The sequence below is a fragment of the Mustelus asterias genome, chromosome 3 (assembly GCF_964213995.1).
Source record: "Mustelus asterias chromosome 3, sMusAst1.hap1.1, whole genome shotgun sequence".
NCBI lineage: Eukaryota > Metazoa > Chordata > Chondrichthyes > Carcharhiniformes > Triakidae > Mustelus > Mustelus asterias.
The window spans coordinates 29,322,875-29,449,481 of NC_135803.1; the positions used below are offsets into that span (position 1 = coordinate 29,322,875).

A 126,607-nucleotide genomic window follows, 5' to 3' on the forward strand; every position below is an offset into this window, starting at 1 on the left:
GGTCTATGCAAATCTTGAGGACTGTAAATAAGAAACGAACAGTACAGACACTTCTTGATATTATTGTTCTATTGATCTCTATTCTTGGAGATGTTGGTTTAGGTTTTTTAAAAATTTTCTCATTGGACGGCATTGCCTCCTGGCCACACAACAGGCAGACTTTTACAGGGAGAAAGTGGATGACATAGGCAAAAGCAAAGTCAGCGTATCAATCTCTCCCACCCAATTCCTTCTTCCCACATCAGTCATTCACTGGTCAACTAATGAGTATCCGGTGGGAATCAGGATGAGAGAGGCCCAGAACGGGCTTGGAGATTGTGGATGGGGGTGGATTCACAGACAGAAGCAACTGCTCCTGGGAGTTTTAAAGTGACAGTCATGCTATGAGGTTCTGCTCAAGGGTTCTGGAGGTGAAGGTCAGAAGGTAGTGCAGCTGCGGGCAGTGAAGGATAGCTGCAAGAGGGGCTGCCACCAAACTGTCAGCCCCATTGAACCCGATTCACTGTGAGCCGCTGGAGGCTGTGGACAGACGGTCACACACAGCAAAGGGCTGCAGAGTGTCAGTCAGAATCTTTATCCATTGGAAATGCCAGAGGAACTTGTACAGGAAGCGCCACAATTTAATGGTAACTCCCTGCGTACCTTCCTCCAGACTGTCAGTGAACAAGAGATGGCAAGAGGAGATTACCCCACCTGACAAAAGAAGCATGGGAGACAACAGAACTGGTCAATACCCGTGGCATCATCCATAATGCAATTTGCTGAGGTTCACTGTAACATTGATTGGAACAAGGACTAAAATAACAATAAGTTTATTTAACTAACCCTGCAGCTGTAAGAAGCACTTGTGCTCTGCCCAAGCTCCCAGGGAAATCTGGTGCGCTCCTGTCATGTGACACTAGACATGACCAGGTCATCAAGTAGTCATATAACAACCCAGTCTACACCTGATTAGTTTGGGCCCCGGTGATATGAGGTGTATCAGTGTAAGCAGTGAAAACTATATACAGGCATGTATGTACAAAAACAATTAGCTACAAAACAGTGGCATTGGTTTGTGTGAACAATGAAACACAGCTGCAGAGTTAGTTAAATAAACTTGCACAGGTATGGTACTCAAGCGATGATGACACTGCATGATGATGTAAGTGTGGGCATGCATGGACATCGCATTCTCACCATCAATTTTCAGTGTTCCCTGCCGCTGCACAAATCAGACTCTGTCAGTGATGATGTCACTTTACACGATGATGTCATTTGGTCCACGCAAAAACTGCAAGAAACAATCAGGTAAGTCCTTGCTGACATCAGGCGCCAATCTCTGCATCCGCAAACCTCATGCATGCACTGAACCCCTGTATGTTTGGCAGCAAGAAACACAGTTTATTAATAAAATGTTTGAACAGTTAGGATTGGTCAGACTCCAGATATTAATAATAGTAGCAAATTTGTCTTCCAAAATCTCAATCAAAGGAAAATAAAGATGATCCATCATTTTATTTTATCTATGTTAAAATAGAAATGTTTGGACTTCAGCACTGTTCTTTATGAGAGGGGCAAATTTGCAAAAGTACACAAAATAATAAAGTAGTGAAAGAAGTGTAAAATCTATAGATGCAATAAAGCAGTGATAATGAATATGATCGCAGCTGCATTGGAGTTAATATATAATCTTTACAGCCTCCAGAAGTGAAAAACATAATCAAACTTTGCAAATCTAACCAGAGTTACCATGTCCGTGCCTTTCACAACATCAATAAACACATAACTGATATAGGTGTCCTGAAAACTGACAGACATCCTTTGTCTACTTGAAGTTAACGCTGCAAAAGATCTAAGTTCCACATACAGATCTGTATTATTTGAGGTAAGTCAAATCTTTAAGTTAATGTTACATCGACTGTGTATTTAGAAAGAAATACTTGTATTTATAAATGCAGTTTTCTGTCGGACTGTACATTTTAATGTAATAGAATTATAGGAATGCAGTTCATTAAACAATTATCTTTGGGGGTGTTCATAACCTGTTCCTATAGGAACAGAGTGGGCACATAACTAAAATAGCTATGCAAAGACTCATCCCTGGTTGCCTCATTAGTTAATGCTGCTCAATATTCAAAGATGACCATCGAACACTTAAAGCATTTTATTGGTTTATCTACTGCAGGGCTGGGGTTGGGGGTGGAAGGTCTGGCGTGGAAGAGGAGGCCATGTTCAGTTTCAAAAATTAAAACTTATCTTAGTGGGGCCAAGAGTATGAAGGTTTTGCAGGATCCCTCTGCTGCCTTGCGATTCTGACGCCCCCGCGACCTCACCCAACCAGCACCACCTTCCTACTAACAAAATGGGCTTGATGTCCCACCGCCCAACGTACCCCGATGCTGACAGGTGACCTCCAGACCCCACATCCTTGACCTGCCACAAATCCAACCAGCTGCCTCTTTCCAAACTTTCAAACAAGCAGCCAACTGTCATGTGGATGTAAATGAGGCCACTCATTACAATTAGCCACGGTCTCGCATGCAAATACCCAGACAGAAACACCGCTATCTCCTCTTAACATCCCACCTTGGTGTTAAATCCCACTCCATTGTATTGATCTTTCTTTGGGCAATGACAGGGATATTACAATCACAATCCCTCTTAGTAATTACTTCTGGCTTGAGAAAGAGACAGATCGGCATGTAAAACATAAGATTTAAAATTTACTCAGCGAAAATGCAATGTTAGAAATGGCCACAATTCTCCAATCCCAACCCGCAACTTTTCTGGCGGGTCAGGGTGGGAGATGCGCGTCGCCAGCCTTGCGCCGGGAATGCATGCACATCTCTCAGAGTCAGCGAACATTCGCAGGCCAGACCACGGGAACCGGCAGGAAGGCAGGTAAGTCATTTGGATCTGTTTTAAATATGTTTTAAATGTCTTTTACATTCCATTATCAGGAACCTCGGGTCCCGATTGCATCTCCCATCCCACCAGGAGTACTTCATTTCGGCAGGGTTTAGACTAGCTTACCACGTTTGGGGAACTAGCAGGAGATCCCGCCGGAATGAAGGGGGGGCAATCAGAGCCCCCTGGGGGATCGGGCGGTGGGGGGGGTGGTGCCCCATGGACATGGGCACCCTGGCAGTGCCAGCCTGTGCCCCCTGGCACTGCCCAAGGGGCAAAGTGCCCATACCCAGGGGACACCTTGGCACTGCCCATTGGGCATCAGACAGTGTCAAGGGGCGGGGCCTATTGTGGTGGGGCCTAGGGGTGATCGGTGGGGGTGGGGGTTCCCGCTGCCACTCTGCATTGGGATCGGTCTGCGATGGAGGGAAGGCAGCGATTGGGGTGGGCTGGGGGGTTGGTGGTCCGCCGGGGGGGCCTGCTTCCCAGGGGGAGTCTGACCCCGGGGGGTCAGTGGAGGGTGGGGGACTGCTGGGGTGAGGGGCATGGGGGGATTGCCACTGCTGGGGGCGGGTGTGGGGTGGACATCAGGGCGCTCCAGGGCGGTGGGGGCCAGGGCTGGCCCGGGAATTGTTGTGGGGGCCGTGATTGGGCCGTGGGGGCAGGGTTGGAGGGGGAGCACTGCGGGGGTCCCGGGTTGGCCAGCGATTGAGCTGGCCAGTAAATGGGCAGACTGGCAGATCGGGACCACTGCGCATGTGCAGAATACCAGAACTGTCAGACTCTGGTGCGAATAGGCCCCATTCTCCTGGGTTTTTAATGAGATTCATGATTGGGATCTCTACAGAGTGGGGAGATTCAATTGAGAAGCTGAACTGACAAAACAGTCGGGATCTAGAACAGTTTTCCCACCAATTCAGCGCTTTTGGGAGAATCGCGGCCACTACATTTAACCTGTTACCAGAGTAACCCTCTGCAGTCTTGAGCGGAAGAGCAAGATGGAAAATTGAAGCATTGAGACTTACCACCACCTCACTGCTGCCACTGGAATTAACACCTCTATTAGTCCCACTACTGACCGTTTCTTTCCTGCCCCCTGTATACAAATATCTCTCTGTGGGTCTAGGTTTGGCCCCCCATAAGGATATAACTTCCATCCAACATTTCCCAGGCCCAGATACCATGGGGAATTGGTGGATAAACTCAAAGGACCCGATTTCATCAACAGGTTGCGCCTGTTTTCTGGAGCAAAAACTTGGTAAAGTCAGGCATACGGCGAGAAGCACAATCCGTGACCGTCTCCACGCCCATTCCCCCTTTACCAAGTGCCTAAAATAGCTGCGATCGGCACCATGCCCAAAACAGGGCGACTTAATAGGCTGGACACTCAAACTTACTGGCATTTCCCCCTTCACTACCGCGTTCGCCCATCCAGATTCAGCGCGAAACAGACATGCTCAGCAAAAGTCTGTTTCGGGCACTCCAGCTTCTGAAAAAGGAAGTTCAGAGCTTCCAGTGATTCTCTAACTCAGATCGGTGGTTGGGGGGTGGGGTGGGGGGGGCGGGGAAGGCGGATCAGATCATTCTCTGGTGGGGGGGGAGGAGGAGGGAAGTGGGTCAGATAGTTCTCTGGTGGGGTGGGGGTGGGGGGCGCAGGGGCAGGCGGGGTCCGCTGCCATTCTGCATGCGATCGATGGGGGGGCAGGTGGCCACGAATGGTCTAGGTAGCGGGAGAGTGGGGGGATAAGAGGTTCAGTTATGTTGTGGGGGTGGAGCGATGTCTGTGGGGGCTATCGCTCCTGCTTTTTGCGGCCTGGAAGCAATGTGGCAGGGGAGCATTTTTCAAAATTTTTTTTACTGCGCATACGCAGCTGAAGGCGCCAGTCGGAGCTGCAGTATTTCGGGCGTGATGAGCCCCGCCCACAGGCTTATGCAGCGCAATTCAGAATTGCTGCTTTTGTTTCAGGCAGAGTGAGTATGGGGGCGCCTGCGAACAGGTTTACAAATCAGATCTGGAACACTCCCAGATTCAGGACTTAGAATCAAAATGGTAAAATCGGGCCCAATAAGTGGTGTTAACAACCCTCAATTTTCAAAATGGAGTGAGAAAAGGTTAGTAGCATCAATCTCATCTTCCATTCCAACACTGTCCCACCTTCTTCTGAAGGATTCAGTCTCTGTTGATCTCTTATTTTCTGGATAGTTTCACTCATGTAACTGCCCATTCACTTCCTCTGGTACTACATTGCCACTTGGATTTCATAGCTGCTCAATGGTAGGCTTTGGTTTGATGGTGAGAATCCCACCAAGAACACACCATTCATGGTGCAAACTGAGTTAGGTTTCCAACAGTGGATGGAATGCCCACCTCGCTGGAATGTTGCCACTAGGAAGATAATCCTTGCGAATGTGTCAAATTTGCTTCTGAATGTCTGTGCTTTGTTCAGTGAACGGTTGACATTATTTCCTGAAGGACCGATCTTAACTCAGCACAATGGCAGCAGGTAGGAGTGAGGAAATTGGGCGCCCAATTGTGAAGAACCAATGCATTGTGTACCTGATTTTTTATTGGGAAATTTGGGCCTTATTGACAGAATTAGATCATTCACCGAGTCTTCCAACCAGAGGTTAGGCTCCACCCATATTGGACACATTGCAATTCTTGAGTGTTGTCCTCAAGTCAGTTTCCTAAAGGTATGTAAATGTTGCACAGTTACTAAAACAGTGATAATATCAATAATTTTAAAAGGGAATTTGGCAAAATCAAAAGAAGGATATTGAGAGCTTTAGAACCTCATGGCTGTCTAGATGGACCAAGATTCATCAGACGAAGGGTCATCATAGACCTGAAATGATGGCTGGAACTTTACAGCCGTTCATGCTGGCAGGATCTTCCAGTGCCACCAATGGCGTACCCCTGCCATGAATTTCCTGGTGATGAAGAAAGAAATTCAACAGGAAAACCCATTGACAACAGCAAGAGCAGAAGATCCCGCTGCCAGCCAATGGTGGGCCATCTCCACCACCATAAAACACGTGGCGGGTTGCACAGAAACTCCCGTCCATTAATTCCGTTTGCCTGCACAGAGGCTGTCTGACATACTGAGTATTTCCAGCACGTTCCGTTTCTATTTTGCTTTGTAATGTTGAGAGAAGATGTTCAAAATTATGAGGGGGTCGAGACTGAGTGCACAATCAGAATTTGTTCCCCTCAGCAAAGAGCTGAAACCAGCAGATGGTATAAGATGAATAGCAAAAGACTCAATTGCAACATGAGAAAAATCCTTTCTACACAGCGAGTGGTTAGCATTGGGAATGAGAATGCGGTGAAGACAGATGCAATCATGGCTTTGAAAAGGGAATTGCACAAGTACCTAAAGACAAGGGTTTGCAGGGCTGCTGCGAAAGGGTCGGGGAGGAGAATCCAGCTGAATTGCTCTTGCGGAGAGCTGACATGGACATGACGGGATGAATGGCTGCATTTTGTGCTGTATTTCTTCTATAATTCTACAATTTAATGAATGGAATTTTACAGCCCCTCCTGTCAGTGGGATTTTCTAGTCCTGTCAAAGTCAATGGACTTTTGAACAGTTTGCTGCAAATTATGGCTCGGTCCATGCACCCACTATGCCAATGAAACAGTGAAGGAGGGACGTTATATTGTGTAAGGGGGCTATTACCGTTCTAATTAAAAAAGAAATGATGAGATGGTTAAAGGGCTCAATGAATCTATTTAGCTTGAATTGAGAAGCAGAGCGGAAAGCTGTTACATTGTTAGGAGTGAAACAGATAAGAAGGAAGTAGATGTTCTGGCAAATTTCAAAGGCTTGACTTGAACAATCATCATAAGTACACTTTAAAGATGAAAACAAGCATTATTTTAAAAATGTAGATTTTTTTTCATATGGAACCATTGATATTCTATGTAATATAAATGCTTCATGAGCCAGAGAGATTTTTCAGCAGTAGTTTAGGGAACTTATTGCACAATTTAAAATCCAATTAGATCCCATTCAACTAGTTGCGACATTTTCAAGCGTTTTTACAGCAGGACTAATAATATCAAAGGGCAAGTACTTTCCACTTGATGTCAGACTACAGGGTCTTCATCATCCTATGGAGAAGTGGAAAATCACTGATAGTAACTTCTGGATTTCCACATTTAACAGTGCATGTCCAGGACCTGCTGTAAGTTTCAAAGGACCAATGTTGGTGAACATTGACAGCTTCACTATCATTACTGCTACAAAATTGAAGCTGAAAACATTTTCTAACCATTTTATGAATGGCTCGTTGAATGGTTGTGACTATCAAGGACTGAAAGGGAAGCTTTCATGAAAAGTCAGAGGGTATGACAAAATTTTCTGTCTTCACAAAGGAAGCAGAACATTACACAAAAAGAGACATGGAAAGTTATGAACCGGATAGATCAATAAAGAAGACATAATAAAAAGATTATCATCACTGAAAGTTGGTAAGTCACTGGGGCCAGATGGGATGCATCCTTAGTTGCTGAAAAAAAGCAAAGTAAGAAAAAGTAGAAGCATTTGTCGTAATCTTTTAATCCTCATTGGATGCAATACTATCACTAATCAGGAAATTGAGAGTATAAGCCAGGAAACTACAAGTCAGTCAGGCTAATATCAACAGTGGGGAAGTTATTAGAAACCATTACCAGGAATAAAATAAACTTTAATTTGAAAAGGCATTGCATTAATCAAGGAAAACCAGCATATGTTTGTTAAAGGTAAATTGTGTGACTAATCTGATTGCAATGTTTGATTAGGTAATATAGAGGTTGATAAAATAATAAAGTAGATGTTGCTTATGTCGACATCTGGAAAGCATTCAACAAAGAAGGTTTATTTATTTTTTTATTCATTCAAGGGATGTGGGCTTCACTGGCTAGGCCAGCATTTATTCCCCATCCCGAAATGCCCTTCAGAAGGTGGTGGTGAGCTGCCTTCTTGAACCACTGCAGTCCATGTGGTGTAGGTACACCCACAATGCTGTTAGGGAGGGAGTTCCAGGATTTTGATCCAGCAACAGTGAAGGAACAGCAATATATTTACAAGTCAGGATGGTGAGTGACTTGGAGGGGAATCTTACCTCAGTAGGCCTGATGAAAACACTTTCAAACGTCGAGGAAATTGGGACTCACCAGGAAAGTGAACATCCAGGAGCCAAAGATTTTAAAGTAAAAGTGGGTAGAAGGAAACCAAAAATATAATAGTTACCACATATAAAAATTAACTGTTGTTTCATGATAAGAGATTGTTACTTTTTCCTACTGTGATTGTGCAGTAGATAAAACTAAAATACAATCAAAAACAAAACTTATTATTTTGTGGATAATTTTCCTTTCAGAGATTCTCAATCCAAGTTCTTAATTATACTGATCCACAGATCGGCACCATGGCAACAGGTATGTCAAAATGTCATCAAACAAATAGTTATAGAAATAAATTTAAAAATAAATTAACTGAGGAGCAATGTACTGTAAATATCTATACAGAGGTAAATTTTCAGAGTATAATTGAAAAATATGTCTGTTGGGGCAGGCTATTGTTAACAAGCAAAGCTAAAGAAAACCAGTCAAAATGGGTTCATTTTTATACATTTTTAACAAGTTTGTTTGAGAATTAAGCCCTGTTTTTATACATTTATTTATTATTTGAAATTGTTTATATAATTAAGGCCACAGAATTGAAAATCATCAGTCAGTCAAAAGTGGTGGGAAGCTGTTTGCACCCAATATCCAAAGTGATAATATCACTGGACCTGTGACAGTCTCCATGGGCAACCGGACAATTGTTAACCACTATGGAGGTAATCTCTATTATTGTGTTTGTTTAAAAATTTGGAGATTTTTCAATCCTTCTGGATATATTATTTACAATTTATTTTTAATTTTCAGGAGCACATGAAAAAGAACTTTCGAGTAAGTATTAAAAGGATCAAATTAGACCTATGGTTTATAAGTGAATATCTATTACAAGTCGGAACCTTTTCCCATTACTTTCCTAAAAATCTCCTTCATATTGTATGTTCCAGATGTCACACGCTCAGCTCACAATCATTGCAAAGCTTTAATTGTGCTTTTCCTCAAGACTAGCAAAATGCTATATGTTGAGCTCAATTTATATTTATGCTAATTTTTTCCAGGGTCATCCAGTTAGAAGCTTTACACATTTGCCCCGAACTGCTCTCCATATCCACTGATTGCTCAGGCTGAACATAACAGATGTACATCCTCTGTGTCCTGTTTGATTTTGAGTGTCATCTCTCACATCAGCCATCTCCGAGCTAGCTTGTATTGGCTCCAATGACTCCTACTCCCCCTCCCACAGAGCCATTGATAGCAAAACCTAAATGTAGGTCTTCATCCACCCAAAACTCAACCCCTCCCACAGGTCATCCCACACAAACTGGGATGAATTCCACTTCTTGCATCCAACTTCATATTATCATTAGCTATTAAAATGTATTTATTAATGTCACAAGTAGGCTTACATTAACACTACAATGCATTTACTGTGAAAATCTCCTAGTTGGCACACTCTGGGGCCTGTTCGGGTACACTGAGGTAGAATTTAGCATGGCCAATGCACCTAACCAGCACGCCTTCACGACTGTGGGAGGAAAACAGAGCACCCAGAGGAAACCCACGCAGACACAGGGAGGACGTGCAGACATTGCATAGACAGTGACCCAAGCTGGGAATCGAACCCAGGTCCCCTGGCGCTGTGAGGCAGCAGTGCTAACCACTGCACTATTACTTTTCCATTCCCCTAGCGTATAAATTTGAAAATCTCTGTCCTGCTATATAAATCCCTTATCATGTCCTATTCTATCCTCGCAACCTCCTCTAGCCCTGTATCCATTTAGCTGGTACCTTCACTGATTTCCTTCTGAACCTCCGCATGATGTCCCAACACCTCAGGGCTGCCTCTGAGTGTGTTCTGACATCGAAGGGGGACCTACATTAGTGCAAACTGTTGTGATCTAGATGAATCTGGCTTCCTGGTTGTAAAAAGCAAAAGTCTGAAAGATTTACAACTAGCAGATTCATTCAGGGTGAGGGTCGTTTTAATTTCTACCTTTTACACCCATCACAGAGGCTGATTTGAAAGAACTGAAAGAAACCCACAGAAATAAATCAAGAGGAGAGTTTGAATCCATGATGGAATCCGGGGGAAAGGGAAGAAAGCAAGTTCTGTTGAGAGACCGATTTATTAAAGTCAGCCTGACTGAGGGAGAAGGTGGCGAGGATTTAAATGCGACCCCTATCGAATCTGGAGACCTGTTCAAGCCCCTGGCCGGACAGAACAAAACGGCTCTGACTGTAGTTACAGAGGGAATAGCCGGGATTGGAAAAACAGTTCTTGTGCGAAAACTCATTTACGAGTGGGCCACTGGCGCGGCACTGTCTCAGTATGATTTCATCTTCAATTTCCCTTTCCGGGAGCTGAGCTTGCTGTCCCGAGACAAGAAGGAAATCTCCCTTCCCGAGCTTGTCAAGCAATACTATCCGCACATGGGGAAGTGTGGAAGCATTCTGGCAAACGAAGACATCCGGACACTCTTCATCTTTGAAGGGCTGTCAGACGGTCAGCTGGAAGTAGATTTCAACGAACACGTTGTGTGTCGAGATGTGAGCGGGGCGGTGACATTTGGAACCATTCTGGTCAATCTGGTCAAAAAGGAACTCATCCCATCAGCTTCCATTTGGATAACTACCCGACCCGGGGCAAAAAACATCATCCCTCCTCAATACATCAGCCGGAGGACTGAACTCAGAGGATTCCAGGACCAGGAGAAGGAAGATTATTTCCGCAGGCGATGCCAAGATCAGCAATTGGCAAACAGAATGATCCAGGTTGTGAAGAAACAGCGGAACCTGTTTGCCATGTGCTTTGTGCCCGCTTTTTGCTGCATCCTGTTTTCTGTTTTGGAAACTGTGCTGAAAGCTGGGAAAATTGGGGATGAGATACCCCAGACATTGACAGAGGTGTACTCCCACTTCCTGGTCCACCTGATCTTGTTCCAAGAGGAAAAGCTGGAATTTGTTAAACCAGACTTGCAGGTTAAGTTGCTGACGTCAAATCGCGATTCAGTCTTCAATCTGGGGAAGCTGGTTTTTGAAAAGAGCGGGAATCAGAGTCCCCAGACAGTCTCATTCAGTGAGACAGAATTGTCCCAGAACCACATCAAGCACTCATTAGTTTGTGGTGGGCTTTGCAAAGAGAATGCCGACGCCAGTTACTCTTTTGTCCATCTGGCGGTACAGGAATATTTTGCGGCTCTCTACGTTTTCCTTTCTTTCCACAACCAGAAGAAGAATCCTCTGGGGAAAAGTTTTAAACTGTTTGAGAAGCACAGCTACTCCCAGGTGTGTAAGGAAGCGTGTGAGGCCACGTCCAAAGATGGAAAGAACCATCAGGAGTTTTTTCTCAGATTCCTGTGCGGATTGGGGACAATGAAAAGCCAACAGTTTCTGAAAGGGCTTCTGGAACATGGCGGGAACATCAAGGAGAAGGACGACTCCACGAAAATCACCAAATTCTTGAAGAAATCCTTGCAGACAAATATCCCCCCAGAACAGACCATTAACATTTTACACTGCCTCAATGAATTAAATGATATCTCTGCCCTTGATGAAATAAAAAATGCCTTCAAGACTGGGAGCTTTTCTTCTGGAAGTATCTCACCAGCTCAGTGTTCCGCCCTGGCTTTTCTCCTGCAAACGTTAGAAGAGAATTACAAAGAGTTGGACTTGTCATTGTACAATCTGCCAGCTATTGGCATACAAAGACTGCTGCTAATTGCTAACTATTTCACTGGGGTAAAGTGAGTATTTATTTGCTTTCCTGCAACTTGTAATAGTTCCCACATTCAGAATTGGTCTGTGCCGATTTCTTGCATTCATTCAATATTCAGCCATTCCCTGGATCTCCAATCAGTTTTTATCTGCTGTGATATGCTGTGATGTTTGAAGTCCAGTTTCTTCACTGGAACGTGTTCCATCAACATCTCCACCAACCACTTTAGCCCCATTTACAATGGGCTAAATGACTAATTTGAAATGTTTTATTGATAGGGTTGCCAATTCTGGCTGAACATATTTGTGCTTCTAACTGGCCCTTCCAAACTGCTTTTATTTCCTTCTCCAATTCCTCTATAACTAACATACAAATGTGTTCGAGGAAAATGAAACCAACAACATGTTTAATGCCCAATGATTTTTCTCCTGGGTGGCGTCCAGAAATATCTATGGGATTAATTTGTGATTAGAAGCACCTGTACAAACTAGAAGCTCCTGTACAATCCTAGAGAGTTAGCAACCCCAATATTGGCATCATCATGTGACAAGTACTTAATGGTTAGAATTCCTGCCTCTGGTTTTGATTTGATTTGATTTATTATTGTCACATGTGTTGGGATACAATGAAAAGTATTGTTTCAATGGTGTCAGGATTGAAAACTGCTTCAGACAGTGCTTAAGGCTGAAGTCCAGCTCCAAGATCAGGGTCAATATCCAGCAGGGTACAAGTCCATTGGGTATGGGTGCCTCTCATCGTATGGATCACGAGATCCGTAAAAGACAAACCATCCTATCAGCTTGTATAAAGTTACTTATAACCATGGAAGGTGCATTCCAAAAAAGCTTCAGAGTATACCTGCCTGGAGCAGAATTACATGACAAAGATGTCTCAGATGATCCACCAGAATTTCTTCTGCTGTTCACCCATTTATCAGGCAGGAATAACCGAGATAGCTTTTAATCTTCTTTAATCTTCTTTCAAAACATTAAAAAAAGCAGGAGGAATACATATTTATGCACATATTTGCAACACTTTCTACCAATGGCAGGAATACAATTCAGAGCAAGGAAATTTAAACAGACATGTTGCAATGGAAAAGTTCATTCTACACCCATAGGTTTCAGATCCGAAACCCAATGTCACTATAGCCTAGATCTACTCTAATGGGTTGTAAAGAACTTTGGAACATGCTGAGATAAGGAAAGGTGAAGTATAAATGCAAGTTTTTCTTTACATATCCTATATCGTAGGTAGTGTAATATATAGAAACAATGAAAAGTGATTTTATTTTGCTCACAGTGCTGACTTTATTTGAAATCTGTTCATATTTAGGTTATCTGGGGCCAACATCAGAGACTCTGGACTGAAAATACTTACTGATGTGATGCAAAGGCAGGATTGCAAATTGCAAGATCTGAAGTAAGTTGGAATGTGTTGCTTGTATAATAGTAAGCAAAGTTAAATTATGTTATCTTTTCTCCCACCCACTACCATGTACCACAAAGACACTCTCAGCATGATTAAATATAAGCACATTTTTATGAAATCAAGCTAATATATTTTGTTAGGCAGAGATGAAGGTATTTCCACATTGCCTCTATGCAAAATAAGACATGCTCTCTTCAAATTGATATGTTCCCAAGCATTTTCCCAAGCTTACTTTTTGCATTGTTTAGGTTGGATGGAAACAATCTTACTCATAAAAGTTGTGAACAACTTGTTACTGCGCTGAAAAAAAACAACAGCATAATACTTTTGGACCTAACTGATAATAATATACAAGACAAAGGTGTTAGTTTACTTTGCAAAGCCCTAACAGATGAGCAGTGTTCACTCCGAATGCTAAGGTAAGAAAATGTTTCAACCCTTATTTCTCGCTGCAAATGTTACCACAGAAAGCAGTTGAGACTAAAACATTGTGGCCGGAATTTTGCCAGCCCGCCCACCACGGGAATCGGAGCAGACGAGTGGAGGAGCATGGGAAGATCCATTAACCTTTGGTGGGATTTTACAGTTTTGAGATGAGTGAGGTGGTAAAATCCCACCGATATGTGTTTTCAAGGAGTTCGATAAAGCTCTTGTTGCGCAGGGGATCAAAGGATATGGGGGGAAGGCGGGATCAGGCATCAGGGATCAGAAGTTGGATGATCAGCCATGATCATGATGAATGATGGAGAGGCCCGAAGGACTAAATGGCCTACTCCTGTTCCTATTTTCTATGTTTCTACCTTAATTTCATAATTATCTCTTTCCTGGGGAAATCCTTAATTTCAGAGCGACTTTGAAACCAGAAAATTGATTATGCAAGCAGGTTCCGATGTTCCAACTTTGACTTTTATGGGGTAGGTCATTTCATAGCAACATAGGAGCAGGAGCGGGCCATTCAGCCCGTCAAGCCTACTCTGCCATTCAATTAGATCATGGCTGATCGTCTACCTCAACACCATTTTTTCACGCCATGCCCATAACCCTGGATGTCATTGGGGGTATCCAGAAATCATTGATATCTGTCTAAAACATGCTCAATGACTGAGCACTCACAGCCCTCTGGGATGGAGAATTCAATAAATTCACCACCCTCTGAGTGAAGAAATTCCTCCTCTTCTTAGTCTTAAATGGCCCCTTCTTATTTGGAGACTATGTTCTCTAGTGTTTGACTCATCAGCCAAGGGAAACATCCTACCTACATCTTCACAAAGTCATCAGATGCAAAGCATTATTTTAACTAAGTGTTTGACAAAGATGCCTGGATGAGTAGGAAACTTCTAGGAGAAGTGCATTGAAGTGAAATTTGCATATACAACAATGGTACTTTCATGTCATTTGGTAATTTTGATATTTTGTTTCATAACTTATCTTTTTTATCCCCATAGTGTGGGTGGTAATAAACTAACATCCGGTTCTTGTGGGGAATTGGCTACAGTACTTAAGGAAAACAAGACCCTGGTTGAGCTGGATCTGAGTAATAATAGAATAGGTGAGGAGGGACTACGCCAACTATGTGAAGCACTGAAGAGTGAGAATTGTACATTACAGAAACTGGGGTACGTAATCACTGTTAACGTTTGCTATCAGCGGTGATTGCATCTTTGTTTCTCTTTTGTGGAATCATTTGCATTTATTTTATCACCTTAAATATATTTGCCAGCAAGCATAATGTACGTAATCGATTTCAAGTTATTTATCAGTAAATTTGCAGCAATAACCTGTCATGGATATGAACTTCTGTCAGTTTATCTTGAAATCTTGAACTGACTGAAAAGCAGTAGTCAGGAGGAGGTGGTGGAGCTCAATATGTCTGAATGAGCAGATTTGATGGCCACAATCAGTTCTTTCTTGCTTTTGTATTTCAGTGATTAATTTGAGTACATCTTAAAAGTATCCTGATTTAAAATGTCAGCAAAGTCAACTTTGGGTGCTTTAAACAAAGCAAATGAACTGGGATTGGATCCAATATAATTTCTTAACTGGTAATAGACTGCAAAATCAATGACATTTGAATAGAAAGGTTAAAATAAACATTTGCTGTTGATTCCCCAAGTAATAACTATATCTCGCCTGATGTTAAAACTTATGCCCAACTATACACAGGATATCAGAGAAAATGTTAACTTGATACAAAATGAGATACTTGAAGGAAACAACTGTGTTGAAGGTTCCCAGTTACACTTCACTCCTGCTGATTGTTCAGAAATTATCCAACCATGAGTCACAAGTGTCCAGAAGATGTAAAGATTACAAATTACTAAATGTTGGAATCTAACACATTGCAAAGTACACTGAATGCCCCACAAGTTATTTTATTGGCTAGAATTGCTACATGACACAGATCCATGGAAGTAAACAAAGAGAAAAGAGACAGAAGCAGTTTTTCTTTAAAAGGGGTCAGGGACCGAACCTATTTGATGGGAGTTAAGAAACATTAGAGGTACCATGTCAGTACTGTGTGCATTCTAAATGGCACCAAATAGTGGGAAAGACATGAAGGAGCAATTTTACAGAGAAATTACAGAGAAGTGCGTGAATTATAGAGAAGCCGATAAAGGAGGACTTCAAATATCATAATGTTATCTGGGATAACAGTGTAAAGAGTAGCAAGGGGGAAGAATTTCAGGAGCATTATCTTGATCAATACGTTTTCAGCCCAGTGGGAAAGAAAGCATTGCTGGATCTTCTTCTGGTGATTCAGGTGGGTCAAATGGATCAAGCATCAGCAGGGGCACAATGAGCATAGTACCATCAGATTTAGATTTGCTATTGACAAGGGCAAGCAGTTACATGGAGTTAACAAAGATAAAGAGAAGGGCCAAGTCCCAGTGGGATGAGAACAGATCTGTCCTTTGTAAGTTGGAAGCAAAACTGTTACAGAATTGTAAAGAGGAGATAGTTTAGGTTCCATCAAGGATGTTTCCAAGAGGGAAGGAGCAGAAACCAAAGTCAGAGCTGTCTGGATGACAGAGAGTAAAATGAGGCAAAAAAGGGTGTGTATGACAGACAACAGGTTAAAAATACAAGTGAGAACCAGTCTGATAGAGAAAATTCAATGGGTAGGCGAAAAAGGAAATAAGGGAGGCAAAACGAGAATATGAGAAAAGAGGTGGCCAACATGAAAGGGATCCAAAAACCTTCTACAGACATAGAAAGAGTAAAGGATAGTAAAAGAATGGGTGAGGCTGATTAGGAACCATAAGGGGGATGTACACATGGAAGCAGAGGGCACAGATGCAAAATATTCATTGAATACATCAACCTGGTACATCTTTCCAAGGAAGATGATGTTGCCAAAGAGATGAGAGTGTAGATGCTAGGCAGAGTAAAAATTGATAAGGAGTCGATATTAGAGTCCTTTAAGTTGAAAGGTCATCAGGACCAGATTGGATCCATTCCAGGATGCTAAGGGAAGTAAGGGTGGAAATTGTAACAGCATCAGTCATATTTCCCAAACCTTGATCTGGGGTGATCAGTAAGTTTGCGGACGACACAAAACTGGCAGGACTTGCAGACAGTGAGGAACATAGTCAGAGGCTACAGAAGGATATAGATAGGCTGGAAATTTGGGCAAGGAAATGGCAGATGGAGTTCAATCCTGATAAATGCGAAGTGATGCATTTTGGTGGGAATAATGTAGGGAGGAGCTACACGATAAATGGAAGAACCATAAAGGGTGTAGAGACGCAGAGGGACCTGGGTGTGCAAGTCCACAGATCTTTGAAGGTGACGTCACAGGTGGAGAAGGTGGTGAAGAAGGCATATGGCATGCTTGCCTTTATAGGACGGGGCATAGAGTATAAAAGTTGGGGTCTGATGTTGCAGATGTATAGAACGTTGGTTCGGCCGCATTTGGAATACTGCGTCCAGTTCTGGTCGCCACACTACCAGAAGGAGGTGGAGGCTTTGGAGAGAGTACAGAGGAGGTTTACCAGGATGTTGCCTGGTATGGAGGGGCTTGGTTATGAGGAGAGATTGGGGAAACTGGGGTTGTTCTCCTTGGAAAGACGGAGGATGCGGGGAGACTTAATAGAGGTGTATAAAATTATGAAAGGCATGGATAGGGTGAACGGTGGGAAGCTTTTCCCCGGGTCAGTGGTGACGTTCACGAGGGGTCATAGGTTCAAGGTGAAGGGGGGGAGGTTTAACACAGATATCAGAAGGACATATTTCACACAGAGGGTCGTGGGGGCCTGGAATGTGTTGCCGGGCAAGGTGGTGGAGGCGGACACACTGGGAACGTTTAAGACTTATCTAGACAGCTATATGAACGGAGTGGGAATAGAGGGATACAAAAGAGTGGTCTAGTTTGGACCAGGGAGCGGCGCGGGCTAATTGTTCCTTGTTTCTCGTTTCAAGGCTTCATTCTATGATCATCTTGCTGGTGCCAGTACAGAGCGAGACTGCGGATAGTTGGGAACCTGTCTCGGGGGCAGGGAATTCATATGGTGTTCGTGGAAGTGGAAATGACTAGGGTTGGGAAGCATTTTCCGATCAGGGCCATTGTGATCTCCTGGACTCGTTTCGATCGCCTCAGGGGGTCGGAGAGGAATTTCCCAGATTTTTTTTTTCCCCATATTGGCCCTGGGGTTTTTCACTCTGGGTTTTCGCTTCTCCCTGGAGATCACATGGTCTGGAATGGGGGGGTGGGGGTGAGTTAATAGGTTGTAATGAACAGAGCATCGTAGCTGTGAGGGACAGCTCGGTGGATAGGATATTGGTATGTAGATAGGCTGGAAAATTGGGCGGGGATCCTGGATTCAGGATTCAATCCTGGACCGGGGAGCGGCGCGGGCTTGGAGGGCCGAAGGGCCTGTTCCTGTGCTGTATTGTTCTTTGTTCTTTGTTTTGTTTGTTCTTGAAAATGGAGATAGTGCCTGTGGACATAGCAAATTGCAAATGCTTGTTCAAAAAAGGGTGTAAGGATAAACGCAGCAACCACAGACCAGTCAGCTTAACCTTGGTTGTGCAGAATCTTATAATGTGATGGCCCAGGACAAAATTAACAGTCACTTAGACAAGTGTGGATTGATTAAGGAAAGCCAGCACGGACTTGGAAAAGGCAAATTCTGTTGAACCAGCTTGACTGAGTTTTTTGTTGAAGTGACGGAGAGGGTTGATGAGGGTAATGCAGTTAGTGTGGTGTAAATTGGCTTCCAAAAGGCATCTAATAATGTGCTGTATAACAGGCTTGCCAGCAAATTTGAAGCCCTTGGACTAAACGGGATAGTGGCAACCTGGACATGAAACTGATTGAGTAACAAGAAAAAGAAAGTGATGTTGAATGGTTTTTTGGATTGAAGGAAAGTGTTTCCCATGGGTCTGTATTCGGACCACTGCCTTTCTTGATGTACAGTAATGACTTAGATTTGTGTGTACAGGGCATAATTTTAAAATTTGCTGGAGAATTCTAAGTACTATGAATTGTGAACTGGTTAGTGATATACCTCAAGATGACATAAGGTAATGTGTTGGAATGGTCAGATATGTGGCAGATGAAGAGTGATGCAGTGAAATGTGAAGCAATATATTTTGGTAGGAAGAATGAGGAGATGAAATATAAGCTAAATGGTACAATTCTAAAGGGAATGCGGTAACAAAGAAACCTGGATGAACCTGCATCTTATACTCCCAATTCTAAAGTCCAACCTGAAGCTGCCTGTGTGGAGAAAATGGTCAAAGCTCACAACTCTGTACACCTTGGCATTCTTTTTACAATTTGTTGTCGCATTGATAACTTGCAAATATCAGTACTCTGCTCCCATTACGTTAAATCAATACTTACAAACACTTTAGCAAACCAGCCTCCCATCCATTGACTCTGTCTACATTCCCCACTGCCTCGGCAAAGCAGCCAGCATAATTAAGCACCCCGGAGATTCTCTCTTCCACCTTCTTCCTTCGGGAAAAAGATACAGAAGTCTGAGGTCACGTACCAACCGACTCAAGAACAGCTTCTTCCCTGCTGATGTCAAACTTTTGAATGGACTTACCTTGCATTAAGTTGATCTTTCTCTACACCCTAGCTATGACTGTAACACTACATTCTGCACTCTCTCGTTTCCTTTTCTATGAACGGTATGTTTTGTCTTTATAGCGCGCAAGAAACAATACTTTTCACTGTATGTTAATACATGTGACCATAATAAATCAAATCAAATCAAACTGTAGTTTCTGAAGCGCACCCACCCTATCGATCACGTAAACGATGATGTCTTACACTAAACACAGTCTAATCTGGCTTTTCAGGCCAAGGCTCAATCCTTGCCCCCTTTGAAAAATGGTTGTTAGCTGAAAATTACCCCCAGTCATTTACAAGTAAGATAGGGGAGAAACTAAACATCACACCAACATATGTTTGGTGTCTGATGCTCATAATTTATCCAAATCCATTGTCATTTTCTTCACAGCATTGAACATTGTGAATCAAAGCAGTAATCAAACACCAAAGAAATTAGTAGAAGCAATGTGTCTTATTTTCAAACATATTTATATTCTATTTAGGTTAAATTCTATATTTGCATTTGAGTTTGGAATAATGGGCACTTATGAGGATGCTTCTGGAGCTGAAATACTGTGTGATGTACTGAAAAGCAGAAATTGTACATTACAAAGTCTAGGGTAAGTTTACTTTGTAACTATCCACATTCTCCTGCTCAAACACATATGCATGTATGTTATGGGCAGAATTTTACATTCCACAGCCAACAGGCTTGCAGGTGGTGGGTGGTGGCTGTAAATTTTTTCAGACGGCCACTCCACTGGGCTCTCACCCACCCTGATCTGTCCTGTTTTTACCGTGCATAGGACGGGTGAGGCCTAGGCTGGCTGCCCACCCTTGGCCCAACTGAGGCCCTTAAGTGGCCCTGAAAAGTGACCCTGTTGGAAGATGGCAGAGGAGGCTGGGGGCAGACCCAAAATGACCTGGCCCCTGCAGATGCTCACCCCCCTCCACCATATCCCTACCGCCAATATTCCACCATATTTACCTGGTCCTGGACTCCTGGGACTTCGACTCGCAGGATTGCTTCCAATCCTGGTCCTGGCCACTGCAGCTTCTGGCGTTGCCGGCAGTAGAGAAATACCAGTCAGACAGCTTGGCCGCAGCTCTCTGAGACTGGATTTCCTGCCAAGTGTTGGGAGGAGGTCTCATCCCTACTTAGTGAACGTTCCTTGGAGCAGCCATTCCTGGTGGCAGTCCATATCAACGCGACTCCTCAAATGATAGGGAGTAAAACCCCGTACCCTGAAAAATCCTGGCCCTTGTGGGACTCCATGTACATCACCATTTGTGCACTTTGGCAGTTCACTTTTTGTTTTACATGCTATGACTGAGTTTTAAAACGTGATTTAAAAAAAAATACCCTTTAGTTTATTTCCTTCATGTATTTATTTGATCACAAACATTTCTTTTGCATCTTCTACAGGTTGGCGAAAAATTCATTCAGACAAAAATGTTGCACCAATCTTATCTCATCCCTGACAGACAACCATACACTGATGGAGTTAGACCTCAGCTCTAACAGTGTACAGAATGAGGGAATTGCTGCATTGTGTGAAATTCTGAAAGGGCCAGATTGTAAAATGAAATCATTAAAGTAAGTAATTGTATCATGTTGTGAGGCAATTTCTTTCTGCAATATACAGCCCGATATTGGACATTGTTGTAAAAATCCAGCAGTGAGGTTTCCACATTGTAAGAGAGATGGCTGCCTGATCCAACACCACTCCACTGTTTATAACTGAAAAGTTCAGGAACCTTCATGATGATCTTGCCTTCCACAGCTACTGTGGGCTAATGCTGGCACTGTTGGGTGAGAGGTGGCAATATATGTTTGGGCAGCAGTGGAAGGACCACTGAAATTTCTTTTCAGGTTAAAATTTCCTCTTCAGGCCCCAGCCAGTCATCAAATGAAAGTATTAGCTCTGGGCCTAAATAGAAAAGTGTAGGTTAGTCACCACTGCAGCTTTGTCACATCAGTCCTTCCCTTACCAGCAGAAATGAAGCTTTGCACAGTTAAACCCCAAGCCAAGCAAATGAGTTGGGGTCACAGTGTTTGCAGAAGTCACATCCCCAGTATCCGCACCCCTCAATTGAAAATACCAGCAAAGACCTCCTGTTGATAATTTACTAAAATGCCATCTTACACAAGAAACATCATCGACAGTAGGAATTTTGCCTCGTGAAAGTGGTGATTAGAATTATTTGCCAAATCAGAGCTATCAAGTACAATGAATTGAGATTTGATGTATCTTTTGGTTATTTTCACAATCTTCTATTTCTTTATCCTGAATCATCCTTCACAACTCTTTATTTCCACAGGTTGGCAAATACTAAACTAACAAGTGATTGTTGTGGGACACTTGCTGCGAACCAGACACTGACAGAACTGGATCTGAGCATGAACGAGTTGGGCAATAATGGAGTGGAGATATTGTTTTCTTCATTTAAGGCCTCACATTGTAAATTAGAAAAGCTAAGGTATATAAATACAGTTGTTGATTAGCTTTAACACATCAGAATAGGAACACAGAACTGTTACTGTGCAGAAGGAGGGCATTCATGTCTGCACTGGCTCTTCAAATAATGCCATCCCCCTGCCTTTCCCCTGTAACCCTGCACATCATTTCTATTGAAATAATCAGCTAATGCCCTCTTGAATGCCTTGATTGAACCTGCCTCCACCATGCATTCCAGACCGAACCACTTGTTGCCTGAAAAAGGGTTTTCTCACATTGCTTCTTATGCAAATCACTTTAAATCTCAGTCTTGATCCTTTTACAAGTGGGAACAGTTTCTCTCTATCTACTCTGTCCAGTCCCCTCACGATTTTGAACATCTCTATCAAACCTCCTCTTAGCCTTCTCCTCGCCGAGGAGAACAGTCCCAACCTCTCTAATCTCTCTTTATAACTGAAATTTATCATCCTGGAGCCATTCTTGTAAACTTCCTCTGCACTCTCTCTAATGCATTCACATCCTTCTTAAAACATAGCACCCAGAATTGTACACAACTATGCTCCAGCTGAGGTCAATCTAGTTTCTTTGTACAAGTTCAGCATAACCTCTTTGCTCTTGTACTCTATGCCCCGATTAATAAAGCCCAGAGTTCTGTTCGTTATATTAATTGCTCTCTCAACTTGTCCTGGAACCTTCATTGATCTATGCACAGATACACCTAGGTCCCTCTGCTTCTGCACACTCTTTAGAGTTGTACCCCTTATTTTCTATTGTCTCTCCATATTGTCCTACCAAAATGCATCACCTCACACTTCTTTGCATTGAACTTCATCTGCCAGCTCTCTGCCCACTCTACCAACTTTTCTATGGCCCTTGAAGTTCTGTATCATCTTCCTCACAGTTTACAAGGCTTCCAAGTTTTGTATCATCTGCAGACATTGAAATTGTCCCCTGCACACCAAGATCTAGATCACTAATATTTATCTGGAAATGTAAGTGTCCAAATATCAACTCCTGAGGAATTCCACTTCAAACTTTCCTTCTGCCCAAGAAATACCCATTGTCCATTAATCTCCACTCCCTATTACTCAATCAATTTTGTATCCACGTTTCTACTGTCACTTGTATTCCATGAGCTATAACTTTGCTCACAAGTCTATTGTGAGACACTGCATCAAATGGTTTTTGAAGTACATGTACACTACATCAACAGCATTACCCTTATCGACCCTCTCTGTCAACACCCTAATAATTCACACAGACATGTGATGCTCATGTATGTTGGATCTTTTCCATTCAGGAAATATACCCAGTGATATACTGATCTTGCCTTCAATGTTTGCACCTTTTACTGTTAAACCTTACAGCAGTGCAAAGGAAAATAATATGGCATGTGTTATAATATTGATCATTGTCCAAATGATTTTCATGATACACCTCAAAGACCAGCAATTCAAGAATAAAAGTTGACCAATAGCATCCTGTAGCATCATTGCAATTATCGTATCTTGCATCAATTACTCTCTGAGTGAAATTTGTGCTAGATTTCGGGTAGTTTAGTGTTGTGCATCCATTTTTCTTTTGCCTCTGAGTTGTCATCACTAGAGCAATAGTTTGCATTTAACAGGAGTGCTTATGTAGAGGCACAGCATATAGGAGTTCTTTTGCATAACAGTGCATGTTCATGGGGTGCGTACCTCCAAAACCTATCACCTTTTAATCATTGGGAAGTCAGTTATGACTGTCCAAATTAATTTCATGTAACACACTACAGCCCATTAATTTAGGAGATTTTCATCTCATCAGCCTTGGTTGGTTCTGAAGCTAAGTCCTAGATAAGATTTGTAGTTATCAAGTAACTCAGTGCTAACAGACAACTCGTATTTATCTTCTGCTTTCTGGGCACTAATGGGCCAAGTTCACATTGCACAATGCGAGTAATGGGCACATTTTATATGATCATATAAAATGATCATATAAAATGATCATATAAAATGTCCCTGGCTTAAAATTTAAGATAATTTAAACCCATGTAAAGTAAATGAGTTGACACGTTTGTTAAAATGGTAGACAAGGTAATTTCGTATGAGAACTTCATATTTCACGCACTACAATTTCAGCCCGTAAATCTAACTCTGCCCATTAGTTCCCCTTTTCCAAGAGTAATTTAAACATGTTTCTGTCATTTTTGAAGGCTCAATTTCTTAAAACCTATGTCAACCAAATTCTGAGATTAATTTTATGGATTCTCCTTTTTTATATTCTTGGGTCTTTTAGACTATCAAAAACTGGTCTCACAGATGCTTGCTGCAAAGAATTCCAACCTACATTTGTAACGTTCCAGAAACTGATGGATCTTGATATAAGTCATAACAAATTTACAGACAAATCTGTTCAAAGCTTTTGTGACTTCATTCTGGGTTGTGCCAATTTAAAGACCATAAGGTAAGGTGCCACCTCATTATTAGTTAAAAGACAAAATCAAAGGTTGTTGCTGCTAAATATTTTTTAGTTGCGGTGTATTTCTAGGCAAAATCTAGTTGTGCTTAAGAACCCTATTACATAAAGTGCCCACCAAGAAGAACACCTTCTCTTTTACTTTTAACATGATTAAATTATGCCATTTTTTAATCATATTAAATCACCAATAGTCAAAATAACATTCAATAGGAATCCCATGGTGTTCAAACAAACAAAGAACAATACAGCACAGGAACAGGCTCTTCGGCCCTCCAAGCCCGCGCCGCTCCCCGGTCCAGGATTGAATCCTGAATCCAGGATCCCCGCCCAATTTTCCAGCCTATCTACATACCAATATCCTATCCACCGAGCTGTCCCTCACAGCTACGATGCTTTGTTCATTACAACCTATTAACTCACCCCCACCCCCCCATTCCAGACCATGTGATCTCCAGGGAGAGGCGTAAACCCAGAGTGAAAAACCCCAGGGCCAATATGGGGGAAAAAAATCTGGGAAATTCCTCTCCGACCCCCTGAGGCGATCGAAACGAGTCCAGGAGATCACAATGGCCCTGATCGGAAAATGCTTCCCAACCCTAGTCATTTCCACTTCCACGAACACCATATGAATTCCCTGCCCCCGAGACAGGTTCCCAACTATCCGCAGTCTCGCTCTGTACTGGCACCAGCAAGATGATCATAGAATGAAGCCTTGAAACGAGAAACAAGGAACAATTAGCCCGCACCGCTCCCTGGTCCAGACTAGACCACTCTTTTGTATCCCTCCATTCCCACTCCGTTCATATAGCTGTCTAGATAAGTCTTAAACGTTCCCAGTGTGTCCGCCTCCACCACCTTGCCCGGCAACACATTCCAGGCCCCCACGACCCTCTGTGTGAAATATGTCCTTCTGATATCTGTGTTAAACCTCCTCCCCTTCACCTTGAACCTATGACCCCTCGTGAACGTCACCACTGACCCGGGGAAAAGCTTCCCACCGTTCACCCTATCTATGCCTTTCATAATTTTATACACCTCTATTAAGTCTCCCCTCATCCTCCGTCTTTCCAAGGAGAACAACCCCAGTTTCCCCAATCTCTCCTCATAACCAAGCCCCTCCATACCAGGCAACATCCTGGTAAACCTCCTCTGTACTCTCTCCAAAGCCTCCACGTCCTTCTGGTAGTGTGGCGACCAGAACTGGACGCAGTATTCCAAATGCGGCCGAACCAACGTTCTATACATCTGCAACATCAGACCCCAACTCTTATACTCTATGCCCCGTCCTATAAAGGCAAGCATGCCATATGCCTTCTTCACCACCTTCTCCACCTGTGACGTCACCTTCAAAGATCTGTGGACTTGCACACCCAGGTCCCTCTGCGTCTCTACACCCTTTATGGTTCTTCCATTTATCGTGTAGCTCCTCCCTACATTATTCCCACCAAAATGCATCACTTCGCATTTATCAGGATTGAACTCCATCTGCCATTTCCTTGCCCAAATTTCCAGCCTATCTATATCCTTCTGTAGCCTCTGACAATGTTCCTCACTATCTGCAAGTCCTGCCAGTTTTGTGTCGTCCGCAAACTTACTGATCACCCCAGTTACTCCTTCTTCCAGATCATTTATATAAATCACAAACAGCAGAGGTCCCAATACAGAGCCCTGCGGTACACCACTAGTCACAGGCCTCCAGCCGGAAAAAGACCGGCTGTACTGGAATGGCATGGTGGACAAAAATATGAAATTTGCTTACCAAATTGCACTGTGAACATTGGACACACTTCTACTATTCTGGCTAATCTGGTGGGTCATTGAATTTCTGTCTGCACTGAACACTGGAATTACTGGTGGTAGCACTCATCCAAGTTCAGTTCTCAGCCTAGAGGTGGGGCCCCGGGGGCAGGGCTTAGGGGCAATCAGTGGGGGTGTGGGGTCCTGCTGCCACTCTGCCATTGGGATTGTTTGGGGCTAGCGGGAGACCAGCGATCAGGGCGAGCTGGGAGCGGGGTGGTCTGCCAAGGGAATCTGCCTCCCATGGGAGGGAGGGTCTGCCGGGGTGGGGAGGGATGGGCGGGATCGTCACTGCTGGGATGGGCTGGAGATTGGGGTGTTCCGGGACGGGAGGGGGTCGGGGCTGGCCCAGGAATGCTCCTGAGGGCTGATATCGGAGTGTGGGGGGCGGGGGGGGTTGGGGGGGGGGGCAGCACTGGGAGGGTCCCGGGCTGGCCAGCGATTGAGCTGACCAGCAAAGTGCAGGCTGACAGATCAGGGCCACTGCGCATGCGCAGAGTTCCGAAACTGTCAGACTGCAGCATGAATAGGCCCCGCTCCCCCGAGCTTTTAATGATATTCACAGTTGTGACCTCTGCATTGCACAGAGGGTGGGAGATTCGAGACTGAACTTCCACTGAGAAAACAATCGTGATTTACACCAGTTTTCCCGCCAATTCAGCACTTAGAACTTTTTTGGGAGAATCGGGCCCCATACACTTCCACTTTGGCAGAGGGAGCTTCTGGCTTAGGGAATCCTTTCCCCCGATTTCAGCCTTGTCAGCCAGTTTCCTTGTAAAGGAAAAAGAAACTTCCAGAAATGCACAGATTTTTGTCAAGGAGACGGGCTGGTTGAATCGGCAGGAAAATGTAAAGAATGGAATCTATCAAAAATTAAAAACCAGACAGCTTTCTTTATCAAAGGTACACCAGATGTCCTATTAATCAGAGCAGCTTAGGAACCGATGGGTCTTTTGTTTCTCGAAATGAAAGTGCTGAAGATCTTTCTCATTTCAAAAGGACTTTGGGAGGGCAGGATATTCCGAACCTGCGGAGGCAGCCCGCTATTGGCCAGCAATAGGATTCCTACCGTTGTCAATGGGGTTTCCTGTTGAATGCCACCTCCGCCACCCCCCCCCCCCCCCCCCGCCCCCGGGCAGGAAATCCGCTGTGGAGGTGTGCCGTCGGCAGCACAGGAAGATCCCAATAATGTGAATGGCTGGAAAATTCCGGCCTGGACATTTAAATTACTCTAGATTATTACACGAGAGAGCCCAAGCAATTTCTCTTCAGTTTTGAATGTTTATGAGCACCTTACCCAAAAGGCTGGCTGCCTACACCCTTATTCTACACTGCCGAAAACTGCCAGAAATGGGAACAGGGATCGGGAATCTCAAAATTGGGTCCCACCCACCTTTTTAAAAATGTTTTTGCCCTGACTCGGCATAATTCTGGACTGATATTTTTAACACTTAGTTGCTGTTCTCCTGGAGTTATGGTGGACGATGCACTTAGAAGCACCATGGAATTTCTTCCCCAAGATGTTCTCACTGTTGCATTGTGAAGTAATTTCTATTTATAGATATAGGAAGGAATTTTACGGCCTCGTTCAACCCGAGACCGGAAAATCCGGCCCGAGGTTAAAGGACATTTCCATTGTCTGCCCCTCGTCCGCTCCAGTTCCTTGGTGGGCTGTGTGGTAGAATTCCAGCGATGAATATTAACTAACCATATTTCTCATCTCGAATGAAGGGTGGAGAAGAATCGGTTTTCTGCAACTGGATACAAAAATCTAGAGGAACTGAAGAAGAAAAAGGATGATCTCCAGATTGTGGGACTGAAAACATAAAAGGCTCAATAATGCACTTAATACCTCCTGCCCTCTATTGCAATGATTTACATTTTCATAGGAATTACAGTGGAAAATTTACGTTTAAAAATTGTAAATTTAAAAATTGTGTAATTATTGCAACTGCGTGAAGGTGTGAAATCCATGTATTTTTGACAATCGGGTAAGCAAGTTCACACCCATTGAGTTGCACAGTTCAGGAAAGAACAAATTTTAATTCGTGGTATGTACTGACCTTTCTGATCTCAATATTTAGCTTCATTGCCCTGGATTTGAAAGGGAAAGGTGGCTGGGGATCCTGCTGTTAATTATTCCCAAATGAGATCCTACTGGAAGTGTTTGGGGCAATCTGTTCTTAAATTAAGATTTGAGAATGCAGCTCTCTTAAAATGGTATCAAATTCTGAAGAAATAGAGGAGGTGAAAGAATGTTGTTCAATTCTTTCTCAACAGCTTTCGAAACAGCCTGAATAAAAAGATGATAGTGCGATGTGTAAGCTTGATTGCAGAAGATACAAAATCATAGGTGGTTAGCCCTCAATGTTTATATTGTTTTAAAATGATATATAATCTAAACAAATCAAAGTGAATCGTGGTGGTACATTTTGTAAGCAAACGTTTAATTTATTTGTCATGTTATTTGATCAGTGAATAATATGAATAAATTAATGGAAATGTGTTCACACTTTTGAAGTTTTTTCAATTTATAACAAGATTAATTGGTGATAACTTTGAATTTTAAATTCTATTTTAAAATTATATACATGTGTTTACTCATCTAATGTTGGCTCTGTTGTAAAAAGAGACCTGCTATCGAAGCCTTTCATCTTCACTCATCATCTTGCATTCATCAGGGCAAATGCAAGAATGCCCAATTTCAAGGAGCAGGGGTTAAAGTCCAACAGGTTCATTTGGAATCATGAGCTTTCGGAGCGCTGTTCCTTCATCAGGTGAATCACCTCGTTGGACTTTACCCTGGTGTTGTGAGATTTCTGACCATAAAATACTAGTATAGAGGTACAGGAAATAAATAGGAAAGCTAATAGAATATTCATTTATTGTGAGGGGAATGGATTATAAAATTAGGGTCGTCATGCTTCAGTTGTACAGGGCATGGGTGAGACCACGGCCAGAATTCTTCAATGTTGCCCCAACTGCCAGTGACAACAGAGGATTTGGTGCTCAACCAAAACTCCATTCACTGCAGCAGGACTGGGGAATCTAAGCCGCGGCAAAGACAGAGAATTCCAGCCCACATGTGAAGTATTGTGTACAATATTGGTCTCTTTATTCAAGGAATCAGTTCAGAATAGGTTTACTAGACTTACACCAGGAATGGGCAGGTTGTCTGATGAGGAAAGGTTGGACAAATTGGGTTTGTATCCACTCGAGTTTAGAAGAGTCAACTTTAAGATCCTGAGGGGCATTGACAGGCTGGATATGGAGAGGACATTTCCTCTTGTTGGAGAATCTAGAACCAGGGTCACTGTTTAAAATTAAGCGGTAGCTCATTTAAGACAGAGATGAGGTGAAATTTTTTCGCTCCGAGAATTGTGAGTCTCAGGAACTCTCTTCCTCAAATGGCAGTGGAAGCAGAGCCTTTGAATATTTTTCAAGCAGAGTTAGATGGATTCTTGAATAACAAGGGGGTGAAATGTTATCACAAGTGAGCAGGAATGAGGTTACAATCAGATTAACCATGATCTTATTGAATGACGGAGCAGTTTGAGGGGATGCATGGCCTACTCCTGCTCCTAATTCATGTGTTCATATCTACGTGTGTTCGTATGTAACATCCTTTAGGGAGGGAAATATGCCATCCTTATCCAATTTGGCTGACAAGTGACTCCAGAACCCCAGTGATCTGATTCACTCCTAATTTCCCCTGAAATGTTCAATTCGAGGGCAATTAGGGATGGTAACAAATGCTGGCTTTGCTATCAACGCCAACATCCCATGAAAGAGTAAAGAAAAAATATATCAATGAAGACCTGTGCAGGTCGCAGTATGGTCTGCCCCTCGGGAATCAAAATAATCTGTGTAGCACCTTTACAGGAGCAAATGTTTCTCCCATAGAAACTGGAGTTGGCCATTCAACCCCTCAAACCTATTCTACCATTCAGTTAGATATGGATGATCTATTCCCTAAATCCATTTACCTCTATTAGTTCCATAACCCTTAATATCCTTGCCCAATAAAAATGTATTCATCTCAGTCTGAATTTTTCAATTGACCAGCTTTTAGGGGTAAGAATTTTGAGATCTCCATTCCCCTTTCAGACACTATCCCTGAACAGCCTAGCCCTCATTTCAAGCTAATTCCTGCCGGAGAAATATGTCTCTGTGATCACTTCCTCTAATTGCCTTAAACACCAAACACCCTAATCCACTCTACTTAAGGCAGTACAAGCCTAGTCTATGTGACCTAGGCAAACATTTGTTTCAATGATCTGAGAATCCATAGAATCCCTGCAGTGCAGAAGGAGGCCATTCGGCCTATCGATTCTGCACCAACTCTCCAAAAGAGCCCATGCCCTCTGCTATCCCCATAAGCCCAGGCATTTAGCATGGCTAATCCGCCTAACCGACGCATCTTTATGATACTGAGGGGCAATTTAGCATGGCCAATGCACCTAACCTGCACATCTTTGGACTGTGGGAAGAAACCGGAGCACCCGAAGGAAACCCATGCAGACACGGGGAGAACATGCAAACGGCACATGGACTGTCACCCAAGGCTGGAATTGAATCCAGATCCCTGGTAATGTGAGGCAGCAGTGCTAACCACTGTGCCACCGTGTCGATTTTTGTCCCAAAAGAAACTCCATGATCTGCTACATTCTTGCTGGTCGTGAAAGACATTTCTAATATTTGTTTTATCCAAAGCAAATTTCTCTGAATCACTGTTCGATTATTGCTTTACTGAGCTGCTGTGCCGGTACTGGAGTTTAAAACAGGGAGGTAGGTAATGGTGCAGCTGTATAACGTGCTGGCGAAGCCACACCTGGAGTACTGTGTACAGTTTTGGTCTCCTTACGTAAGAAAGGATATACTGGTACTGCACGGGGTGCAGAGGAGATTCACTAGGTTGATTCCAGAGTTGAGAGAATTGGCTTATGAGGAGAGACTGAGTAGACTGGGACTATACTCATTTGAATTTAGAAGAATGAGGGAGGATCTTATAGAAGCATATCAAATTATGAAGGGAGTAGATAAGTTAGAAGCAGGGAAGTTGTTTCCACTGGCGGGTGAAACTAGAACTAGGGGGCATAGCCTCAAAATAAGGGGGAGCAGATTTAGGACTGAGTTGAAGAGGAACTTCTTCACCCAAACGGTTGTGAATCTGGAATTCCATGCCCAGTGAGGCTACTCATTGAATGTTTTTAAGACAAAGATACACAGATTTTTGATCAGTAAAGGAATTAAGGGTTATGGTGAGCAGGCGGGTAAGTGGAGCTGAGTCCGCAAAAAGATCAGCCATAATCTTATTGAATGATGGAGCAGGCTCGAGGGGCCAGATGGCCTATTCCTGCTCCTAGTTCTTATGTTCTTATGTTCTTAAGTACTCTCTTATCTCCGATTATCAGGTTTGGTCAATATAATCATTATCATTATCTATACCAGAATAAACACCTGTCCAAAGATGTGCATGTTAGGTTGATTGGTCATGTTAAAAAGTTGCCCCTTAGTGTCCTGAGATGCGTAGGTTAGAGGGATTAGTGGGTAAATATGTAGGGATAAGGGGGTGGGGCCTGGGTGGGATTGTGGTTGGTGCAGACTCGATGGGCCAAATGACCTCTTTCTGCACTATGATTCTATGATTCTATGAAACATGCTCCTTAACTTCGGCTGGCCTTCCCTGTTTCTTACCTGCCCAGGTTCATGCACACTCACTGCCCTGTTGTACGTGGCATCGCAGCTGCAGTCTCTTTGTTCAAAGTTGCTCTTATACAAGAATCAGCTTTGAAACATTATGTAATTTTCTCAGTATTATATCATTCCACGGGGCATGTGCACCCGCCTTCTGCACGTCAGAGGAAGGAGATTGCTGCGATTGTTGTGTAACTTTTAAACTAAGAAGCCAACATTTACATCTTAAAGCATGCGTGCGGAATGCTCCTATTGACATTAACCAAATATTATAAATGAAAAGAAATCCCAATAGTTTAAGTGGTAAAAACAGCATTCCAAAATAATGATGACTGAGATAGGCCATTCAGTCCATCTTTGTTCCTCAGTCATGCCAAGTTTTCTTCAGCTTCTGGCTCTTCACACTGGGAGCTGCACACTCCGGCTGCTCCGTCTGGTTCCCCTGTTGTTATTGAGAAACAGCTGTTTAGTGTACAGCAGCTGGAGGTACCTTGGCAGCCCTTGAGCAAAGTCAGATGCCTTCTGTGCAAACTGAACTTTATTTTTGTCCATTGGAACTTGTAAGACTCCCACTGTTATGGATGTTTTAAAGTGTGTGTGTGAATTAGGCATGGAGTGGGAAATTCAATTTGATAGAACTCAGCAGCAAAGCCTAACTTAAAAGTGGAAAGGTTAGTTTATTTCACTCCATTACTCTGGAATTACCTAAAAAAAATCCTAATATACATGCATACAGAGACTAGTTAACAATGAATATCTAATAAACTGCTCCCTCTTATTGAGCTCTCTGGGTGCCATGACCAGTTGCTCACTCCAGTCCTCAATCACCCAGTCGGACGTCTCTGGTCTTCGCCAAGATCTGTTCAGCTTTCTCCCTGTTTACAGGATGAGTTTCTGTGACGGGGTATCCCAACCCTCCTCTGCTGCGTTGAAGGAGTGCACACAGGAAGCCTCTTCCTGGTCACTACTTCAACTTCCACCTTCCTCCTGTGAATGCTGTGCTCGAGCTGCAGCTACTTCCGCCCTCCCTCACTGACAGAGCCAATTCCAATTATTTCACCATCCAGCTTTCCATTTCATCCACCATTATTCAATGTCCATGTTGTGGAATCCCACTTCTGACACCAAGATGTTGCATGCAATTCCAGTACACGGACAGCATGCAGGTTATATGATAGGAATCCTTTATTCCACTGGCCTCAAGTCTTTATAAACATTGCTGGGAAATCTTAACTCTGAGAAATGAACCAGTTACAAGGGACATCAGTGGTGGACACTCCAAATCCACCAGGATATCATTGAGATCTTACTGCTGGTCCTTAATCAGCCAGGCAGCAGAGTTCAGTTGGTGGACCTCCTGCTACTAATTTCCTGTGACCACATGAACCAGGTTATCTTTTCTCCCAGGCACGAAAGGAACCATCCTGTCCATGACTCCTGGGAGTCAGCAATGCTGCACAGGCAGTCCTCATGTGGTACCAGCAGCCAGCAGTCTTCATGTGGTACCAGCAGTTTCCCTTCCCATTTCCCGAGCTGCCATCCGAGGTTTTGAGCTGCCCTATTCGTGGCCATGGCTCTGCCATGCTGCAACTCACAAGTCCCAGGCTTCTGTTTCTTCTTCTTGCTGCTCCTTTCTCTCTTCCCTTCCTCATGGTTCTACCCATTCTTCATTCTGTGCTCCATACTCAATGTCTGCCCCCAGCTACTGAGGACTTGGCTTCTTTATCCCAAATGGGCCCACAATTGTCCCGTCTGTGTTCTCCTGGGCCAAAGGCTGGCAGGGACTCGGGAATGCCCCATATTTGGGTGGGTCCTGGCATCCAACCCTATGCCAAAGTCAGAAGTCAGGATGCCAAGGTATCTGCTTAGGTTGTCCCGCTACTTATATCGCATCTTTCACAACCTAAAGATGTTCCAAAGCATTTTACAGCCAACTAAATACTTCAGAAGTGCTGTAACATTTAAAAAAATATACTCAGAAAATTAAGAATAGAGAGATATGAAATAAGTGTTCTTTTTGGATTTAAAAATTATTTTTGGTCATCCTGGGAAGATTTCACCGGCAAACTGGAAGCAGCTGGAAATCTGAAATATTAAAGGGAATGCTGGATATAATCGGTGAGTTGGGCAACAGGCATGGAGGGAGAAATACAGGGTTAATGTTTCAAGTTCATATCCTTTCACAGAATCGTAGAATCCCTACAGTACAGAAGGTGGCCATTCGGCCCATCGAGCCTGCACTGACAACAATCCCACCCTATCCCTGTAGCCCCACATATTTACCCTGCTAATTCTCCCGAACCTAGGGTCAATTTAGCATGGCCAATCAATCTAACTCACACATCTTTGGACTTGCACCAAACTTGTCCTGTTCACTTAACTGTGTGACATTAATATTGAAAGATTTCTGTGTTCATGGCAAAGTTGTGTACCATCAAAGTTGAAAAATGTCCTGTGTTGACCTCATTCTTCACACAGGGCATCTATGACCTTTCAAATGCCTACAATAGTTTGAAAATGGTTTCAGAAAAGAGAGCATTTGGAAGAAAATGAAATCAACAAGTGGAACGATAGCAGTAAAAACAGATCAACATTATTACAGAAGTTTCGTTCTTTCAATTGGCCCTTTGTATTTAGGGAGTTTAATATTGCATTGAATGGTTTCACTTTGTGTCAGTGATTCTTATGCTGCCAGTAAACGTGAACAATAAAACAAGCTTTCTGTTTCACAAGTTTAATCAGCAGATAATTGAGACATAAAAATGTAGTTTATGCCATAATAAGGATAATCAGCATTTGGGATTTAATCCTGTGATGGCAGGCAGCTCCTCGTACAGGGTCAATATTCCAGTGTGGAGGAGTACGTGCTGGGTGGAGTGGGGTAGAGTAGTCAGTACTTTGTACTTCTACATGCTGGATAATATATTACAACTTTTTAATAGCAACGAAGTCAGCAACCTTTATGCAGTAATTCTTCCAGTTGTCAAAAATTGCCTTTCACAATTATTCATGTGTTGGTAAATGGAATTCAATATTATAAACACTGATTCTTTTAAAAATCCAGTAAATTGACAAAACTCAATAGTTTTAAAAATTATTTTACCCTGAATAAAACATAGTGAACTGTCCAGTAAATTAAACATATTTCAGTTAATGTATAGCTCAGATAAAATTATCAATGATTAACTTTTATGAATTCATTTTAATTGGCTTGGCTCACCGTAAAATAATTTAAAGTTATCTTGGTTAGAGTATGACCCCGGATTAAAGGATGGAAAGCAAATTTATTCCCATTTACCTGACATTTATTATTACTGGCCTCCTGGGGTGCGTTTAAGGACCTATGTTTATCCATAGACTACCTGGAATCCCTACAGTGTAACAGGAGGTCATTACTCTGTTATTTGTATTTTACTTCAACTAAATGAAACTTGACACATACTAATGTTTGAACAGTGATATCAAAGGGCAGCAACATTACCATTATTCTCTGGGCAGAATCCTGGTCCGTGTGATTATTCCCTGGTTGTGCCAGTCTATGTGGCATGTACATTTTGGCCCCATTTTGGCACATCCTCCTGCGAGACACATTTTTCTGTGGGATTGCCGCAACTTCCACTGGCTGGATACCTTGCTATTTCTCTTGACATGGTCTCCTCCCCCTCAGGAATCTCTTCTTGTACATTCGCCTCACAGAAGAGCCCATGAGGCTGATTTAAACCAATCATTTGTACGATTGATTACAAAAGATGTCATTGAGTCATCTGTGCCCACCCAAGCCACATGAAACTCTCAAACAACTGGCTTCCGATGGTCTGTCCCGAGTACAGGGAGTCACATTCCAATGTCAAGCAGTGAAAACAGTAGTTTTGGAACCAAAGTGTCTTGACTAGGATTCAAGGCACTCTTCATCCTCGCAATCCTCTGGGAGCTGTTTTCTCTCCCTGTTTCCACATAGCTGGCTTTCTGTTTTCACATTTTTCTAGATTTCTGCTGATGTTTAGCATTTGACCATTTTGTCTCCTTTACATCTTTCGGATTGATAAAATATTTAGTCAATAAAGGGCCAAATACAATTTCCCATCTTGTCACCTGTCAATCATCCTTACCCAGAAGATAATCACAACAGGAATAAAATGGTGATCAAAAAGCACAATACTGCAGATGCTTGAATTCTGAACTAAAAACAGAAAATGCTGGAAATACTCAGCAGGTCAGGCAGCATCTGTGAAGAGAGAAACTTTCAGAATAATCACCTTTCATCAAAACTTGGAAAAGTTAGAGGTGTAATAGGTTTTGAATAAAGAGGGTGTGGGACAAGGAGAAAGGGAGGTCTATTTGACATGAAATAGAAATGTAAATCATGACTACAACCTGTCATTGTAAATCCAGTGAGGCACTTCAGAATGCCATGTACTGTGCTGAAAGAAATGGAACTATATTGTATAACATCACATTTGAATTATTTGATGTCACTTTACAAGTTTTATGAATAAAGTATGTTTTTTGAGAAAGAGTCTGGAGGCCCAGACCTGCAAATGCCCAGGTACAGATTGTTGAACCTGAACTGTTGTAGCTGACTTGCTGGCATCATGGTGGGTATTATTTGAGGTTGGCGAGGAACATCTGGAATGTTATGAACGCACCTTTGGGTTCCGTGCAAAATTTGGTTTGGGATCCGTATATTTTGCTTGACAATGATTACCTACAGAATAGAATCTACACTGAGTGTTGTGTTAAATTTGGCTCATATATCTGTGAAATTAGGCATTGTAAAAATTGGTGCCAAAATGATAAGTTAAAGTGGTGAATGACACTGAACGATTCATGAGACAAATGCTGGCTTAGCCAATGATGCCCACATCACGGGAAAGAATTAAAAAATTCCTCTTCTTCTTGAGTTTTCTGCCTGAATGCAGAACTGACCCACAGCACTGCAATCTCCATCGCGGATAGAACAAGGAGGCAGGTCCCGAGTCCACCCCAGCCAGAATAAACATCAAACTCCATGCTGCTGGCACCAGTCTACATGAGCTCTCCAGGCAATTAGCCCCCTCAAAGAGTCAGAGTTGCCATAGTCAACATACACTTTAACATGCATGTTGTAGCCTAGAGCTAGGGATAGTGATAGTAGAAGCTTCAATTTCTTTCCATCACATGGCTGACCAGGAATCACTCCTGCTCTTACCACCACCCATTGGCGAATGTTGGAAGAGTTTACAAGTTGGTACTTAGTCTGTTTGGCCACATTATGGACACACCTTCCATGACCATCAAGTCCTGGAGTGGGACTTGAACCAGGAGATTCTGGACGAGATTCTGACCCAATGCACAACAAGACCACAATGATCAATTATAATGGTGTTTAGAAACTCAAGTTAATTCAGAATTTGAGCTGCATAACAACTCAAAAAACTATCATACAGCAAAGTTTAGTTTATTATCTAAGTAGTCGAGCTTTCGATAAATCTGAAGTTCATTGGAGATCTGTTTTAGACCAGTTATGATGTGGAGATGCCGGCGTTGGACTGGGGTAAACACAGTAAGAAGTTTAACAACACCAGGTTAAAGTCCAACAGGTTTATTTGGTAGCAAAAGCCACACAAGCTTTCGAGGCTCTGAGCCCCTTCTTCAGGTGAGTGGGAATTCTGTTCACAAACAGAACTTATAAGACACAGACTCAATTTACATGAATAATGGTTGGAATGCGAATACTTACAACTAATCCAGTCTTTAAGAAACAAAACAATGGGAGTGGAGAGAGCATCAAGACAGGCTAAAAAGATGTGTATTGTCTCCAGACAAGACAGCCAGTGAAACTCTGCAGGTCCACGCAACTGTGGGAGTTACAAATAGTGTGACATAAATTCTGATTCTAGGATCGCATGATAAAAACTCAGGAGGAAAAAAGCAGAAATATTTATGTGAAATAGTGTGACATAAACCCAATATCCCGGTTGAGGCCGTCCTTGTGTGTGCGGAACCTGGCTATCAGTTTCTGCTCAGCGACTCTGCGCTGTCGTGTGTCGCGAAGGCCGCCTTGGACAGACCATTGTCCGCAGCAAACTACCCAGCCTTCAGGAGAACAGTGACCAAGACACCACACAACCCTGCCACAGCAACCTCTGCAAGACGTGCCGGATCATCGACACAGATGCCATCATCTCACGTGAGAACACCATCCACCAGGTACACGGTACATACTCTTGCAACTCGGCCAACGTTGTCTACCTGATACGCTGCAAGAAAGGATGTCCCGAGGCATGGTACATTGGGGAAACTATGCAGACGCTGCGACAACGGATGAATGAACACCGCTCGACAATCACCAGGCAAGACTGTTCTCTTCCTGTTGGGGAGCACTTCAGCGGTCACGGGCATTCGGCCTCTGATATTCGGGTAAGCGTTCTCCAAGGCGGCCTTCGCGACACACGACAGCGCAGAGTCGCTGAGCAGAAACTGATAGCCAGGTTCCGCACACACAAGGACGGCCTCAACCGGGATATTGGGTTTATGTCACACTATTTCACATAAATATTTCTGCTTTTTTCCTCCTGAGTTTTTATCATGCGATCCTAGAATCAGAATTTATGTCACACTATTTGTAACTCCCACAGTTGCGTGGACCTGCAGAGTTTCACTGGCTGTCTTGTCTGGAGACAATACACATCTTTTTAGCCTGTCTTGATGCTCTCTCCACTCCCATTGTTTTGTTTCTTAAAGACTGGATTAGTTGTAAGTATTCGCATTCCAACCATTATTCATGTAAATTGAGTCTGTGTCTTATAAGTTCTGTTTGTGAACAGAATTCCCACTCACCTGAAGAAGGGGCTCAGAGCCTCGAAAGCTTGTGTGGCTTTTGCTACCAAATAAACCTGTTGGACTTTAACCTGGTGTTGTTAAACTTCTTACTGTGTTAGACCAGTTAGACTGTCTTGGTACACAGCCAACATTAATCTTTTTCAATGTTTGCCTGACACGACTAGCACAGGCGCCATCACTCGCAACCTGAACACAGCGGAGAGATTAGGATAAAGAGTTTTCTCTGTAAATATCACCAAGTGATGTTGAAGATGATTTGCTGGAAAAGTGTCTGCACGAGTTTCCAGAGCCGTGCTGGATGGATCAGTATCACCCACTGTAAACACAAGATTATTGAATCACTTTTCGAGAGTTTTTTCTTTGATAGATTTCTTCTTCGCTTCAATGGTATTGATCAAACCAAATAGAGAAACAATCAATAAAATGAAACTGTTTGGTGCATCTGGGCAAGGACATGTCAATGATTAGAAGAAAGAATTCTCTTCAGAAGCTGCCTCTGAATGTTTTTGCAAGGTCATCTTACACTTCATGGTTAGCATGCAACTTTGTGTCTCTATTACCCTGAGGGGTTACAATGCTCCGATCGGTTCTATTTTTCATATTTTTGCCAAAAAATACTTGCATATTACTCCTTTCACAATCTATTGATATGGCTGCTGGGTCTATGAAGGAACTTGCTTGTACAATTAATCTGGTGCAAGGAAGGTTCTGGAAGGTTTTCTACTTCTGCATTTTCATTCATCAAAAAACTGCGAAAGATTTGCTATGATTTTGAATTGCATTTTTAAGTGTTTGAAATGGAAAGTTTGTATTAGCTTTGGGGCAACTTTGTAAAATGTCATATTATAAAATACCTCAGGTGACCAAACTGTTACATTTTAATTTCTGCTTTGAGAATTTCCAATGCTGAAGAGGAATTTAAAGTAGACTCAATCACAATATTACTTAGCAAGCCATGGTATAATGAAGCAACATTGCAGCCTAAATTCAACATTGTTGTTCCTCTTTATCAGACGTGAAATGGGTGCTATAATTAAAAATTAGCACTGCGATGGACTGCACTCAAGTTGCAGGTTGCTGCTACTTTTGTCCAGAGGTTTTTTGAGTATCTCCGATCGTCACTTGGAAGATACACAAATTTGATGTTCATTTTAAATAAGGGTCCAATAACGCAGCAGGATCCATTTGTTAAGTTTATGTTTGGAAGCACCTAATTCATTGGCTGGGATTTTACTGCCCCGGCCGCCACGAGAATCAGAGCAGGCGAGGGGCGGACAATGGAAAGTTTCGTTGGCCTCGGGTGTGATTTTATGGCTTCAGGACGAGCGAGGCCGTGATATCCCACCCCTTGTGTCTTTACATTGATCATTTTAACAGTGCCCGAACAGTCAGGAAGTACGTGGCTGAAATGATATTAAATTAATAATCACCTCCATTAAGGTACTGGAGAGCGGTTTGGAGATTTTTAACAATTATTTTTCTTCTTTGTGTATAATATTTGTACTTATTTTTATCGTCCTAGATAGAAAATCCATCAACAAAGCTCTCCTGAGAGATTTCTTCCCTCTCCTCATGACCCTCTGATCATAAATAAAAAGTTAGATATCTGTTACAGGTTTTGCTATTTCAGGAGACCAAGTGTAAACAAATAACACCAACAAAAGCATCAGTGTTTCCCAACGTTCCATTTCACGTCTTGAGATAGTGGAGGTTTTTGTTGTGTGTTTTTTGCAAAATGATTGTCTGGCACACGTTACATGATTATCAGTTTACCCATTTGAATACTACTGTCAACAGAGGAGTTAGTCCATCTAATTTATCTCAATGATACATAAGAGATAAGAACCTGAGAAATAGGAGCAGGGGGAGACCATACAGTATGCTGAGTCTGCTCTGCCTTTCATGAAATCCTACAGTGCAGGAGGAGGTCATTTGGCCCATCGAGTCTGCACTGACCACAATCCCACCCAGGCCCTTCCCCATAACCCCATGCATTTACCCTGAGTCCCCCTGACACTAAGGGGCAATTCTGCATGGCCAACCTACCTAGCCCGCACATCTTTGGACTATGGAAGGAAACGGGAGCACCAAGAGAAAACCCACGCAGACACGGGGAGAACATGCAAACTCCACACAGACAGTGGCCCAAGCTAGGAATTGGACCCGGGTCTCTGGCGCTGTGAGGCAGCAGTGCTAACCACTGTGTCACCGTGCCACCCTTTCAACATGATCGTGGTGATTGTCATTTAAACTCCACTTTCTCACTTACTCCCCATATCACTTGATTCCCAGAGAGAACAAAGATCTGCCTATCTCAACTTTGAATATATTCACTGATTAGGGCGGCGCAGTGGCACTGTGGTTAGCGCTGCTCCCTCACAGCGTCAGGGACCCAGGTTCGATTCCTGGCTTGGGTCACTGTCTGTGTGGAGTTTGCATGTTCTCCCCGTGTCTGCGTGAGTTTCCTCCAGGTGCTCCGGTTTCCTCCCACAGTCCAAAGATGTGCAGGTTATATGGATTGGCCATGTTAAATTGCCCCTTAGTGTCCCGAGATGTGTAGTTTAGCGGGATTAGCTATGGTAAATGTGTGGGGCTATGGGGGTAGGGTGGGGCCAGGATAAGATACTCTGTCAGAAAGAGTCGGTGCGGACTCGATGGCCTCCTTCTGCATTGTTGGGATTCTATGATGCTGCACCCACAGCCCTGTACAAAGAACAAAGAACAGTACAGCACAGGAAACAGGCCCTTCGGCCCTCCAAGCCTGTGCTGCTCCTTGGTCCAACTAGACCAATCATTTGTATCCCTCCATTCCCAGGCTGCTCATGTGACTATCCAGGTAAGTCTTAAATGATGTCAGTGTGTCTGCCTCTACCACCCTGTTTGGCAGCGCATTCCAGGCCCCCACCACCCTCTGTGTAAAAAACATCCCTCTAACATCTGAGTTATACTTCGCCTCTCTCACCTTGAGCCCGCGACCCCTCGTGATCGTCACTTCTGATCTGGGAAAAAGCTTCCCACCATTCACCCAATCTATCCCCTTCATAATCTTGTACATCTCTATTAGATCTCCCCTCATTCTCCGTCTTTCCAGGGAGAACAAGCCCAGTTTACCCAATCTCTCCTCATAGCTAAGACCCTCCATACCAGGCAACATCCTGGTAAACCTTCTCTGCACTCTCTCTAACGCCGCCATGTCCTTCTGGTAGTGCGGCAACCAGAACTGGACGCAGTACTCCAAATGTGGCCTAACCAGCGTTCTATACAGCTGCATCATCAGACTCCAGCTTTTATACGCTATACCTCGTCCTATAAAGGCAAGCATACCATATGCCTTCTTCACCACCTTCTCCACCTGTGTTACCAACTTCAAGGATTTGTGGACTTGCGCGCCTAGGTCCCTCTGTGTTTCTATATTCTTGATGGCTCTGCCATTTATTGTATAACTCCTCCCTACATTATTTCTTCCAAAATGCATCACTTTGCATTTATCTGGATTAAATTCCATCTGCCACCTCTCCGCCTAATTTTCCAGCCTATCTATATCCTGCTGTATTGCCCGACAATGCTCATCGCTATCTGCAAGTCCAGCCATCTTCGTGTCATCCGCAAACTTGCTGATAACACCAATTACACCTTCTTCTCTGGGGTGGAGAATTCCAAAGATCATCCACTTGTACTGAGACACTGCCGCCAAAACAATATAACGATGTTTCTGATGTTACTGAACACTATTTAACTTTTAAAATGGATAGAAAGTGAAATTGAGAAGAACATTTTTACTTATCAGTAGCAAATAAAAAATGAAAACAATGTAAATGCTGTGCTGATTAAAACTAATCTTCAATGAGACTAAATGAATATATTACAGGGGAAAGTCTGCATGACAACTTGAATAAACAAAGTTATGGAGCAGAAGCCAGTAAGGGGCATAATAAAAACATGCTTATCCAGCATTTGAAAGACAACATTGTCTTATGCCCATCCCCAACTGTCCTTGAGACGGTGGTAATGGGCCACTTTGCTGAACTGTCCATGTGGTATAGGTACATCCACTGTGCTATTAAGAAGAGGGTTTCAGGTTTTGATGCAACAGTAAGGAACAGCAATGTAGTTCTGAGTTAAAATGATTTCTGGCTTGAGGGAAACTTGCAGGTGGATGGTGTTGCAATGTGTTTGCTGCCCTTGTCCTTATAGGTGATAGAAGTCATGGGCTTGGAAAATGCTGTCAAATGAGTGTTGAGTGTTGCTGTAGTGCGTCTTGTACTACATTGCCACTGTGCATTGATGATGAAGGATTAAATGTTTAAGATGTTGGATGGGATGTCAATCAAGTAGGTTGCCTTGTCTTGGATGGTGATGAGCTTCTCATGTGTAGTTGGAGATGCATTCATCCAGGCAAATGGAAAGTATTCTGTCACTCCCTAACTGGTGCCTTGTAAGTAGTGAACAAGCCTTGGGGAGTCAGGAAGTGAGTAACATGCTGCAGAATTCCTGACCTCAAACCTGTTTTTGTGGCTACATTATTTATATGGCTGGTTCACTTAATTTTCTGGTATATGGTCACCCCCAAGATGTTGATCATGGGGAATTCAGTAATGGTAATGCCATTTAATATGAAGGGGAGATGGTCAGATTCTCTATGTTGGAGTTGGGCTTTGTCTGGCACTTGTGTGATGTGAATGTTGCTTGCCAGTGATAAGCCCAAGCTTGAACCTTGTCTAGGTCTTGTTGCTGCACGCACTCCTGTATCTGAGAAGTCACAAATGGTGCTGAACACTGTGCAATCATCAGCAAACATTCCCACTTCTGACCTCATTATGGAGGTAACATCATTCATAAAGCAGCTGAAAATTGTTGGGCTGAGGATGTCTGAGTCAGCTAGGTCCTTGGAATTAAAATTTTATTGAATGCTTCAAATATCTGAATGCACTTTCAGCATTTGTATCACCAGACAAAGAAGTGTATGGCGAGATTATTTTCTGCAGCAGTGCTGGAATTTGGATTTCTTCCTAACAAACTGCAGCAGTGCTGACCCCAACAAATCTTTCAGGGTCAACTTAAGTCAAATAACTTTACCTTTATTGAACTGGGGTCGAAGGTCTGCAGGGTTTTCCAACACCTGGCTAATGTTTGCTGGCTCAGTAGGAGGACACCACATGCAAACAACTATGAGTACCAATTTGGACACATCCCAACTTCTGTGTGTCCATGGAAAGCAGAATCTCTGGTGCATGCCAGTTTGTGGAAGGAAAGGGTTGCGTCTGTTAGTAACGCACTTGCTTCTGAACTAAAAGCCTCCAGTTTCAAATGCCACTCCAGGACCTGATGATAGCCCAGGGAAGGAGCCGATTAGGTTCTTAGTCAGCTTACAAATTGTTCGACTGGGATGGAGTGCAAGGTGGGCTTGAGGATGACAGAGGTGTGGCCTAACAAAGACAAGGGGGCAAAGTGGAAAGTGGGCTGTGCAAGGAGCTGGGGGGTACGGCGAGGGTTCATGTTGGCAAGCAGAGGATCTAGGAGGTGGATGAAAAAGTCAAGCAATGGAAGGGAGAGGGAAGATCCGGAGGAGGGAAGCTGGACCCCGACAAAGCTGCATAAAAACTTCACAAACAAGGAGGTCAATGGACTCCCAGATCATTTACTGGAAGGGGATGCATAAAGTCTCCAGATGGGCTTGGGGGAAGGGTGGTTGAACTGAGAAATAGACTTCCTTTTAAGGCTTCTAGTCCTTTCTCTCTGGGTTGCTGGCATCCGTAAGAAGTCTCACAACACCAGGTTTGACAACACCAGGTTTGACAACACCAGGTTGGTGTTGTGAGACTTCTTACTGTGCTTACCCCAGTCCAACGCCTGCATCTCCACATCATTGCTGACATCCTGCATGGTCTGCTGAAGATAGGTGGGCTGGAGAGAGTGATTGGAGTGTGCTCCACTGGTGTTTAAATATGGCGGCAGGACCTTCGAAGCTGACAGATGATGAATCAGCCAGGTGATTTGGTGGGGGGGGCGGGGGGGGTGGGGGGGGGGGGGGGGGGGGACTCACCTGTGCATAATCTAGGAGGTTCCAAACACAGAATCTCCCACAGGATCCCGTCATTCTGGCCTATCAGAAAGGCACCACACCTAGTCTGAACACAGAATTCCATCCATAATCTCTGCTGGCAGCATGGAGATTTAGTCAAGTGAGAGGGAAAGGAAAATCATCCAAAGCCTTTGTCAGTGTGGACTCGGTAGAGATGGAGAGGGAGAATGAAAGTTTCGCTTTGATCAATTCAGAGGATGGCAGGGGGTGAATGGGGGAATGAGGGGCAAGAATCCAAAAAGTGACACACATGAAGTGAAAGGGGTTAGATTAGAGAGGAACACTGGCATGAGCTGATAGCAGGAAGAGGTACACCAGCATAAACTGGAATGAAAGACGGGCAAGAGAACCGCAATGAACTGGCAAATAAAGAGAGGAAACACGCCGGGAAGAATTGGGAAGGGTGAGATGAGAAATGGGGGCAGGGATGTACAAAAACAAAGTGAAGGAATTGGTGAAAGGTCGAATGGACATAGAACATAGAACAGTACAGCACAGAACAGGCCCTTCGGCCCACGATGTTGTGCCGAGCTTTATCTGAAACCAAGATCAAGCTATCCCGCTCCCTATCATCCTGGTGTGCTCCATGTGCCTATCCAATAACCACTTAAATGTTCCTAAAGTGTCTGACTCCACTATCACTGCAGGCAGTCCATTCCACACCCCAACCAGTCTCTGAATGGGCAAAGAGTATCAGCATGAAGTGGGGTAGAATGTAGTCTGGACCTATTACAAGCCTGGAAACTATTTAAAGATTACTATATGATCAGATTTGGTAAAAGAGTCTAAATAATCCAATTTCTTTGCAGGAAATGGCAAAGAATACCTCATGCCATCACTTTTATTGTTACTTACTGCCTTTTAAAATAAAGAAAAGTCAACATTCATATCTCCCAATTTTTGTGCATGTTTTTGGCAAAAATTTCAAATGGTTGCATCACATTGAATGAATGAAATTATATTTATTACCTTTTACTGTTTATCAGCTGGATTAGCACTTGCAACATTGTCATTGATTGTACAATGGAAGCTTAGTTCTGACTACACCAGAACGGTTTGGTTGTGGTATGAATCTTCAGGACGCCTTGATAAGTCAATACATTAATGCCATAAGCAATGCATTAATATAAGCAAGATTAAACATAATATTATTTCTGATTCATATGGTTGGGGAAGCAGTTATATTTGCCCTTCAGACGGCGGTAGTGAGCTGCCTTCTTGAACTGCAGCACCCCTGGAGGTGTAGGTACACCTATAATACTGTGAGGGAGAGAGTTCCAGGGTTTTGACCCAGCAACAGTGAAGGAATGGAGATATGTTTCCAAGTCACGATGGTGAGTGACTTGGAGGGGAATTTGCAAGTTGCTGTGTCCCATTTGTCTGCCGCCCTTGTCCTTCTAGATGGTCGCAGCCGTGGATTTAGAAGGTATTACCTAAGGAGCCTTGGTGAATTCCTAGAGTGCACCTTGTATCTTTAATACTCTACCTTTGTTGGAAGTCCTTGGTGTTGGTGATTTGAGCAACACGCAATATTATACAGGGTGTCAGGAGTTAGCAGTATGGCACAAGGACTTTGCTGCATCAACCCACTTGTCTTTGATGAAAATATTGTGGATAGCTTTGGGTTCCAGAAGGAATGGCATATTTACTGTGGTGCAGCACTCTCTGACAAGTCAAAAAAGGTACAGACATTTACCCTGTTAAACCTCATGGATCCCAAGGATGTTGAAAAGTTCGAGCCATTTGTCTTCCAAAGGAGGAAAAGGAAGATCCCAAGAATATCTTGAAACAATTCAAAAACATTTGCCTTCTGATAAAAAACATAATCCTTGATAAACATAGGTTTAATTCCATGAACCATGAAAGCAGATGAGTCAATACAGGACCACCCTCAAAATATTAGCAAAGGAATGTGTGGTCGGAACTCTCACTGAAGATATAATGAGGGATCGAGTAGTCTGTGGAATATATAACGATTTAGTCCGCAAGCAGCTGCTGTGAGAGAAAGACTTAACGTTACAAGCAGCCATCAACATCTGCACATTAAATGAGCAATCTGAGAAACGAAGCAAAGATTATAGGCGGGAAACTGAAGTGCTCACAGTCCAGAGGGCACCATGCTCCAACTCGAGCAGCTAGCACCCATCAAACAGAACAGCTTGGTTTGCATATGTTAAAAAAATGCACCAAATGTGGTAAATGGAACCACTTTGTTAAATGCTGCAGATCCGAACCAAAGCAGACCTCCTCTGTCATCAGCATCATGGCAGCTGCTCGATCCTCCAAGGGTAGGAGTGTCAGTAAGGTGAATGAACTGGTGATCAACCAAAGCAGTGAAGCTACAGAGTCTCCAAATGCACTCTATTGTCTCAGTGTTGATTCCCAGGAACACAGACAGATCATAAGTGTTGAAGTAGCTGCAAAGCTGGTGAGTAAAATACTCCTGATTCAAACAGAGGTGATCATTATCGATACTTTATTTAACAATCCACAATACAATGTCAAGTAAAAACAATTTTACCCATAGTGAATATTCAAAAACTGAGTGCAAAATATTTATTGTATTACAATAACTCAAAAGTAATCATATTCCCCTTATTAAACAGATTTCAGATCTTTTGTATGGACGTTTGACTTTTTATTGTTTTTTATAGTATTCACTGATTTATTCATAGCTTCAAGATTCTGCTTTGATGACGTAAGAATAAAAGCATATAAGCACGCTATTAAGTAGCAGACGAAGGTTGCCAACCTGGGTGAATGTACATCTGGAGGTGCCATCATGTTATCCCCTATTTCCAACCATCCTGCCCCATGTTCCACAGCATTGGATTCTTCATAAGTTAATTTCCATAATCGTCAACCTCCTTATGTCAAATGAAAATAATTTTATAACTAATAGATGGAAGCGTTCATCTCAAATTTAAACCTTGATTTGTTTTTAATGAGCCTATGATCTTTCCCCAGGATTGCTCATCATAGTATCCTGGAGATTAATCTTCAATTCCTGGGGATGTCAGAGCAATCTTGGGGGGTTGCCTTCACTGGAGTCGGCTGTTTGCAACATTGTGGTGGTTTACTGCTCTCTGGGATGCTTTTGTTTCAGCTGCAAGGGTCACCAAAATAAACCCAAAATATGATCTGCAGAACTAACTCCTGTTCGTAATGTTTTTTGCTGATATTTCACTTGAACACCATTGGTGTCAAAGCTGTGGCAATTCACTTACCTTATTTTTACATGAAGTGAAGATAAAATTACAAGTAATGATCCTGAGAGGGTAATCTCAGGAGAGACTGAACAAGATGTGCAACTTGCTTCTTACTCTAATATCCGGAAGTTATAACTTTCATACAACTGTTGCCTGTTAATTCCCTTTAATGATAAGACTGTTCATCGAAATATTGGACTTTTTCTTCTGTTTGAATATACTCATTGGCTGCTTCATCCTGTTTCTTCCTGTTTCGAAATTCGTTCAAATGAATAAGGCACAAGAGGAAGATAAAGACACCCTGAAGCACAAATAATATCAAGATATTAGTATTGCACAAACTGAAAATAAAAGTTTTTTATTAAGTACTGTATCTTCTCTTCCATTGCTACAGTGAATGACTTTTTAAAATAAATACATTTTCAAATGTTCAAAACATATCTATGTTCACATTGGGTCTGAGCAAGGCTATTCACATTTGTTATAAGTGTGCTATATAAATCAATGGAAGAAGGTATTATACTGCTTTTCCATTTCTGACATAGCCTCAGCCATGAGCCTGGGACATTGTGGAGGCCGGCAACTCTTTCAGATAGGGTCAGCACTGCTGCCTCACAGCACCAGGCACCCGGGTTCAATTTCAGCCTTGGGTCGCTGTCTGTGTGGAGATTGCACGTTCTCCCTGTATCTGTGTGGGTTTCCTCCGGGAGCTCCGGTTTCCTCCCACAGTCCAAAGATGAGCAGGTTAGGTTGATTGGCCTTTAGTGTCAGGGAGATTAGCAGGATAAATACATGGGGCTATGAGGATAGGGTCTGGGTGGGATTGTTGTTGGTGCAGGCTCAATGGGCCGAATGGCCTCGTTCTGCACTGTAGGGATTCTATTCTATTCTAATATTTCCACAATGAAAGAGATGCTAGTATTGGACCTGGAAGTTCCACTGGCCCTAAATTTACTTGCTGCTTTTGATATATCCTTGTTGATGAAAGAGTATAATATTTCAGGTCTTAACACTAGAGCAGAAAAGTACTCCGCTAGATTTCTATCTCAAATCATGCATTACAGATTATAATGCTTGTTGGGGCTTCATCATTATCCACCCACCAAATCGTCTACAGTTAATATAAACAACTTGAAATGAGGACCACTGATGTTATGTTCACACTGCACCATGGGTCATTCGGAGTGAAAGGAGTGAAGCACGTTCATTGCCAGTGAAAGAAAAGACTGGAAGATTGGAACCAAAAGCTTGAAGAAATTTTGACAACTGATAAAACCATACAAAGAATGCTGGAAATCTGAAATAAAGGAATGAAATGTTCAGCAGGTCAGGCAGTATTTGTGGAGAGAAAAGGAGTTAATGCTTCAGGTGATGATGATGCTTCATCAGTCCAACTAATTGGAGTTAGGAAAGAGTTTAAGAGTTGTAATTCCTCTTACTATGAAGTTGGTGTTTTATCATTCTTTATTCCTTTTGCTTACCTGTAGAGAGTTTAGTATACAAAAAATGGTGCTGAAAAAAGTGTACGCTCCTTTGATAAGCATCAAATAACCAGTGACCCAGCACAAACCCAATGTTACTGTATTAGTAAAGACTACAGCAAAGTGCTTCCAGAGAGTTGCCTTAAAGATCCTGAAAGAGAAAATAAATATAAATAACTCCCATTTTATAATTGATACAATTATATGTGAAAGACAAACAGAAAGATGTACATTCATTTAAATTCATGGTATTATATCATATCTCTTAGAAATGTTCAATGTACAAGTATTTATTTTGAGTTGTAAGAATTTTTGTTTGCAGATTGCACAGCTATATTCCAAAAACAAACACAGATATAATCATACGGAACATTTTTTCCTGTTTCTTGCTTAAGTTTCACAGCAAATTGTGGAGAAAACAAAGAACTTTTCTGAAGGTTTCCAGCTCATGTTAAATTCAATTTTGAATCAGATCAGCTGCAGATTTGGATATTGTTTAGATTTTTTTTATAAGAGATTGAAGAGTTGTGAAGATTTAAAAACTTTGAATAGGTTTTATGAATGGAATTTTTTTCACTATCAAGTACGTATAAATGAGAGTATTAAATGTGATTAATTTTCATCACCACAGGTTCCTGAGATCTGTGAAAGGTGGCTATTGGGTAAGTGGCTATGGAGGTGGCCATGATTTCTTTTTAATTCACGTTGAGTGCTAATGCAGATAAAACATAGAAGACAGATGTGAGGCAGCAATTGGCCTTGAGTATATTGCTGATTACTTACAACCATAGTAAATTGTTAATTTTCTATCCATGGGTGGCATGAATTGGCAGTGAGGGAACATTGGGATGCCATGAAAGGTGAAAGGGCATGAGAGGTAAGGGCTAGAGCATTAACACCTTCTAAAACCACAGATAGAATTCCAGAGAGTCGAGGTGGGCCTAACTAACCCACCTCAGCATTCAGCTGACCCCATGGCCACCTACAATCTGCTTCTGGGGTTGTCCAGCCTGAATCCTACCCTGAAGCCCCAGAGCAAAAAATCGGGTCAAACCGAGATGGTTCTGCTGGCTGAGAAATTTCCCGACTCAAGGCACCTTCAAGCCTAATAGCAAAAATTCGGCCTGCTATCTCTTCCGATTGCATGACACATTTAATCAGGGATCTTAGCTATAAATGTGCTACATACCATATTCCTGTCTCTTAAGTCCATCAGTAGCATGTATGATATTAAAAAAATGCTTATATTACATTCCACATTTTGCTATTTCAACTAATTGACTTTAAATGTTATACCAATTCATTAAGGGTTCACATATTAATATCATTACAGTGCTGCACATGCTAAACTTCTGAGCAAATTCTCCACTGTGGTGGGAAGCTACCTCTTAAGGAAACTTACATTATTGTATGTATTACTTATTCAGATTCCACTGAATTGTGAGCTACAATGTAAAACCCAGGGAAATATGTAAACTATAGCGAAAGCTCACCCTCTGCAAGATTTCAGGTTTTCCTTGTTGCAAACTATCTTGGACATGATCAAACCAAAGATCACCAAATTCAGCAAAAGCATCAAAGCGACTGGAAGCATGAATGCCCAGAAAAGTACGTTTTCTCCACTGAAAAACTTGGCATCTGGACCCTCGGGGATAGCAAGCCAGCAGCTGAAATTGGAATATTCATATATTACAGTGAAACATATTGTAATCGTAATGCATAAACTCTTAATTTATGATAACAGTGTGGCATGACCCAGTAAAGAAACTTAAAAATGAGTTTGAATTGAGTTACACAACAATTTCCCTCCACTGCCGAGCAGAAACATCCAGATTTACCTCAATCTCAAGAGATTTCCTCAAAGCAGATTTATATTTGAAGAAGGAAACCAAGAAACTATAAGTGTTTCAGACCACCGTCGGTACCTTGGGGAAGGTATTGAAATAAATTGTTAGGAACTTGGGGGGAATTAGTTTACAGAGAGAGATTGACAGGTGACAAGTTGCAATAGTAATCCTGCTCAGTACGAGAGGAACCGCAGGTTCGGACATTTGGTGTATGTGCTTGGCTGAGGAGCCAATGGTGCGAAGCTACCATCCGTGGGATTATGACTGAACGCCTCTAAGTCAGAATCCTGCCTAAATGTAACGCTTAGAAAATTGGCAAATGCAGTTCAGTGTGGGAGGAAGTGAAATTGTTTATTTTGGAAGAAAGAATGGGAAGGTGGATTATTATTTAAATGGAGAAAGACTGCAGAAAGCTGGAGCACAAAGGGACTTGGGGGGTCCTTGTTCATGAAACTCAGAAAGCAAGCATGCAGAAGCAGAAGATAATAGGGGAGGCAAATGGAATGCTGGCTTTTATTTCAAGGGAGCTGGAGTATAAGAGTAAAGAGGTGTTGCTGAAACTGTACTAGATACCAGTGAGGCAACATTTAGAATACTATGTACAGTTTTGGTCCCCTTATTTAAGGAAAGATATATTATCATTGGAGGCAGTACAGAGAAGGTTCACAAGGATGATCTCAGGTATGGAGGCACTGCCATATGAGGAAAGATTAAACAGATTGACGGTGATTCTCCCAGCTCACTGGACTGGATTGGGACACTCAAGTGGAGACCGTTTAGCAGGCACCCCGCTAGACGCCACGACTTCCATGCATCTCCAGCCGCCGGATTTCTGGCACCGTCAACTCTGCACCAGGAATCGGCACAGAGCTGTATAATTTATGTAAATACTGATTATAATATATTTTACATCTAATTAATGGGCCCGGGACTGGAGTCTCCAGGCCCACTCCCCCCAGCAGTGTTTCAATCCAGTGGGGTTTACAACAGCTCAACACTTGCGGGGAGCTGGCGGCTGGACCCCGCTGGCGCAAAGGCGGGCCATGAAGGCCCCCCCAGGAAGTTAGGGGTAAGGAGTGGTGTCTCCTGGGCATTGAATGCTTAGCAGTGCCCGCCCATCTGGCCTCCAGGCACTGCCCAATGGGTGAAGTGGCAATGCCCAGGGGGCACCTTGGCACTGCCCACTGCACATCAGGCAGTGCCAAGGGGGCTGGGCCTGGGGACAGGGCCTATAGGGGTGGCGATCAGGGGGGGTGGGGGGGGTCCCGCTGCCACTCTACAGAGGGATCAGTGACAGAGGGAGGGAGGCCAGCGATCGGGGCTGGGCATCAGGCGGGGGTGGGGGAGGGGTCGGCCTGCCAGGGGTGGGAGGTTGGGACTTTGGGGTGGTGGTTGAGAGGGCAGGGGGGGGGGGGGGGGGTGGTGGTTCAGAACTGCGGGTGGGAGGGTTTGGGACTGCCGGTGGAGGGGGGGCGGAGGGAAGTGGGAGATCCAGTCTACCGTAGGGGGAGGGGGATCAAGGTGGACCGGGGAGATGGGGCAGGCTAGCCCTGACATGTCCAGGGGGCCAGCGATCGGGCTGTGGGGGAGGTCGGGAGGGGGGTGGTCGGAAGGCCAGCATTGTGGGGTCGCAGGGCTGGCCAGTGATCGGCAAACTGGCAGTGTGGGGCTACTGCGCATGCACCGATATCATCGCTGACAGATCAGTACATACGCAGTGGCCCGCTCAGCGCTATGCTGCCGGCCTCTCCAGCGTGAATAGGCCCGCCTCCTGATTTATAATGAGATTCACACTGGTGCACTCTGCAGTGCACAGAGTGTGGGAAATCCATTTTGAAAATCCCATGGAAAAAACCAGCAGAATTTACTCCAGTTTTTACATGAATTCGACACGAAATTCTTTTGGGGAGAATCCCACCTGTTGAGTCTGTATTCCTTGGAGTTCAGCAGAACGAGAGGTGATATGATTGAAAAGTATAAGGTTCTTAGGCAGGGTAAGTGTAGGAAGGGTGTTTCCATTCATGGCAGAGTGTAGAACCAGAGGGGATAGTGGCAGAATAAGGGGGTCTCTCATTTAAGGCGGATTTGAGGAAGAATTTCTCCTCTCAAAGAGTGGTGAATCTTTAGAATTCTTTCCCCCAGGAAGCTGTGGAGGCCATTAACAGGACGCAAATCAATTTCTTGCTGGTTTCCATGCCGATCCGCCATGGTGGGCAGCATCAGAAGTTCCCGCTGTAAACTTTTAAGCCTCTTGCCAAATTCCACCACCCCCCCCCCCTCCCCCTCTACCCGCCATTGATGCTGCTGGGGTGAGGGGAACAGGCAGCATTGGAGAAATCCACCTTGTGTCTGATAGGTTTCCAGGAGGTGTTCATGTGGAGGGGCGGACTCAAGATAACTGGTATTTAAGATTTGCATGTTGCTGCGATGAAAATTTGGATGGCCACTTTTTAATATCGAATTGGTGAGATGGACTGAGGCAAGATTGTATTTTTCATTGAAACCCTACAGTGCAAAAGGAGGCCATTCAGCCCATCGAGGCTGCACCAAACACAATCTCACCCAAACCCTATTCCTGTAACCTCTCATGTTTAACCTACTAATCTCCCTGACACTAGGAGCAATTTAGCATGGCTAATCAACCAATTCCACACATCTTTGGACTGTGGGAAGAAACCGGAGCACCCAGAGGAAACCCATTTGACACAGGGAGAATGTGCAAACTCCACACAGACAGTGACTCGAGGCTGGAAACAAACCCGTGTCCCTGGCGCTGTGACGTAGCAGTGCTCACTACTGTGCTGCCCTTTACCTTGTTACTTACTCTTCACTTTAACTTTTGGTGAGATCTGGGATTCTGTCAAAATATTGATAAACTTCATCCCTTTTAGACCCTGGCTTTGTGTAAACTACTTCGAAGTTTAGAAACCTTATCTAAAGGCCTGGTATTCATCTCCAGTCCCAGAAATTGTGTCAGGCCTGTCCTTAGGTAGCCATCATTCCTGGTATAACCTGTCAAAAAGGTATTTTTAGTGGCACTCACATCATCTCTTGTCTGTAACCAGCTGGTAATTTTACAGCAATTGTTATAATTGCAATAATAGCTGCTCCACCTACAGAATGGAAGAAAAATCTGATTAGAATACGGTCCTTTTTTACCACTTTATACCATTGTTAAAGGCATCAATTCTTTATTTTTCTGCCTTGTTAATCAAAGAAGGCTCACCAGAATGTTGCCTGGTCTCGAGGGTGTTGGCTATGAGGAGAGGTTGAATAAACTAGAATTGTTTTCACTGGAAAGATGGAGGCTGAGGGGAGACCTGACAGAGTTTTAACATGATGGATAGTCAGAGGCTTTTTCCAAGGGTGAAAGTGTCAATTACAATGGGACACAGGTTCAAGGTGAGGGGGAAAGTTTAAGGGAGATGTGCGGGAGAAGTTTGTCACGCAGAGAGTGGTGGGTGCCTGGAACGGCTGCCAGAGGTGGTGGTGGAAGCAGGCACATTAGCAACATTTAAGAGGCATCTGGATGGGTATATGAATAAGAAGTGAATAGAGGGATACAGACTGAGTAAGTTTTTTTTTTAGTTTAGTTAGGGTATCATGATCGGCAAGGGCTTGGAGGGCCAAAGGGCCTGTTCCAGTGTTGTACTCGCCACTTTCAAGGAACGCAGTACCTGCACCCCTCAGTCCCTCTGTTCAACAACACTTCCCAGGGCCCCACCATTAACTATGTCGTACCCTGGTTTGTCTTACCAAAATGCAACACCACACATTTATCTGAAGTAAACTCCATCTGCCATACCTCGGCCCACTGGCCCAGTTAATCAAGATCCTGTTGTAATCTTAGATAATCTTCTTCACTGTCCACTACATCACCAATTTTGGCGTCATCCACAAACTTACTAACCATGCCTCCGATATTCTCATCCAAATCATTTTTATAAATGACAAACAGCAGTGGATCCAGCAATCGATCCCAATGGCACACTGCTGGTTACAGGCCTCCAGTGTGAAAAACAACCCTCTACCACCACCCTCAGTATCCTGCCGGCAAGCCAAATTTATATTCAGTTGGCTAGTTCTCCCTGGATCCCATGTGATCTAACCATACTTACCAGCCTACCATGCAGTACCTTGTTGAAGGCCTTGCTAAAGTCTATGTAGACGATGTCCACCACTTTGCCCTCATCTATTTTCTTAGTCACCCCTTCAAAACACTTTAGTTTAGTTCGGATATCATGATCAGTACAGGCTTAGAGGGCCAAAGGGCCTGTTCCTTTTCTTTGTTCAGCACCCTGTCAACGTGTGACGCCACTTTCAAGGAACTATGTACCTGCACCCCTCGGTCTCTCTATTCAACAACATTTCCCAGGGCCCCACCATTAACTATATTGTCTGACCCCTTCAAAAAACCACAAATTTCTAAGACATGATTTCCTATGCACAAAACTGTGCTGACTATCCCCAATCAGTACTGGCCTATCCAAATGCATGTAGATCCTGTCTCTCAGAACCCCCTCCAACAACCTACCCACCTCTGATGTTAAGTTCACCGGTCTGTAGTTCCCTGGCTTTTCCCTGCTAACTTTCTTAAATAATGGCACAACATTTGCCTCCCTCCAGTCTTCCAGCACCTCACTCGTGGCTGTCGATGATATAAATATCTCCGCTGGGGGCCCTGCAATTTCTTCCCTCGCTTCTCAAAATGTCCTGGGATACATTTAATCAGGTCCCGGGAATTTATCTACCTTAATGCGTTTTAAGACCACCAGCACCTCCTCTTCTGTATTCTGGACACTTTTCAAGACATCACTATTTACTTCCCCTTGTTCCCTAACTTCTACATCTTTCCCCACAGTAAATACTGATGAGAAATGTTTGTTTAGGATCTCACCCATCTCCTGTGGTTCCACACATAAATGACCTTGTTGATTTTTAAGGGGCCTTATTCTCTCCCAATTACTGTTTCGCCCATAATATATTGTAGAATCTCTTTGGATTGTTTTTTAACCATATCTGCCAACTTTGTGAGGAACAAAAGGTATTTATTGATAAGAGGAACTGGATACAGGAGTTGCAGCTCTAGGCTGCCCTGGAGACTGGCTTTATGATGTTAACTACATGGCTGCTAAATGTATTCTTCCCAAGAGAGGACCTTCGGAGTGGTCACTCACTCTCGGTTCCCCATTTGTTCCTCAAGTCAGGTGACTCCCTTCTGCTGTGCTGTCTTAAAGAGACAGAATCACATATAAAACAAACTTGGAGAGCAGATTTTGGGTATTTGCATTTAACCATACACCTGCTCCTTACCTGAACTTGCTATTCTATTTATGGCAAATAATTGTGAGTACTATTAGCTTCACCGCTCCTTTGACAGCATAATTGAGCTATTGATGAGCAGTGGGGACAATGGAATGAAATAAAGTTGTTCCCATAGTTCATTGAGTCCAAAAAAGCTTTCTCTTTCCATTCTGTCTTCTGATGATGAACTCTTACTTTTGCATTATGGGAATGTGGTCGAGGCAAATTCACACAATTTCTTCAAGTGAAAACTGCACCTGTTTCTGGCTGGGGCCTTTTGAGAAAGGGAAGATATTGCAGGAAAATCAGGGCCAGAGTGATCACCTACACGGGTCAGAGAGGGGTTTTCCAGGTATTTTCCCGCAAAATTGGCCTGGGTTGGTTTTTGGTTTTCACCTATTTGAGGATATTGCCTGGTCTTGGATGAAGGTGGGGGAGGAGAGACCCCCCGACGCTGATGGTGTGGCAGTGAGGGACCCCAATGCTGACTGGGGTGGCAGGTACCCCAATGCTTATGGCAAGGGTGTGGTGAGGAGTGCCAATGCTGATGGTGGGGTGAGGGGGGAGGAGCTCTGATGCCGATGGTGGGGAGGGGGGGGGGGGGCGGGGGGGGGGGGGGAGGAGGAGGGAGCTCTGATGCTGATGGTGGGGGGAGGGGGGAGGAGCTCTGATGCTGATGGTGGTGGGGGGGGTGGGCGAGGGGGGAGCTCTGATGCTGATGGTGGGGGGGTGGGGGAGTTTCGATGCTGATGGCATTGTGGTGTGGGGGGAAGGAGGTGTGGGGGGGAGGGGGGGGGGAGGTGGCCGTGTCTGTGGGGTCGGCTGAAGGGGGTTTCTTTATTGTACTGAGCTGGAGAGCTGCATGCCGGGGTTCAGTCACAACCTGACACTCTGAAAAGACATGATAAGATTCCTCCCGGTATGTATCATTCGGAACAATATACCATAATTGCGTGAAACGTGGGATAAATTGGAGAATCTTTAAATCCCATCAATGTTTGTAGAGTCACAAGTATATTCTAGATTAGGGTTCTGAGTTACCATGGACATTCTGATTATCTGCTGTACCTTCGGTGAAAAGTCTACAGAAAGCCCCGAGAAACCTGTATCAATGTTTGTGAATCTTATAGTGGGCATCAACTTCTATTACAATTACACTAACACAGATATAAGGACTAGTTCCTAAACTGGGCAATCACAGCAAGGAGCTTACAGTCTGTGGGCGGTATCGTGAGCCCATGTTCACCGTCTACGAGGTTACCTGTGGGGGCTCAAGATCCGCCAGCAAGAATGCAACTTCGGATCTTCCCCATCCCTCGCCGGCAACATAATCAGGTCCATGTCCATACTGCCCTATCTTGACCTCTCACCATGTCTTCAAACCGTGCCGATGATTTACAACATGTTCACACAGACCTGAAGCTACATGAGTGTCTCCCACCAGGGGTGCAAAGGTAAGTATAGCCCCTAGATGCATGGAACATGGCCAGGCAGTACCCTGGCAATGCTCCCAGCACTGATCCTTGGCACAGGTTGGCACTGCCAGGTTGGCACCATGCCACCCTGGCAGTGCCAACTTGTGCCAAAGGGTGGACCCTAATGGGAACCTCATGGGAGAGGAGGGGGATATTCATGCAGATGTGGTTGTGGGTTGGGAGCGGTCTAAGGAGCAGATATGCCAGCAATGGTCATTTGGGGGGGGCAGGGAGAGAGAAGGGGCTGATAATTGTGGAGGGGGGGGGAGAAGGGGCCGATGATCACAGGGGGCAGGTGAGAAGGGGCAGATGATCGCAGGAGAGGGGGGTAAGAAGGGGCAGATGATCACAGGGGAGAAGTGAATGCTGACTCTGATTGGGGGTGGGCAGGGGAGCCCCTGAGGCCTCCATGGTGGGGAAGGGGGAGGATTGTTGCTGTTCTGATTGGAGCGCCATTTAAAGATGGCACCCTGATCTCTGAGCAGCTGGGTTTTGCCAGGGTGTTTCAGCCCCACACCCCTGTATGACAGCTTGAATCATGCCCCCTTGATTTTTTTGTGTATGATCGCAACGAGGCCCATGAGGTTGGCCTCTTGGAGTATGAGCTCCCTGATTGAGGTAATGAGTGCCAGCCCAATCAGGGAGTCTCACCTGTATAACAATTGAGGAGTGTTAGGGCTACTGACTCTCCAGATCCTGATTCCGTACTTTTAGCATATTAAGGAGTGGAATTGAGTTTATAAATAAAGGGAATCTGGTAAACAGATACCAGCCTCTGTGGAGTTATTCCATTTGGTAGATGAGGTAGAATCTGGAAAGAAAACTGACTGGTTTCTGTGGAGAGAAACACACCGGTTTTCGTGCCAGAAACAAGACTGCCATTTTTTGGTCAGATTTTGCCCTGTGATTTTCCATCTATTCATTTTAAGTATTTGCCTTAGCCCTCAATCCAAATGCCAAAGATGGAAAAACTCAAGGATGCAACTCTTCAGTCAACCCTAAACCAGATTCCATTGCTGCATATTTAGATTCTTGAAATCTTAAATCTGATTATACTTAAATGTTCATTATTAGCTTTTATATATAATTAATGTTAACCTGGTGCATCAGTTACTTACCCCACACCACACACATTGACACTGTCGCAAAATAGCTTGTCTCCATTTGCTGAATAATACGCCGATACGAACTATACAATGCAATTCCCTGCACACACATCCATGCAAAGGAAGCCAGAAGGAAAAAATGTAAAAACCATGTTGATGCTGTACAGAAGGGGTTTTCAAATGTTCTGGTCTGCTCTTGTAGTTCTGTCTTTTCAGCTCCAGCTTTTGCCCAGATAGGATTTATTGCCCCAGCTAGAAAGGTGATGTATACCCCCAGAAGGGCAACCGATAGATTTATTTGAAGTTTTCCATTCACACTTTTACAATAGTCTCTTGATCTAAAATGAAGAGAATTAGACAATGCTCAAGTTGTTAGGATAACAAGAAACTGTTCTGCTTGGCATTTTTTCTTATTTGTCTGATTTCACATTGAGTTTGGTGAAAAGTTAGAATCAGTTTAATCTCATCTTTCTCTATTATACTGGATACTTGGACCTTTTACTGTTGCCCTGGAGGGAGGATAGGGCAGAGTGCAGTTGGGCCATACAAGTGAAGCAAAATAGTTCATAACTGATCCTCCCTCATTTTCCTCCTCTTACACCTTATGGCTACCCATCATGAGGTGCCAGTCAGAAGAGGCTCAGACCACGCTCCCACTTACTTTCAGATCAGAGAATAAGAAGGGGTGAGAAACAAACAACTATTCATTGCAGCAGTTGGCAATAATCCTTTGATCTAAAATCTCTCTGGCTGCTATGTTCAGACAGCAGAGCAGGGAAACACCCGAGGGGGTTCAGCCTCTGCTTGCAGGTACAAAGAGGCTGTCCTGCACCGGCGGTGTATCTGGTCGGAAATGGCGGCGAGTTTGGGTAACATCAGCCAGAATGCATTTCAGACATGCTGCACCAAAATAATTCTCAGTCACAAGACAAAAGGAAAGTTGGCCCTTTCGTCTTCATTTGATTTTAGTTAGCTTTCCTGACTGGACTCTTGTGAAGGAGCTACCAAAATTAGCCCAATCAGCAAGTGGTTACAAATGTCTGAGCAGCTTGCTGGTGGAGTTCACAAGTGTGAAAATGCTTCATGCTTCTGTCAACTCCCCCCCCCCCCCCCCCTCCCCCGATGGACGTGGTGGCGTCAAAATTGACCACAACAATGATTACACTGTTTATATATAGTATCACAAATGTCTCTATTGAAGGAACTTCATAATCCCCGTGAATAATAATAAATTATTTAAAGTTCCTTACCTCATCAACATTGGCGCAATAATTGTTGCCAGGAGTCCCAGGATAGAAAATGCACACCCGATGTATGAAATGATGTCTAAATGTTGTAAATTCTCACTGTTAACAGTCTGGAAGTAAAATTAAATAAAATTAGCTCTTATCTCCAAGCCTTTAGGGAAGGAAATCTGCTGTCATTACCTGGTCTGGCCTTCATGTGACTCCAGAGCTACAGCAGTATGGTTGATTCTTAACTGCCCTCCAATGGCAACTAGGGATGGGCAATAAATGCTGGCCAGCCAGCAACACCCAAGTCCCACGAATGAATTTAAAAAATATGGTTTTGCATGTTAACCAAAAGAAATAGTTCCCTGGTTTCCCCAGAGAGGCAGTTAAACTGTGATAGTCTGATAATCCAGAACAATAGCTACAAAGGCTTGTTGGCCACCAGAGGAAAGTTTGCTGAGGAATGTGGAATAACTGGCACACGATCCTATGCTTTGGTTTTATACGATGGGATAGTTTTCATTTTCGGCAGTGGCCGTGGATTCGCTGGAGATTATGCATCCCACCTGGATTTCTTTTCTGTCGACTTTTGAGTTTGTTGCCGGTTATTGTTACAGCTGCACAGACAGGCAGCATATATTCTGCTTAGTGTGGCTTCCATCATTCAAACTCTGATTTCAAATAGTGCCATTGTGGGAATCATAGAATCCTGCAGTGCAGAAGGAGGCCATTTGGCCTAACAAGTCTGCACCGACCACAATCCCACTCAGGCCCATCCTCATAACCACATGCATTTACCCCAGCTAATCCCCCTGACACTAAGGGACAATTTGGCATGGCCAATCCACCTAACCCACACATTTTTGGACTGTGGGAGGAAACTGGAGGAAACAGGAGGAAACCCACGCAGACATGGGGAGAACATGCAGACTCCACACAGACAGTGACCCAAGCCGGGAATTGAACCCGGGTCCCTGGCGCTGTGAGGCAGCAGTGCTAACCACTGTGCTACCATGCTGCCCCGTGCCGTAAGAACTAATGTATTAAATTTGAAACAGAGTAACAGAAATGTTCTGCTAACCAACTGACCTAAAAACTTGGGACACGCCCACACTGCGACAAATGAGCGCCAATTAAAAAATAGTAAAAATCACAAATAGGTAGCAGTGGAATGTACCCAGCAGAGACTGTGTGATTTGGTTACGTAGGAATTGGAATGGTTAACATCACGTATTGAGAGATGGATAAAGGAGCAATTATACTGCCAACTCCCGGCACTTCAGAAGTCTGTATTCAGCACATTATGCTGTTGATTAAACTCAAAGTAATGTTGAGGAGAAAACCCGTCACTGAACCATCAAAGCGAAGCACTGAGCACCACCATCCCTACCAACACACTGCCTCCTCCACATTCAAGCCCATCCCTGTTATACCAAGTTTAATATCTACCGCTGATTAAAAAACCAGCTACCACAGGAACAGCACTAAAGGCATGTTCATAGAAGAGTGAACTGAAATGATTTTCACGGAATAGCAAATACACAGAGTACTTACATATAACATTATTACAGGGAAGTATGGGAATCATCGTGCGTGGTTCTGGCCTTCTGATGCATGTACAAAACAAGACCAGATACAGCTCAAAAAATGAAAACACACATAAATGGGACCTAAGAACAATGGAAGCTTGTCCCCTAGTCAGTCCTTGACATAAATGGAGAGGGTATTGAAAAGATTTACTCAGATATTCCCTGGTATGGAAGGCATTAGCAATGAGGAGAGGTTGGAGAAGCTTGGTTCGTTCTCAATAGAATGATGGAGGTTGAGGGGTGACCTGATAGAAGTCTACAAGATTATGAGGGGCATGGACAGAGTAGATAGTCCAAAGCTTTTTCCTAGGGTGGAAGAGTCAATTACCAAGGGCATAGGTTTAAGGTGTGAGGGGCAAGGTTTAAAGGAGATGTACGAGGCAGGTTGTTTTTACACAGAGGATGGTGGGTGCCTCGAACCCGCTGCCGGGGGAGGTAGCGGAAGCAGATACGATAGTGACTTTTAAGGGGCGTCTTGACAAATACATGATTAGGATGGGAATAGAGGGATATGGTCCTTGGAAGGATAGGGGGTTTTAGTTCAGTCGGGCCGCATGGTCGGTGCAGGCTTGGAGGGCCGAAGGGCCTGTTCCTGTGCTGTAATTCTCTCTGTTCTTTGTATAATACAAAAATGATTACATTTGTCTATTTGTAATCTTTCATGAGCATGAACACGTGCAACATGGTACCTACATGACATGTATGAAGGCCCTACCTTAGCATGCTATTATTGTTATTACTTAGCTCTAAGAAAATAAAGATGAAGTGAATTATTTCTCACCATGAGAACTGCAAAGCTTGTCAGATGAGAACAACGGCATGTAAAATGTGTTCCATTATCATTTTCATTCACTTTCTCACATCCATTTGTCTGCCATTCGTTCTCAGTGTAATTCCAATAGGCACATTCATAGTTATTGAAATAAAATCCATGATTCAGGTCCTGAAATTTAAAAAAATTGGAATTCAATCTGCAGTCTCCAATTGAGCACAAACACTTTTTATTTTTTCGATTTCATTTCTTTCAGCTGGGGGAGTAATGTCAAAATTGAGAAAGGAAATTGTGTCAATGAGAAGCTTTCCAAGTTTGGATGAACAAACAGGATGTCCAGTAAGATCCTATCTGTTTTGTTCAAAAATGAGCAGCAATTGCTCTGTGAGTATAGCGAAAAGTTGTTTGTGCGTGTGGGTGGACTGACCTTCAAAGATAACTGCACTAACAGGTATTATTGGGCAATGGGGAGAATGCAGTCATGTCCAAGAACCCTTTAGAGCACACAAGGAGCAGCTGGAGTGTTTCTCATTGTTAATAATAAGCTCATAGCTCCTGATAATCTGGCTGTTAATCAGACAGTGGAGGAAAGGAAAAGGATGCTAGTTCTGGCTGATGGCAGCCCAAAGCTGCATGAAATTCTTAAAAATGTGCTTGTCTTAGGAAAGCCAAAAGAAAGGCTGCTTTTTGATATTCTGCGTAACCTTGAGTAACACTATAGTTCCAAGATATTGAAGATTGCAGAACACAACTGGTTTGCAACCAGGAATCAGTTTCCCAATGAGGAAATTGGAGACTTTATCGTGCCCCTGAGAAAGCTATCATTCATTGTAACATTGGAGAATTTCAAGAGCATTGCAGGACAGATGTGTGTGCAGTTTAAAGTGAATACATTTATAGTAAGTTGCTAATATTGCCAAAATTAACTTTAAATATAACTTCTCAAAGAACATTGTTCATGGACATGGTGTAATGTGACTTGAGAGAAGTCAGAGTTAAGAACTGCCAATCATCTGTTGAAGTAAACTACTTGATGCTGATTAAGCAAAAGGCAGTTGTGAGTAACAGCGAGTGTACTAAAATGCCCCGTTACCAGTTCTTAGACTAACATTGGGCCTAGAATTGTCCATTTGTGAAGGAGTGCTACAAATGCAGAAGGATCAGCTTGCCAAGGCATGTTGAGAAAAGGTAAAGGGAGAAAACACTGGCTGGAGGAAATGATGGTCACAGGCTACGGTTGTCAAACAACATCAAGTCAATGAGGGGTTGGCTGAGAGCTATATGGTCCACAGCACAAGGATGTCTCGTGAAAATTCACAAGGCATTATAGTCCAGATTACATTGGATGGAACTTGAGTAAACATGGAGGTCAACACGGGAGCATCAGTCAACATGATTCCTGAAACTGAAAACTATTTATTCTGGTGTGACTACATCTAAGAAATGGCTGCAAGAGGATGCAACTATATGCAGGTATATTGTGAGAAAATAAACACCAAACATTACCAGGGGCAAGTATTTGGTGAAAATAGCAATCAACTTATTTTTTATAACGAATAAGAAAGAATTTGTTTTTCTATTGTTCTGTTCACAATTAGTGACTATTCTAAAGTGGCTCACAACCTATGAGTTATTTTTGAACTTCAGGTATGGTTATTTTTCAGGCAAACACAACAACCAACTTGAGCCAGCAAGATTGCACAATGAACAATGAAATGAACGGTCATTTGAACTGTTTTGAAGTTGAAGTTTTGTTGAATATTGGTCAGGATTTTTTACATCCGGCTGGACAGGCAGATAGGGGCCTCAGTTTAAAGTCTCATCTGAAGAATGGTGATCCTGGAACTGCAGCACCCACTCAATCGCTACTACTATTTAATCTGGCACAGGATTTGAACCCAAGGCCTAACTCAAAGGTGACAGGTGACAGAGGTGACTCACCTAAATTAGCACTTGAAACACAAGTTCTTTGGCAATTTTGTGGAACAAAACAGAGCATAGGAATGGTTCCCCTGGAGGTGACAAGCTGACCGTACAGTTATACCTGTTTTGCACGTCACACAACAGCCCCCCCCCCCCCCCCCCCCGCCCCCCACAAAAGAGATAATACCAATGGCAATGGGATGAGGCCTCATTAGGCAGCGAGATGGGAGGGCTCACTATGGACCTTTCCACTCAAAACGTAATTTTGGCAGCAGTAGAAGGGCAATGGGTTCAGGTACACCACTACTCTTCCTATGTAAATCCCGCTCCTACTTCTAAGCCCATCACCAGCGAGAGCACAAGATTAACTCTGAGTCAAGTCCCACTCCAGAGAATTGAGTATAAATGTCTGGGCTGACACTCCGGTGCAATACAGAGTGGGGGCTGCACGGTTGGAGCGACTATTTTCTGGGTAAAAAAACATTAAACTGAGGATGAGTTTGTCCTCTCAGGTAAATGTGAAAGATCCCATGGTAGAATTTCAATGATTAGAGGAGTTATCCAGGATGTGCCGACCAATATTTATCCCTCAATCATTATCACTAAAACAGAATATCTCCTCATTATCACATTGCCGTTTGTGGGAGCTTGCTATGCATAAATCAGATACTTTATAAATGAAAGTCTCCCCTCCTTGATATAAAATTGCCCAACCAATGAACAATCTATTTAAAGTCTCTAGTTCACATCCACTTCTATTCATAAAGTAATTTTCTAAGTTAGATGAAAGGCAAATTGCACTGTTAAAAGTCCAACACTTTTTGCATTATAAGCTTTTATAGCTAATAATGATCTTACTTTTTTCCTTAATTTTACTGTTACTGGTTCCTTGAGGGTACCAGTGTGATTACCCACAGTGCCACTTATTACTGGAGTCTTCAACATAATACTGGCTTTCTTTTTAGGGATTGGAAACAATGAAGAGTCCTCATAGAGCACAAATCCAAAGCGAGCATCAGCATCTGAATTAAGAATAAGAAACAAGCAGAAAGTTATAATTGAATTGAGAAGTAATGATTAATAATTAGGATTCAACAGACCATTTTGTACATTCATCATAAAAGGCAGAATGTTGCTAATTCAGTTCCCCCTTCCAAAATGTGATATTGCTTAAGATGTACAATTCAAATCATATCAGTTTTCATATATGACGTCTTACTGTATTTGCAAATATCTCGATCATGGTTGCAGTGTTTTAGAACATAACTTTAATACCTAAAGCTAAAAGTTAACAATAGAAAATGGGATAAATGTATTTAAAACAAGCTTGGAGTTTATTACACTTAAAATGTTGGGGCCATGTTGACTTAAGAGGTTAACAGCTAAAAAGACAAGATCATAACAGCAGGTGATCTTACTTAGCTAAAGAACTGGAGACATGACCTCTCCAATCCTTGAAGTAAGGGCAGACCAGAAAGAAGTTTTGTTTAGAGAATGACAGCCAGTTTAGAAGCATTCTGCAAACAATGAAGGATTGTAAATCAATTACTTTCTTCAGATCCAAGAAGGAATTTTAAATGAGGGCCACTCAACCTCAGGATTGCAGTGGTGCAGTGATATTGTTGTTAGACTAGTAATCCTCAGAGATCTAGGGTAATGCTCTGGTGACCTGGCTTCTAATCCCACCATGGCAGATTTTTTTTAAAATCAGGACATTGACATGCAATGGCATTGCCATTGCTGTATCCGCTGATATCAATATCCTAGTAATTACCATTACCTCACATCCCGTAAATGACTTAGGCCAGCATTTATCATCCATCCTTAATTTCCCTTGAGAAGGTGGTAATGAGCTGCTGCAGCTGTAGGTACAGTCATAGCCCTGTTAGTGAGGGAGTTCCAGGATTTTGGCCTTGCAACAATGAAGAAATTGTGCTATATTTCCAAATGAGTGGCTTGGAGGGGAACGTCCTGGTGGTGTTCCCACGTGTCTGCTGCCTTTGTCTTTCTAGATGGTAGTGGTCATGGGTTTGGAAGGTGAGTTCCTACAGTGCATCTTGTCAATGGTACACACTGTAGAGGAATTGAAAGTTTGTTATTAGAGTGCCAATCAAATAGGCACCCTAAATAGTGTCGATCTTCTCAGGTGCTGTTGGAGCTGAACTCATCCAGGCAAGTGAAGAGCATTCCATTACACTCCTTGTAGATGGGGGACAGGCTTTACAAGGTCTGGAGGTGAGTTATTTGCTGCAGGATTGCTAGCTTCTAACCACCCTTGTAGCCACAGTTTTTAAATGGCTAATCTAGTTCAGTTTCTGGTCAATGCTAAACCCAGGATGTTGATAGTGGGAGATTCAGTAATGATAATGATATTGAATGTCATGAGGTGATAGTTAAATTCTCTCTTGTTGGAGATAGTCATTGCCTGCTACTTGTGAAGCACAAATATTACTTACCACTTGTCAGCCCAAGCCTGGATAATGTCCACGTCATGCTACATTTTAAATGGTCTGCTTCAGTGTCTTAGGAGTCGCAAATGATGCTGAACATTGAGCAATCATCAGCGAACACCCCAATCTCTGACTCAATTGATGGAAGGAAGGTCATTGATGAAACAGCTGAAGATGATTGGGCCCACGACACTATCCTGAGGAACTCCTGCAATGATGTCTTAGACCTGAGATGGTTGACCTCCAATACCACAACAACCTTCCTTCAACCAGTGGAATGATTTCTCCCTGCTTCCCTTCGACTTCAGTCATGCTTGGGATCCTTGATAACATACTCAGTCATAGAATCATAGAATGATAGAATTCCTACAGTGCAGAAAAAGGTCATTCGGCTCATTGAGCCTGCCAACAACAATCCCACCAAGGTCATATCCCCGTAACCCCACGTATTTACCCTGCTAATCTTCCTGACTCCAATGGGAAATTGAGCATAGCCAACTAAACTAACACACACATCTTTGGACAAATGCTGCCTTAATGTCAAGGGCAGTCACTCTCACATCTCCTCTGGAATTCAGCTCTTTTGTCCATGTTTGAACCAAGACTGTAATGATGTTGGGAGCTCAGTGACCCTGACAGAACCCAAACTGAGCGTCAGTGACCAAGTTATTGCGAAGCAAGTGCTGCTTGATAGCATTATTGATGACCCCTTCCATCACTTTTCTGATGATCGAGAGTCGACTGATGGGGCAGTATTTGACTGGGTTGGATTTGACCTGTTCCTTTGTACAGGGCATGCCTAGCAAATTTTCTTCATTGCTGTGTAGATGCCAGTGTTGTCGCTGTACTGGAACAGCTTGGCTAAGGGTGCAGTAATTTCTCGAGCACAAGTCTTCAGTATTATTGCTGGAACATTGTCAGGACTCATTGCAATGCAGGAATCAGTACCTTCAGCCATTTCTTGACATCACATGGTGTAATTCGAATTGGCTGAAGATGGACTATCCACTTGGCACTTCTGGCTGAAGTTTGTTGCCAATGCTTCAGCCTTTTGCACTGATGTGCTGGGCTCCTCCACAATTGAGGATGAGGATTTACGTGGAGCTTCTTCCTCCAGTGAATTTCCTCACGTCGGCCTTTAGGTTAATTATCCCTAACTTTATTTTTTTCCTTTGATCTGAAGAGGTAAATGGCTTTTACAACCTTTTAATTCCAAAATAATTTCTTGACTCTGGCAAACCACATAATTTACTAAAATAACTCATATTTCTAATAAAGACACAACAAAGCTTCCCAGACTTACTGACACCATTATAAAGCTCAGATTAATTATCCTGCTATTTATAATATTATCTTTCTAGCTGTGACCTCTGAAGTCAACATTGTAAGATGAGCAACCCAACCTTTTAAACTCCAAGCTTGTTTGAGTTGCTTTCACCTCAGGGTTGCTCATCAGTTTCCCAACTGGATGACCCCGTTCTCCACAGTCAAAACTTCAATTCCCAAAACAAAATATAGTCTTCAAAAACACATTAACCATGAACATGCAACATGCGTGACAAACAATTTCAGCGGTCCACCAACCATAGTTTCCATTACCAAATCCAAACATTTCCACTTATTACAATAAATTCTGATTGCAAGTCTTATATTTTCAAACACAGAAACTAAAACTATTTGATCAGAAAAATCCTTACTGAAAGAGTTGTTAGGTATGAAGATGTATGCCTCAAAGTTGTTACTGCTGTCATCTACCCTGGAAATAGATTTAATTGCATCTCTCTTCAAGTCGGTGGCAGTATCTGTTGAGGTATAATGGAAAAATAATCATTTAAAGAAATTATTTTTTTAGTAAGATCGCCCCATAGTTCAGTCATAGGTCATCTATGATCTTATTGAATGACAGAGGTAGAACGGACTCAAGAGGTGAGTTTGACTATTCCATTTCATATAATCCTGGTGGACAGATGTCCCAAACAAACCATTTTTAGGGTTTGTATTTCTGCAAAACTAAAATAAATATGTTGCAGTTTGCAGGATTATATAAATTGTGTTTCCACAAGTCAAGAAATGATCTGCGAGCACATTTATAAATCAGTGTTTATTTCTTTACAGGTTTTATTGATTGACTGAAATATTTGCAGGCAATTGGATTCACTGCCTGTGGAAGAAAATTCTGAGCTCTACTAACTGGATTGATCAGACTGGTTATTCATATTCAAAACACAAATTCATAGGTATCTTATTAAGGAATTATACATGTGTTTAAATGTTATTGTCTTAGTGAGTCAGCATTAATTAGACAAACACAAGGCAGTTGGGGGAACCTTGAATTTTTGAGGAACGTCTACTTTACTGGATGACATGCAAAGACAAAATAATTATTGTGTTGTCATTTTTCAAAGTGAAAGCACACTGTGTTACCAGTACTTCTCTGATAATTAAACTGTAATGGAAATCATAGAAATCCATGGTTGCTTCCGTCTAAAAACTATCGGGAAGAAATTAAAGGTCCTGAAATTCTGAGTGGGAGCAAGGTGGAATCCAATAATTCTCTGTTTTATCATTGTACTATCGTCCTGAGAGGAGTGATTATAGGCATTCCGTGGACAGGACTGGAGAATCCCCTGTGGCTTCTCTAAGATTTCCATTCCTTATGATCTCCATGTCTCAGCAGAATTCATGTCTGTGGAGCATGATTCCCACTGATGCCTGCTAAAAGGTGCCAAAAATATCTTGGAGGAAGGTCCTTGATTCCAGCTTTCAAAAGATGCCAGCTTGAGCCACTGGGAGCAGAAGGACAGAAGAGGAGATATTCTTCGTGGCCATTCCTCCACAGATCAGAAGATTACAGAAGCTTGAGCCTGCTCTGCCACTTAGTTTAGTACAATGTTTGTGTATGGCTGGCACACACTCAGACGTATATTACACCTTCTTCTATCTTGTAAATGACATCTGCAATGGGATTTGAGACAGAATTCGCTAAAATGAGGAGGGATTGAGTTCTGCTGCATTAGCACTGGTAAAGTAGACAGACTGGTGTTGCAATTTTATAGGACACCATTCAGCCCACTGCACTCTCTGAAAGAGTTCTCCACCTAGCGAATACCCTGCTTTTTGGGAACAAGTTAAAAAAATTAATTTTCAAATATTAAGCCTCCTTCCTTTTAAAAACTTTTATGCATTTTTGTTTCCAGTAGACTATTCCCTGCTGTCACCCTTTAAAGGTTTTTCTGAAATTCTCTCTTGGCTCACTTGGTTATGGTTTAAACTTATATCTTTTCATCATCAATTCAATGGAAATCATCTCTCCCCAGTTTAATTAATCATAACACTATTAAACAGAGTTCATTGATGCGTGTACAAATGATGTATCAAACATGGATATAAGAATTGTTTCCGGATATTTTATCAATGTGAGGTTAGAATTGGCAATGTTGTTCCATTTCAGGATCTCTACTAGAATTTCAATCTCGTTGATCCGTTCCATCGTGATTACTGTTCATTGGATTTGTTAACTGCATCACCACAAAGAAAATACACATGATTTATTTACATGAGCTGGTCCATACCGATGATGTGTGGTTAAAACTCACAAAGTATGGCAATGTATTACTAAATCATGTGTAATTCATATCACTTGATAATAATGATTATTGTGTGATTTATTATTATAAAATCTTACTTTGGTATGAAACTAGTCCCGAGCCATTCTGATTACTAGTAGAATTGATTCCATTTGATTTCACTGCCACTTGTGGACACACTTGATCCAGGCTATGAAAAATTATCATGTTTTCAAGGTATTCAGTCAATCTGAAATGGTAAAGCAATTTATTAAATAAAATCACTTTTCACATTAAGTGTAGTGACTATAATAATTATTCACCACATTTTTGGACTATGAGTTTTAGGAAACATGGTCCTGAGTTTCTATGTAACTTCACGCTGTAAGTAAGGTTGCGATGTGGCTGAAGGCATTTACACCGAGATTAAAATCCCCTGACGTTTTTAGGGTCAGAATATTTGCGTAAAGCACTCACCCTACTTGCTTCCTCTACACACATACTTTGAAACTGTTGGCATGGAATACGTCAGCCCTGAAAAGAGCTACATTTTAGGGCTGAAGATTATGATGGTTGCGTATGCAGAGGTATAGGCCAATATAAAAATAAATAAGAGTTTCCATTTATACACCAACTTTTATATCCACAGGATGTTCCAAAGCACCCAACACTCAATTTTAAATTGTAGTCACTGTCAGTTTGTAGGCAAATGTGCTCCAATAAGTACACAAGGTTCGGCAAACAGTGTTGACATAAATGATCAGCTTTGGACGAGTTGAATGAGGGATAAATGCTGACTGGGAAACCAGGAGGAACACCCTGCTCTTCTTCGACTGATCCCGTGCAATCTATATATATATATATATAAAAAATATGTTGGTGTTAGGGGTGCAGACTGCTCCTTTACCAGTGTGGGTCAGGTGACCCTGGGCAATTAGCTCCGCCCATTGTAGGACCCTGTTGGGCAGACTTAGACCTCTCTGTGAATCAGTGCACACCTTCAACAAAGAGCTCCCAGTGTTCAAGTTATCAAGGTATCTCCTGATTCTTCGTGCACCCTTAGTCCATAGGGGCATTCATAATAAGATAGTGAAAGGATCCCATTAGTTAATGCCTCATCTGAAAGTAATAGTAACCCCACATTACTGCACTGAAGTGTTAACCGAAATTGATGCATACTTGTCCTGGACTGGGGCTTGAACTGGCATGAGATGGGATATGCATGTCCTTGATATATTCAAGATATATTGCGAAGGAATGTTTGTCAGCTTTACCAGAGCTGGTAGAATACTCACTGATGTGATTTAATAAGATACACCAAGCAAATACACATTACAGATTTGATATAACAGAATCTCTGATTAAAGCTGCATAATCAAAGCAATCAGCTTTTCTTTGTAGCTGTCTGGGGCTGGAGAGAGAACACAGGACAAAGGAGCAGGCATAGGCCATTCGGCCCTCAAGCCAATTCTGACATTCAATAAGATCGTGACTGATCTGACTGTTGCCTCAACTCCCCTGTCCAGTCTGCCCTGCATAATCCTTGACTCCCTTGTCTATCAAGAATCAATCTAACTCTGCCTTGAATAAATTCAGTGACCCAACCTTCACTATTTTCTGGAGAAGAGAATTCCACAGACTAACGACCATCTGAGAGAAAACAATTCTCCTTGCCTCTGGCCTAAATAGGAGGCCTCTTATTTTGAAACTGTGTCCCCTAGTTGTAGTCTCCCATGTGTGTCAGCATGCACCAACTTGTCGCAGTGTCTCTGGCTAGCCAGGTTACAATTAAGCTAACTAGATTGTGAAGCTTACATGATTGAAACATCTGCAATTTTAATATTTTAGCTCAAGCTTTCAAAGAACTACTTAAGAATTGGATTATGGATTTTCAAGAAACACAGGTGAAACACGTAAGACCAGATTCTGTAAACGTTACCGTAACAGTTTTGCCAGTACTTGATTAACAATGTCAGGTTTCGTTTCTAGCATATTACAGAATATCTGTATTGCATTCTTGGCAGTCTGTGGAAAAATCACAAAAATTACAAATACAAATGTATCTGGCAAAACTCTCCATTTCATACTAACACTGTGAGAGAAGAATGCACTGCAGAGAGTGGAAATTTAAATCTAAAACAGGGCTGGTAAAATCGCGAGGCCCGGAAAACCGGCTGTGAACCCGGGACAAACCAGTAAGATTCCCCTCACAGTGATGGGGAGGGGGGGGGGGCAGAGGTTAAATAAGCCGTGAAAGCCAGCTTCGGAGCACTCTTGCGCCATTGTACAGGGCACGCAAATCTGCCAGTTAACCAGGAGACCTCCTCCCACCCCCTCCATACAAACATCGGACTTCCCCTGTCATCATCGGCAGTATTGTCACCCACCTCCCCCCATCAACACAGGTCACCGGCATCAGGAACCCTCCAATGAGTCCCCTGGTGGATCTCCGATATGCCCCTCATCACAATCCCCTCCACGGCCCAACCTTGCCCCTTGCATCACCCCACTTGCATAGTCCTCCCTTGCAAGACCACCACCCCTTGCATAGCCCCCGTCATTATGTACAACCCCCCCCCAATCATAGCCCCACCCCTCACGAAGGCACAAAGCCTACTCAGGCCCCACCCACTTGGCACTGCCCTGGCACACATGGTGCCCAACCGGAAACTTCCAGGGTGCCAACCGAGCATGCCCAGGGTGCCAGGTGGGCACTGCCCAACAGGCACAACTCAGCTATGCCCCTGACCACCTAGGGGCTTCAATGATTTCCAATCCCCCCAGCGTGGCCAAGGCATCTAATCCCCACTACTGCAGAGAAGTAGTGATTCTCGCCGGCTTGACTTCTCGTAGATTAGGTGGGAAGCACCCGGGAGGGGGGAAGCAGCTGTGCCAAACTTGGTAAGTATATTTAAATGCAGGCAATCCTATGTAAATGAGCTTTGTAGCCAGAAAGGAAGCAAAGTTGCTCTCACCAGTAAAACAGGGCCAGGAAGATAGCTGTCCGATTTGCGCCGGGGGTGAATCAGATTATTGGCCACTCACACCATCTTCCCAGTTCGCCATGCTGATCAATGGGTGCAGCAAGCTAATAAGATCGTGCCCAAGGTTTAATGGCCTCAACGAGGCCCATGAGGTGGGCCTCTTGGATTATGAGCTCCCTGACTGATGTAATGATTGCCTGCACAACCAGGACATCTCACCTGCGTATATAATGAGTCTCAGACCTACTTGTACTCCGGGTTCTGACTTTGTACCTGAAACACTCTTAGGCGTGGAGATATATTTGCAAATAAAAGGAATCTGGTGATGGGACAGTAGCCTCTGAATAATTATTTCACAAGGAGGCTGAGTTTTAATTATCAGAAAACATTTTTGACCAGATGGTTAAGAAAGAACAAGAACAGGTGGAGGACAAAGTGGATATCATTAGTTTGGGAAAGTTGAATTACAACAGAAAGATGTCGAGATAAAGCAGCTGCATCAGAAAGCATACACAGAAGAAGAATCTGAGTGTATACCAGAGTGTTATTACATTAAAAATGATGTTTTATTGAGGACGTGGAGATCTTTATATGTTCAGGCAGATGAAAAATAGGCAGAAGTTATAGAGTCACACAGTCAGAGGTTTACAGCATGGAAACAGGCCCTTCGGCCCAACTTGTCCATGCCGCCCAGCTTTTACCGTTAAGCTAGTCCCAATTACTTGGGTTTGGCCCATATCACTCTAAACCCATCTGATCCATGTAACTGTTCATCAAGTTGGATTACTGATGGGTTACAGAAGGAGGTAATTACGTGTAGTGCATGAGGCTCCAGCCGGAAGTAATTTAGGAGTAAGGAAAACTCAAGCAAAAATTTAAAAAACATATTTATTGCCGTGGACTGCATAAGAGTGTAATAGAATTTTGCCATACATCTCAATCATGTCAGGTAACAGGGAAACCTCAAGCGGTGAGCAAACTAGCACCCTTAATACCCATTCCGGCATTTGAGGAACCTTTTACGAGGGTCCTAATTGATTGTGGGGGATCCTTCCCTCAAACAAAAAGTGGGAATTGGAATTTGTTAACCATAATGGATCTGTCTACTAGATTTCCGGAGGCTATTCCATCACATAATATTACAACTAAAAGGATTGTAGAGGAGTTACTTAAGCTTTTCACCAGATATAGACTGCTCACAGAAATCCAACCAGATCAAGGATCCAATATTGCATTGAAGTTATTCAGGGAAGTTACAGATAGCCTAGGGGTAAAGCAATTTAAATCAACAGCATACCATCCAGAAAAGGGCGGCACAGTGGTAGGCACTGCTGCCTCACAGCACTAGGGACCTGGGTTCGATTCCTGGCTTGGGTCACTGTCTGTGTGGAGTTTGCATGTTCTCCCTGTGTCTGTGTGGATTTCCTCCGGGTGCTCTGGTTTCTTCCCACAATCTGAAAGACGTGCTGGTTAGGTGCATTGACCCAAACAGGCGATGGAGTGTGGCAACTAGGGGAATTACACAGTAACTTCATTGCAGTGTTAATGTAAGCCTTACTTGTGACTCATAAACTTTAACTTTAAAATTACAGGGAGCTTAGAACGGTGGCATCAAACTTGAAAGACCAGGTTGAGAGCCAATAGTCAGGATTATCTTGATGTAGCAAGCAAACAAAAGATCTTTTTACACTTTAACTATGTAGAACTGACCTCTATTTTTAATGACTTTGGATTGATCATTATTTCTGTGAGAATTTCTGTGGCTGAGGTAACATTTTCGATGGTTAAGTTTTGTGGATTTCTTGTCAGAATCACAACTTGACTTGCAGCTGTCTCTTTAACTAGGGAATTGTTATCCAAATTTCGCTGTATAAAAATAACAGAAAATAGAAAAAAATCATAACATTCTAGAAACACACAGCTGGTTTACCAGCAAATAGAAATAAAAATATTAACGTTTCAGGAGACAATTTCCATCACAACTGAGACATGATGGAAGTAAAGTTTAATAACATGATGAGTCCTTCATCCTGTCACATTCAGTGGTAAATTAAACAACAAATCACAGACTCTACGAACTTCCTGAATGATGGTGGAGACCAAGAGACAAGGCTGAAGCATTTGCAATGACCTTCGACCCAAAGTGTCAAGTAGATGATCAAACCTGATCCCCCACATCACAGACACCAATCTTCAGGCAATTCAATCATCCTACAAGATATCAAGAAACAGCTGAAGGCACTGGGCACCGCAAAGGATATGGGCCCTGATATGTTCCAACTGTAGTACTGGAGGCTTGTGCTCAGGAACTAGCTACACCCCTAGCCAAGTTGTTCCAGGACAACCGCAACACTGGCATCTACCCGGCAAAATTGCCCAGGTATGTACTGTTCACAAAAAGCAGCACAAATTCAATCCAGTTAATTTCTGTCCCATCAGTCGATTCTACTTTTAATCATTACCAAAATGATGGAAGGTATCATTGTCAGTGCTATCAAGCAGCACTTACTCAGCGATAACCTGCTAACCAATTATCAGTCTGAGTTTGACCAGGGCCATGCACCTCCAGACATCATTACAGCTTTGGTTTAAACATGGATGAAAGAACTGAATCTGAGAGTTGAAGTGAGAGTTACATCCATTGGCGTCAAAGCCATTTGATTGAGGGTGAGAGTTTCCAGTGACAAAAATGAAAATACTCGCAAGGAGTTATGTCTGATGGTCAGGAATGGGTACGGACATAGCCACACTCGTGGTTCAGTGCCCGCAACGCCAGCAAAGGCAGAAGCTATCACCAGCATCTCCTCTGCACCCAGAAAGGCCGTGGACCCAACTACATGTTGTCCATGACGGTTCATTCATGGATTCAATGTTCCTTGTAATGGTAGATATCACTCAAAATGGATGGACATACACAGGGTGAATACATCAAACACAAAAAACGACAGTGGAGAAACTTTGTGCCTCTTTCACGACCAGAGGTGCTGGTTTCCAACAATGGATCATCCTTTACCAGCAAGAATCCGCTTACTTTATGAAGTGAAATGAAATTCAACACATTAAGACTGCACCATATCACTCAGCGTCTAACAGCCCGGTGGAAAGAGCAGTCCAAATGTTAGAAGCAGGTTTAAAGAAACAGCCCGGTGCCTCCTTAGACACCAAACTGTCCAGATTCCTTTTCGATTACAGGACAATCCCGCATGCAACTGTGGGAATAACCCCAGTGGAAAGGCATCAAGGAGCCCAGTGCTGGCAGCAAGTGGGAGAGACACCTAAAGGCGGGCAGACAACAGGGTGTTATTAAAGAATCATGGTAATGGCCCCATGTGGTTACAAAGCACGGTCAACTCAAAGACAGGACCAATTTCCTACAAAGTCTGTGTGAGAGATACGATCCTACAAAAACACTCAGACCATTTAAAAGCCATAATAAGCCCCAGGTTGCGCTGGAACAATCTATACCAAGCACATTGGGAGCCTCGGAAGAAATTCCGGGACCTGCCAGCTCTCGCTCTCCATCTCTGGTCATTGGAACCTTGGAGTCCAAAGCGTACTTAGCTGCGTCGACACCCTTACCACCCAATGGAGAGTGGATCCTTGCTTCGATGCTTGAAATGAAAGAAGCGAGCTCCGGTCCCCAATACCCCACCTCGGACCGAGAGGGGGAGGGATCTAATGACTTTAACGAGGTTCATGAGGTGGACCTGTTAGAATATCAGCTTGCTGATTGAGGCAGTTAATGCTGTCCAACCCGGAAGCCCTGCAAATAATGTGGAGTGTCTGGATTACTGGCATTCAGGGTGCATACTCTGTACTGGCAAATACCTGTCTGATTATTACTAACTTTTAATAAATCTGGATTTGATGAAGGGACATGTGGGATTTATTTTAATTCAGTGCAAGGGAGGGACATGCATCTGGGCAGATTGCAACTTACTTGAGATAGTGTTAAATATGAGATCTAATATTGAACGAAGAGACCACGAAGCAAGTAGGTGTAAAAGAAACAGGAATGGTTTATTCAATGTTGTGTCAGTAGCGCAGTCAGTACAAGAATGACCTAGCAAGCTCCACTCAAGGTGAAACTTGTGCCCTGGGTCACCTGATCCATTCTCTTAAAGGGACATATGCCCAACTACATACATAACAGATAGGTCGTGAATGAAGGTTTTGTGCCTCCTCACTCCCTTGGCACATGCCATAGGTCATAGCTCCATCCCTGGCCTCCCCTGACAGCTACAGTGCACGCTCCTCGAACAAAGTCAGGAGATGCAATTCAGAAAACCTACCAATGGTTTTCTCCTGCTCCCTCCTGTTGTGGGACATCTTCTCCTGTGGGGACAAAGGGGAGTTTGAAAGGCTGATGGCTGGAAGGGCGTGGAATGTTTGGGGCATTGGGGGTGGGTGCGATTGGGTGGCATATGTCTGGTCTGTGTTTCAGCAGGGCAGAGTTTTGATAGGGGGTTCCAGAAGGGTTAGAAGAATCATAGAATCCCTAAAGTGCAGAGGGAGGCCATTCAGCCCATCGAGCCTGCACTGATAACAATCCCACCCAGGCCCTATCCCCATAACCCCAGGTATTTACCCAGCTAATCCCCCTGACACTAAGAGGCAATTTAGCATGGCCAATCAACCTAACCCGCGAATCTCTGGGGTGTGGGAGGAAACTGGAGCACCCGGAGGAAACCCACACAGACACGGGGAGAACGTGCAAATTCCACACAGACAGAGGCCGGAATTGAACCCGGGTCCCTGGCGCTGTGAAGCAGCAGTGCTAATCACTGTGCCACCATGCCGCCCGAGAGCTAAAGGTTCGGGTGCTGGAAGGCCGTGAGGTGTCAGGAAGTGGATCGACGTGGACACTCCAGGCACAACAGATGAGACTGATGCCTGGATGGGATGGACACTCGTTCTTGCTGTCCAAAGGAGATCATTCATTTTTGCACTGGCCACTGGTCCTCTGTGTCAGTGCGTGGGCACTGACTGCTGCTGCCACTGCTTCCCAGGGCACATTGTCTGCCTGACTCCTGGTCATTGACCATCTCATGAGAAGATAATGGCCCTCCTCTCCTCTCCAACTGTTCCTCTATAAATCATGGAACTAGTCTACGCGGTGCCACCTTCCTGGCGTGACTGACTGAGTGCATCGTTTGTGTTTAAATGCAGCTCCCCCTTGTTGACGATGCACTTTGGGTGAGTCACACACCTGGAGCCTCCATAACTGTGTGATTTGCATGGAGGCTCTTCCACTGCACTAAGTGTCGAAAGATTGTGATGCGGAGCGCGCCTGAGAGACTGGCGCGAACATTCCTGTTTCCTCGCCGTTATGACACTTCAAAATTTTAGGGGGAAAATTTCTGCCCATTAGGTTTAATCTTGTTTATATTAATTTATTGCTCATGGCTTGACATTGACTTACCATGAGGTCAGACAGATCCATACCACAATTAAATCGCTTCGGCGTAGTCAGATTCAAGCTTCCATTGTACAAACAAGATCGTGATGCAAGTGGTGAACCAGCTGATAAACAACGAAAGGTAATAAATGTAATTGTTCATTAAATGTGATACAACCGTTTGAAATTTTTGGCAAAAACATTCACAAAAATCGGGAGACATGCTTTTGACTTTTCCTTATTTTGAAAGGCAGCAAATAATAAAGCAATTATGACATGGCATTCTTTGAAGTTGTGGGTTACCTGCAGATTTTTATTAAATTTGATCATCTGATTTTCCCTTCACCCCCACTTAATTAAAACTCAGGGCTGCCAGCAGAAACTACAGATCTCACAAAGCGGTCATAGGATCCCCACAATGCAGAACGATGTCGTTTGGCATTTTGAATTACATCTACTATTACATCGAGTCTCGAACAGAGCATCCCACCCAGGCCCACCTCCTGCCTTATCTCCATAAGCCCACACATTTATCCCACTAATCCCTAACCTACACATCTTTGGGTTGTGGGAGGAAACCGGAGCACCCGGAGGAAACCCACGCAGACACGGTGAGAACGTGTAAACTCCACACAGACAGTCACCCAACGCCGGAATCGAACCCGGGTCCCTGGCGCTGTGAGGCAATAATGCTTGCCAGCGTCAGAGATCAGGAATTCTCAGCTACATCAGGAAACAGGGATCTGATTATCAGAGAAGCAACCCCAGTTAAAAATGGGTGAGAATCAGTGAACAGAGATCAGTTTTAATTCAGAAGCATGGATAACAGGCGTGTTAAATCTGGACGCAATTTTACCATTTCACCGTGCCCTGTGGTGTGTTTGGCAAGCTGGGAAAATAGTGCGCAAAGCTAAAAATCCAAAACGGTTTGCTATCTTCCCTGCCCCTCTTTAATGGCACCAAATGCTTCACACCCAGAAAGGGCACAAAGCTTATTAGCATGAGATTGACTGGATTTCAATATTATTACTAGTTCAAAGTGTAATCGCCCCATCTCCCAGAGGCTTCCCACTTCTCTGGTGGGATGTCACGCCAGCGCTGTCAGTACTGCTCTTTAAAAGTGTGGTTCAGGCACAGCAATAGTGAAGGTGAGTGAGGAGGTGAGTGCTGCTGAGCACCAACCTGCAGGGGAGGGTGGCAGCTGCTGAATGGGGTTAGGGGCTTGCATGGGTGCAGAGGTTTCGGGGGGCTCATGCCAGTCTGAGGGTGCTCAGATTTGGGGCTCCCGTTACATGCATTCCCCCTGGCTGACGAACAACCCAAGTGGAGTCCCAACCCCACTAATGTCACACTGGTTACCCTGCCATCTGTCTGCCGGACAGGCTCTGTGGTTTATTGCTGACATTCCAGCCCAGGCCTCACTAACAGTCAAGGGAGCTTGGCAGGTGTTAGCACGACTCCTCACACTGCACGGACTTTGCAGTGCTCCCTACAATGGCTACCCATCATATGAAAGTCACGAGGGTGCTCCTCCACCTTCTGTCCGAATTTCCAGCCAATGCCCAGACATGCAGGTGTGCACACACAGGTCTATGCTTCATGGGTTCCCAATGGGACCCTCCATGCAGCCACCCTTACAGTCTCCATGGCGAGGATGTAGCAGCCCAGTGAGGTGGCACTTGGCACCGGGGATGGTGTCGGGTTGCCAGCATCCAGAGTCATGGGGACACGGGTTGCTGGGAGGGAGTGAGGTGCTCGGAGTGGATAACCGCTGCGGCACTTTCCAGTCCTCAGCACACAAGTGCGTTCATGAGATGATGGAAGCCCTGTACGCCTGGACAGGCAACTACATTCACTTTGACGTGGGTCAGGTCCAACAGCATGTCCGGGCTGCAGGCTTCGCTGCCATCGCCGGGATGCCCCATGTGCAGAGTGCTGTCAATGGCACGCACCTCACCCTGCGTGGCCCGTATGATTAAGGGGTGCCCTTTATTGATTGAAAGGGGTTCCATTCCCTGTACAGCAGATGTCTGTGACCACGTGGCTAACATCATGAATGTATGAGCATGGCAGCCAGACAGCGTGCACAAAAGCAGAGTTCAGACATCCCCAAGCTCTTTAAGGACCACCCTATGCTTCTGAATGACTCGTGGGGGACTAGGGCTATTTGCTGAGCCATGGCTGATGATGCCAGTGCGGAGGCCCAAGACCGGTTCAGATACCCACTACAATGAGGCCCACGCTGCTACCCGCTGCATCGGGCTCCTGAAGATGTGGTTCCGCTGCCTGGACCGTTCTGGGTGTGCCCTCCAGTACAGCCCCCTGAGAGTCTCCCCCATCATCGGGATCTGCTGTGCACACCACAACCAGGCGCAGCAGTGGGGAGACATAATGGAGGAGGAGGAGAAGGAAGATACGGACTGGGCCAAGGAGAAGGAGGATGGGGCCCAGGAGGAGCCGGGGGATGGAGAACAGGCAGCGACAAGGGTCTGGCAGTGAAGGACAGTGAGAGAGGCTCTCATCGTCACGAGGTTCTCCCATTTGGAGCCATTGGGCCCTCCACCTGCCTGGTCCCTCGGAGGTTCCTGCTCCACCTGATGCGCACGTACGGCCATGTGGTGCACACCAGAGTCCCAGAAACCTCACCACTAACATGTCCCAGCGTGGTGACTGTATCTGCGCCGGTGGATGTTACGTGTGATGCCTGTGTTGACTGGTAGGTGCTTTCCTCGGAGATATTACCAGAGGTATCAACAAGGGTAATAGCACGGGCCATGGGGGTGGGAATGGGTGGGGCGGTGCCAACCCCCGAAGGCCTGGCCTCACTGGGGTCATCTGCTGCAAAAGCAGGCACATGATTCAGTGCACGGGAGGGACAAGTATCTGGGCAGATTGTAACTTACTTGAGTTAAGCCATCTGAATGAAGGTTTTGTGGATCCCCAGTTCTGTGGTGCAAGCTGACCTGGCTGTCAATCATGGCTCTATCCTCAGACTCCCCTGACAGTTGCATGGCACGCTCCTCAAAGGGAGTCAGGAGATGCAGCTTAGGGACCCTAACACTGGCTTTCTCCCGCTTCCTCCTATTATGGGCCATCTTCTCCTGTGGGGACCAAAGGGGGAATTGAAAGCCTGATGGCTGGAAGGGCGCATTTCAACCATTATTTTGTAAATTGAGTTTGTGTCTTTATATGCCCTGTTTGTGAACTGAAATCCCACTCACTTGATGAAGGAGCAGCGCTCCGAAAGCTAGTGGCTTGTGCTACCAAATAAACCTGTTGGACTTTAACCTTACTAGGGTGCAGGGTGTCAGGGGATATTGGGGGGAGGGGTAATCAGGTGGTGTATGTCGACACCGTGCCTTGGCAGGCACGGGTTTTGAAGGGGGGGGAGGCCAGTGGGGTTGGAGGCAGGTGCTGGAAAGCCACAGAGTGTCAGGGAGTGGATCGAAGTGAAGATATCAGGTGCGATGGATGACACGACGGGACTGATGCCTGGATAGGATCGACACTCACCCTTGCTGCCCGAATAAGGTTGCTAATTTTCTTTCTGCACTGGACCCCGATCCTCCATGTCAGTGCGTGGGAACTCACAGCTGCTGCCATCGCTTCCCAAGTCCCCTTGCCGGCCCAATCCCTGGATCGTCGGCCATCTCGGGGAATGAAGATGGCCCTCCTCTCCCCTACAACGTCAAGCAGCCAACCCAGTTCTCCCTCTGTGAGCGCGGGGCTGCTTTACACGGTGCCATCTTCCTGGCGTGACTGACAGTGGGTGTATCGTAAGTGTTTAAATGCAGCTCCCCCTTGTTAACGACGCAGAGCTGTGACCATTTTGGGCGAATCACGCACCTTGAGCCTCCATAATGATGTGATTCGCATGGAGGCTCTTCCATTGCACTGAGTGTCAAAAAACTGTGATGTGGAGTGTGCCCGAGAGACTGACGTGGAGGACTCCTGTTTTCTCACCATGATACTTAGAAATTGTTTGGGAAAATTCTGCCCAAGGACTGTCCACATAAAATGGGGGGTATAATAGCAAGTATACAGCAATCAAGTAAATGGATCATTGTACACAGTATGGAAGAAAGTAATAAATACTGTGAAGGATAAATGGTAATGAATTCAATTTACATACCATTTGAAGTGTTTCCCGTACACACCTCCTTTGAAAATCCAATTGATCCCAAAAGAATTTTGTCAAATGTCACTTTAATATCACTTTTAAATTGATATTCAGATTGATTGCAGACTGCATCTGGGGAGAGAAAATAATTCCTCAGTAAGATTTTCAGTAATTTCTGACCTATATCCTCGATCGTGCTGGATGAGAATTAAATAGGTTTTACTCTCATCACCTTTGCTTCCTTCTGCTGAAGGTACAAATTCATTCTGTGGTATGTTGCCATGGGCAGCAGCTACCCCTCAATACCAAGTGGGTATTGCTGAAATGGGAATCTAGAAAGTAAATGTTAATGGACTATTTTATGCTTCACAGTCTATACATTTCGCTGAGATCTTAGTCCGTGAAGTAAAAGTCTCACAACACCAGGTTAAAGTCCAACAGGTTTATTTGGTAACATGAGCTTTCGGAGCGCTGCCCCTTCATCAGGTGAGTGAGAAGGGGCAACGCTCCGAAAGCTCGTGCTACCAAATAAACCTATTGGACTTTAACCTGGTGTTGTAAGACTACTTACTGTGCACACCCCAAATACGATAATTCCCTCACTCTGGCCCCAATCTCTCTTTCACATAAAATGATCAAATCCTAGGAGGGTAATAATGAAATTTTAGATTATAATATCCTAGAGGGGAGGCAATGGCCTAGTGGTACTAACTTTAGACTATTAATCCAGAAACGCAGCTAATGTTCTGGGGACCCAGCTTCAAATCCCGCCACGGCAGATGATGGAATTTGAAATCAATAAAAAATGTCTGGAATAATCCGAAATTTACTGTCAGAAAAACCCATCTGGTTCACTAATATCCCTTCGGGAAGGAAATCTACCGTCCTTACCTGGTCGGGCCTACATGTGACTCCAGAGCCACAGCAATATGATTGATTTTCAACTGCCCTCCAAGGGCAACTAGAGATGGGCAATAAATGCTGGCCAGCCAGCAACACCCGTGAACCACGAATGAATTTTAAAAAGTGAATCTGTATGGCCATTCCTTACATTCTCCCTCATATTTGGGGTGTTATTAAATGAAGTATAAAACTGTCATAACCTGAGTAACTCAAAATTCCAAACAACTTTAGAATTTACATCCAATCAAACCATCAAAATCTCAGGGCTGTTAGATCTAAGTATGAAACAAGCAAAGCTCTCAAACAAATGTGCTTGTAACTTGTTTGACACTCTTGGAGATCTGGCTAATTCATTATACCAAGTACAACTTTGGCAACACACTGGGAATCATTGGAGTCTGCGGGGAGCGGTCAGAGGGCGGAGCTGAGCGTAACTGTGAGTATAAAACTAACTTACTTTTTTTTCAGAGCAGCAGGAAACCGGAAGTCGGCCGTGGGGAGTTCTGGGAAGGTTTGTAGTTTGCTTTTATAGTGCGGGTTGCAGTGGTTGCTGGTTAAGTGTTTTATTTTTACCTGTATATAAGTTGGGCGGTTCCTCCTGCAGTATGTTTGAGGTGAGGGACAACGCCGTCAGTGTCCCTGCTGATTTCACCTGTGGGAAGGGCACCCAGCTCCAGCTCCTCAAAAACCACGTTCAGGAACTGGAGCTGGAGCTGGATGAACTTCGGATCATTCGGGAGGCAGAGGTGGTCATAGATAGAAGCTTCAGGGATGTAGGTACTCCGAAGAATGAACAAAGAACAAAGAACAAAGAACAATACAGCACAGGAACAGGCCCTTCGGCCCTCCAAGCCCGCGCCGCTCCCCGGTCCAGGATTGAATCCTGAATCCAGGATCCCCGCCCAATTTTCCAGCCTATCTACATACCAATATCCTATCCACCGAGCTGTCCCTCACAGCTACGATGCTTTATTCATCACAACCTATTAACTCACCCCCACCCCCCCATTCCAGACCATGTGATCTCCAGGGAGAGGCGAAAACCCAGAGTGAAAACCCCAGGGCCAATATGGGGAAAAAAAAATCTGGGAAATTCCTCTCCGACCCCCTGAGGCGATCGAAACGAGTCCAGGAGATTATGAGTCCATGAAGATAGATGGGTGACGGTGAGAGGGACTGGGAGGAAGCAGTCAGTACAGGGATCCCCTGTAGTCATTCCCCTCGGCAACAAGTATACCACTTTGGATACTGTTGAGGGGGACGACGTACCAGTGGTAAGCCACAGTGACCGGATCTCCAGCACTGAGTCCGTCCCTGTGGCTCAGAAGGGAAAGGGGGAGAGCAGGAGAGCAGTAGTTATTGGGGACTCGATAGTTAGAGGGACAGATAGGAGGTTCTGTGGCAGGGAAAGAGACTCACGGATGGTATGTTGCCTCCCGGGTGCCAGGGTCCGTGACGTCTCGGACCGTGTTTTCAGGATCCTTAAGGGGGAGGGGGATCAGTCACAAGTCGTGGTACACATCAGTACCAACGACATAGGTAAGAGAAGGGACGGGGATTTAAAACAGGAATTTAGGGAGCTAGGGTGGAAGCTGAGAGCCAGGACAAACCATGTTGTCATCTCTGGTTTGTTGCCGGTGCCACGAGCCAGCAGGTTGAGGAACAGGGAGAGAGTGCAGATAAGCACGTGGCTGCAGGGATGGTGTCGGAGGGAGGGTTTCAGTTACATGGATAATTGGAGCACATTCTGGGGAAGATGGGAGCTGTACAAACAGGACGGGTTGCACCTGAACCAGAGGGGCACCAATATCCTGGGAGGGAAATTTGCTCTGGCTCTTCGGGGGGGGTTTAAACTAAATTGTCAGAGGGATGGGAAAACGAGCTGTAGTCTAGAAGCCAGTGTTGAGTGTAGCGAGGTACTGAGGAGGGTATCAAGGTCGCAGGAGTGTACCGGCAGACAGGAAGGTGGGTTGAAGTGTGTCGACTTCAATGCAAAGAGCATCCGGAATAAGGTAGGTGAACCTGGAGCGTGGATTGGGACTTGGGACTACGATGTTGTGGCCATTACGGAGACATGGTTAGAACAGGGACAGGAATGGTTGTTGAAAGTCCCAGGATATAGATGTTTCAGTAGGAGTAGGGAAGGTGGTAAAAGAGGTGGAGGAGTAGCATTGTTAATCAAGGATAGTTTAACGGCTGCAGAAAGGCAGTTCAAGGGGGATCTGCCGACTGAGATAATAAGGGCTGAAGTTAGAAATAGGAAAGGAGCGGTCACGTTGTTAGGAGTTTTCTAAAGGCCCCCAAATAGTAATAGAGATGTGGAGGAAGAAATTGCAAAGCAGATTATGGATAGGTGTGGAGGTCACAGGGTAGTTGTCATGGGTGACTTTAACTTTCCAAATATTGATTGGAACCTTTATAGGTCGAATAGTTCGAATGGGGCAGTTTTTGTACAGTGTGTGCAGGACGGTTTCCTGACACAATATGTGGATGGGCCGACAAGAGGTGGGGCCACATTGGATTTGGTATTGGGTAATGAACCGGGCCAAGTGTTAGATTTGTTTGTGGGAGAGCACTTTGGAGATAGTGACCACAATTCGGTGTCTTTCATTATTGCAATGGAGAGGGATAGTGCCATACGGCAGGGTAAGATTTATAATTGGGGGAGGGGTAATTATGATGCGATTAGGCAAGAATTAGCGAGCATAAGATGGGAACAGAAACTGTCAGGGAAAGGCACAAATGAAAAGTGGAGCTTGTTCAAGGAACAAATACTGCGTGTCCTTGATAGGTATGTCCCTGTCAGGCAGGAAGGAAATGGCCGAGTGAGGGAACCATGGTTCACAAAAGAGGTTGAATGTCTTGTCAAGAGGAAAAAGGAAGCGTATGTAAGGATGAGAAAACAAGGTTCAGTTGGGTCGCTTGAGGGTTACAAGGTAGCAAGGAATGAGCTAAAAAAAGGGCTTAGGAGAGCTAGGAGGGGGCATGAGAAGTCCTTGGCGGGTCGGATCAGGGAAAACCCCAAGGCTTTTTACTCTTATGTGAGAAATACAAGAATGACCAGGGTGAGGTTAGGCTGGTCAAGGACAGTAGTGGGAACTTATGCATGGAGTCAGAAGAGATAGGAGAGGTGATGAATGAATACTTTTCTTCAGTGTTCACCAAGGAGAGGGGCCATGTTTTGATGATGAGAGTGTGATACAGGCTGATAGGCTGGAGGAGGTAGATGTTCTGAGGGAAGATGTATTAGCAATTTTGAACAACCTGAGGGTCGATAAGTCCCCTGGGCCAGATGGGATATATCCTAGGATTATTTGGGAGTCAAGGGATGAGATTGCAGAGCCTTTGGCTTTGATCTTTGGGTCCTCACTGTCCACGGGGATAGTCATGATGTGGAGATGCCGGCGTTGGACTGGGGTAAACACAGTAAGAAGTTTAACAACACCAGGTTAAAGTGCAACAGGTTTATTTGGTAGCAAATGCCACTCGCTTTCGGAGCGCTGTCCCTTCATCAGGTGGAGTGGAGAAATGCTCACAAACAGGGCATATAGAGACACAAACTCAATTTACAGAATAATGATTAGAATGCAGTCTTTACGGTTAATAAAGTCTTAAAGGTACAACGGGGATAGTGCCAGAGGACTGGAGAGTGGAGAATGTTGTTCCTCTGTTCAAGAAAGGAAATAGGAATGACCCTGATAATTATAGGCCGGTTAGTCTTACTTCGGTGGTCGGTAAGTTAATGGAAAAGGTCCTGAGGGATAGGATTTATGAACATTTAGAAAGATGCGGATTAATCCGGGATAGTCAACACAGATTCATGAAGGGCAAGTCGTGCCTCACAAATTTGATTGAATTCTTTGAGGAGGCAACTATGTATGTAGATGAAGGTAGAGCAGTTGATGTCATATACATGGATTTTAGTAAGGCGTTTGATAAGGTCCCCCATGATTGGCTCATGAAGAAAGTAAGGAGGTGTGGGATAGAGGGAGATTTGGCCGATTGGATAAGTAACTGGCTCTCTCATAGAAGACAGAGGGTGGTGGTGGATGGAAAATTTTCAGACTGGAGACCAGTTACCAGCGGTGTACCACAGGGATCAGTGCTGGGTCCTCTGCTATTTGTGATTTTTATCAATGACTTGGAGGAGGGGGCTGAAGGGTGGATCAGTAAATTTGCTGATGACACCAAGATTGGTGGAGTAGTGGCTGAGGTGGAGGGCTGTTGTAGGCTGCAAAGAGGCATTGATAGGATGCAAAGCTGGGCCGAAAAATGGCAGATGGAGTTTAACCCTGATAAGTGCGAGGTGATTCATTTCGGTAGGACAAATTTGAATGCGGATTACAGGGTCAACGGCAGGGTTCTGAGGAATGTGGAGGAACAGAGAGATTTTGGGGTTCATATCCACAGATCTCTGAAGGTTGCCACTCAAGTGGATAGAGCCGTGAAGAAGGCCGATAGTGTGTTAGCATTTATTAACAGGGGGTTTGAGTTTAAGAGCCGTGGGGTTATGCTGCAACTGTACAGGACCTTGGTGAGACCACATTTGGAATATTGTGTGCAGTTCTGGTCACCTCACTATAAGAAGGATGTGGAAGCATTGGAGGGAGTGCAAAAGAGATTTACCAGGATGCTGCCTGATTTGGAGGGTAGATCTTGTGAGGAAAGGTTGAGGGAGCTAGGGCTTTTCTCTTTAGAGCCGAGGAGGATGAGAGGCGACTTAATAGAGGTTTATAAGATGATGAGGGGGATAGATAGAGTGGACGTTCAGAGACTATTTCCTTGGGTGGATGTAGCTGTTATTAGGGGGCATAACTATAAGGTTCATGGTGGGAGATATAGGAGGGATGTCCGAGGTAGGTTCTTTACTCAGAGAGTGGTTGGGGTGTGGAATGGACTGCCTGCTGTGATAGTGGAGTCAGACACTTTAGGAAATTTCAAGCGGTTATTGGATCGGCACATGGAGCACACCAGAATGATAGGGCGTGGGATAGCTTGATCTTGGTTTCGGACAAACCTCGGCACAACATCGAGGGCCGAAGGGCCTGTACTGTTCTATGTCTATGTTCATTGCCTGGCATGGATATTGAATTGATAGCACAAGTATGTTTGTCACAGGGCAGCCGTATAGGGAGACAATGCATAGTATGCAGGTGATTTTGTCACAGTGCACTGTGGAGACTGCAGTCCTGCATTCAATGGAAGAAGAGAGAAGTAAAATGACACAAAGACTAAGAGAACAAAATGGGAAAACAGTCAGAGACAAGCAGAGAAACATCACAATGAGAAAACTGCAAGGGGCCTCCCAAGAGAATGGCAAATAGGAAGATGAAAAGAGAGCAGCAAAGAACAAATTCGGAGAGCAGAGAGGAATGAGAGAAATTTACAGGATGAGACTTTTTGTGATTAACATAAGGATTAATGTTTTCAATAATATGACATTCATTTTCTTCCAAAAGATGTAGGTCATGGTTATAGCTTTAACAGTGGAATTGTACATTTACAAATTGAAATCAACTTACCTGAAAGAGCAAAACAATTTAAATGCAAGCGATCACAAAACCTGTCTTCTTGATGAAACATATTGGGGGTGATTCTCCCAGCCTGCCGCACTGCTCGAGTAGCACAGCGGATTCACATTGGACGCTACGGCCTCTGCATCAGAAATCGGCACGGAGCTGATTATCATATTGAAATCAGCATTTCAATATGATTAGGGGGCCTGGGACGGTATTCGCCAGGCCTGCTAGTGTCTCTCCCCACCCCCCCGCCAGGAGTGGTTCCCTCCAGTGTTCCCACGAACAGGAAACAGGCACCTGACCCCGCTGAAGGGAACAGAGGCCATTGAGGCCCCCCCAGGGAGGTCGGGGGTAAGGAGGATGCCCCTTGGGCAGTGCCAGCCTGGAACCCTAGCACTGCCCAAGGGGAAAAGTGGCACAGCCCACTGGGCCTCTGGGCTCTGCCCACTGGGCACCGGGCAGGGCCGAGGGGGCAGGGCCAAGGGGGAGGGGGCACTCTGCAAAAGGACCGGTGTGGGAGGAGGAGAGTGAGGGCAATTGAGCCTGGTCATTAGGGTGGAGGGTGTCAGGGCTGCCGGGGGAAGGGGTCAGGGCTGGTCATCGGTGGGAGAGGGGGCAAGCACTGTTGGGTGAAAATTGGGGCTGGTCGCAGGTGGGGATATCGGGGCTGGTTATCAGGGTCGGCGGGGGGTGGGGGGGGGGTCGGAACTGTCCGGGGTGAGGGGTTTGTAAAGTTTAGGGCTGGCTGGGGAGGTAGGTACATAGTGGCTCACCCAGGAAGGTTGGGGAGGCCACCGATTGGAGGTGGATTGGGGGGGGGAGGTCGGGCTGACCAGCGATCAGGAGGCCAGCAATGGGGGGCCACTGCGCATGCGCCAATCTCCACTCTGACATATCAGCGTATGCGCAGTGGTTCGCTCAGCCCTATGCTGTCAGCCTCTCACGTGGGAACAGGCCCCACTCCCTACTTTCTAGAGTGAATCTCGCTGAGGCATTCTGCAATGCACAGACTGTCAGTCATTCGCTCTGGTAAGTATGCTAAAAAAAACGACAGGAATTACTCCCATCTTCCCGCACATTGAGAATTTAGATTTTATTTGGGAGAATCCCGGCCATTGGTTCATACACTTACTTTCACTGCAGTCTTTTCCTGTCCAATTTGAATGGCAAATGCAAAGATAATCATACGTCGTCTGCATGCATCTCCCGTTATTTTTGCATGGATAAGAGTCACATGGATCACTTTTAGTTGTTGTCAGTGGAGGAGTTGTCGTTGGGGTCGTCGTTGGGGTCGTCGTTGGGGTCATCGTTGGGGTCGTCGTTGGGGTCGTCGTTGGGGTCGTCATTGGGGTCGTCGTTGGGGTCGTCGTTGGGGTCGTCATTGGGGTCGTCATTGGGGTCGTCGTTGGGGTCGTCGTCGTTGGAGGCGTCGTCAGACATGAAGTCGTCGGACATGGAGTCGGCAGACATGGAGTCGGCGGACATGGGGTCGGCAGACATGGAGTCGTCGGACATGGAGTCGTCGGACATGGAGTCGTCATCGTTGGGGTTATCGTTCGGGTCGTCATTGGGGTCGTTGTTGGGGTCGTCGTTCGGGTCGTCATTGGGGTCGTTGTCGTTGGGGTCGTCATTGGGGTTGTCGTCGTTGGGGTCGTCATTGGGGTCATCGTCGTAGGGGTCGTCGTCGTTGGGGTCGTCGTCGTTGGGGTCTTCGTTGGGGTCGTCGTCGTTGGGGTCACCGTTGGGGTCGTCGACGTTGGGGTCGACGTCGTTGCCGTCGTCGTCGTTGGGGTCGTCGTCATTGGGGTCGTCGTCGTTGGGGTCGTCGTTGGGGTCGTCGTTGTTGGGGTTGTCGTTGGGGTCGTCGTTGGGGTCGTCATTGGGGTCGTCGTCGTTGGGGTCGTCGTTGGTGTCGTCGTCGTTGGGGTCGTCATTGGGGTCGACGTTGGGTTCGTCGACGTTGGGGTCGTTGTTGGGGTCGTCGTTGGGGTCGACGTCGTTGGGGTCGTCATTGGGGTCGTCGTTGGGGCTGACGTCGTTGTGGTGGTCGTCATTGGGGTCGTCGTTGGGGTCGTCGTTGGGGTCGTCGTTGGGGTCGTTGTTGTTGGGGTCGTCATTGGGGTCGTCGTTGGGGCCGACGTCGTTGTGGTGGTCGTCGTTGGGGTCGTCGTTGGGGTCGTCGTTGGGGTCGCCGTTGGGGTCGTCGTTGTTGGGGTCGTCGTTGGGGTCGCCGTCGTTGGGGTCGTCGTCATTGCGGTCGTCGTTGGTGTCGTCGTCGTTGGGGTCGTCGTTGGGGTCGACGTCATTGCGGTCGACTTTGGGGTCGTCGTCAATGGGGTCGTCGTCGTTGGGGTCGTCGTTGGGGTCGACGTCGTTGGGGTCGTCGTTGTTGGGGCTGTCATTGTGGTCGTTGTTGGGGTCGTTGTTGGGGTCGTCGTCGTTGGGGTCGTCGTCGTTGGGGTCATCGTTGGGGTCGTTGTCGTTGGGGACGTTGTTCGGGTGGTCGACGTTGGGGTCGTTGTTGGGGTCGTCGTTGGGGTCGACGTCGTTGCGGTCGTCGTTGTTGGGGTCGTCGTTGGGGTCGTCGTTGTTGGGGTTGTCGTTGGGGTCGTCGTTGGGGTCGTCGTTGGGGTCGTCGTCGTTGGGGTCATCGTCGTTGGAGTCGTCGTTGTTGGGGTCGTCGTTGGGGTCGACGTCGTTGGGGTCGTCGTTGTTGGGGTTGTCGTTGGGGTCGTCGTTGGGGTTGTTGTTGGGGTCGTCGCCGTTGGGGTCATCGTTGTTTGGGTCGTCGTCGTTGGGGTCGTCGTTGTTGGGGTCGTCATTGGGGTCGTCGTTGGGGTCGTTGTTGGGGTCGTCGTCGTTGGGGCTGACGTCGTTGTGGTGGTCGTCGTTGGGGTCGTTGTTGGGGTCGTCGTTGGGGTCGTCATTGGGGTCGTCGTCGTTGGGGTCGTCGTCGTTGGGGTCGTCATTGGGGTCGTCGTCGTTGGGGTCATCGTCGTTGGGGTCGTCGCTGGGGTCGTCGTCGTTGGGGTTGTCGTCATTGGGGTCGTTGTTGGGGTCGTCGTTGTTGGTGTCGTCGTTGGGGTCGTCGTTGTTGGGGTCGTCGTCGTTGGGGTCGTCGTCGTTGGGGTCATCGTCGTTGGGGTTGTCGTCATTGGGGTCGTTGTTGGGGTCGTCGTTGGGGTCGTCGTCGTTGGGGTCGTCGTCGTTGGGGTCGTCGTTGGGGTCGTCGTCGTTGGGGTCATCGTCGTTGGGGTTGTCGTCATTGGGGTCATTGTTGGGGTCGTCGTTGTTGGGGTCGTCGTTGGGGTCGTCGTTGTTGGGGTCGTCGTTGGGGTCGTCGTCGTTGGAGTCGTCGTTGTTGGGGTTGTCGTTGGGGTCGTCGTCGTTGGGGTCGTCGTCGTTGGAGTCGTCGTTGTTGGGGTCGTCGTTGGGGTCGTCGTCGTTGGGGTCGTCGTCGTTGGAGTCGTCGTTGTTGGGGTGGTCGTTGGGTTCGTCGTCGTTGGGGACGTCATTGGGGTCGACGTCGTTGGGGTCGTCGTTGTTGGGGTTGTCGTTGGGGTCGTTGTTGGGGTCGTTGTTGGGGTCGTCGTCGTTGGGGTCGTCGTCGTTGGAGTCGTCGTTGTTGGGGTCGTTGTCGTTGGGGTTGTCGTTGGGGTCGTTGTTGGGGTGGTCGTTGGGTTCGTCGTCGTTGGGGACGTCATTGGGGTCGACGTCGTTGGGGTCATCGTTGTTGGGGTTGTCGTTGGGGTCGTTGTTGGGGTCGTTGTTGGGGTCGTCGTCGTTGGTGTCATCGTTGTTTGGGTCGTCGTTGTTGGGGTCGTTGTCGTTGGGGTTGTCGTTGGGGTCGTTGTTGGGGTCGTCGTTGTTGGGGTCGTCATTGGGGTCGTCGTTGGGGTCGACGTCGTTGTGGTGGTCGTCGTTGGGGTCGTCGTTGGGGTCGTCGTTGTTGGGGGTGTCGTTGTTGGGGTCGTCGTTGGGGTCGTCGTTGGGGTCGTCGTTGATTTGGTCGTTGGGGTCGTCGTTGGGGTCGTCGTCATTGGGGTCGTCGTTGGGGTCGTCGTTGGGGTCGTCGTTGGGGTTGACGTTGTTGCGGTTGTCGTCATTGGGGTCGTCGTCATTGGGGTCGTCGTCGTTGGGGTCGTCGTTGGGGTCGTTGTTGGGGTCGTCGTCGTTGGGGCCGTCGTCGTTGGGGTCGTCGTTGGGGTCGTCGTCGTCGTTGGGGTCGTCGTTAGGGTCGTCGTCGTTGGGGCCGTCGTCGTTGGGGTCGTCGTTGGGGTCGTCGTCGTTGGGGTCGTCGTTGGGGTTGTCGTCGTTGGGGTCGTCGTCGTTGGGGTCGTCGTTGGGGTCGTCGTCGTTGGGGTCGTTGTTGGGGTCGTCGTCGTTGGGGCCGTCGTCATTGGGGTCGTCGTTGGGGTCGTCGTCGTTGGAGTCGTCGTCGTTGGGGTCGTCGTTAGGGTCGTCGTCGTTGGGGCCGTCGTCGTTGGGGTCGTCGTTGGGGTCGTCGTCGTTGGGGTCGTCGTTGGGGTTGTCGCCGTTGGGGTCGTCGTCGTTGGGGTCGTCGTTGGGGTCGTCGTCGTTGGGGTCATCGTCGTTGGGGTTGTCGTCATTGGGGTCGTTGTTGGGGTCGTCGTTGGGGTCGTCGTTGGGGTCGGCGCCGTTGTGGTGGTCGTTGTTGGGGTTGTCGTTGGGGTCGTCGTTGTTGGGGGTGTCGTTGGGGTCGTCGTTGGGGTCGATGTTGTTGCGGCCGTCGTCGTTGGGGTCGTCGTCATTGGGGTCGTCGTCGTTGGGGTCGTCGTTGGGGTCGTTGTTGGGGTCATCGTTGGAGTCATCGTCGTTGGGGTCGTCGTTAGGGTCGTCGTCATTGGGGTCGTTGTTGGGGTCATCGTTGGGGCCGTCGTCGTTGGGGTCGATGTTGGGGTCGTCGTTGTTGGGGTCGTCGTTGTTGGGGTCGTCATTGGGGTCGTCGTTGGGGTCGTCGTCGTTGGGGCTGACGTCGTTGTGGTGGTCGTCGTTGAGGTCGTCGTTGGGGTCGTCGTCGTTGGGGTCGTCGTCGTTGGGGTTGTCGTTGGGGTCGTCGTTGGGGTCGTCGTTGGGGTCGTCGTCGTTGGGGTCGTCGTTGGGGTCGTCGTCGTTGGGGTCGTCGTCGTTGGGGTCGTCGTCGTTGGGGTCGCCGTTGGGGTCATCGTCGTTGGGGTCATCGTCGTTGGGGTTGTCGTCATTGGGGTCGTTGTTGGGGTCGTCGTTGGGGTCGTCGTCGTTGGGGTCGTCGTTGGGGTCGTCGTCGTTGGGGTCATCGTCGTTGGGGTTGTCGTCATTGGGGTCGTTGTTGGGGTCGTCGTTGGGGTCGACGTTGTTGCGGCCGTCGTCGTTGGGGTCGTCGTCGTTGGGGTCGTCGTTGTTGGGGTTGTCGTTGTTGGGGTCGTCGTCAGTGGGGTCGTCATTGGGGTCGTCGTCGTTGGGGTCGTCGTCGTTGGGGTCGTCGTCGTTGGGGTCGTCGTTGGGGTCGTCGTCGTTGGGGTCATCGTTGTTGGGGTTGTCGTTGGGGTCATCGTCGTTGGGGTCGTCGTCGTTGGGGTCGTCGTCGTTGGGGTCGTCGTCGTTGGGGTCGTCATTGGGGTCGACGTCGTTGGGGTTGTCGTCATTGGGGTCGTCGTTGGGGTCGTCGTCGTTGGGGTCGTCGTCGTTGGGGTCGTCATTGGGGTCGACGTCGTTGGGGTTGTCGTTGTTGGGGTTGTCGTCATTGGGGTCGTCGTTGGGGTCGAAGTTGGGGTTGACGTTGTTGCGGTCGTCGTCGTTGGGGTCGTCGTTGGGGTCGTCGTCGTTGTGGTGGTCGTCGTTGGGGTCGTCGTTGTTGGGGGTGTCGTTGTTGGAGGTGTCGTTGTTGGGGTCGACATTGTTGTGGTCGTCGTTGTTGGGGTGGTCGTCGTTGGGGTTGTCGTTGGGGTCGACGTCGTTGGGGCCGTCGTTGGGGTCGTCGTCGTTGGGGTCGTCGTCATTGGGGTCGTCGTCGTTGGGGTTGTCGTTGGGGTCGTCGTCGTTGGGGTCGACGTTGTTGGGGTCGTCGTTGTTGGGGTCGTCGTCGTTGGGGTTGTTGTAATTGGGGTCGTCGTTGGGGTCGTCGATGTTGGGGTCACCGTTGGGGTCGACGTTGGGGTCGTCGTTGTTGGGGTCGTCGTCGTTGGGGACGACGTTGGGGTCGTCGTTGTTGGGGTCGTCGTCGTTGGGGACGACGTTGGGGTCGTCGTTGTTGGGGTCGTCGTCGTTGGGGATGACGTTGGGGTCGTCGTTGTTGGGGTCGTCGTCGTTGGGGACGACGTTGGGGTCGTCGTTGTTGGGGTCGTCGTCGTTGGGGACGACGTTGGGGTCGTCGTTGGGGTCGTCGTCGTTGGTGTCGTCGTCGTTGGGGTCGTCGTTGGGGTCGTCGTCATTGGGGTCGTCGTCGTTGGGGTCATCGTTGGGGTCGTTGTTGGGATCGTCGTCGTTGGGGTCGTCGTCGTTGGGGATGTTGTTCGGGTGGTCGACGTTGGGGTCGTTGTTGGGGTCGTCGTTGGGGTCGACGTCGTTGCGGTCGTCGTCGTTGGGGTCGTCGTCGTTGGGGTCATCATTGTGGTCATCGTTGTGGTCGTCATTGGGGTCGTCGTTGGGGTCGTCGTCGTTGGGGTCGTCGTCGTTGGGGTCGTCATTGGGGTCGACGTCGTTGGGGTTGTCGTTGTTGGGGTTGTCGTTGGGGTCGTCATTGGGGTCGTTGTTGGGGTCGTTGTTGGGGTCGTCGTTGTTGGGGGTGTCGTTGTTGGGGTCGTCGTCGTTGGGGTGGTCGTCGTTGGGGTCGTCGTTGGGGTCGTCGTCATTGGGGTCGTCGTCGTTGGGGTCGTCGTTGGGGTTGTCGTTGGGGTCGTCGTCGTTGGGGCCGTCGTTGGGGTCGTCGTCGTTGGGGTCGTCGTCATTGGGGTCGTCGTCGTTGGGGTTGTCGTTGGGGTCGTCGTCGTTGGGGCCGTCGTTGGGGTCGTCGTCGTTGGGGTCGTCGTCGTTGGGGTCGACGTTGTTGGGGTCGTCGTTGTTGGGGTCGTCATTGGGGTTGTCGTCGTTGGGGTCGTCGTTGGGGTTGTCGTTGGGGTCGTCGTCGTTGGGGCCGTCGTTGGGGTCGTCGTCGTTGGGGTCGTCGTCATTGGGGTCGTCGTCGTTGGGGTTGTCGTTGGGGTCGTCGTCGTTGGGGCCGTCGTTGGGGTCGTCGTCGTTGGGGTCGTCGTCGTTGGGGTCGACGTTGTTGGGGTCGTCGTTGTTGGGGTTGTCGTTGGGGTCGTCGTCGTTGGGGTCGTCGTCATTGGGGTCGTCGTCGTTGGGGTCATCGTCGTTGGGGTCATCGTCGTTGGGGTTGTTGTTGGGGTAGTTGTAATTGGGGTCGTCGTTGGGGTCGTCGATGTTGGGGTCGTCGTTGGGGACGACGTTGGGGTCGACGTCGTTGCGGTCGTCGTCGTTATGGTCGTCATTGGGGTTGTCGTCGTTGGGGTCGTCGTTGGGGTCGTCGTTGTTGGGGTCGTCGTCGTTGGGGACGTCGTTGGGGTCGTCGTTGTTGGGGTCGTCGTCATTGGGGACATCGTTGGGGTCGTCGTTGGGGTCGTCGTTGGGGACGACGTTGGGGTCGTCGTCGTTGGTGTCGTCGTCGTTGGGGTCGTCGTTGGGGTCGTCGTCATTGGGGTCGTCATCGTTGGGGTCATCGTTGGGGTCGTTGTTGGGGTCGTCGTCGTTGGGGTCGTCGTCGTTGGGGACGTTGTTCGGGTGGTCGACGTTGGGGTCGTTGTCGGGGTCGTCGTTGGGGTCGACGTCGTTGCGGTCGTCGTCGTTGGGGTCGTCGTCGTTGTGGTCGTCATTGGGGTCGTCGTTGGGGTCATCGTCGTTGGGGTCGTCGTTGTTGGGGTTGTCGTTGGGGTCGTCGTTGGGGTCGTTGTTGGTGTCGTTGTTGGGGTCGTCGTTGTTGGGGTCATCGTTGGGGTCGTCGTTGGGGTCGTCGTTGTTGGGGTCGTTGTCGTTGGGGTCGTCGTTGGGGTCATCGTTGGGGTCGTCGTTGTTGGGATCGTTGTCGTTGGGGTCGTCGTTGGGGTCGTCGTTGGGGTCGTCGTTGTTGGGGTCGTCGTTGGGGTCGTCGTTGAGGTCGACGTCGTTGTGGTGGTCGTCCTTGGGGTTGTCGTTGGGGTCGTCGTTGTTGGGGGTGTCGTTGTTGGGGTCGTCGTTGGGGTTGTCGTTGGGGTCGTCATTGGGGTTGACGTTGTTGCGGTCGTCGTCGTTGGGGTCGTCGTCATTGGGGTCGTCGTTGGGGTCGAAGTTGGGGTTGACGTTGTTGCGGTCGTCGTCGTTGGGGTCGTCGTTGGGGTCGGCGCCGTTGTGGTGGTCGTCGTTGGGGTCGTCGTTGTTGGGGTCATCGTTGGGGTCGTCGTTGGGGTCGTCGTTGTTGGGGTCGTTGTCGTTGGGGTCGTCGTTGGGGTCATCGTTGGGGTCGTCGTTGTTGGGATCGTTGTCGTTGGGGTCGTCGTTGGGGTCGTCGTTGTTGGGGGTGTCGTTGTTGGGGTCGACGTTGTTGTGGTCGTCGTCGTTGGGGGTGTCGTTGTTGGGGTCGTCGTTGCGGTCGTCGTCGTTGGGGTCGTCGTTGGGGTCGTCGTCGTTGTGGTGGTCGTCGTTGGGGTCGTCGTTGTTGGGGGTGTCGTTGTTGGGGTCGACGTTGTTGTGGTCGTCGTCGTTGGGGTGGTCGTCGTTGGGGTCGTCGTTGGGGTCGTCGTCATTGGGGTCGTCGTCGTTGGGGTCGTCGTTGGGGTTGTCGTTGGGGTCGTCGTCGTTGGGGCCGTTGTTGGGGTCGTCGTCGTTGGGGTCGTCGTCGTTGGGGTCGTCGTCGTTGGGGTCGTCGTCGTTGGGGTCGTCGTCGATGGGGTCGTCGTCGTTGGGGTCGTCGTCGTTGGGGTCGTCGTCGTTGGGGTCGTCGTTGGGGTCGTCGTCGTTGGGGTCATCGTCGTTGGGGTCGTCGTCGTTGGGGTCATCGTCGTTGGGGTTGTTGTTGGGGTAGTTGTAATTGGGGTCGTCGTTGGGGTCGTCGATGTTGGGGTCGACGTTGGGGTCGACGTTGGGGTCGACGTCGTTGCGGTCGTCGTCGTTGGGGACGTCGTTGCGGTCGTCGTCGTTGGGGTCGTCGTTGGGGTCGTCATTGGGGTCGTCGTCGTTGGGGACGTCGTTGGGGTCGTCGTTGATGGGGTCGTCGTCGTTGGGGACGACGTTGGGGTCGTCGTTGGGGTCGTTGTCGTTGGTGTCGTCGTCGTTGGGGTCGTCGTTGGGGTCGTCGTCATTGGGGTCGTCGTCGTTGGGGTTGTCGTTGGGGTCGTTGTTGGGGTCGTCGTCGTTGGGGACGACGTTGGGGTCGTCGTTGGGGTCGTTGTCGTTGGTGTCGTCGTCGTTGGGGTCGTCGTTGGGGTCGTCGTCATTGGGGTCGTCGTCGTTGGGGTTGTCGTTGGGGTCGTTGTTGGGGTCGTCGTCGTTGGGGTCGTCGTCATTGGGGTCATCGTTGGGGTCGTTGTCGTTGGGGACGTTGTTCGGGTGGTCGACGTTGGGGTCGTTGTTGGGGTCGTCGTTGGGGTCGACATCGTTGCGGTCGTCGTCGTTGGGGTCGTCATTGGGGTCGATGTTGTTGGGGTCGTCGTTGGGGTCGTCGTTGGGGTCGAAGTTGGGGTTGACGTTGTTGCGGTCGTCGTTGTTGGGGTCATCGTTGGGGTCGTCGTTGATGGGGTCGTCGTTGTTGGGGTCGTCGTCATTGGGGGCGTCGTTGGGGTCGAAGTTGGGGTTGACGTTGTTGCGGTCGTCGTCGTTGGGGACGTCGTTGGGGTCGTCGTCGTTGGGGACGACGTTGGGGTCGTCGTTGTTGGGGTCGTCGTTGGGGTCGTTGTCGTTGGTGTCGTCGTCGTTGGGGTCGTCGTTGGGGTCGTCGTCATTGGGGTCGTCGTCGTTGGGGTCGTCGTTCGGGTCGTCGTCATTGGGGTCGTCGTCGTTGGGGTTGTCGTTGGGGTCGTTGTCGTTGGTGTCGTCGTCGTTGGGGTCGTCGTTGGGGTCGTCGTCATTGGGGTCGTCGTCGTTGGGGTCGTCATTGGGGTCGTCGTCATTGGGGTCGTCGTCGTTGGGGTCGTCGTTGGGGTCGACGTCGTTGCGGTCGTCGTCGTTGGGGTCGTCGTCGTTGGGGTCGTCATTGGGGTCGATGTCGTTGGGGTTGTCGTTGTTGGGGTTGTCGTTGGGGTCGTCGTTGGGGTCGTTGTTGGGGTCGTTGTTGGGGTCGTCGTTGTTGGGGTCATCGTTGGGGTCGTCGTTGGGGTCGTCGTTGTTGGGGTCGTTGTCGTTGGGGTCGTCGTTGGGGTCGTCGTTGGGGTCGTCGTTGTTGGGATCGTTGTCGTTGGGGTCGTCGTTGGGGTCGTCGTTGGGGTCGTCGTTGTTGGGGTCGTCGTTGGGGTCGTCGTTGGGGTCGACGTCGTTGTGGTGGTCGTCGTTGGGGTTGTCGTTGGGGTCGTCGTTGTTGGGGGTGTCGTTGTTGGGGTCGTCGTTGGGGTTGACGTTGTTGCGGTCGTCGTTGTTGGGGTCGTCGTCGTTGGGGTCGTCATTGGGGTCGTCGTTGGGGTCGAAGTTGGGGTTGACGTTGTTGCGGTCGTCGTCGTTGGGGTCGTCGTTGGGGTCGTCGTTGTTGGGGTCGTCGTCGTTGGGGACGACGTTGGGGTCGTCGTTGTTGGGGTCGTCGTCGTTGGGGACGACGTTGGGGTCGTCGTTGGGGTCGTTGTCGTTGGTGTCGTCGTCGTTGGGGTCGTCGTTGGGGTCGTCGTCATTGGGGTCGTCGTCGTTGGGGTTGTCGTTGGGGTCGTCGTCGTTGGGGTCGTCGTCGTTGGGGTCGTCGTCGTTGGGGTCGTCGTCGTTGGGGTCGTTGTCGTTGGGGACGTTGTTCGGGTGGTCGACGTTGGGGTCGTTGTTGGGGTCGTCGTTGGGGTCGACGTCGTTGCGGTCGTTGTCGTTGTGGTCGTCGTCGTTGGGGTCGTCATTGGGGTCGACGTCGTTGGGGTTGTCGTTGTTGGGGTTGTCGTTGGGGTCGTCGTTGGGGTCGTTGTTGGGGTCGTTGTTGGGGTCGTCGTTGTTGGGGTCATCGTTGGGGTCGTCGTTGGGGTCGTCGTTGTTGGGGTCGTTGTCGTTGGGGTCGTCGTTGGGGTCGTCGTTGGGGTCGTCGTTGTTGGGATCGTTGTCGTTGGGGTCGTCGTTGGGGTCGTCGTTGGGGTCGTCGTTGTTGGGGTCGTCGTTGGGGTCGTCGTTGGGGTCGACGTCGTTGTGGTGGTCGTTGTTGGGGGTGTCGTTGGGGTCGTCGTTGGGGTCGTCGTTGTTGGGGTCGTCGTTGGGGTCGTCGTTGGGGTCGTCGTTGTTGGGGGTGTCGTTGTTGGGGTCGTCGTTGGGGTTGTCGTTGGGGTCGTCATTGGGGTTGACGTTGTTGCGGTCATCGTTGTTGGGGTCGTCGTCATTGGGGTCGTCGTTGGGGTCGAAGTTGGGGTTGACGTTGTTGCGGTCGTCGTCGTTGGGGTCGTCGTTGGGGTCGGCGCCGTTGTGGTGGTCGTCGTTGGGGTCGTCGTTGTTGGGGGTGTCGTTGTTGGGGTCGACGTTGTTGCGGTCGTCGTCGTTGGGGTGGTCGTCGTTGGGGTCGTCGTTGGGGACGTCGTCATTGGGGTCGTCGTTGGGGTCGTCGTTGGGGTTGTCGTTGGGGTCGTCGTCGTTGGGGTCGTCGTTGGGGTCGTCATTGAGGTTGTCGTTGGGGTCATCGTTGGGGTTGTCGTTGGGGTCGTCGTCGTTGGGGTCGTCGTTGGGGTCGTCGTTGTTGGGGTCGTCGTTGGGGTCGTCGTTGGGGTCGTCGTTGGGGTCGTCGTTGGGGTCGTCGTCGTTGGGGTCGACGTCGTTGTGGTAGTCGTTGTTGGGGTCGTCGTTGGGGTCGTCATTGGGGTCGTCGTCGTACGGGTCGTCGTCGTTGGGGTCGTCGTTGGGGTCGTCATTGGGGTCGTCGTCGTTGGGGTCGTCGTCGTTGGGGTCGTCGTCGTTGGGGTTGTCGTTGGGGTCGTCGTTGGGGTTGTCGTTGGGGTTGTTGTAATTGGGGTCGTCGTCGTTGGGGTCGTCGTCGTTGGGGTCGTCGTTGGGGTCGTTGTCGTTGAGGTCGTCGTAGGGGTCATCGTTGTTGGGGTCGACGACGTCGTTGGGGTCGTCGTTGGGGTCGTCGTTGTAGGGGTCGTCGTCGTTGGGGTTGTCGTTGGGGTCGTCGTTGGGGTTGTCGTTGGGGTCGTTGTAATTGGGGTCGTCGTCGTTGGGGTCGTCGTCGTTGGGGTCGTCGTCGTTGGGGTCGTCGTTGTTGGGGTCGTCGTTGGGGTCATCGTTGGGGTCGTTGTTGGGGTTGTCGTCTTTGGGGTCGTTGTCGTTGGGGACGTTGTTCGGGTGGTCGACGTTGGGGTTGTTGTTGGGGTCGTCGTTGGGGTCGACGTCGTTGCGGTCGTCGTCGTTGGGGTCGTTGTTGGGGTTGTTGTTGGGGTCGTCGTTGGGGTCGTCGTTGGGGTCGACGTCATTGTGGTGGTCGTCGTTGGGGTTGTCGTTGGGGTTGTCGTTGTTGGGGTCATCTTTGGGGTCGTCGTTGGGGTCGTCGTTGGGGTCATCGTTGTTGGGGTCGTCGTTGGGGTCGTCGTTGGGGTCGTCGTCATTGCGGTCGTCGTTGGGGTCGTCGTTGGGGTCGACGTCGTTGGGGTCGTCGTTGTTGGGGTTGTCGTTGGGGTCGTCGTTGGGGTCGTTGTTGGGGTCATCGTCGTTGGGGTCATCGTTGTTGGGGTTGTCGTTGTTGGGGTCATTGTCGTTGGGGTCATCGTTGGGGTCGTTGTCGTTGTGGTCGTCATTGGGGTTGTCATTGGGTTCGTCGACGTTGGGGTCGTTGTTGGGGTCGTCGTTGGGGTCGACGTCTTTGCGGTCGTCGTCGTTGGGGTCGTCGTTGTTGGGGTCGTCGTTGGTGTCGTCGTTGGGGTCGACGTCGTTGTGGTGGTCGCCGTTGGGGTCGTCGTTGGGGTCATCGTTGTTGGGGTCATCGTTGGTGTCGTTGTTGGGGTCGACGTCGTTGTGGTGGTTGTCATTGGGGTTGTCGTTGGGGTCGTCGTTGTTGGGGGTGTCGTTTTTGGGGTCGTCGTTGGGGTCGTCGTCATTGGGGACGTTGTTGGGGTCGTCGTCGTTAGGGTTGTCGTCGTTGGGGTCGTCGTTGGGGTCGACGTTGTTGCGGTCGCCGTCATTGGGGTGGTCGTCGTTGGGGTCGTCGTCATTGGGGTCGTCGTCGTTGGGGTCGTCGTTGGGGTCGTCGTTGGGGTCGTTGTCATTGGGGTCGTCGTTGGGGTCGTCGTCGTTGGGGTCGTCGTCATTGGGGTGGTTGTCGTTGGGGTCGTCGTTAGGGTTGTTGTTGGGGTCATCGTTGGGATCGTCGTCGTCGGACATGGAGTCGTCGGACATGGAGTCGTCGGACATGTAGTCGGCAGACATGGAGTCGTCGGACATGGAGTCGGCTGACATGGAGTCGGCAGACATGGAGTCGGAGGCCATGGAGTCGTCAGCCTTGGAGTCATCGGCCTTGGGGTCGTTGTTGTTGTATTTGCTGACCATGGAGTTGTTGTATCTGGGGATGTTGTTGTAATTTCTGGCGTCGGGGCTGTCGTTGCCGGGGCTGTCGTCTTTATAATTGGTGGCTTTGGAGGTTTTGGCTTTGGAGTTGTTGACGTTGGAGCTGCGAGCATTGGAGTTGTCATTATTGTAGGAGCTTGTGCTGATGTAGCTTCTAGAAGACAACATGGAAAAATGTAAGGATTACTGAGCATAATGAATAACTGAGTAGTTGCCCGCCATTCCACCTCCGCCATTTTAATTCCTCTTTCACTCCACTTTTGTTTTTATTCATTCATGGGACATGCGCATCACTGGCTGGCCAGCGTTTATTGCCCATCCCTGGTTGCCTAAGGGCAGTTGAGAGTCAACCACATTTCTGTGGCTCTGGAGTCACATGTAGACCAGACCAGGTTAGGACAACAGATTTCCTTCCCTAAAGGACATTAGTGAACCAGATGGATTTTTCTGACAATCGACAATGTTTTCATGGTCAACAGTAGATTCTTAATTCCAGATTTTTTTATTGAATTCAAGCTCCACCACCTGCCATGGCCGGATTCAAACCCAGGTCCCCAGAACAGAAGCTGAGTTTCTGGATTAACAGTCCACCGATAATACCACTAGGACATCGCCTGCCCAATCATATGTGTGGAGATGAGATGGGTGGCAGGGAAGGAAGATATTAAAATCTACCCTTAAGTTTGTTACTGAACCAATGCCAAGGTATTTCTGTCTCCATTTCATAGTCTGTAAACTTGCATGTGGTTTCTTCAGCAACTTTACCTGAAGCTACTGATGGTTTTTAAATAAGTTACTGAACTTGACAAGCGTTTTCTTCCTATTTCTATAATAAGCCTCTGATAATTGGGATACCGATTAGCTTTATGAATACTCTTGCAATTTTTAACTAAACCTAGGGGGATGAAGAAAGTATTTATTATCAAACACCTTCTTAAATTTCACATACATTACATCTGCCTGCATTCACTGTATCTCTCCAATCACCTCTTCTGAATCAATAATCTAACAAATACTGTCATCAAATTCTGTTTAACATTGATTCAATATGTGTGCATTGAATTAGGTCAGGCTAGGGAAAAGTATACAGGAAAGATGAGCGGAGGAGAAATTCTGTTAAGAGCTTGACAGATAATCAAAAGAGGAACATGATAGTCAGATTAATTTGCAGATGAGCAAGGAGCTTTTGTTTGGGAGTCTGTTTCTTATTGCTGCTCATACCACTGTCTGGCAGCTTCGAGTGGCTTCCCCTGGATTGGCTTCTGCATGAGGCAGGGCCTCCAGTAGCTGCTTAAAAAACTGCTACTTTTCTTCACTTTCCTTTTCTTCATCCTTCTCCTGTGCATCAATTGTGAGTCGCTTCCAAAATGCAAAATGATGCAGCATGCACCAAATGACAATTGTGCATAATATCCTCCTGCTGTGTATTGCAGCACTCTGTAATATTCAATATTCCGATGGTCTGTCCAATTGTAATGCATGTTGCACACTGAAGCTTACTTATATCGAATCTCAGCAGCAATACTAAAGAAGTGAACTCGGTCCACTTCAGAGGAGATAGGGGGCTGGATTTTCCTTCAGCCGCCAAGATATCAGCAACTTACAACTGGCCACATGACTCCGGAGCTAAAGCATCAATTTATCCACCAGTGATTCTAATTATGTAAGTGAGATGGTTTAGGAGCAATAATAAACTCAATCAATTTACTGCTCCTCGGGGATGTGCCATTTTTGAGAACATTAGACGCAATGAAGAAATTCCAAAGAATCAGCAGCCATGGAGGTTCTACAACACAAAGGGCTTCCAGATTCTCCGATCATCTATGGATGTTATTGGCCAAAAGGAAACAATAACTAGCTGGATGAGAGCAGAAAGACCCATGAGAGGAACATAGAACATAGAACATTACAGTGCAGTACAGGCCCTTTGGCCCTCGATGTTGCGCCGACCAGTGAAACCAATCTAAAGCCCCTCTAATCTACACTATTCCAATATCATCCATATGTTTATCCAATAACCATTTGAATGCTCTTAATGTTGTCGAGTCCACTACTGCTGCAGGGAGGGCATTCCACGCCCTCACTACTCTCTGAGTAAAGAACCTACCTCTAACATCTGTCCTATATCTCTCACCCCTCAATTTAAAGCTATGCCCCCTCATGCTAGCCAACACCATCCGAGGAAAAAGCCTCTCACTATCCACCCTATCTAATCCTCTGATCATCTTGTATGCCTCTGTTAAGTCACCTCTTAACCTTCTTCTCTCTAACGAAAACAACCTCAAGCCCCTCAGCCTTTCCTCATACGATTTTCCCACCATACCAGGCAACATCCTGCTAAATCTCCTCTGCACCCTTTCCAACATTTCCACATCTTTCCTATAATACAGCGACCAGAACTGTACGCAATACTCCAAGTGCAGCCGCACCAGAGTTTTGGACAGTTGCAGCATGACCTCCTGGCTCCGAAACTCAATCCCTCTGCCAATAAAAGCTAACACTCCGTACGCCTTCTTAACAACCCTATCAACCTGGGTGCCAACTTTCAGGGATCTATGCACATGGACACCCAGATCCCTCTGTTCATCCACACTACCAAGTATCTTACCATTAGCCCAGTACTCTGCATTCCTGTTACTCCTTCCAAAGTGAATCACCTCACACTTTTCCGCATTAAACTCCATTTGCCACCTCTCAGCCCAGCTCTGCAGCCTATTTATGTCCCTTTGTAACCTGCCACTTCCCTCCGCACTGTCTACAACTCCACCGACTTTAGTGTCATCCGCAAATTTGCTAATCCATCCTTCCACGCCCTCATCCAGGTCATTAATAAAAATGACAAACAGCAGTGGCCCCAAAACAGATCCCTGCGGCACACCACTAGTAACTGAACTCCAGGATGAATATTTCCCATCAACCACCACCCTTTGTTTTCTTACAGCTAGCCAATTCTTGATCCAAACCACTAAATCACCCTCAATCCGATGTGTCCGTATTTTCTGCAAAGGCTTACCATGGGGAACCTTATCAAATGCTTTGCTGAAATCCATATACACCACATCAACCGTTTTACCCTCATCCACCTCTTTGGTCACCTTCTCAAACAACTCAATAAGGTTTGTGAGGCACGACCTACCCTTCACAAAACCGTGCTGACTATCCCTAATCAAATTATTCCTTTCCAGGTGATTATAAATCCTTTCTCTTATCATCCTTTCCAATACTTTGCTCACAACAGAAGTAAAGCTCACCAGTCTATAATTACCAGGGTTGTCCCTACTCCCCTTCTTGAACAAGGGGACAACATTTGCTATCCTCCAGTCTCCTGGCACTGTTCCTGTAGACAATGATGACACAAAGATCAAAACCAAAGGCTCTGCAATCTCCTCCCTATCCTCCCAGAGAATCCTAGGATAAATCCCATCCGGCCCAGGGGACTTATCTGTTTTTACCCTTTCCAGAATTGCTAACACCGCCTCCTTATGAACATCAATCCCATCCAGTCCAACAAGCTGCATCTCAGTACTCCCCTCGACAACACTGTCCCTCTCCAGTGTGAATACCGATGAAAAATATTCATTTAGTGCCTCTCCTATCTCTTCAGACTCCACGCACAACTTCCCACTACTGTCCTTGACTGGCCCTAATCTTACCCTCGTCATTCCTTTACTCCTGACATACCTATAGAAAGCTTTAGGGTTTTCCTTGATCTTACCTGCCAAAGACTTCTCATGTCCCCTCCTGGCTCTTCTTAACTCTTTCTTTAGGTCCTTCCTGGCTAACTTGTAACTCTCAAGCGCCCTAACTGAGCCTTCACGTCTCATCTTAACATAAGTCTCCTTCTTCCTCTTCACAAGAGATTCAACCTCCTTAGTAAACCACGGTTCCCTCAGACGTCTGCTTCCTCCCTGCCTGACAGGTACATATTTATCAAGGACGCGTAGTAGCTGTTCCTTGAACAAGTTCCACATTACAATTGTGCCCATCCCTTGCAGTTTCCTTCCCCAACCTATGCCAGCTAAATCTCGCCTAATCCCATCATAATTTCCTTTCCCCCAGCTATAAGAGGTTCAGGCATCTGAAGAGAGACTTCATGAAATCTCCACAAATCCAAGAACTATTGCAGTTCAGGATAAGATTCAATGACCTCTCAAGAGTGACTACCATGTTAACTCATTCGCACTGCGAGAACTCAAACTATTAAGAGTTTGGGTAGTGGAGAATATTTGATTTAAAGGGTCAGTGCACCCTCAGATCTTATCATTGTGAAGTACATGCAGTCATTTAGGAAAAAGTTACATCCACCTGATTGCAAGTTCTTTAATATTGTGTTCTGTACTTGTAAATTAAGAAGTCATGCATAACCAGTAACAGGAATATTGGATGGTGGTAATTGTACTGGATTAATAATCCAAGGGGTCAGAATAATGCTCCAGAGACATGAGTTCAAATGCCACCAAGGCAGCTGGCGAAATCTCATTGAACTACTGTGTTGCTATAAAAACCCATCCAGTTCACTAATGTCCTTTGGGGTTGAAAATCTATCATCCTTACTGACCTTACCTACATCTGACTCCCTGATCCACAGCAATGTGGCTGACTCTTAATTGCCTTCTGAATGGATAAAACACCCTCGATGGACCGAGGCACCGGATACACATCCTGGAACAGGCTCCCTGCCAGCACTGTGGGTGTACCTACATCACATAGAATGCAGCTCACCACCAGCCTCTCAAAGATGATATGGGTGAGAAATACATGTTGATCTTGCCAGTTATACCACGGAAAAATCAAAAATATTGTGAAAGGAATGTGACTATGAGAGTGTTATGATTAAATTAAAATGATGGACACAAAATGGTTACCTGGCACACAAAATGGACTCTGGGAAGGAACATTAAAAGGCACTGACTTTGGGCACAGACATTACACAAAGAGTTAAAACCTGCAGTATCTGAATTGCTGCAGGAAACTGGTCAGACCTTGAGGCACTTTAAGACTTGAGATAAGAGCAGATCCAGAACAATGAGTTTGATAACAAGATCAGCCACTGATGGGGACATAAATGCATAAATGTAACGAGATCAGCCACTGATGGGGACATAAATACATAAATGTACATATCGAAACCAGTCATTGATAGAGGACATAACTGCATAAATATATCCACTCTATGTACAATGATGTGTTAACTGTCAATGTCTGTACCTGTCTGCTTGTAACGATGTGTTAACTGTCGATGTCCGTATCTGTCTACTCAACTTGTAACAATGTGTTAATGGCTAATGTCCATACTGTCTATTATCTAAAAAGTATAAAAGATGCTCAACTACCATTGTGTAGTTGAGAAGGTAGCTGCCAAGTACTGCGGAGTACCAGTGCTTTCTCCCAAAGCTTTGTCCGAAATAAAACTGTTTTGTTGCACCTCCAAGTCTGACTCCGAAGTGGTAAATTTCCCACAACAATTGGCGTAGTCGGCAGGATCTCATTGCTGGTAAGTTTGATCGATTGGCCACGATCGGAAATCCGGGCTAGAGATCACTGAATCTGTCGGAGTCAGACGAGGTCAACAATACAGTTTAAAAGGGGCAAAATTAAGGGGTATTTATAGTGATAAGTATTGATTGTATATGGTATTATAGTGATAAGTACTAACTGCTGATGATATAGTGATAAGTATTGCTTGACTGTTACTTGTGCTGACCGACTAGAGGACAAGGAAGTGCCTGTCTCAAACGTACAGCCTTAGACCGGTTGTTAAGAGGGGAAATTCCCCATGCGAAGGTCAGGACCCTGAAGTGGGCGTAGAGGCACCAAGGGCACTTAGGATTGTGAAGCACAAGTGGCAAAGTTCGGTTAACATCAAACTCTGTAGTGGCGAACAAACGCAGACTCTGCCACCTGTTTACATGAAAGTTTGTATAGTTGGGTACTGGACTGTCAATGTTGTCAAAGCGGTGCGGAAAAGGAGCTGATCAACTCTGACCTAGAGCCGGACTCCGGTGGAGAAACACATTGCCGAGACGGTAATAGTGGAGCCGTGAGTATAAATTGAAACCCTGAGATGGTAGTGAAACACTGTGCTGGAGTAGTAATAGTGGCCGGGGGTAATGAAGTCCCTACGGTAGAGAGAACACATTACTAGGAAGTAATCGTGGCCGTACGGTGCCTAAAACACGTTGCCAAGGAGGCAATAGTGACCGGCGGTAGTGAGGTCTGTGAGATGGCAGATAAAGAAGTTAAGAGAGGACCTGCAGGATCTCTTATTGAAGTGTACATGATAGACAGACGAGCGTTAATAAAGAGAATGCAAAGGGATGGTAAGGATGCTTCTCAGACCTTAGAACAGCAGAGAAAGTGGATAGATGGGGAAAAGAGAAACAAGACAAAGAAGACAGGGGTATTATTAATATATCAGTTAGCTGGACTAATTGAGCAAGTAGTCGCCTCTACTAAAAAGTGGAGTGAAGATAAAGAGAAGATTAGAGAGTTAGAATCCAGAGTAAGGGAACTGGAGAAACGAAACCAAGTGTTAGAAGAGAATCGATGGGGAGGGGAAACTGTTCCTCTACCCCCTTTTGAGTCCACACGACAGGGACCAACCGCTCCTCCAGAGAAGTGGGAAGCGCTAGAACACAACTTAGTGCCAGTAACCCGAGGGGGAACAGATGCGCAGCCAAAAGCAAATTATAAACCATTCACCCCAGGCGAAAGGCAGCAGATAATGGCTTCCCGGGGTAAATTACAACCTAGAAGCGTAAACACTGAATTCTGGGAAGAATTAGATACAATTTCGGTCGGACACCAATTACACCTGAGGGACATACACCAACTGGTCAGGGCAGTCTGTCCAGCAGATAAGTGGAGACAGGTAGCAGGTGGACCTGCCACTCCTCCAGCACAAGATTATAGTGGGGGACGTTGGACACATGTAGTCGCCCTAACATCAGAAATAGATGCCCAACAGGCACCCTTCACCCAGTTTAAAACAGAAATTCAGAGAGTTTTAGGAAATGCTCCTACTAACTGGAGCAGAATTACCACGACAAAGCAGCTAAAGGGGGAAGGAGCTTCTGAGTATGGGGAACGGTTGTTCCAAGTATACCAGGAATGCTCAGGGCAAGGAAACCCAGGTCGCGGGGATCGAGCGTTCATCCAGGCTTTCAAGGATGGGCTCTCTAGTGCTCACCAAACCATCCTAAAAATGAGAGTGATTATGTCCCAGGATTATGATGAACAAGCAGAATGGGCTAGTGGCGTACCGGGAGGTGGAGAGGAGAAATCCCAGACAAGAGTAACACAAGAAAGAGCAGCCGCTTACAGTAACGGGAACGGAATTAAGTCCAAACAGACCTGTCACAATTGTGGCCAACAAGGGCACTTTGCGAGGGATTGCGAGGTCCCAAGGAAAGGAAACAAATTTGGGAGAAGTGGGAAACATTGTAGTCACTGTAATAAGAAGCAGTGTTTTGGGACAAACATGGGAGACCCCGACCCGATCCATGATCACAGCAGAACCGGAGGAACCAAGGAACCTCCGGGGTCAGCAAGATTGACGGTCTGCAGCCCCCATTCATAAGGATAAGAAGGAGGGAAGGATTTATGTGTCTGCACTAGTAGGGGGCAGGCAATGTGAGATGCTGGTGGACACAGGAGCATCCAGATCTGTCACCAACCTACCCTTACCCACTACATGTAGGATGGTTTCCCTAACCGGGATAGGAGGGAACAAAACACCCGCCTACCTGAGCGAGACCACATTAGTAGAAATAAATAATCTGTAGATACCAATGAGGTTTTATGTGTGTAAAAATAACGAGGGTACAATAATGGGAAATGATTTAATGAAAGAATATGAGATTTTGATAGACTGTGGAAAGGGAGAATTAATCTGTCCAAGACAGGATGGTTGGAAAACTAGAATAGGGAAACTCACAAGTCACCTCGAAACTATTAAGGTGGCCACAGCCACCACCAGAAATTGGGAATTAGAGACAGGAGGGTTCGGAGCCATCTGTGCCTCCGTCCCCAGAGTATGGGCCAAAACAAAATTAGATACTGGCTTAACTAAAACGGACCCAATAAAGGTACCTGGACCGGAGCATAAGCCCCATCGACAATACCCAATAAAACCAGAGGCAGAGAAAGCTGTAGTGGAGATAGTTAAAGGGTTAGTGGAAAAAGGAATTCTGAGGGAAACCACAAGCACCACTAACTCCCCAACCTGGCTGGTGAGCAAACCTGACGGAAGCTATAGGCTCACGATAGATTATACCGGACTCAATAAAATCACGTCCAAGCTGCACCCCATTGTAGCAAGCCCCTCGACAATCCTAAATGGACTGTCACAGGAGCACAAAATATTTACAGTATTGGATATACCCTTGGATCCCGAATCCCAAGACAAATTCACCTTTACAGTGGGAGACAAACAGTACACTTGGACTCGCCTACCACAGGGATTCCACAACAGCCCCGCTATCTTCCATCGAGTAATGAGTGACATCCTGAACAGGGTAGCACGATCCTACAATATGTAGATGATATCTTAATAGCTTCAGAATCCAAATCAGGAAGCACTATATCTAGTATTAAACGAACTAAAAACCGCAGGGTTAAAGGTAAGCCCCAAAAAGGCACAAATCGGGAAACACAAGTCCTGTACCAAGGACATCTTATATCCCAAGGGCTTAAAGAAATGCCAACAGACCGAAAGAAGGCGGTACAACAAATGCCGCGGCCAGTCACCGTAAGAGGGTTCAGGAATGTGCTGGAACTGTTTAACTATAGCCGAAGTTTTATCCCGGGATTCGCAAAATTGGCAGAACCTATACAACGACTAGTCAAAGGGGAAAACTAGCTTTAAATCCCGTAGAATGGGAACCCGAGCAGGAAGAGGCTTATAACAAATTAAAAACCAAACTGATATCAGCCCCTGGACTAGGATTACCAGATTCCAATAAAGACTTCCACATCCATTGTAGTAATGAAGGAGGATTCTATTCCGCAGTAGTAACACAGGACCATGGCGACAAAAGGAGACCCATGGGTTACTATTCAACAGCAGAAGGGCTGGTAGTCACTGGACTGCCAAGGTGCATAGCCGCCTTGGATTGCGCCGGCTGGGCTGTAAAGGTTAGCGAGCCAATAATAATGACAGGGAATATAATCCTCCACACCAAACACACCTTGGTGGAAATGCTGAACACGGGAAAGTTAAGGTCCGTCTCAAACATGAGAAGGGCTAATTGGGAAACTGTCCTCCTACCTCCAAGCAAATCCGTAATAATAATAAGGGACACAGGAAATAACCCAGCAGAAGGGATTTTGGACACAGGAGAGCCACACAATTGTGGGGATATAGATATGGATGTAGAAGAAGGTAGGATAAAGGATATACCTTTAACAACAGCTGAGGAGACCCTTTTTGTAGATGGTTCACGCAAATATGTGGAAGGATCACCCCAGACAGGGTGGGTAGTAGTAAATGACAAATTAGAAACAGTAAGGTCAGAAAGGATTGACGGAGGTTTATCTGCGCAAGTGGCAGAACTAGTGGCACTCACAAAGGCACTAGAGTTATCTGGAGGCAAGACGGTAAACATATATACAGATAGTCAGTACGCATTTGGGGTAATACACGATTATATGACAGCGTGGGGTAGAAGGGAGTTCATAACCACGGGAGGAACTCCTATTAAACACCAACAAAAAATTGAGGCATTGCTAAAAGCTAGTGAGAAACCCCGAGAAGCCGCAGTAATAAAAATTAAAGCGCACCAGAAAGAACCAGGAAGAGATAACCCAGACTGGTTAAATTTCAAAGGGAACCAAGCCACAGATAGAGCAGCACAGTTAGCCTTAGAAGAGGAGACAGTTGGCGAGCTGCCAATAGCAGTAACGGAACAGACAGGAGACGAAATAGATATTCGGGACTTACACGAGGATACCTCGAAAGAGGAAAAGGGGAAGTGGGAAGCACAGAGAGCGAGCAAAGGGACTGATAATGTCTGAAGATGAGAAGATAAGGTAATGGCACCAGAGTGCATACAAAACACTCTATTGAAACTACACCATGGACTCTCACATGCGGGAAGAGAGGCCATGATAACTAATATAGGAAAGGAATGGTGGTGGAAAGGAATGGGAAGGGACATAGCCCGACACTGTCACCGATGCGTGACGTGCGCGCAACACAACCCTGGTCGACCCATAAAAATTAAGATGGGACACCAGCCCCGACCAAAGGGACCCTGGGAACATCTGCAAATGGATTTCACAGGGACACTACCACAATCCCACGGCAAAACCTATTGTCTGGTTATTATAGACCAGTTCACCAGGTGGGTAGAAGCGTTCCCTACTACAAATTGTACTGCTACCACGGTGGCTAGAATATTGGCAGAAGAGATAATCCCTAGATGGGGAGTACCCCTACAAATCGATTCAGATCAAGGGATGCACTTCACCGGAAAGGTGGTAAAAACAGTGTGCCAATTGATGGGGATAAAACAAAAATTCCACATCCCTTACCACCCACAGAGTTCTGGAATGGTGGAACATATGAATAGAACACTTAAGAATGCATTGGCTAAAGCCATACAATCGTCAGGAAAAATGTGGACAGAGGTATTGCCCACTATATTAATCAGGCTAAGAGCCACCACAAACCGGACAACCGGATTAACCCCTTATGAACTAATGACAGGATGGACGATGCAATTACCAGAAAGCATCATAACAGGTGAGACCGATGTAGGTTCACTAAAAGACAAAATCAGAAGATATGCTTTGGAACTCAGCACCCAACTAAAAGGGATGCACAAATTGGTAAAAGATAATCAGGAAGAAAGAGACGCACATAGAGAGCTTGAAATGCTCCCTGACGTCCCAACAGTAGGAAGTCGCGTCCTAGTAAAAACATTACCCGAAAAACCAGGGTTTGCACCAAAATGGAATGGGCCATATGAAGTTATAATTAGTGGAGACACCTGTGCCTGTCTAGACATTAGAGGGTAAGGTATATGGAAACATTGGACCCAGCTGAAATTACACAAAGAAATGAATGAATGAAGGTGATAGCCTAGTGGTTTTATCGCTGGACTATAATCCAGAAACTCAGCTAATGTTCTGGGGACCCGGGGTTCGAATCCCGCCACAGCAGATGGTGGAGGTTGAATTCAATAAAAAAAAAATATCTGGAATTGAAATGACCATGAAACCATTGTCGGAAAAACCCATCTGGTTCACTAATGTCCTTTAGGGAAGGAAATCTGTCGTCCTTACCTGGTCTGGCCTCCATGTGACTCCAGAGCCACAGCAATGTGGTTGACTCAGAACTGCCCTCGGGCAACTAGGGGATGGGCAATAATAAATGAACTACAAGGTGCTGGCTGTTATACAGGATTGTATGTGTGGATACTGAGTGAGATCAGACACCCCTTTAAGGGCGGCACGGTAGCACAGTGGTTAGCACTGCTGCTTCACAGCTCCAGGGACCTGGGTTCGATTCCCGGCTTGGGTCACTGTCTGTGTGGAGTTTGCACATTCTCCTCGTGTCTGCGTGGGTTTCCTCCGGGTGCTCCGGTTTCCTCCCACAGTCCAAAGATGTGCGGGTTAGGTTGATTGGCCATGCTAAAAATTACCCTTCGTGTCCTGAGATGCGTAGGTTAGAGGGATTAGTGGGTAAGTATGTAGGGACATGGGGGTAGGGCCTGGGTGGGATTGTGGTCGGTGCAGACTCGATGGGCCGAATGGCCTCTTTCTGTACTATAGGGTTTCTATGATTCTATGATTCTATGAATTAAAGTGACCAGATTGCTTTCCCCAAAACAGGTGAAGACTGCAAGCAAGAGTAAGTGACGCATTCGGGTTAACAGTATAACTTTGGAAAATTGTATAACTTAAAGTATTAGGATTGATACTTGCTCGTTGCGGACATGTATGAAATCGCGTATGTAACTGTATTACTTTGCGTTGTCGCGACTGTAAGCTTGACTGGGCTGGAGGATAACCTATTTTACAAGGCTCATATACGCTTACACGGGAATCGAACTGTATGTTACCCGTTAGCCCAATCCGTAGAAGCCCTATTTGTGGCCACCCCTGGGTGGACCCCCCATGACTTATATACAGTAGATACATTAGACGCACCCTGTAAGGGACAAATTGGCAAATATAAAAGGGGTATACAGGGAAGATGTGTGGAACTTGTAAATCCCACAGATCCTGTGTGCAGGGGGCTCCAACAGGTGGGAGGAAGAGCTTGCTCGGATAATGCAAGCTATCCGCTTTGTTTTACGGGGCAGGGGTGAGGATGTGCACATGCCTTGGTCCCCAAGAATGATTCCTGCGTACAGACGCAGTATGTCCGTCAGCATTGTCGGGTAAATAGAGGTCAGTTTACTTGCACCTGTGATGAGCAGAAATGCCTGAATGTAACCGCGGGGAGGCAGCTCATTTGTGGACAGTGTAATGGGACTCATGTCAGCTCAGCCGAATGGACACACCCGTTTGATACTTACCAGGTGGTGGGATCAAACGGGGAGTCAAGTAAACCAAGCAATTGGCGGTATACACAAACCAATAATCAGGACACTAAATGCTACGGGGCAAAGAAAGGATTTGTATTCCTCTTCAACGGTACCTACACGACAGCAACACCAGCCCTCCCGATCCTTTTTGCAGTAGGAACAATAGGACCACTCACTGTTCCATACCCTCAGAAGGGGCATATCCGGAGAAAGATAGTAACCCGGGCTATCAGCAAAGAATTCTGCGCTGATTGGGAAACCCCAGGCACAATTGGTTCATCACTGGGATACGGGTTCCTTGGAGCCCTATCTCTTGGGGAGGGGGGGCAGCAGGAGTAATTTGTGCAAAAAATAGGAATCATATAATCTGTGGACTAACAGTCCTGGGAAACAGCACATCAAAAGCATTGGAGGCTGTCAACCAAGAAATGGATGAATTGAGATTGTACGCACAGCAGACACAATATGCAGTAGACTATCAGTTAGCACAACAAGGGGGAGTATGTAGAATCATAGGAGACAAATGCATAACCCATGTCACAGACGAATCCTATAACATTACCCAAGTCATTAATAACATCAGAAAACAGCTTGATCATTTCAGACAAGGACCCAAGAAAGGCAGTAGCTGGCTGGAATGGCTAGTGGGGGGATCCTGGGGATCCTATTTAATGCATGGACTGATCATTCTCATTGCAATAGTAATTGTCTGTTGCCTAATTGTTGGATGCCTTAATGTCTGTTACAAAGTAATGGTGACACGAATTGTGCCAGGAGCCAGTGTAACCATCGAGGAAGAATACATGATGGGAACCCCTGAAGACATCGAAAGCTACAAGGAAAGAAAGAAGACGATGAACAGCTACCTGTGAAGATGATGCTGTTGTTGGTCTGTGGATTATTAAATAATATTCCTGACCAAAAGGGGGAGCTGTTATGGTGAAATTAAAATGATGGACACAAAATGGTTACCTGGCAAACAAAAAGGACTCTGGGAAGGAACATTAACAGGCACTGACTTTGGGCACAGACATTACACAAAGAGTTAAAACCTGCAGTATCTGAATTGCTGCAGGAAACTGGTCAGACCTTGAGGCACTTTAAGACTTGAGATAAGAGCAGATCCAGAACAATGAGTTTGATAACAAGATCAGCCACTGATGGGGACATAAATGCATAAATGTAACGAGATCAGCTATTGATGGGGACATAAATACATAAATGTACATATCGAAACCAGTCATTGATAGAGGACATAACTGCATAAATATATCCACTCTATGTACAATGATGTGTTAACTGTCAATGTCCGTACCTGTCTGCTTGTAACGATGTGTTAACTGTCGATGTCCATATCTGTCTACTCAACTTGGGTTAACGTGTTAATGTGTTAATGTGTTAATGGCTAATGTCCATACTGTCTATTATCTAAAAAGTATAAAAGATGCTCAACTACCATTGTGTAGTTGAGAAGGTAGCTGCCAAGTACTGCGGAGTACCGGTGCTTTCTCCCAAAGCTTTGTCCGAAATAAAACTGTTTTTTGAACCTCCAAGTCTGACTCCGAAGTGGTAAATTTCCCACAGCAAGAGGAACAGTAATGCTGAAAATCCTGAGCTTGCAAGGAGATGGAGTTCTACAAAGAATGAAACGAAGAGAGCTGTAGGAGATGACAAAGCTTTGGTGTTAGTAGGCTATGGCTCGCCACAGGTAGAATCAGCATTGTGTTTCTGGAGGTATTTCAATGCCATTTCCTGCTCCTATTTTCTATGTATCCTCAGATTGTGGTCATTGGTTCTGGACACCCCCACCATTGGGAACATGCTTCCTGCAACTACCCTGTCTAGTCCTGTTAGAATTTTATGTTTTCAATGAGATCCACCCCCCCACCCCCCCACCCCCCCACCTCATTCTTCTAAATTGCAGCGAATATAATCCAAACTAACCCAATCTCTCCTCATACGTCAGTCCTGCCATCCCAGGAATCAGTCTGGTAAACCTTCTCTGCACTCCCTCTAGTTCAAGAACATATTTCCTCAGATAAAGAGACCAAATCTTCACACAATATTCCAGGTGTGGCCATCTATAATTGCAGCAATACATCCTTGCTCCTGTACTTGAATCTTTTCGCCATGAATAAGAAAAGATCGTTGGAAATGTCAGAAGTAACAGTGTGGGAGCAGAAAGAGAAACCATTGCAAATGACCCTTTGGATATGACTGAATAAATAAGAATGGAACCAAATGTTGAACAATGGTGAATGGGTGCATGGCCAATTCTTTCAAATATGTCAAGGAAAAGATAGCAGAGGTGTTAGTTCATTAGAAAAAAGAATATTGTCAAAGGACAGTTAATCTTATTCCTATATTTAAAAAGGGAAATAAAACAAGTTCAGGGAATTATAAACTAGTTAGATTAATATTAGTGGTAGAAAATATAATTATAGATTTACTCAATGTTATAAACATGCCTTTAAGGGATAGCAGCATGAAATCACTTTCATGTAATTCAGCTTCAGTTTCACTTTGGCCTGGAGCAGAGCACATGCACACAGCTCTGATGTCCTCAAGCTTTCTGTCCATGTCCTTCTATCCATCTGTTCACATGTGTCTCAAATTAATAAATGAACCCACAAACTTTTTGTATAATCCCTTATGAGCGATTGGTGCACTTATGTCATTATAACACACACAACTTTCAAAGCAGTTATGGAAAAAATGAATAAAGAATAGTCAGCATGGATTCCAAAAATGAAGATTATACTTGACCAAACTTATCAAATACTTTCAAGAGGGAACAGATATAGTAGACCTGTATACTGGAGCAGATGAAGTGGATTTCAAAAGATTACTAATTAGGTATCCACATTGTAGAATGGGTTTGTCATTGTAGAATGACAATTTAATTTCAATTTCAGTAAGTACGAAATCGTACATTTTGGTATGATGAACATAGAGGCAATATTCTCCTTGGCAAATAAGAGCCTAAATTTGGTTGAAGGATCTAAAGATTCAGATACACAAATCACTTAAAGTAGCAAAGCAGGCAGACAGAGTGATAACACAAACAAAGCACTGGTTTTAATTTCTAGAGGAATAGAATTGGAAAGCAGGCTAGTTGTGTTAAACTTATGAAGTGGAGATGCCAGCATTGGACTGGGGTGGACACAGTAAGAAGACTCACACCACCAGGTTAAAGTCCAATAGGTTTATTTAGAATCACGAGCTTTCGGAGCACTGCTCCTTCATCAGATGAGACTCAACTGAAAGCTTGTGATTCCAGATAAACCTGTTGGACTTTAACCTGGTGTTGTGAGACTTCTTACGGTATTAAACTTACATAGAACCTTGGGCAGACCGTACTTCAAGTACAGTGCATATTATTGGTCTTGGTACCACAAGACCAAGGTAAAGGAACCAGAGAACTGGAAGATGTCTGAACAGAAAGGAAAGACTGAACAGGCTAGTGCATTTTCTCCAGAAAAGAGAAGGCTGAGGGAATATCTAATAGAGGTCTTTAAAATTATAAAGGGGTTTGATAAAGTAGTATAGTTTTACTTATGAAGGAGTATAAAACCTGAGGACTTAAATATAAGATGGACACTCAAAATCCAATAAGTTATTCAGGAGATACGTCTTTACCCAGAGAGCAATGGGAATATAGAACTAATTACCACATGGGGTAGATCAGGTGAATAACATTGATGCGTTTAAGAGAAACTGGATGAGTACATGAGGGAGAAAGGAAGAGAAGGATATGCTGATAAAGGGAGAAGATGTTGAGTGGGAGGAAGCGTATGTGGAGCACAAACAGTTCAGAATTGGTTTCACTGAATGGCCTGTTCGTGGCTTCATACTGTGTGGAAATCTATGTAAGAATCTCAGCGATTTAGTTCTGCTGTTCCTGCTTGTATAGTGACAGCTATAATTTTTGTCAGTTTAAAGTGGTATCCTCATTTAACTACAGTAAGGCTTCTTTCAAAGGTGGTAGAGCATGTTGAGAGAACAGTTAATACAGCATATATTATTTTAGGCTTTATTAATAGGGACACTGAGTACAAGAGTAAGAAGGTCATGTTGAACTTGTATAAGACACTAGTTAGGCCTCATCTGGAATACTGCATCCAGTTTTGGGCAGCATACAAAGAACAAAGAAAATTATTTCACAGGAACAGGCCCTTCGGCCTTCCAAGCCTGCACTGACCATGCTGCCCGACTGAACTAAAACCCCCTACTCTTCCCCCGGGGACCATTTCCCTCTATTCCCATCCTATTCATGTATTTGCATAGACGCCCCTTAAAAGTCACTAAAGAACAAAGAAAATTACAAGTAAACCAACACTTCCAGGTAGCAACCCAGCTTAGGAGTTGCGTGTTACCTTCTTGTCTGAGTGGAAAATCTGGCAAAATTAATGGCTTGAGGACTGCTTGCTTTGTCCCCAACTTGAGGATGGATGTGAAGGGATTGGAGAGAGAAAAGAGGAGATTATATGAACATAAGAACATAAGAACTAGGAGCAGGAGTAGGCCATCTGGCCCCTCAAGCCTGCTCTGCCATTCAATAAGTTCATGGTTGATCTTTTCGTGGACTCAGCTCCACTTACCTGTCGGCTCACGACAAGAATGATCCCGGGGATAAAGGACTATAGCTATGAGGATAGATTGGAGGGGTTGGGTCTGTTTTCCTTGGGGAAAAGAACACTGGGAACAGACTTGATAGAGGTATTCAAGATCCTGAAGGGTATGGACAGGGAAAATAGTGAGAAACTGTTCCCTTTCAAGACAGCGTCAAGAATAAGAGGGCACAGGGCACAGATTCAAAATAATTGGCAAAAGGAGTAGAAGTAATCTGAGAAAAAATTGTTTTCACTCAGAGGGTGATGGAGGGAAGCTTCAATGGAGGCATTCAAAAGGGAACTGGGTGCTATCTGAAAAGAAAGATCGTGCAAGGTTATGGGGATAAGGAACGGGAATGGGGCTAAGTAGAATGCTCTTTCAGGGAATTATTTAGATGTGCACTTGTGATGCCAAGGCACACAAGGCTATGTGCCAAGTGCTGGAAAATGGGATTAGAATAGTTAGGTGGTTTATCTTTGACCGGCGCAGCCTTTTTCTGTGCGCTATTTGTCTCTATGACTGTCAGGGAGCCAGTGCCATTTGATGGGCTGAATGCCTTCTTCAGAACTCCAAAGACTCTGCAATTCTCATTCAATTATTTGGTATGGATTTGAGGTGATGTGAATAACGTGCAGCTTGTGTTAGAACAATCTGGAATCCATTGAAATACCAGGATCATAGTGGGGTGGATAATCTTATTGATGTGTTTTCCAGGAGCAAATACAACAGTAAAATAATCAATGTGAACACCAGCCCATCCTGTAGAAATAAAATGGACACAATTAAAGTTCTCGAGGGTGCTGTTCTCAACAGAGGATGGTTTAATGTTGGCTAAGTTGGCATTAACTGACAAAAGTCTGAAACATTCTACAAAGTTGTCAAGAAAAAGTGATGTGAAAGAGATTTTAATCACAAGAAATGGATGTTGAGTGATTCAAAAGGAGTAAAATGAACAGCAGAGGAAATAGAAAGAAGGTGCACATTTGCTAAGTTAAAACTTGGCCAAACATCAGACAGCACAGGTACAGATTGTTCTACAAATAGACATTCAGCAAAACACAAGAACTGGCACTCTGTTGGAAAGAAAAAAAGAACAGATGAAATAAATGCATATCCTAGAATACATATTTCACTCCTTGCTCAAATTTCTTACTGTACCTGTCAGGCCTCCGGAGGTTACAGGCTTTGCTGTATTGGGCGAGGTCTTGTTCTGCATTTTGGTCGTGGGAGCTGATGTTGTAACATTAAGTGATGGTGATGGTGAGGTTTGGTTTCTGTTCTGTTCAGTTGTTTCGTTGGTTGATGGGAAAGTTGTATTCACTGATGTCTGGTTTTCTCTCTGTGTATTAGTTCGGGGGGTTGGTGCAAAAGGTTTAATCGTTGTTTTCTGGTTTTCTTGCAGTGTTGATGGTGCTGTAGTTATCAGGAAAGCATTATTCTCTTTACCCCTTCTTGTTTTAAATTTAGTTTTCTTTGAATGACCGAGTAATGAATAGATACCAGTCCTCTCTGCTTTTAACTTTTGCTTTATTGTTGTGTACCCTGGCTTTTGTGAAAATGTTGACAGACGGGTTGATGAAGATTTCTCAGAATTAAACATATCAACATGTTCTATAGTCATGTCCATGTAAACAGCTGGGTTAGTGGTGACAGGCTCAGTTTGAATTGTTGCTGCTGTAACCCAGATCTGTAAAAGGAAACCAGTAGATGTTAATTCATACACAGACAATGACTGAAATGCTGCAAATCCTTGCATGGAAAGGGAGTAACCAGCAGTGTGTCAGAAGGCCTCAACTACTCAGCATATTTATTAATGACTTAACTAACAGAATAGAAAGCCAAAGGCAAAATACTGCAGACACTGGAATCTGAAACAAAAACAGAAAATGCTGGAGAAACTCAGCAGGTCTGGCAGCGTCTATGGAGAGAGAAAAGAGCCCGTTTCAAGTCTGGATGACGCTTCTTCAGCAATGACCAGCACGAGGAGAGCCACCACACCAAAGGAAGGAAGGAAGACCAGAGGCAGAATATCAGACCAGACCGAAGGACCAGACTACACAGAGGACTACGGAGACCAACTCACGGATAAAGGCCAATATCTGCCTGGGTACTTGCCAGTCACGCAAAAGTTACGTCAAGGCCTAGTATTGGACTTGAACATTAGTATTCTGTAAGATAACTTAGTATCGATTGGGTGAGTGATTAATAATTTTTGTGTGAATAAATGTTAGTGTACTAACATAAGAACATAAGAACATAAGAAATAGGAGCAGGAGTAGGCCATCTGGCCCTTCGAGCCTGCCCCGCCATTCAACAAGATCATGGCTGATCTGAAGCGAATCAGTTCCACTTACCCGCCTGCTCCCCATATCCCCTAATTCCCTTATCGATCAGAAAACTATCTACCCGTAATTTAAACATATTCAACGAGGAAGCCTCCACCACTTCAATGGGCAGAGAATTCCAGAGATTCACTACCCTCTGAGAGAAGAAGTTCCCCCTCAACTCTGTTCTGAACCGGCCCCCCCTTATTTTGAGGCTGTGCCCTCGAGTTCTGGTTTCCCTTCTAAGTGGAAAGAATCTCTCCACCTCTACCCTATCCAGCCCCTTCATTATCTTATATGTCTCTATAAGATCACCCCTCATCCTTCTAAACTCCAACGAGTACAGACCCAATCTGTTTAATCTCTCCTCATAAGCTGCACCCCTCATCTCCGGTATCAACCTGGTGAACCTTCTCTGCACTCCCTCCAAGGCCAATATATCCTTTCGCAAATAAGGGGACCAAAACTGCACACAGTACTCCAGTTGCGGCCTCACCAGTGCCTTGTACAGTTGCAGCAAGACCTCCCTGCTTTTATATTCTATCCCCCTCGCGATAAAGGCCAACATTCCATTCGCCTTCTTGATCACCTGCTGCACCTGCAGACTGAGTTTTTGCGATTCGTGCACAAGGACCCCCAGGTCCCTCTGCACAGTCGCACGATGTAATTTTTCTCCATTTAAATAATATTCCAATTTACTATTATTTCTTCCAAAGTGGATAACCTCACATTTGCTAACGTTATATCCCATCTGCCAGATCCTCACCCACTCGCTCAGCCTATCCAAATCTCTCTGCAGACTTTCCACGTCCTCCACGCAATTCGCTTTCCCACTCACCTTCATGTCATCAGCAAACTTGAATACCCTACATTCAGTCCCCTCCTCCAGATCATCTATGTAAATGGTAAACAATTGAGGCCCCAGCACCGATCCCTGCGGCACGCCACTGGTCACCAACTGCCAACCAGAAAAGCACCCATTTATCCCAACTCTCTGCTTCCTGTTAGATAGCCAATCCCCAGTCCACGCCAACACGTTACCCCTAACTCCGTGTACCCCAATCTTCTGCAGCAACCTTTTATGAGGCACCTTATCGAACGCCTTCTGGAAATCTAAAAACACCACATCCACCGGTTCCCCTCTGTCAACCGCACTAGTGACATCTTCATAAAAGTCCAGTAGATTCGTCAAACACGACTTTCCCTTCATGAATCCATGCTGCGTCTGCTTGATCGAACCATTCTTATTCAGGTGCTCTGTTATTTCCTCTTTAATAATGGACTCTAGCATCTTCCCAACTACGGACGTTAAGCTAACCGGTCTGTAGTTACCCGCCTTTTGTCTACTTCCTTTTTTAAACAGCGGCGTAACAGTCGCTGTTTTCCAGTCAGCCGGCACTACCCCAGAGTCCAGCGAATTTTGATAAATTACTACTAACGCATCTGCTATTACCTCAGCCATTTCTTTCAGTACCCTGGGATGCATTCCATCCGGGCCCGGGGACTTGTCTACCTTCAGTCCTATTAGTCTACCAAGCGCCACCTCCTTAGTAACAGTAATTGTATTAAGGACCTCCCCTCCCACCAACTCTCGATCTCTAATATTCGGCAAACTATTTGTGTCATCCACCGTGAAGACCGACACAAATAACTTATTTAAAGTCTCAGCCATTTCCTCGTTTTCCACTATTAAATCCCCCCTCTCGTCCTCCAAGGGTCCAACATTCACTCTAGCCACTCTATTCCTTTTCATATACTTGTAAAAACTTTTACTATCATGGTCTACTCACAATTCTTTGTCCACTTTATAAGGGTTATAAGGGTTAAAACAGACAGTGCGGCAAATGCGGCAACACCATTCCTAACAGGGACCACCCCAACAAGAACCAATAAATGCGAGCTCAATGAAGAAGTTTAAATCTGAGATTGATAGATTTTCACTAGACAAGAGTATTCAGGGATATGGAGACAAGGAGTGTAATGGATTTAGGATGCACTTCAGCCATGGTCTCCTGCAATGGCAGAAAAAGCTTCAGGAGCTGAATGGCCTGCTCCCCTTCTTATTACAGTAAGAAGTTTAACAACACCAGGTTAAAGTCCAACAGGTTTATTTGGTAGCAAATACCAAATAAACCTGTTGGACTTTAACCTGGTGTTGTTAAACTTCTTACTGTGTTTACCCCAGTCGAACACTGGCATCTCCACATCATCTCCTTCTTATTATCCAGCCGACTTCAGCAGGAAACCAATGGAACTAACCTCTTCCCTGACACAGCTTCCCCAGCCCAACCACACCTCACTGCACTGCCCCACCCACCCACAATACTGCAGATATGGCATAGATACAGTTGCACTGCATCTCTCTGCCTGTTCTGTTACTTTCCTATTTACCATATAAGGTATGGAAATTGTAAAGTTGCTGGGTTGTGTAGCAGTAATGGCAAGGATTACAACTGAAACTGTTCACCATAAGCTCTTCAGCTGCTCTTATACACCCTTCCTGTCGCCACTCCCGCACTAACGTATCACTTCCTGTGTAAAGGTCATGGCCATATGTATATGAATACACACGCTACAGAAACGCCATCAATCTTTTACAAGGCAAATGGTAAAGGAGTCAAGATAGTGGATTCGTTTTGCCAAGATTTTCCACTCGAAAGGATCAGTCGGCAGCCAATGTCCGGAATTCTCTGGCCATTCACGCCCCGTCATTACCAGCAAGAATGGTGAATTTGGCCAAACCACGGTTCACTGCAGCAGGACTGGAGAATCCCAGCTGCAGGTGAGGTTGGAGAATCTGGCCCAATGGATCTGTAAATGACAGTGAGATGAGGCATTCCCATCTCCGCAATAGAAGATGTGAAATACATTCAGGAGGCCAGGCCAGTAACCTGGAACTCTGAAGAAATTTTTTAACTTAGAGTCATAGAGGTTTACAGCATGGAAACAGGCCCTTCAGCCCAACTTGTCCATGCCGCCCTTTTTTTTCAAACCCCTAAGCTAATCCCAATTGCCCACATTTGGCCCATATCCCTCTATACCCATCTTACCCATGTAACTGTCTAAATGCTTTTTAAAAGACAACATTGTACCCGCCTCTACTACTACCTCTGGCGGCTTGTTCCAGACATTCCACCCTCTGTGTGAAAAAATTGCCCCTCTGGACACTTTTGTATCTCTCCCCTCTCACCTTAAACCTATGCCCTCTAGTTTTAGACTCCCCTACCTTTGGGAAAAGATATTGACTATCAAGCTGATCTGTGCCTCTCATTATTTTATAGACCTCTATAAGATCACCCCTCAGCCTTCTACGCTCCAGAGAAGAAAGTCCCAATCTATCCAGCCTCTCCTTATAACTCAAACAATCAAGTCCAGGTAGCATCCTAGTAAATCTTTTCTGCACTCTTTCTAGTTTAATAATATCCTTTCTATAATAGGGTGACCAGAATTGCACACAGTATTCCAAGTGTGGCCTTACCAATGTCTTGTACAACTTCAACAAGATGTCCCAACTCCTGTATTCAATATTCTCACCGATGAAACCAAGCATGCTGAATGCCTTCTTCACCACTCTGTCCACCTGTGACTCCACTTTCAAGGAGCTATGAACATGTACCCCGAGATCTCTTTGTTCTGTAACTCTCCCCAATGCCCTACCATTAACTGAGTAAGTCCTGCCCTGGTTCAATCTACCAAAATGCATCACCTCGCATTGATCTAAATTAAACTCCATCTGCCATTCGTCAGCCCACTGGCCTAATTGACCAAGATCCTGTTGCAATCGGAGATAACTTTCTTCACTGTCCACTATGCCACCAATCTTGGTATCATCTGCAAACTTACTAACCATGCCTCCTATATTCTCATCCAAATCATTAATATAAATGACAAATAACAGTGGACCCAGCACTGATCCCTGAGGCACAACGCTGGTCACATGCCTCCAGTTTGAAAAACAACCCTCTACAACCACCCTCTGGCTTCTGGCAAGAAGCCAATTTTGTATCCATTTAGATACCTCACCCTGGATCCCGTGAGATTTA

At 45.8% G+C, this 126,607-nt stretch overlaps 4 protein-coding genes across 5 annotated transcripts; 1 reads left to right on the top strand and 3 right to left on the bottom strand.

Moving 5' to 3' along the window:
• Positions 1-1,723: 1,723 nt before the first annotated feature.
• Positions 1,724-28,431, top strand: LOC144488633 (NACHT, LRR and PYD domains-containing protein 3-like). The gene is made up of 13 exons (XM_078206702.1): positions 1,724-1,867; positions 8,257-8,314; positions 8,587-8,718; positions 8,807-8,830; positions 10,008-11,739; positions 13,047-13,133; positions 13,391-13,561; positions 14,588-14,758; positions 19,707-19,823; positions 20,630-20,800; positions 21,526-21,684; positions 23,940-24,107; positions 27,651-28,431. Exons 2-13 carry the CDS (start codon positions 8,305-8,307, stop codon positions 27,745-27,747), a joined length of 3,039 nt encoding a protein of 1,012 aa, XP_078062828.1. The 5' UTR covers positions 1,724-1,867; positions 8,257-8,304; the 3' UTR covers positions 27,748-28,431.
• An 18,549-nt stretch (positions 28,432-46,980) lies between these two features.
• Positions 46,981-91,338, bottom strand: LOC144488644 (adhesion G-protein coupled receptor G7-like). 2 transcript variants are annotated; one of them, XM_078206713.1, is made up of 15 exons: positions 90,531-91,338; positions 82,989-83,108; positions 78,881-78,981; positions 75,169-75,324; positions 72,414-72,499; positions 70,594-70,724; positions 68,606-68,710; positions 65,317-65,480; positions 62,545-62,706; positions 60,193-60,299; positions 58,955-59,280; positions 54,101-54,170; positions 50,704-50,877; positions 49,211-49,361; positions 46,981-48,030 (listed from the first exon to the last, which is right to left on the bottom strand). In XM_078206713.1, the coding sequence occupies exons 1-15, from the start codon at positions 91,330-91,332 to the stop codon at positions 47,896-47,898; spliced, it is 2,790 nt and encodes a 929-aa protein (XP_078062839.1). In that variant the 5' UTR covers positions 91,333-91,338; the 3' UTR covers positions 46,981-47,895. The 2 variants fall into 2 exon arrangements, with proteins under 2 accessions (XP_078062839.1, XP_078062847.1); XM_078206721.1 differs by lacking the exons at positions 82,989-83,108; positions 90,531-91,338 and adding an exon at positions 82,370-82,620.
• Positions 91,339-91,356: 18 nt separating this feature from the next.
• LOC144491785 (uncharacterized) lies at positions 91,357-92,049 on the bottom strand (the record flags this gene model as incomplete). The annotated part of the gene is made up of 1 exon (XM_078210081.1): positions 91,357-92,049. A coding segment is annotated over exon 1 (693 nt), but the record flags the coding sequence as incomplete, so codon positions are not given.
• Positions 92,050-92,214: 165 nt separating this feature from the next.
• Positions 92,215-112,120, bottom strand: LOC144491786 (uncharacterized; the record flags this gene model as incomplete). Its single annotated transcript, XM_078210083.1, has 11 exons — positions 112,044-112,120; positions 104,594-104,668; positions 102,909-103,247; positions 101,503-101,893; positions 99,736-101,196; positions 99,200-99,471; positions 96,169-98,965; positions 94,366-96,033; positions 93,808-93,957; positions 93,046-93,519; positions 92,215-92,667 (listed from the first exon to the last, which is right to left on the bottom strand). Coding segments are annotated over exons 1-11 (8,157 nt in total), but the record flags the coding sequence as incomplete, so codon positions are not given.
• Positions 112,121-126,607: the final 14,487 nt, after the last annotated feature.

What these genes read in the sequence shown, in the direction of transcription:
- LOC144488644 (XM_078206713.1), bottom strand. Translation starts at nt 91,332, where the DNA reads ATGACGACCCCAACGACGACGACACCAACGACGACCCCAACGACGACG. An exon ending in TGGATCTGTCTGACCTCATG is followed by an intron (nt 75,325 to 78,880) that starts GTAAGTCAATGT and finishes ATTTTTATACAG; the next exon opens with CGAAATTTGGATAACAATTC. An exon ending in CAAGCTTTGCAGTTCTCATG is followed by an intron (nt 60,300 to 62,544) that starts GTGAGAAATAAT and finishes TTTTACTTCCAG; the next exon opens with ACTGTTAACAGTGAGAATTT.
- LOC144488633 (XM_078206702.1), top strand. An exon ending in TGCAAATTGCAAGATCTGAA is followed by an intron (nt 13,134 to 13,390) that starts GTAAGTTGGAAT and finishes TGCATTGTTTAG; the next exon opens with GTTGGATGGAAACAATCTTA. An exon ending in TGTTCACTCCGAATGCTAAG is followed by an intron (nt 13,562 to 14,587) that starts GTAAGAAAATGT and finishes TTATCCCCATAG; the next exon opens with TGTGGGTGGTAATAAACTAA.